General features: G+C 42.0%; 1 protein-coding gene across 1 annotated transcript; it reads left to right on the forward strand.

Moving 5' to 3' along the window:
• Window positions 1-46066: 46066 nt before the first annotated feature.
• On the forward strand, window positions 46067-103961 carry UBL3 (ubiquitin like 3). The gene is made up of 5 exons (XM_074859875.1): window positions 46067-47028; window positions 93374-93482; window positions 97126-97212; window positions 101710-101787; window positions 102192-103961. Exons 1-5 carry the CDS (start codon window positions 47002-47004, stop codon window positions 102242-102244), a joined length of 354 nt encoding a protein of 117 aa, XP_074715976.1. The 5' UTR covers window positions 46067-47001; the 3' UTR covers window positions 102245-103961.
• The last annotated feature ends 17935 nt before the right edge of the window (window positions 103962-121896 follow it).

The raw sequence follows: 121896 nt of genomic DNA on the forward strand, positions 1-121896 counted from the left end.
AAACAGGCTAACTCAGCCAGGGACCGCGCAGTGGAACAGAATCCAAAACTTAAAAGAAATAGAGGTAGCTATTGCCTGAAGCCTTAGCAGTGAATGAGTGATAGAGCAAAAACATCTGTCCCTTGGAAGAAGGTCAGAAAAGGCTGATAGTCCTCTTCCAAATGGAGAAAAACCTCTCCAGACCAGGAAATAAAACTGCTCCCATTGGACCTGTGCCGCCCAGCCCTCGACAAGCCAGCCAGTGTGGTGGCAGATGCTCCGTCTGCTGCTGTGGTTCAGGCATATGGCTGCGTGTGGGCTACAGTGGTCGGAGGTTAGCACGAAGCTGGGGGGATGCTGTGCTGCTGTGAGAGCGGCCAGACTGCCCCAGCCCAGCCCCAGCCCTTCTTGTGGTGTTACTGGTTTATTAAATCATCGACTGGGCTGACAGCTCCCCAGCTTCCTCGTGGTTTTGCCTGCAAAGTTGGCTTAATTCCTGGCCTTGAAAAAGGCTGGGAGCATGGCATGTGAAGATGTGCAGTTCTCAGCACATTTGTTGGGGAAAACCAGGCCTTTTCCATGAATGTTTGGGTGATCACACAGCCTCCCTCATTATATTATACCTGCACTAGGGATCATGCTCACCTGGGTTTTCTGATGTTGCATTGATACCAGCTTTTTGTGCAGCTTTCCCCAGTGCAATTTGTACAAACCTGGTTAGCTGGGTCACCTCGCTGCCACAGTGGGCTGAAATTGGTCAGTAAGGTCAAAAATTACTCCAGAGAGGAGCAGAGAGGCAGGAACAGATGCTCACGCATGTACACACCCACAGGAAAGCAGGCTGGAAGTGCAGAGTGCGGTGCCGGGGTGCTGGGGTGCATCTGCTGGTGCAGGGGGCACCAGGCCAGGGGCGTCCAGCAGCAGCAGCCACCAAGGTCATGGGCAGAGAGCTCATCCCACCTGGTTTTGCATCCAGGACTGTGCAGCTAAATCAGGTGGAAAAAATTGCCTCAGCAGGTGCATTTCACAGCAAAACCTGTTTTTTGGTTTTTTTTTATTCTGACAGGTTCCTCAGGCAAATCTGGAACAACACAGACAGTTTGAGCTGGATACAGTTTATGCTTAAAGTGGGCAGTCATCTCTCCAGTGATAGTGTCTCATATCTCTCTGTGAGCACAGCTGCCACGCAGAACAATAAATCTTTCAGATGGAAGTACTTGGGGTGGACCTAAATTTACCTTCCTTTCTTCAAGCCTCTCAGCTGCGCAGCAGCAACTCCTAACACTACTCCCAGCCCAGTTATCCGTGTGCAGAGCCTTTTCAGGATACTAAAACCAGGCTGCCTTGGGTCATATTTACTCCTGCTAGTTTGGGATGAGGCAGAGATAAAGCGACTCTCCCTGTGGGAGTCTTGCACATGTTTATTTATTAAAGGAGGCCATTCGGCATGCCACTGCAGCTGGGCCATGCTCGTCTCCAGGAGGGATTTGTAGCATGCGTTTGACCCACGGATGCACATGGAGCAACCCCAGCACAGCCCCGCTGCAGTGGAGGACTGAAGCCACCCCCAGAGCTGCTCCGGAAAGGATGTTGGAAAGAAATTCAGCGCTGGGAGCGGTGTGTGCATGTTTATTCCACAATAATCCACAGTGTGCTGGTTTTGGTGCTTTGGGCTCTTGGAGATGGGGTTTGCTCAGCAGCCTCTTCTGACCTCCGGGCTGCCAGGGTAACAGCTTCTCTCCTCTTATCTCAGCTGATGCTATCACTTGTTCCTCCCATGCCCGCAGACACATGTCATGTGGTAAAAACTCCCTCTGGGGGAAGCCGCCTTCTCAGCCCGGCATGATCCTTCACCTCGGAGCGGGAAGGGAAGGGGTCAGAAATAGATGCTTCTCTCCCTTTTAAAACATCTTTGACCCAAAAAAGCCTGCACGGTATCCTGCCCTTTGATCTGTATATGAGATCTGGCAAAGGAAGATTTCAGCTTAAACCCCTCTTAGCCCAAAGCACAGTGCTGGACTCTGTAAATCTGAACTGTCCTGCTGCTGGCTCCCTCTCACCCTGGCATCTCTTTGGCGTACAGGGACAAGGGCAGGTGTGGCCCTGCAAATAGGGGTTTGCCTTCTTCCCTTCTGCTGAGTGGGAGAGACTGATTCTGTGAAAACCGCATCCTCATGAAACTGGTCTTTGGACCAGAGCTGGATACCCAGGTCATTGCCTGTTTTGCCACAGAAAAAGTCCCTGATAGTTGTACACGTGTGCCTGCATGCACACAAACACACCCTCTCGTGTGCACTCTTTCTGCTGTGACACTTAGGATTTTTCCTTCCATGCTGGTATTTTGCTGAGCTCAAATGGCCCTGGCAGAGGGAGCCTTAGCAGCATCATGCCCGAAGGGACCCAGAGCTGGCAGCAGGAGCCGAGGAGGGAGGAACAGTGGAGGAGCTGCAGCACAGCTTTCTGCTGGCCGACAAGATGAGTCATTTGGGCTCTTCCATTCTCTTTACCTTTCAAAATAAGGTGGTGAGTAAGCCTTGTAATACTCAGCTTAAAAGACAACTCTGCAGTTAAAAAAAGTAGATGGCAGGTTTGCTATATATACTTCTTATTGCTGTTTTCCTGTGTGCCATAATTGCTTGGTGTATGTGTCCAAGACAAACAGCTAAGAAATGGAAATATTGGTTTCCTGAGCATATTGTGTGCAAGGCAGGCGTGGGGCGGGGCAGTCAGGGGGCAGGTGGGCAGATTCACTCCTCATTACCCACCTAGTGATCAATAAAGTCTCCTAAGATGCTGAGGCAATGTTCAAACATCCCAAGCAGATGGGCTGAGTGGCTTTTCTGTGCAACAGGATTTTGGAGAGCAGCCAACCATCTGGGCTCAATAGCCCTCCTGCAACACACAGGTGAGACTCAGGGCCAAGGGCTTGCTCTGGTCTCTTGATTATAAAGGATGCAGCATCCCAGAGGATTTGGGTGAAGGTCTGATGATGGCAGGACTGAGCCTGGAGTGAAGGTACATCCTGTGCTTTGTGAAATTAACTCTCAGGCTGCAGCTGGTGGGAGCAGGACCCAAGAGATGGTCACCTTGTCCGGGGTGCTGCCAGGTGTCTGTAGAGAAACCTCCCAGGGTTGCGTCTCTTTCTCTCTATGTATATCCCATGCAATGTGCGGATCCTTCTCGGGTTTCTCCTGGTGCATTACTTTGGAGAGATGTGGGTTTGTGTTCCCTTGGTCCTGGCTTTGTTCTCGATTTGGCAGGGGTAAAAATAGTAAAAGAGAGAAAGGGGGCTTGTGGGAATGGTCTCCTTTTCATGGTGCATCACTCAGCACAGAGGCTGGAGGCAAACCCCCACCAGTCCAAAGAGCCCAGGACCAAGTCACTTCTGAGGTGACCCCTTTGCAACAAAACACCTGCACGGAAGAGCTGCCAGGGCCTCGGAGCTGGAGGTGGCAGCACCCTGTGTGTCTCCTGCCTCCCATGCCCAGCCCCGGCTGTTGGGTGAGGAGTAGAAACCCTTTGCTCCCCGCCCCGCCATGACTCACGGGGTGCCCGCTCTGCTGCAACCATTTCAACATGCACTGTTGTCTGACCTGTTCTTTGGGCAGGTGTCCCCTCAGGAGGTCCCTGGTGCTCCAGCGTCACTTGCAGACCACCCTGCCTAGCACGGGACAGCGGCTCACAGACCACTGCAGTTCTCCTCCTAATGCCCTGTGCCAGACCTTGTCCCTGAGCTCCATGGGGACGCTCTGTGACCAGCTATGGTTGCTCTAGCACCCCCTGTACAACACAGAAACAGGGCACAAGTGTTGCAGAGATACGTCTTTAATTGCTCTGAAAACTACCCCTCCAAATTCATGATCATCCTCTGACCTGTCCGGACAATCATGATGCTATTTTTGCCGTATCTGGATCTGTGCTGCAGTACGTCATATGAATACGGCTTGTCACCGTGATAGCTCTCTTCCTTCCTAATCTCTCATCACTGTTGATGGTTGCACATAAAAGAGTGACTCCTTTCCTGTGACAGAGAAGTGCCATACCTAAAGAATTAGTTTCAGGCAATCCACGGGAGATTCTTCCTGGCAGCTGTGAGTTACCCCCTTTTACACTCCAGTCCTTAAGCCCACTGTTCTGGCTCTCTGGTGTCACACAGAGGAGACTTCCAGGCTCCCTTTTATCTTCCTCTGCTACCCTTCTGGAGGTTTGGTGCTCAGAATCACATGGGAGTTTGCAGGAGCTGAGCACTGCTTTGGAGAAGCAGGGGAAAGCTCCTGGCAGCAAAGACCAACCAAGGGGAACCACCACGAGAGCTCTTTGGGCTTTTGCAGGAGCTGTAGGAGCCAAGAGGAGTGTGTCTGAGTGTCCATGGTTTCAGCTGCTGCCTCAGGTGGTCGCTGGGCTGTCTGGCCATGATCACCATCCCAGAGGGTTTGTGTGAAGCACCCGTGGCATGGGGCAGCCATGCTCACCATGCCATATTGCCATCTGCAATATTTGTAGAGATCCATGTTGTGGGATCTGTTGGGAGGTGGTGCTGGGGTTCAATCACCCGAGACTCCTCACCACCTCAAACAGCTGTTTACTCCCAGGCCTGCCTCATTCACAAGGCAGTAAAGAGCTGCGGGCATTTGTGCCATGCCTATGCCTACATCTTCGGTGTGGCTGCCAGGACACTTGGTGTTCAGAGAATCACCAACTGGTGAGACACAAAGGACTCCCTGGGTTTGCGCTTGGCAGGAGGCTGAGTGGAGCTCCAGGACTTCTTCCAACACCTCAGAAATGCCATAGTCCCCCTGATACAAAAAGCTTATCTAGAATAAACATGTTCTGCTGGTGGGAACCTGTTTTTTGAAAGCTCGTGGGTTAACTCTGTGTCACATCAGGGGACATCTGTCCCTCTGTGGCTGGTGCAACCCTCTGCCACCTGCTTGTCTAGTTTGAAAGAAATGAACCCATATACGTGCCCATGTCTAACCTGGGTCAGATGTGCCCAAATAGGTGATTTTGCTGAATTTAATGATGACAGAGCTGCAGGCTGGGACTGCCCACCCTCGGGCAGAGCATCTTATCCCTGCGAGATGGCATGTGCTCTTTTCGAGAAACCCTTGGGTTTCCAAAGATATGAGAGCAGCCAGAAACACTACCCTCTAAAGAAATTATGGGGTCAATAACCTTTTGGAAGAGAGGGAGACTTGAATCTGAATCACATCCCTGAGAGGTTTCAAGAAAGAAAATGAGTATAAAGGCTGCTGTGAGTGGAGTTTCCACCCTGTGAAGGCAGCCTGAGGGCCTGGGGCACACAAAAGCACCAGGGGAGTTTGTAGCAAAGCAGTGGGAATAAAACAGCTTCCTTGCAGGGGGCAGCGCCCTTGGCTGGCTCAGTAAAAGGACCTCGTGGAGAGTGGGTGCCAGGCCTTTTATCTTCATGTATGTTTGTAGTGATAAGGCTCTGGTTCTTGAGAATATCCAAGATCAAGTGTGAAAATCAAAAGAAGGCTTTATTTCAGTTCCAGGGTAAAAGCAAATAAAATGGCCACCCTGCCATAATGAGTGAGCATTATCATCCTTAAACCAGGTAGCTCCAGCTCTTTGCTTTCACACAGCAAAGGAAAACCTATATTTGATATGTGGGTGGCTAGGGGGACAGAAGTGTCCTGTGAGAATTTGAAAACTCTTAAGGAAAAAAAAAAGGGGAAAGCTTGTGTTAGGTTTAGAATAAACAATGTTTAGCTATATTTTGCAGTTTGTGTTATTCTCAGGCACAATCAGCAGCAGACTCATCAGACTGAATCATTTCAGAGCTGTGCTCAAGACTGCTGCTTTACTTTTTATTGCCATCAGGATTTGAACAGAAAAACACATTTACTCTTCCTTTTACTTTATGTCCACATCTCTCTCATACTGGGGATCCCAAGAGTGCGCACAGCACCCCAGATACAGCCTCATGGATACCAAGCAGATGGGAATTATCATTTCCCTCAATGTGCTGGGTACACTGTTGCTGATGTGGCCCTGTGGCCAGACCTCACCCCCCACTTAGCAGACCTCTAAACAAGAAATAATGTGTTAATCACAGAATTTGGAGGGAAAATGCCATCACTCATAAGAGTTCCTTAAATATTTGACTTCTCAAGAAGCCTAAAATCTGTATTTGCTTAGAATAAGACCAAGAAGATGACTTGAGAAATGAGAAGGAAGGAAGGGGATATTCAGCCTCAGTGAAAGGTATGGACAAATATTCACTGGAGGTATTAAACAAGTATAGTTTCCATTCAGGTCAAGGACTGCCTAAGGCTTCAGTGGAAAAAAACTAGTCCAGTCATCAGGATGGGCAGTGTTAGACCTGTATGCTCTTGCCCCAAAGTCCAGGCTGCTGCCCCCCAGAGCACCAGAGGAGCCAGCCTGGGAAGTGGTGAAGCTCATGTGCCCTTCCCCTCCTGCCCCTTGAAGCATTACTAACCCACAGAAAGCAGAGTCAGCCTCCTTTTCTGCACAAACATCTCAGCACGTGCAGGAAACATCCACCTGAGCCCTGGGCTCTTGCATTCCCATCACTGCCTACTAGTGCTTGTGGCACAAAGTCTTGGGCTGCATCGGTCTTCCCAACAACTCCTCCTTGCAAAAACATCTCTCTTCCCTGTGCTGTCTCTTAGTTTTAATCTGTGCCCCAAACATATTTTACCAGCTAGGCTTTCAGCTCACATATGGCATGGTGGCCAGCTGGTGGTGGTAAGGTTGCCACATAGACAAGTTCATGGCATGTAGCAGAGTCTGTCCTGGGACCCCCAGCATCCTGAGGGGGGACAGTCGTGGGAGGAGATAGTGGACCCCCCCTGCCTAGAAAAACATGGTGCTGCCGGGAACAGTAGCCTTTTGGAGAGTTTCCCCCATGCTTAACCCATGCTAAAAGCCCCGTCATGCAGAGCACTTTTGAAGTGCTGCCTTGTCTTGTTTCAAACTACTCCATTGCCATCACCTTCACTGTTGTGTCACTGCTAGAAACCTGGCTGGGCTACAGTAGCCATGGATTGTGCTGGCTGGGGGTGCACAGCCTTTACAAGCAGATGGATATCCTGACCAGCCAGTTCACAAACACACACCCTTTTTCTCCTTTGCTCTTCATCAAGCTTCAACAAACCCATGCCCACTGACATGGCTTCTTGCTGATGGCTGATCTCCCATGCACCCTCCTCTCCCATCACAGCTTGGACAAAAATTGCAGAGAGGGAGGCAGGGAAGGTCAGGCACATTTTGTTACCTGCTTGGTTACATGAAAGCATGAGTACGGCAAAGTCTGCACCTCATATCACCACCTTCCCTTCCTCGCTGGATCCCTCACATCACCCTAAAGCTCCCCAGCACTGCTCGCTAAGTCACTTGAAAGCCTTCTCACAACTTGTACCCATTCAGCTAATGGGGGGATGTGGCTGCCTTGCTGTCATCATGTGCTGTGTGCTGCACATCGTGACTCATGTCTGACTGCCCTCTAGTAAAGGCATCAAAATGCTCCAGGCAGGTTCTGTGCTGACCCTCTAATTCCCATGCCTCACTCTTGGGGTGGCTGCAGTTTTCCAGTACTGTTTGCAGGCTGCTAGTTTGAGGTGGATGCTGTTAAGAGGGTGCCTGGATGTACAAGTGTCTTGCTGAACAGCTTACGGTTGCCATAGAAATCTAGGACACGTAAATCTGGCTGATAATCATCTCCTTCCCACCCTTTCATTCTTTTCTGCACTAAGTAAAGGAAACTGCACAGCTAGACCTGCTTTTCTGAGGGGCTAGACTGAAAAATCTTGGCTGTCAAGTGCTGATTTCAGATGTTGATGCTGCACGTAGCCATGTGTGTGCTGACAGACAAAGGTAACACTCAGGGAACAGACCTGCTCCAGAATGGGTGATGGACAAAAGCTGGAGAAGGCTTCTGCTCAGCTGGGACCTTATACTGCTGCAGGCAACACAAGGTGGAAGTGAGGTCAGACCCTGGTTTTACTATGCACCGTCTCTTCACCCCCAAAATACGTGAGCTTGTAACAGCAGAAATAGTCTTTCCTAATTAATGTTCCATCTTTGTGTCCACAAAGCTCTGCCAGATATTTCATGACAAATACTGTTTGCACTTTACAGCATGCTATGATATGATCTTTAAGTGTATAAATTTGATTTCCTCCCGTAGATCCTGGATAAGAGCAATATAAGGTCTCATTCACCTTCAGAAATGACAACTGCTTGACTCGTGGCACATGCCCCAGTGCTACTGATTTTTAAGCAGTCATGCTAGTATTACTCTTGCTGCAGTTGTGTTTATAACATGCCTGTTCCTTTTGCTTTGAAAGAGCAAGATCAGGGCACAAATAATTGCACAGCAAAGAAATAACTGTTCAAACATTTTACCAAAGATCATAACAGAAGTGTTTAAGAAAGTGTTGAAGTGTTAAGAGTTTAAAGAAATGGGGCTTCCTGCCACAGCCAGAATTATCTCCCCCTTTTTTGGTTGCATGATGTCCTCCCAAAATGGAGCCCCGACCAAACCTGGTGGTTGTTGCAATGTGAGCCGCAGCTGAAACATCCAAGAGGAGGAAGACCTTTGCCTTTCTGAAAACTTTGCTTTTTCTCACCCAAGCCCAGAAGCCACCCTCTGCTCACCTTAGTGAGTCTTCCCTCATGTGAGTGCTGCCATTAATGTCAGAGGAAATGAGTACATCCCCATCAGCGTGGGAAAGCCTTGCACAATTAGGCCTAAATATAAACCAGACATTAAAAATAAAGTCTCCAGTGAATATAATTGTGATAGCTCGGGGACACAGCCAGTTCATGTTAATGTCGGGGGGTATTGGTTCCCTGGCCATCTCCTGTCTTCCCCTCAAATCAAACAGCATCATCAAATTCAGCCCATGGCTGAAAACTAGGATTTTTCTGAATTAAATTGGTGTTTCAAAAGTGCTGTTGTTTAAGATGATGAGCAGCGTGGCTCCTCCCTGTGTAGGGGCAGTCAGCCTGATGTCTGGCAGCTGGTGGGATGCTCGTGGGCACCAGAGCTCATACCTGCACCACGTACACCCAGCGTGCTGGGCTCCATCAGAGGGCGGAAATTCAGGTAATTACCTCCCTGAGAGCAAGACTTCCAGAGCGTATAATTGAGCTCAAATTAAATTGCTCATCAACAGGTAATCAGCTGGTCCACTTGATCTGCTAATAGTCATAGCTGACGCTTTCCTGTGCCTGTGTTTTGTTCTTTGACACGTTCCAGAATTTAAAGTCAAGGTGGGGAGCAATGATCAGTCCATCCTGCATGCCAAAGCCTGGCTTCAAACTCCCGCCTTATAATATCTTTAAATGGCTTTGAGTTGGAGGGTTCAAGTACACACCATGGGTAAGATTGCTCTGGCCCATCCTTTTTCTGACACTCCTCCAGTAGGAGTCATTGCTTCCCAGACAGCTTTCTAGGTAACCCAGCTGCTGATCTGGCACAGTATGGTCATTTTTGCAATACACCAAAATGTCTGCAGTGATGATGCTTGAGCTTTCTTGTATAGCACTTGCAGGGTATAAACTGACAGCAGCAACACATGGATCTAATCCTGTGAGATGCTGTGGGCCTCTGAGGATGTGCTGATGCTCTCACCTGCTGCTGGTGACTTCAGGAGATGCTCCACACCTTATGAGACACAGGCAGCTGGCCAGGCTCTTAAAAAAACCCCTTCCAAACATTAAAACACTGCGTCGGTTTGTGGCCTGAGTTTCAGAGGGTTTATAGGCGTCAGTATTGGGACCAGTGTTGTTTAATATCTTTGTCAGCAACATGGACAGTGGGATTGAGCCCACCCTCAGCAAGTTTGCCGACGACACCAAGCTGTGTGATGTGGTCGACACACTGGAGGGAAGGGATGTGCCATCCAGAGGGACCTTGAGAGGCTTAAGAAGTGGGCCCATGTGAACCACATGAAGATCAACAAGGCCAAGTGCAAGGTCCTGCACATGGGTTGGGGCAATCCCAAGCACAAATACAGGCTGGGCAATGAGTGGATTGAGAGCAGCCCTGAGGGGAAGGACTTGGGGGTGTTGGTTGATGAGAAGCTCAACATGACCCGGCAATGTGCACCTGCAGCCCAGAAAGCCAACCATATCCTGGGATGCATCAAGAGAAGTGTGGCCAGCAGGTTGTGGGAGGTGATTCTCCCCCTCTACTCTGCGCTTGTGAGACTCCACCCGGAGTGCTGTGTCCAGCTCTGGGGCCCCCAGTGTAAGAAAGACATGAACCTGTTTGAGTGGGTCCAGAGGAGGCCATGAAGATGATCAGGGGGCTGGAGCACCTGCCCTATGAGGACAGGCTGAGAGAGTTGGGGTTGTTCAGCCTGGAGAAGAGAAGGTCCCAGGGAGACTTTGTAGTGGCCTTCCAGTACTTAAAGGGGGCTACAGGAAAGATGGGGAGGGACTCTTTATCAGGGAGTGTAGTGATAGGACAATGGATAATGGCTTTAAACTGAAAGGGGGTAGATTTAGATTAGATATAAGGAAGATGTTCTTCACTGTGAGGGTGGTGAGACACTGGAACAGGTTGCCCAGAGAAGCTGTGGCTGCCCCCTCCCTGGCAGTGTTCAAGGCCAGGTTGTACGGGGCTTTGAGCAACCTGGTCTAGTGGAAGGTGTCCCTGCCCATGGCAGGGGGGTTGGAACTAGATGATCTTGAAGGTCCCTTCCAGCCCAAACCATTCTATGATTCTGTAATTTTAATACCTTTCACACTGGTTTCAGTGAGAGAAATATCATCCCGCAGGGTGGTGGTTTGCAGGAAAATTGGTGTGGCTTGCCTGTGCATCCAGGCAGAGTTTCAAAGGCAATGGACATCAAAGGAAAAGGTTTCAGACAAAGCCACAGCACCAGGTTCTAGACACGTTAATAATTTAGAAACAGTCAAATGTAAGAATAGTCAAATGCAGGAACTGAAGGAGTCACAGGGCTTTGAAGGTGAGTACAGCCCAAGGCAGGAGGCAGGCACCAAGGCAGGGAGAAGGCTCTTGCTGCCTGGCTTTCCTTGGCTGCTTGCCAAGGGAGGCAATGGATGGTCCTCCCTTTCCAGAGGGCCTGGAAGCATAATGCATATGGGTGAGCACGTCTTTGGGAATAAAAATCTCTGATTTTTGCTGGGTGTGTATGCAGAGCCTTTGGAAAGTCATGAGTACATAGACTATGGCCCGCTGCCATTCATTTTGTGCATGTGTGTGACCTGAGCCTGAGTATGCTGAGCATGCCCAGCTGATAAAAGGCATTTTTCTGGGTGATGTTTAATGATTGTTAATAAATATTATTAGGGGGATGTAATGTTTCTTTGGAAATAAAGGATTTTTAATCAAGCTTTAATTACCGTGTGCCACAGATCTTCCGTTAACTGAAAATAATGAATTTCAGTGTGAATTGTATTCTTAGGTGACTAATGGGATATTGGAAAACTCACTTGGTGATTTTTAGGGATGAGTGAGAGAGGGTGTAAACAAAAGGCCTGTCAGAAAAGCACTTGTAATCATTCAGCACTGGCTGCATGAAGAGATGAAAATGGGAATCTGAAGTGGAGCTCCTTTATAAAGCTATCTCACAATATTAAGGTATAAATTTTAGAGGCAGCCCACGTAATGGCTTTAAGTTTCGAGTCACATGTATGATCCATTTTTAACGGCACTATTTTTGCTGTGGTGCTTCTGACAAATGGTCAGAGAAATGTCAGTCTTCACAGTCCATAAAATTAGCAAAATCCCCCTAATAAAGCTAAAAGCAAGAGACATTTTCTGAACCTGTAGGGGCCAGAGCAGTCCAGGGTGTGAGGCATGGCTCAGGCTCTCCAGCACTGTGGGGATGGCTCTCCGTGGCACAGGAGGACCTCTCCAGGTCCTTGTGCCACAGCACTTGCTCCTACTGGGTGTGCACATCCACAGCTTCTTTGGGTAACCTGTCCCAGCATCTCACCACCCTCATAGGAAGGAATTTCTTCTTTATATCCAATCTAAAACTACCCTCTTTCAGTTTAAAACCATAAAAAGTCTTTGTCTTTCTTATAATCCTCCTTTAAGTATTGAAAGGCCACAATAAGGTGTCCCCAGAGCCTTCTCTTCTTCAGGCTGAACAACCCCAACTCTCTCAGCCTGTCCTCATAGGGCAGGTGCTCCAGCCCCCTGATCATCTTCATGGCCTCCTCTGGACCCACTCAAACAGGTCCATGTCTTTCTTACACTGGGGGCCCCAGAGCTGGACACAGCACTCCGGGTGGAGTCTCACAAGCGCAGAGTAGAGGGGGAGAATCACCTCCCACAACCTGCTGGCCACACTTCTCTTGATGCATCCCAGGATATGGTTGGCTTTCTGGGCTGCAGGTGCACATTGCTGGGTCATGTTGAGCTTCTCATCAACCAACACCCCCAAGTCCTTCCCCTCAGGGCTGCTCTCAATCCACTCATTGCCCAGCCTGTATTTGTGCTTGGGATTGCCCCAACCCATGTGCAGGACCTTGCACTTGGCCTTGTTGATCTTCATGTGGTTCACATGGGCCCACTTCTTAAGCCTCTCAAGGTCCCTCTGGATGGCACATCCCTTCCCTCCAGTGTGTCAACCACATCACACAGCTTGGTGTCGTCGGCAAACTTGCCGAGGGTGCGCTCGATCCCACTGTCCATGTCATTGGTGAGGATATCAAATAGTATTTGTCCCAGTACGGACCCTTGAGGGACACCACTTGTTACTGATTTCCATTTGGACATTCAACCATTGACTATAACGTGTTGGACACAGCCATCCAGCCAATTCCTTATCCATCTAACAGTCCATCCATCAAACCCACATCTCTCCCATTAGGGGCAAGAATGTTGTGGGGGACAGTATCAAAGGCCTCACGGAAGTCCAGGTAGATGACATCTGTAGCTATTCCCTTGATGACTGATGCAGTCACTTCATCGTAGAAGGCCACTAGGTTAGTCAGGCATGATTCACCCTCGGTGAAACCACAGAAAGTGTCTGTGCCCATGGTATACAGATGGAGCTTTTGGGGTGAGGGTTTCCCTTAGAGTAGCTGCAGCAGGGCAGGATGCATGATGTCAGAGGGTGAGGTGTTGAAGAGTCCCAGAGCTGGTGGATCAGTGAGGCAGTGGATGTTGCAGCTTCCTGCTGCAACTGGCTGCTCCAGACCACACAGAGGTCCCTCGTGGCCTCCTTGGACTTGAGCTGAGACTCGCTTTGCCAATGCAGTCTTATAACATCGTAATTGCTGTCTTCTTCTTCAAGCACCAACAGAACACTAGTGTCTTTGAAACAACCCAGTAGAGACCCTGCCTTCACTGCAAGGCTTGCACAGTGCAAATGTGCCATCAGTCCTGGGCTGAGCCCGGGGTGCCAGCAGCCTGCACAAGGTGCTGTGCATTGCCATGCCAGGCACAGAGTAAGCCCCCAGGAAGGAAGGCCAGGCTGGGGGCAACAGAGGGAAATGTTTACTCAGCACGTAATCTAGAAGTTCCTTAAGGTATGGCCTACACACACACATACTTTTATATATACATACTTATACAGATCTCAAATCCAAAGTTGAAGTGCAAAAGCTCTTTAAATCTAAAGATTTAAAGACTCCTACTAGGAGCGATGTTGATGAGGGAGAAGAGATAAAATAAAAGTTTGCCTGGCTGGGGGAGAAAAAATGCAAAAGAGTCATCATGGGGAAGCCCTGTGTCAGCTGCTTCTCCTTTCCCAGACTTTTTGTCTACACATGAATAGCAGTCAGTGTCAGTGAAATGGGGCCACTCTGCCTCTTCACCACCATGGTCCCTAATGTCCTCTGCTCATGGACTGCCCCTTGATGCACAGCACAGCAGCAATCCTGCCACCTCACACTATTGCAATAAAGATAACATGAAATAACAGAAAATGAAGCTTGGGTCAATAACTACTGATCGGAAGTAAATGGAAGGGGAATTCGGAGAGGACTGCTGTCAGGTAATACAGCCAAGAGCTGATGCTTCAGGAAATATTCATCAGGGAATGTGGGTTTTTTCCTTCTCTTTTCTTTTTCTCTTCATCTTTTTTATTGATCTGCAAGGGGAGAGAGTTCTGTGGCTGTGATATCTGAGAGCTGGTGGTATTGCACACCTTTATCTGCAGCCCCCATCTCTGTAATTGTTTCTGGCTTCCTCTGTACTGCATCTTGGGCTTTCTCCGGGACACCTTCCAGCCATCTGAAATTAAAGCTGCTTCTTCATCAGCCCTTCACCTGAGCTCCTTGCTTCCACTACTAAACAGCACTTTTCTCAGCATCCTGAATTGATTCATCAGAGGTCAGGTGTTTCAGCTGGAAAAAGCCATTGGTGGCGAGGCTGTTCACCTGTTCACCTTCGGCCTCAGCCCTCCTCCTGTTTCTGTATCAGTATCTGTATGCTCAGAGCCAAAGGAGGGGAAAATGTTACCCTGCTCCTTGTGCCTTCTCCCGTCCTCTCTAACCCTCCATCCTCCATGTCTGGCTGGTGTGGGCCTGCAACAGATGGCTGCTCAGTTTGCATCAGCGTTCAAACCCAGGGACACCAGTATTTCCCAGGCAAAGTGGTAACCGGACGCAGAGATTAGCTCTGGCACATCTCCACGTTTAAATGAACTTCTCCTAATTAGGGAAATTGCCTGCAGTGACAATTCAGATAGATCCTCCCTGGAATTATATTCATAAACTTCTCATGCACTGCATTACAATTTGAGCCACAAGCTCAGCATGAGCTCCAAGCTCCTGCTCACTCCCACCTCTGCTGTGGTGGCCAAGTCAGTGCCCAGGATTTACGCCCTTTCACACCTTCTTTGCTCACTGGATGATGCTCACCTTTTTGGCTGGAGATGTTCAGGTTCCTCTTCCCCCACCTCTCAATGGTTATTCTAATGCCACCAAAACCATCACTCCACACCTAAACTTTTATTATCCACCACCCCCTGCTCAAATCCCACTGAAATCTCTACCAGGCCAACTCATGATGAAACTTTCCCTACCTCCTTTTACTAAATGTGCATGAGTTGTAGGAGACCTTATGGAAGAACAGCTTAAGGGGTCTGTGTGTTTACATATTGCCACATTTTTGCTCAAAACAGACTCTTTTGGGATATGGTGAAGACTGTGCTCTGAGACAAATTAAGTCTGGGAAAAAAGAAAGAAAACCAACCAAATTAAGCTTGCTGAATTTTACAGTAAACCACTGCAAGTCTGAGGCATGATGTAAAAGGTGGGGTTTTCAAAGGGCCCTGAGGGAAGCAGACCTGGGACTGACACTGAATTTAATTTGCTCTATGCTGAAGGAGGCCGCTTTGAAGAAATGCCCATATGCATACTGATCCCTCAAATAGATGTTTTACCAGGTTTAGCAAAAATCACATGCTCCAGAGCAACCAGGGATTCCTCATGCTGGATGGAGAGCAGCATCCAGTGAAGGGGTCACTCCACCCTGGTGCATGGTGGGGACTCCATAAGCACCATGGCTTATCTTTGAATAGAGATATTACTTCTTCTCAGGAGATATAAGGGGAATTTCTCAGTGTACACAGACAAGAGAAAACATTTTCAGAACAGAAAAAAAACACCCCAACCCTCAACAAATTGCAGATGAAATCTATGTAAGAACAGGAAATGAATTTTCTGTTAATAATCCTTAAGGTTAACAAACTCCTAAGAACCAGAGGGTGAGAACGTTGCCCGACTCTGACATCTGCCCTCCAAAGTGCTTTTTATTTTATGTCATTTTTTAGTTGAATGGATTTTTCTTTTTCTGTTCTTTGAATTGTGGGTGATGCTTTGGACAGCCTAAAGAGGCACTGAATTAAAACGAGCTGGAATTGGAAGAGAACTGAGGGAAAAGTGGAGCTTTCCTGGTTTGAGAATATTTCTTTTTAATGTGGGAAGAGACAAACCAAACAGGTGGAGTTCCCTGCAAAGGAAAAGACACCAAAACCTAATTCAAGTCCTGGCTTCAAAGCCTGGTTCCTTATCTAAGCAGCAGGATTTGTCATCACAAGTACGGTCACACAGAGAGCAATAGAATAATGAGTGAAAATGTATTTAGCGCTTTTAATACAGTGTTGTCAATCTGAATTACTGCATCTTGAATTCCAGTGTCTGGAGCTTTTGTTAAGGACCAAGACACTGCAGCTGTGCAGCTTTAGCAGCATTGCAGCTTCTCATTCCAGATTCTTCTTTCTCTCTTAGATGTGGGGAAAGAAAGCCTGAAACCCCAAGTCCTGAAGATCAGGCTCCAAAAAGCTTGTGAAAGTTGTCTGACTGCTGTGGATTTTGGGGGCAACCAGATGAGCGTCTGGGGCTGGCCAGCATGAGACATGAAGCAGCATCCAGGGAAGGTGAAGCATCTTCATCACCCCTTAGCACGGAGGAGGCGCCAAGTGGCCACGCAGCCATGCTGCAGGAGCTTGGACACCACAGTGCCATCCTCAGGGTGTGTGCTCTCCCTTACAGCCTTGCTGGCTCTGTCTGCAACTCCTGCCCATTTTTTCTGCCTTTGAGGAGCAAATCCACCACCCTCCCTTCTACAAGGACCTCACCCCAGGCTCCTGCCTGGGTGTTGAGGCAGTGTGGGGAGGGTTGCTGCAGAGGGCTGCAGGGCTGGTGAGGGCTCCCAGACCACCTGCATCTAAAGAAATTTGGAGTTTTGCACTGGCTTATTAGAAAAGCAGGTTGTCACAATGTGTTGGAGCTCAGAAGGTCCCTGTCACTCTCGATGAGTCTGGGCCTGCTCTGAGTTTCGCTGTGCCTCCACACAGATCCGTTGCCCAGAGTCTAGCCGAGCATCTCAGTTTCACTCCAACCTTTGGCTTCATGGTTTCAGGTAAAGAGTGAAATCATGCACTGTAACCAAAAAGCAAAATAAAGAGAGTGCCATGTACAGGATTTTTTTCAAATAGAAGGAATTTATATCAACTTCGTGATGGGAAGGAAATGGCCAGATATTGGTGGCTGGCAATCCTGCCTTTACCTACATTTGTCCGAAAAGCAGGATGACATGAATGTGTTGGAGGGGACTCTTAAGCCTGAGGATGAAGTTTTGCCTCCATGCAGGAAGGGAGGGAGTAGGGTGTCTGTCCTGCCTTAGGCAGACCTTTGCTTCTCCAGTGACATCCAGATGCTGTTTTGGGGGCTGTGTATCAATGACAGTGTCTCTCCCAGGTAACAATGTCTCTATGCAACCAGGCAGAGCTTGCGAGCTGTCATGCAAGGCCCTTGTCTCTCCCCCGAGTACTTTTGCCTGAGTTTGCTTTGTGATTGGATCCTTGTTTGGTGGCAGAATTTAATTTAATTTAATTCTAAATTTGCCTGGAAATTAATCCAGTTCCTCCAAGCACCAGCTATTTGCAAAGACATAATGGCGTCCTGGGTTAGAGTAACTCTGGGCCCCGTGATTATATCGCCAGTCCTCCCTCTTGCTTCACACGACACATGATGAACACGGCATTATAATGTCAATATACTCGGTACACTTTTCAAACCCACTGAGTAAACACTCGCTGAGAGTGCGCTCCAGATAGGCTTGCTTGCCAAGGGCTGTTGCCTCTTTCCTTAGCTGTGTTTAGTGAGTACATGGTTTTGTTTAAACAGGAAAACACATTAAGAGGCACTTCATCTTTGAGTGTTCCTGTCTATGTTGCCTGCATTCCTGGCTGGGGTGTTTAATATACATTAAGTGCAATGTGCTTGTGGGACCCTCTGACTAAAATGCCAGCAGGCCAACAACGCCACGCTGGAGTAATCGGGGTGACTACTTAACTAAGAAAAGGCCAGTTATGTTCAGTTTTTCACCACGTTTCTTTTTCCTTAGGTTTCATGTCCGTTGTCCGATAGTCCATATGCTTCCCATAGAGCCCCTGGTGGCCACAGGGTTGGCACCTGGGTTAAAATCCACAGTCACGATTTTCAAGCATCACTCCTGGGGTTGGGGTTGGGTTCCTTTAGCTTGCACCATGTGAAAGCTGACTTGCCTCAGACGATCATCTGGGTTTCTCATGCAGCCAGGACCAGTGCCTGGTCAATGAGCCAATGCTCTCCCCATGACCGTCTTTCTGTGCTGACCGTGGACAGGCACAGGATGGCTTATGGAGGAGGCAGGATTCTGGATGTGTGAATCCCAGCTAAGGTTGCTCTATATTCAGATGCTCAGGTTGAGAGGGGTCAAGGTGCCTGGCCTTTGCAGGTCTGCTCAGCACCAAATCTGGTGCCCTTACAGTGCGTTGAGTTGAGCAAAGACACTCATCATCAGGCCAGGCTCTCATCCTGATTAAATTTATAGTGGAAACCTAGTTTTATTCTCTTCTGCTCAATGGGTAATACAGATTTACAGCAGTTCAAGGCTTGCCCAAATGTGAAAATTTATAGATGCAGCTATTCCAGAAGAATTACGCCGAAACCAGTTCTTGACTATTACACCAAAACCACATTCCTCCATGATGTCCTGAAACAGATACTTTGGCTGTATGTAAGAAGCTGTCTCCTTACCTTACTGAATTTGAGTCCCCAAGCATCAGATCCACAGTCCCACAAACATCTCGGTCTGCAAAGAAGACAGCAGACCTGCTTTCTTTTGCCTGCCAAGCATGTCCTGGGAAGGATTTCTGTCTGCTCCACCTTCATCCCCAGAAGACCCCCTGCCCTGGCCCAGTGATTAGTGATGGTCCTGAACTCACTTGGCACTAAGTGAAACCCTTCCAAGAGCTCCCACTGTGAAAGGTATGGAGAGGGTCTCACACAATTTTCTCTGAGTTTAGCTACTGGGGATGAGACATAGGTTGTATCTGTAAAAAAAAAAAAAAATACAGAAAGAAGAAAAGAAAACACAGCCACTGACTCTTTCTAATGCCTTTCCTCTCTTCTCATGGGCCTGTTCTGGGATAATTATCTCAAACAGTCAGATTTTCTCATCTCCATCCAATGCTCTTCCATGCAGCCTGAGACACTTCTCACCTTCAATCATTTTTTTTCCCTAGTAATTAAAAAAGAATCCCTCAAGTACAAAAGGGAGATTATTTTGCTTCCTCATTAGATGAGGTTGTTGAAGTGGTTTTCCATTAGATGTGCCATACCCAGCACTAAAGTTAAGAACTGCTTTTTTTGGTTCCGTATCTTCTTCCCAGCATGTGTTGCAGGTGCCAGAGACCTCCTTCCTCAGTCCAAGGTTGATGTGTCCTTGTGGAACATCAGGGACACAGCGATTTAAAGGACTGTCCAGAAATCTAAGTTGTGCCTTAACACTTTCTCCAAGTGATTACAACATACAAGGCAGATTGAACTAAACTAGGGGGAGAAAAGGGCACCAGACCTGGAGATAAGCATACCCATATTTATATCAAAATAAATACTTGGAATAACTTAACAGAGCTTATCCTGGAGAAGATGTAGAACAATTTTCTGGATACATTTCCAGGAGGGAACAAATCAGGCCAACAAAATCCATTTACACATCTTTTTAGGACAGGTGTGGGGAAAGACTTTGGAAATGAGGAAGGATCTATTTGCTTGTCCTATAAAGATAAATATTTTAGGGTTAGGGGCTCTGATTGTCAGCACCTCAGCTGAAAGATTGCACAGGGGCCCATTTGCCAATAATGATGATCGAGTTACAGGATTACAAATCCCTGCCCATGAGAAAACCAAGCAAGGAAGGTGGTACTGTATGGCATCTCCCTGTGTGCCTGTGCAGATCCAGGCAGTGCTCTAGTACTGCGCAAACATTGTTGTTAGTTACAAAAGCAAAGTGCCCCACAAAGAACCAGTACTGGGTGAACCAGTTGACCAAGGAAATGGAGACTGTTGTAAGGAGAAACTTGAGGATTGTGGTGTACCCCAAGAAAGGCCAAGAGGAGCTGTCACTTCCCTCTGTAAATGCCTGAGAGAGGAGGAAAAGCTATTTAAGGTAAACACTGGCATCAGAAAATAAATTATAACCTGTCTCCACAACAACTCCAGCTGCAGAGGGATGATCACTCACCATCAGAGTGTGATGTCCTGTGAAGTCCCTGAGCTCCCCAGGGCAGTCGTGGAGGCTGGGAACCCTTTGGTGAGCTTCAGCCTGGAGCTGCTGGTACGTGGCGGTCACTGCTGGGCAGGGGCTGGCCCGTTACTGCAGTACTCCCTCCAATGAGGGAATTGTGGAGCAGAGTAACGTCTGCTTATGGCACTGAACAACCAGCCATTGTTCTGGGGTTTCCAGCCCGCAGGGATCCCTGAGATAAGCTGCTGGCCGAAACCAGATCCTGGACACTGATGATGCCTGCAACGTCCATCAGACAATAAAATCAATTGATCTCCTTATCATGGAGGCGAAAAAACCCAGAAGGATTAGTCCTGGGAATTGCGCCCCAGTCACATCTCTATTCCAAGACAGAAGTGAGTCTCATGTGTGAAAATAATGTAGCACAGCAAGGGATGGCCAGTTTGCAACATTGGAGCAAGTGGGGACAAAGCCCAGAAGAAGCAGTGACCGGAGACATTGCATCTGGCAAACCCCAGTGAGTCGTGCAGCCCCTGAAGGTGCCAAGGGAGTGGGTAGAGAAATGGCAGGAGGCGATGCAGCAAGGGTTACCCCCAGAGACCACCCTGTGCCCCAGGACAGCCTGCAGCCCTGGCTGGGGCTGGTGGCCACCTCCCGGCCAGCATCCCCCCGGGGGAGAGGAGCCTCCTGCCCACGCACAGGATCTTTCCTCTAACTTTCCTCAATTTAAATCTGGTTTTATACTGACAACTGGTCTAAACAGGTCTGATAGCCTGCAGTTAAATCCTGGCCCTAGGATTTCTGGTGGCCCAGATAGAGTTGTCGGAGGAGATTGCAGTGACCCCATTTATTCCCTGGTTAGCAGTAGCAAGAACGGTATGTCCATGTCAATTCAGCTATATCCATCTCTGCTGCTAAATTTTCTCTCTGGAGGAATCTAAATATTCATTTCCCCTTGCCACTCACAAGGGGTTGCTCAGAGCTGGGATAGCCTCACTGATGTCCATGGATTGCTGGGTTAGAAGGAAAATAGTCCCAGGAAGGTTGGCTGTGCCTGGGTTTTCCACATACTCCACCTGGTTTGCATGATGGGATTTGTGGTTTTTGTGAATGTATGGCAGTGCTGGGGTTTGCTCGGGCCTTCGAGGGCTGCTTTATCTCGCAGGGACCATAGCAGCACCTGCGGGGAGATTGGCAGGGCTCTGTCGGGAAGGAGCCCCCTGGAGCTACAGGAGATCATCTGCTGGAGCCCACTAGGCTCTGCCCAGTGGAAGGAGCCTCCAGGTCCCAGGACAGCCAGTGCCTCCTTCAAGCACAGTGCACTGTACACCAGGGCCTGGGTTAGGCTGGGTAACACCTTTTACAGGGCACCAGCAGAGATGCTTTGCCACTCCACAAAGTGTCCAAAGCTTTTTTTGTCCATGTATACTCACGTAAGTATCGTACAGCCCAAGAGTAAAGAAGGCAGGATCATTTCTTCAGTCACAGTCAGGGTCCTGAATGGGGATTGAACACATGTTTAAAAATGTGATGTAAAAGTCATTATTTGCATCCAGAGTGATTACATATAGTACCACTAGATATATTTATAAACTGAATAAAATACTGTGCTTTCATTTAAATTAACTCAGAATTGCTCAGAAAATGGGAGAGATGAGGGCAGTTAATAAGCAGAATGAACTAACATTAATGAAAAGGGAGTAAGAGTCCTTTCAGACATATATTTAGACAAACTAAGGGGAGGATGATGAAGGAGAAAATAACTGATAAAACACTAAGGAATTAAATTAGTGGGAACTAACTAATAACTGAGATCTGACTTTTTTCAACTTTCCTCTAGCAAAGAAACACGGCCTGGCCTCCAAGACACCATGAAGTAGGTCACCAAGATTTGAGGGATTGTGTTTCTGGAACTCCTAAATCCGGAGTCAGATTTTCCAGGTCTCTGATGCCGCAATCAGGAGTTACTTGACAGAAAGAGCTGTACAAAACAAAACATTTCAAGAAGAGTGAGGTTATAAGGGGCTTGCCTTGCTCAGTCGGAGCTGACAGACATTGCAAAAGACCTCGCCACCAGTTTATTATTAGTGGTACTGCAGCAGTCCCAGGACCATGTCAAATAAATAGGGAGAGCCTGGAGGTTTTGAACTCTGAGCAGACCAACACGGAGCACAGAGGTGAAGGGACTTGCCCAAGGTCAGAGTGCAGGTTAGAAGGGAACTTGGGCAAGGAGCTCAGATCCCCTCAGCACCGCATGTTCCTGTTGCGTGTACAGTTAGGCAGGGCTGCTTTTTTTTTTTTTTTTACATACTGTGTACCTTTTTGGCCTGGTTGCTGCAGACTTAAGCTTTGACTTCTTCTAGCAGCACCATGCTCCCCTCCAGTACCCAAGTGGGAGGTTCTTCCTTTCACTTCTTCTTTCCCCAGCTGCACACAGCCCTGGGGCAAACGGCCAAGAATGGTAAGTTCTTCTTTGCAGCTTCCTCAGCTGAGTTATGCAAGCAATTAAACGGGCTATGGCCCCCCTCCTGCCGCCATTTTCTATCTTGTGACTTTATGCAGGGTATCTTTCCATCAAAATTAACAGCCAGCTATATTGATAGTGTTCTCCAGAGCTGCTGACCTGCTGATCTAGCTCCAATGCTGCATATACTGCGCTGGGGCAGCCTGGCTGTCACGACCCTCTAGTCCTCAACGCAGCTCTTTGCAGAAGTCATAGACAAGATGCCAGTGTTTCACGGGAAGCTGAAGTGATTGCCTTCACTGAGTGCCCAGGCCATGGACCAGCTGTGTTGGAGGAACCTGTCTCCTCTGGACACGCTCCCTCTTGCTCTTTTGAGCAGCTATTCCAGCTGCCAGGCAGGAGCCTGTTGTCATTAATGAAAGCCATACCCATGAGAAAGGGCAGTAAGAAATTGTTTGAGGATATTTTAAACCAGAAACTATTTTTTATGCTTCCTCTTGAGATCAGCCAGTCTCTGCCCAGGCATGAAGCACCTTTTTCCTCTTCCCTTTCTCCTGTGCCACGCTGGTCCAGGAAGGTGCTGGTAAGGGCAGAGCCAGTCACTCAGCTCCTGGGGCTTGGGAAGCTCAGGATACTCAGCTCTCCCAACACCCTTGTAAAAAGTAGCAGGGTGGTGGGCGGAGGTGCCCACTACCCTGCTGTGAAGGTTCAGGCACCCAGCACAGCATGTGGGAGTCATTCAGTGGGTGCCTGCCCTCCGTCTCGTGCTGCAATCCCATGGTGGTGCCTCATGCTCCAGACCCCTGTCATTACATGCAGCTGATTTACAACCCAGTGGGAGAGCATGGTGACACTGCGGCCACCACCTGCACGGGGCTGTCTCCTCCCCTGGCTCTGCCGCCCCCCTTCTCTCCCTCCCTCTCATTCAGCTCAGTGGGGTCGATCCCAAAGCACTCCTTCAAGGTGAATATCACTTCCAAGAAGTCTGGAAGAATGACCCAGGATTTTTTCAGCATTCCACATAGATGGGTTTCCCTGTATAACCCTTTTGAGAGTTCCTAGTTGTGCTGGAGGGCTGGCAGCTTGGCTACAGGAGATTTTCTGTATGCACTTTACCATCTACTATTTCTTTCAGAACTGTTTGCTCTGAGTAAGAAGCTGCAACATCTTTATTGTGCCAGAGTGTGCCTCACCCACCAAATACAGATCACAATGCATGTCATAGTCTTTGGGCAGACTGTAGGTGCTACAGCACATTGCAAACTGTATAGGGTCAAACCTTCAGTAACTCTGGAATTACTGCATTTTCCTCTCCAAGCTCACCTCTTCCACCTCTCCCATTTTTAGCAACATAGTCTGACCAAAGCATTTGGGAGAGAGGTGCAAACAAGGCCTCTGAGGACAAGATGAGAGAATAGGCAGGAGCACATTCAATCCCAGCCCTGACCCTGACTCCATGTGTGGATTTGGGCAAGTCATGCACAGGTAGAGGCACATGAAGTCCTAGGCAGCACTGGCTGCCACTGGCCAAAATGATTTGGTGGCCAGAAGGTACATTGTGTGGTTCCTGTGGTCTTTGGGGGTCTGGAGGAGAAGGTGTGCCCATCACGCCCATGGGACAGGAGGGGCCCTGGCACAGACATGCTGCCCACCTTCCCTTCCCGGCATGGCTGGTGCAGCTGCGCAGGAATGAGAGGGTTTACAGCTCTTGGGAGAATCTCGGAGATGCTCATCATCTGCTTGGACATGACCTGTAAGGTATAAGTGAGCCTGGAAGGGACTGTGTGGCTGTTGAAATTGTTTCCCTCTGCCAAGACAGCCAGACACAGGAGGGAGGAGAAGAGGATCTTGACTATGCTGCTGAGCAGGCAGCAGACCTGGTAGGGCAGGAGAATCATCATTTCCTGTCCCTGCTTCTGGTCTTGTTTCTGAATTTCTCTTTGTACCATTCCTTATGAGCTTCTGCATTACCAAGGGGGACCTCAGCTGCTACCGATGTAAAGCCACGTGTTAGGGGCTCACAGAGGGCCCGTGACGGAGAAATTGGAGACAAGTCCCCATCGTGCCCATGGAGCTGTCTGAGCAGAGATCCTCCTCCTGCCCAGCATGCCCCCATTTCCACCCGAACTCAGCCACACAGTACACCCTCTCATGCCTTGTGACCGCACGGGTGCGGACCTCTGCTTCCCGGGGAGTTCGTCATTGCCATCGGGGTGACTCGTGACCCAGCCGGCTGCGCTGCGGCTCCCACCCGCACAGCCCGTTCGCTCCGCCCGGCACCGGGACACCCACCCGGTGCCACGTCTGCGCACCCCGGGGTTAAAAATCACAACAGTGGAACCAAAGGCTGCGCAGTACAAGGAGCGCGGGCGCGGAGGCTGATGCAGAGCCTGGCGCTGGGCGTGGGGGCGGGGAGGGGACCGGACTTTCTGTCGCCAGCAGGTGGCATCGCCACTCTCACCGGCCTGCCCAGGGAAAGCAAGCAAAACAACTTCATTTTATTTTTTTTTTTTTAATTTTTAAATTTTTTCTTTGTTTAAGTGCAGGTGAGCCCAGACCTGCAAGGGCTTGATGGGTAAATTTATAAAATAAATTTATAAAGTATGATTTTTTCTAAAAGGTCTGTTCATGCAAAACCTAATGAAGGAATGCTGCCCCGTTTATGCCTGGAAAATGAAGGGCTGGGTGTGCAATATGCCAAGCAGCCCTACATCCTCCCAACCTGAGGAGCTGAGGGTACTCCGCGCCCTGGGTCAGGCCCAAGAGGACCCAGCAACACATCTCTTGTGCAGCATCTCCGAGTGCCTGTGAGGTGACAGAGAACCGCGCTGGATGCTGACCACAGCCTGCTCGCCTGCCAGCTCCTACATTTCACCCTGCCTGAGCAAAGTGCTGCCCAGGGAAGACAGGCTGTGCCTCCAAAAGCAAAGTCAGTGAGTCAGCAAAATAAGGCTGACTAAGCACTTCCCCATTAGATGTTGGGCATCAAGAACAAAGCATCAATGACTTTGCATTTATTAGGGAGAAATACTGAAGTGGCTACAAGCTAGCAGCCTTAAAGTACCCAGTTACTCTTTTTCAAACGCAACATCCTTACAAAGCTCAGGTGATAAAGGTTTCAATTCCTTCCTTCCCACAGCAAGGCAGATTTGTCAGGCAGAAGCATAAGCCAATATATCCTGTCATCTCCACTTACATGCTTCTTCTACCACGTCAAAGGGTCAAGTATGTTATGTTTTGCACATACCATTAATGATTAACTGTTGTCTGTAGAGGAACTAGTTTTTCCCTTTTAAAAAAAGACCTTGACAGATGAAATGGAAAACCAGCCTTGGGTTGGCTCCAGTGGGTATTTATGACTATGGCAGTGATGGTACAGAAGATTAGAAGGCATTTGGAATCTCAGGCTTTTTTTTTTTTTTTTTTTTTTTTTTTTTGCTGATCTGTTCCTGGTAGGTTTGAAAATGGTTAGAAAAGCATGAGAGAAAAAAACAGGCTTGTGGTTGGGGCACATCATTTCCTGGTCTGGTTGCCAACTCTGTGTGACCTTGAACAGGTCACTTGGAGAGGAAAGTGAAAAAGGAGTATCCATCACCTCTGTTTTTAGGCTTTTACAAGTTCAAGTCCAACTCCTAGCAACAGCAAATCCGAGTGAGGTCATCCTCTGAGCTCTGGGGCCAGGCCCCACAAATACCACAGGCTTCCCTGAAGGTGGTTGTGTAGGTTCTCCTTACAGCTGATGAAGGGTGAGTCGTGCCACCTATTTTGGGATGGGATGAAGTGCTCTCTGGAAGAACCTACTAAAAAGAATATTTTAAAAGGGATGTTCTTGCCTTTGCTGAGCTGCCTAATTTTGAGATGGCTGAAGATGGCTAATGTGAGTCCTAGCCCCAACCTCCTCAGGACCTTGCCTTTGAATTGGGAATAACTATCCCTTCCACTGTCTTATCCCTTTGTATGTTAAGATATTCACAGAAAGGACCAAGTCCTACAGTACAGTATCAGGGGCCTTGTTCCCAGCTAGATGCCAGATCAGGGAGGGCCAGCCTGACCCAGGGGAGCTGGGGAAGCTCCTGACACCCGTGCTCAGGGATCCCCCAGCATGCTTGTGTGCCCACTCATGCACACCCATGCAGAGCTCTCCAGACACCTCTCGTGGCTCTTGGCTGCATGAAGCCTTTTGGTACGTACCTTGTGGGATCACAGAGGTTTGGCCAGCCCTGCTCTAGGCACTGCATGAATGTGGGAACAGGTAGCTATATCACTGGTAGGAGAGCAGCAACACTGGCTTATAGGCATGTAGCTCAGCTGGATGAGATCTGATAGCTTATCATTGACTTCCATCTCGGTGGCAAGGGTTGGGCAGCACGTGCACTGGCAGCCCATGAACTCACTGGGCTGGGGCTGAGGGTGACTGTGCAGGAAGCTGGCTGCTGTGTGCAGCTCTGCCATGGCCATGGAAACCCCCTCCCAGTGGACATCAAAAGGACCACAGAAATAACCTCCTCCCAGAGAAACATTGAATATTTTGGGTTGGAAGGGACCTTTAAAGGTCATCTACTCCAAACCCCTGCCATAAGCAGGGACATCTTCAACTAGATCAGGCTGCTCAGAGCCCCGTCCAACCTGACCTTGAATGTTTCCAGGGATGGGGCATCTACCACCTCTCTGGGCAAGAGGTCCCACCTCTCCACAGCTCAGCTTTCACACAATAAGTATCCCCTGATGATAAAGGAAAGTAAAACTGGTTACAACCAAATTATTCTTTCAAAGACACCCTCTGGACATTGGCGGAGAGACGGAAACACGAATAGAGTCACAGATCAGTTAGTTGCTGTGCACAGAGACTGTATTGATGGACACGTTAAAAATATCCAGATGGCTGTAAGCCAGAAACCATTTTGTGTCTAAAATGGGATTTCATTTCCTTTTCCTTTCTTTTGTTTCTGTTCCACTTTTTCTGAAGGACCCTTTCCATGATTCACTATGTCGGCACTTTACCCTTCAGTTGTGGGGAGTCAGGGAAGGGTTTTTATCTGCTAAGGTGCTTACAACCACATTTTTAATGGTATGATATGGACAGACTCACAGGTACGATTCTGGTTCGCTGCTGCAGAGAGTGCTGCACCAAGCAGCAGAAGACTGAGCACATCACCTCTCCCTCCAGCTCTGCAGGGAGCTGGTCTGTCCTGGGGAAAAACAAAGGGTTAAAAATCATATAATCCTAGAAAAGGTCAGGTTGGAGGGAATTCTGGAGATTATCTGGTGTGAATTTGGATTTTCTAATTTGCTAAGCACCGTGGTAGCCATCCACTGCACCATCTCCTATTTTCCAATATGTCTTTTGAACTGGGGGCACCAAAACAAAAATCAGGCCCATGAGCTGCGGAGAAGTGTGCAAGTATTCCATCACCTGCTCTGCCAGCTATGTCCTCACCAGTCCAGCCCAGGAGAGGGCTTGCTTTTACTGCTGCAGGGGCACGCTGCTGTCTCGAATTTGGGAGGCTGCATTTCTGCTGCTCAGAAGCAGTTTGGGAGCCTGATTTCAGGGATAGGTACATACTAATACATACGGATCTGTCTGGGAGCAAACACGTGCTGAATAATTGATATAGACTGGGTACAGCACTATAGTATAATCTATACTGGATGCAACAAGAGTGCTGCAAAAGAAGCAGGAGCTACAAGTATTTAAAATCATCATTCAATGAGTTAAACCTTTCCTTCAAAGCAGCCAATTGTATTTCAGCATATAAACACAGTGCATTCCTCAAAATGAATATAATAATCAGAAAGCTTTTACCAAAGGTTCCCAATTAGCTTTTGGATATAATTTCACACTGCAGAATTTCAAGACATTGTGTGCAGAGAGCAGGTAGATCTTCTCTGGCATAATGGTGGTCCTTTGTGAGACGTGACAGCTAACTCCCTAATTAATCTTTGAAATGTCAGAGCCTGCTGGAAGTAATTGGGCCTGACAGTTCAAGGGCTAATTAACTTCAAACCTTGAATTTTCACTTACTTCCTCCACAATTCTAGGTCACTTATTTACTTTCTTTTTACATGATTTTTAATGTTCTGGAATGTGTCTGTTCATATATGTTTTTCTGGACATGAAGGTCAAGACTGAAGGTATTGAGTTGGGTTTATTGCACTTTATGAATCCTCTTGGAGTATTTTGACTTCACAGGGGAAGAAAGTTGCCGTAAGCAGAAGACTGGTCCCTGGGGAGCAGCTCGCTGTGGGAGATGCTGGCTGCAGCCTCCTGGGGCCTCCAGTTTGCTGGGAGGTATCAGCAGTATCCAGGAGCAGGGAGCAGGCAGTGTTCCTGAGGCCAGGCATCCTGCAGAGTGGAGCCAGTGTTACTCATCATCATCGCCATCCCAGCAAGGCAGCAGGGAGCAGTTTTATGGGCCCCATAGCGCTGCAATTTCACTGCTCAGCTTTGTGAGCTGCATTAGGTGTACTACAACCTGCTGTCTCGGCAAGCCTCTGCTGGCCTTCTGCATCAGATCTCCTGGGGCTGGTGTCCCATTTGTCTTTCTCTCTCTGCAGTCTTGTTTGACCCTTGGCTGAAAAAGATGAAGGACTTTTGCAGCAGAGGCTCCAAATCTCATACCTTACTGTCCGTACCCATGTTGAATGACCTTGTGGCTATTACTAGAAATGCATGAAAAGCCTTTTCTCTGGTTGACAGACTCAGTCTCTGGTCATGCATGGATATAGAGCACATCTTTGTGAGAGCAGCATGTGTGTAGACTCCTGAGTTGATCCCTGCATCTCTTTGGTTTCCACATTGCCAATTTACAAGGACAAGTGAGGCAAAGAGCTATTTGGGAGGCATTCCCCATAGGCACATCTGTGCCAGGAGCTGCAGGGCTGCCTTCCGGGTGACTGGCAGCGGGAACCCAGCGGTTGGGAGCAGGGTCCTGTGCCAGCCCCTGACCTCTGCCAGCACTGAACGGGTCCCAGCCAGGGCATGAGAATAGGGCAGCAGCATCACTTCTCTACCTCCCACTGCTGGAGATGGAAGTTGCAAGTGCCAAATGATTTCAGTCTCTTTCTCTTATGTCTCTGGCATAGCTGTGCTGATTACATTTGCCCTCAGTGTAAGAGAATATGAAGAATGGGAAGGAAAACCTATTAAATTGCAAACTATTTGGGGAGAAAAGACAGTTTTCATCTGCCCAGGTCTGAGCACAACAAAGCTGCAATTTGTGTCTCTGGGTGACTGAAGTTAAATCACAGCAGCAGCCATCTCCTATTTAGCCATTAGCTTCAGACACACATGGCTCATACCTGAGCAGAAGGATCATCTGCTTTGGAGAACAGGGGCTGGAAAAGCTATATCTGATTTCCTTGCTCTTTTTTTAATCCTCATTTCCTCTCAGCTAGGGCTTCCTTACAGCTGCCGCGTAACCCTCTCCAGACAATATCTAATCTGTCTGTCACAGACTTATCAAGATGTCCCTTGAGTGTGGTACCTAGTGATGACTGACAAGTGTCATTAAGTGCTACTCCTCAAACGACAAGGCTCATTTTGTTAACAGGATTGCATAAATTCAGCCTGCAATCTCGGAAGGGAAAAAAAATGCCATATGTTCACACAGGACTTATATAATGTCTCCTTTTGCAATCCTGTCATTAAGCAGACCAACAAAATGAAAAATATATGATACTAACCATATATTTAATACATATTTTTAATGGTTTTCTTTTAAGTGTTCTGTCAGAGAAAACAATGTTTGATCTTATTCAGGCTGTTTTCTTTGACTAAATGTTATCTAAGTCACTGCAAGTTGTCTGAGCCAATGAAATAGAGGTGAAATGTCAATGGAGAAGAGGTTTCTGAAAAGTTACTATCTTATGGTAAAGGGGTGGTGGTGGTAGAAAGCAAATACAATGAACCAGAGAGCAAATGGCAGCATGAATCCTTTCCATACAAATATTGCAATATTTCCTCTTCACACTCTTCTAGTAAGGCCATATGAAAGCACTATTAATTTCAGGTTTTCCTAGTCACCTTCCTATCCTGTGCTGAATGATGCTGTGATGACAACACTTCAACACCACCAACCGAAATCAGCTCTGCTATGAATTAAACTACTTATGCAAGTTAGAGAAGTCAGGGCTTCATCAGACACAGGAATCCACTGTCAGAAGTAATAAGTCTTTTGTTCAGGCTAGAAAGGTTCCAGAAGTGTAAGGAAATCACCTCCACCAGCTTCCCTTCCCTAGGGTTGCAAACAAAGCACATGGAGACACAGCAGGAGCCAGGAATACTGAAGGAGGGGGAATGACTTTGAGCAAAGAGTCCAGAGTTTCTTGCCTCTGTTTGCATGGCTGAAGCTTACATTTGTCCTTGCTTCACTCTGAACACCCTCCACCCCCTTGCCTTGCCTACCCTGCCTGGCTCTGGCAGCCAGGACAGCCTGGAGCATCCTTTGTGTGGGTGATGGAGCAACCCCACACAGGGTGCTCTCATGCAGCACCTCAGTACGTTGACCTTCTGCTGCCTTGTGGCTGCATGCTTTGCTTCTGCACAAGCTGTACCACATGCAAAGATAAAAGTCAAGTGAGGACCGTTTCTCTGTGAAGATGTTGGTATTGGGCCAGGACTCTCCGGGGGTATTTTCCTTAGTGAGGACCAGCTCTGACAAAGGCAGGGAGTCACTCTAAAACACGTAGGTGCTTTCAGCAGCTGAGATTACTGTCCCAGGAATTTTGTAGGCCTCTAGGATCATTTTCTTCCTGACTCCATGTGAAATATTGCCCCCATTAAACCAGCATTCACCTTTGGGTTTAGCCCAATTCTTCTTCTGAAGATAGTTATTTCTCCCCTCTGTGTCACTGATGTATTGGGAGGAATTAGGGGAACGATGAGGGTATCTGGACTCCTGGCTGCAAGTATGAAGCCTGGCACACCAGTAAGCCCATTCAGATACAGACAACCATGCTTTGAACTGGCTGTCAACAAATCAAACAAAATGATGGTGTTTTCACGTGAAAGAACTTCACATGCTCTGGAAATAACCAGGGAGGAGAGCAGCAACTTGCAGTCACGTCTCTAGCAAGCATTGTGCCTGCAGGGATCTGTATCTGGGTACTGCTACTTTTTCTTTCTTCACTCTCCATCAAATTCATGATTTTTGTTGCTTCCGCAAGCAGAACCAGATTTTCATTGTGCTTTAAAAGCTGGAGCAAAACAGCAGCATGCGGCAGTGAGTGGGACTGGTAATATTTACTCTGACCAGTGCTGCCTTGCCTGTTTTATAGAGCTTCCCTGAAGGAGGATAGGAATGACAATGGACCTTCTGCTGCTGTCTCTAGTGAGAGGAATGGTTTTGCAGGCACTTACATTTTGTTAAATGGAAACCCCAGCATCACCTGTAGTGCTGTGCGCTCACTTTCTAATGAGGGGCTCAGGCACCTGGCTTTTTCCTGATGTCAGCACATATTTGTCCTTTTCCTCTCCTCCTGCGCTCCAAGGACAAGCGTGAAGGTAACCAGAGAAGGCTTTCTCTTCTCCAAGCTGGAAGGCAACTGGGGATAGTGCTGAGAGCCAAAGCCAGCATGTGGCTTTTCTGTGCATGAAATGTGAAGTTCAACATCAGGGAGAAAATCCTCATGGGTTCCTGTGCCTGGGTCTCATTACAAAATTAAGTGATTACATTTTCTGCTTTGTGTGTGTTTAGATTTTAAAAGGCATAAGCACTTTCTGGTTTCAATGTGAGAAGCAATAAATACACTGGTAGCAGAAGAGGTTTTTTGAGTGTTTCTTATGGTCTTTATTTTCAAGCAGAGTATTTTAGCTCCTGCATAAGGAGACACTGCCAGCTTTCGCTATACAGGATATGCAAGCTACCCGTGGCTCTGTGTTATTGCCCTTCCCCTGACTTCACTGTGTATAGATGAGACTATTATTTCCATAATATACAAGTAAAAGCACATTGGTAGCACAGGCATTTCCAGTGATTAATGCTGGAAAGGTTAGGTGTGGATCCCTTGTTGAGATACCTCTGTGCATTATCAAGGATTGCTTTGCTACTGTGTGCAAAGTGGCTTGCTGTTTTAAGAACAGCAAAGTGTTTTGTTGCTCCAGTATTAGGAAGGTTGTTTTATTTCAGTGTACTGGCCAAAATCACTTGAGCACTCCGTTGTTCTCATCCCGAGGCTCCTCACTGCTCAGTGTGCAGCTGGCGGGGGTATTTTTCTTTTTTTGCATATCAGCAGAGCACGACTGCTCTGGCAGCAGGAATACTACAGTACCACATCTCAGTTGAGAGGCAACAACTTTTTAAAATTGATCTGGCATGACATGAAGTGCTTTTTTTTTTTGGAAAAGGAACAATAGTCTCTGTTGAGGGACCCAGAGCGACTCAGTTTGTCTTAAGATTAAAAATGTAAGGTTGGGATTCCTATCACCTAAATTCAGCTTTTTGGGAATTGGGCATCTAATGTAAGCTAGCCATGTTGGCTGCCTGTCTGATCAGAGGAGAGATGGGTTGCCAAAATACGGTTCATCCCTCCAAAGATGGCTGCCAGCGTAGATGGGATGACTTGCCCTCTGTTCTTAACTTTCTTTATAGTTCATTTGAACCTTAAGGTAGACACCAACCTTTCAGATGGCCTTGAGGGGAATCCCCTTCTAAGTATTCGAAGCTACTGTAGAAGACCTCTCTGAATTGGGGAACTGATATTTTCTCCATGAGATTATATTGTTGAGGTGGGTTTTTTGACCAACATGCTTGCAACAAATGTGAAAACTGTTAAAAAATTAACTGATGGGCTTTTCTTCTGGCTTGGTTTGTTCTTTTCACATGTATGTCAGTATTTTCCAAGGGAGGTGTTTGATCTGAGACAGGCTCGTTATGTCAGAAAAGGTTTGTACTGACACCTCAGAAAACAGAATTCTGGTTCCCCCTTGGGTAAGAGAGGGTGGTCACAGAGCTGAGAGCAGGAAGGTAAAAGAATAGGGCTCTTGGCATCTCCTCTCCCATTTACTAACGAAACAAGCCTACCCAATACTTAATTTGGTAGATTAACAAAAGAAGCTATCCCTGCAGAGTTGGAAACAAGCTTCATTATGCCACGTCTTTAAAATTGCCAACAAGTCTCTACAGGACCTAATTTAACACATTCATTTGCTCACAAAAGTGCTTGAAGAACAACAAACCTGTCCTGTACAAGGACAAAGAAACTCTCTATTCCCATACTTTGTCAAGCTGAACCAATCATAAAAGTAACAGTATCCTTCTCTGTTTTATTTGCACATGTATAACTGATTCTGTATGAGTGAGAGTACCTATAAAACCTCTCTGGGGACCCAGAGTGCTTTGGACTTTTAACTAAAACACCCCAAATACCCTTCACTAGAAGACCCCAACAAACATACCAATTACTTCTAAAACCCAAAATGCCCAGAGGGCTGAGCACCAGGTAATAATACTCACAGGCAGGGGATTTGGGGAAAAAGAAACAATCAGCTTTACTCATATACATACACAGATATACTTTTATTTTTTTTTTTTTTTCTATGTTCACCTATCTGATCAGCACTTTTCTTTTGGCTTCTCCAAGAGCTGCTGTTCCCCAGCAGGAGGAAGTGGATGCCCAGACTCCCTCAGGAGGAATTATCTGATCAATACGTGACAAGAGCATCCATCACACATTGCTCCACTGTACACAAATTCCCTGACAGTGAGCCAAGGTCACAAGCAGGAAGAGACTGTCCCCATGGGACTTCTGACAGATCTGGTCACCTACTGTGTGAGAAAAGGGCAAGGAGTGAATCAGAGTCCCTGTTCTCCGCAGCTGCAAAGCCAGGACTTGGTCTGGAAATGAGAGAGTAAAAACAGGGCTGCCCCCAGACCTGCCACACTACAGACCTTACAAGCAGAAACCATGCTGAAACATCTAAGCCAACCACTTGAGTCTGACATTTAGACCAGACCACCTGAATAGCTCACTGATCTCCTGAATTGCCAGAGCAGGTGCTGAAGCCTGTTCTCCAACTTCACAGTATGCATGACCCAAGGGCTGCCTCATACCCACAGGGAGAGGATGTCTTCTCCCCACCCTTGGCCAGTGGAAGTCAGCCCCATGCAGAGTGCACATGGTATAGGCTTTCTCAGGAGATCCCCTCATAGTCTCAGCACAGGCCAACAAAATACTGCAGACTGTGCTTCATTTCCACACATAAACAGCCTGGGATTAGTGATGTTCTTGGTATTAATCATGTGCAAAAATACTTTTGCAGAAGAAGGAAAGAGAGAGTATGAGAATGGAGGCTGGTGATGAGGAGACAGATGCAGTCTCTGCTAGCTGCTTAATGCAGACAAAATATTCAGGACAAGATTAAACACATGCTGCCCAAACTATTCAGCTCCTTGGTCATCAACCTGTAAAACATCATGTCAAATCCTGTTAAACTAATTGGAAAATATTTTTGAAATGGGAAAACTGCTCTCACCTTTTCATTTTTTATAATAATTTGTGAGTCTATAGAGATCTTGTCTCTACCATCACTTTAAATGCTTGTTTATATTTGCTAGCATGTAAATGCACTTAAAGAAGTCACCTGTCTTTAGATTAGAGGGTTGAATGAAAGGCTTAAATGCTGAAGAAATCAGCACATTCATTTATTTGTCAACATTCTCCAATGCAGCGATCCTGTGATGCATCACTTGGATGCTCATTACCGAGAAGGAATGGCATTGCAGTCAGTGAAATGAAACTGAATCTAACAATGTATGCCAGCAGCAAAAAACACTTGGTTTGCAAAAGAATTTATAAGCAAATTGTTTAAGTTATTTGTTTCCTCAAACCAGTACAGTGTCCGGTGTCACCCACCTTTCCTCCCTGTTACTCTTGATACAAGTTGCTACAGGCTGTTGTTTATTTAAGGGTTCAACTGCTGAAAAGGAAAAACAAATGTGGAAAAGAAAAAAGCTTACCACTTTGCATATAAAAATTCAAATTCTACAAAATGTTACCAATGGCTTAGAAAATACAGAAAATGCAATGGTCACTCTCATGGGTTCTTGTGTAATTTCAGGAGGGCACACACTGCTGCCATGGCTCACCAGGCAGGGAAGTGATGATTCGGTGCTGGTGAGACTATGGCAAACTCATGATCCTCAACTCTACACTAATCTTTCAACTCTGTACCTGTATTAGTACCTGGGCAGTACATAAGGACTAAGTCAAAACCAGACGTAAGAATGGGCAAGGTGGTGTTGGTAAATGGCTGCGTTTTAACAAGAGTGTATTGCCTTAGTCCCTGAGTTTATGAACTGCTTAGCTACGTGTTCCTCTTTATTGCTCTTCTCCATCCTACAGGCTGTGAGCTACTCTAACTTAATACTCCTGCATTTCCATGCTCACACTGTTTTTCTCATGTCTTTTCTAACCTGACTCATATTTGCAACATTCTAGGCTCGGATGTGATTAAGAGTTGCCAGATGGTATTACTGGAGATGGTTTTGCTGATCTTATTTAAACTGACTTATTTAAGACCAGTTCCTTCCTGAAGAAATGTTTATGGCCAAGCATGATACACTGCCAGTCTCAATTCTGGAGAGGCTGATGAGTAAAATCTATTTTGTCTAAATGAGGGTTTTTTTCAAGACTAATGTGTGGATTCTGCCTGTTGGTTACATCTATGCAAGCAAGCAGCCAGGAGCCTTGTAAATCCAAAGTCAATCTATGGAGAAGTTTGCCTATATCATTAAATTTGCTGCAATCCTAGAAAGAATTGTAAAGGTCTGATACTCTTGGGAGCTGGAAAAGTCAAAGCAGTGTGAGATCTCTGCTGGATCACTGACAGCCTACAGAAATGTGCTGCTTTGAAAATCGGTTCTTTATCAAAAGGTTTGCGGGCATATATTGCCTGTGAAAGCTAAAATGGAAATGCATTTTTTGTTTCATCATGCTACACACAGTAATCAGGAATAGAACAATTCAGTCTGATGACAGTTTTCATTCCTTTTCTTTTAGGGGAAAAAAAAAATACTGAATGGCTTTTTGTTTTTCAGTACTTGCCTTGTTCCTCTACTCTAATGTACAGCTTTCACCCGCTTTTTCAACTGCCACTTATACACTTTCTAAAGCACAGGAAAATTAGTTTTTCATACAAAAGAGAAGAGGTGTTTCATAAATAAGGACAAGCGGGAGTTCACTTTTACTGCAGTCATTTGTCACAGAAAGGGCAGGGAAAGTGAACAAGATCTTTGTTTGGTGGCATTTCTAATACTCTTGAAAACACTCTGTAATATTCTGTGTAACCAGTCTCTGTTTAAGAACTACCTCTTGCTGCATCTACAAAGAAATCTGCAACGGTGAACTAGAAAGGATACACGTTACACGCCATATTAAAGCTATGAAGAAAAAGAGATCTAGACATGCTTCCTCCAAGCTTTCACATCCTCTTCATGTTCTCTTTCAACAAGCCTTTAATGATCACCTCTCTCACTGTGTCCTTGGTTTCCTATATAAGGAACCTTCTGGAAAAATTAAAGGTTTTCAGACCTGATGCAACTCTCACCTGGGTAGTGGGACTCTGCCCATATAGTTTATAGCAGCCAGGCTGCGCCCTGAGGACCTGACTTCACAGACTCCAGAGCACCTGCTGTGATCACTGAGTAGCCTCATTTAGCAGAACAGCCAGCCCATAACCTTCTCACCTTTCTCAGGAGAGCACTGAGGTGTTTCGAGTGATGCCACTATTGTAACACTTCCAAAGTTACTTCATCATTCATCAGTTTGAAAACCAAGTTAATTAAGTGACAATAGCAAGTTTTGTGCTGCAAAGGAAATAAAAGAAGAACATTTTCTTGCCTCGAGGTGATTATTATTAAAGCATTGGTCCTGCCAAAGTTTATGCTTAAGTATGTAACTAGTTCTGCTTGCTGCTAAGTAATTCATTCAGGCTGTGCCCACTGATTTCAGCCACTGGGGTGCCACTTTCACGCTGAAGGTCCTGCATAAATGTTTGCAGCATCCCTGGCATTGGATCTCAGCACTCCGGAGCATGAACAGTGCCAAGGTCTGGGTGAGTTGGTGCAGAACATCCCTGAGCAACAAATCATGGTTAACTTTCCAGCTAAGCAGTGTGTGGAGCTGAAAACACCGTGTTGGTGGGGAGAAGTGGAAGAGATTGGAGAGAGATTCACCATGGTTATCTTCAGCTGTATAACACTGAAGCATATAGTCTAAACTAATTCTGCAGGGTTTAATAGTCAGTAGAGTGAAGTTAAGCGTCTCATCTAAGAGGTGAAGGTGGTGGACGTACCTTGCTCCATCGATGACAGATGGAGGCTGGACAAGTAGCTTAGATAAGATATCCAGTATTTTTTAGAGGACTAAATTGATGTGAATTGAATCCCACCCTTAGTGTCTGATAAAGGGAATCTGAAAATGTGCCATAAGGTTTTGTACATGGACAAACATCGACTCTATTGCTTCTCATTCATTTGTTGTGCCCGCAGCTGGCACTCAAGACACCAGCCCATTGCCAATGACAGACTCAACATAAGTGAGTAGTGAGGCTGATGTCTGACAAATTCTCTTTTCATTTAACTTTTAACTAAAATTATTTTAATAAATTAATAAAACTAAAATTACAAAAACCTAATATAGATCTTTAACTGCAACTACACATACATAGAACAAACTCAAATGTGGTAAAACTGTCCACTCAGTCTTTCAGACTCTGTTGCTCTCTTGCTGACAGTAAACCAACTAGATGATTTTTAGTGCTGGCTATTTTGGGAGCAGTCGCCTATACTACACAAACACCTATTACTGTCTACATAGGCCTTGGGACTGGAATGAGAAAGGGGGGGCTAGAATTAAATCAGGCCCTCCTGGGTTTTATGGTCATGATGAGCGAAAGAGAAAACAGAGAAAAAAATTAATCCCAACACTGGCAGCATTCAGGACCCAGGTGAATGTGAGCTTGGAAGTGATATGGAATTCAGGTTCCTATTAATTCGCCCAGTCCTTCTCCCACCTTATTGTAAACCAGGAATCATTCAGATTACGTCAATGGAGTCAAACTCGTACAAAATTAATGTAAGATCTCAATGCAGCCCAATGTCTCTCTGTTAAAAAAACCCTCCTATATGCAAGACTTCATTCCCCAGAGCTATTTTTTCTGTATTTTCCCCTTTAAATCTGAAAGAAAGGCAACCATTCAGCAAAACAAAAAGCAGTTATTCAGTGTTTCATATACTGACAACATTCATCCTCAGGAAGTCTTTGTCGATTGTGCCTCGCATGTATAGTAATAAAGTAAAAGAAACACAAAACTGTGGTGTCTCCATATCCTATAGATGACATGAGCCTATTGTTCCGTTATGTTTAAACAATGCGCCACTGCTCGTGGAGAGTCTCCCCAACAACAGTAACCAGTTACCAGAGGTCAAGCAATCTCTTTAGCCAATTAAAAATGGCATTTCTAGACACTGCTTCATTCAAATATTGTTTCTGGTTTGGAGACTAATGAATGATAGAAAATAAGGTAAATTAAATGTTATATTACATTGACATAATGTATGTAAACAATAATTATCTCCTCAGTGCAAATTCTGAGATGGGTTTTTGTTTCAGTTCAAGTAGCATACAATCAGATTTGAGTGTATCTATCTGAGTGCTACAGATAATTTAAAAAATGTTCAGAGAATTAATACACATGTGTGCATATAGATTTAGAGCCTATATAAACATGTTTATATATATATGAATATATACATATATGAATATGTATATAAGCAACAGCCTTAAATTACAGACATATGAAGATCCTTAAATTAAAAAATCTGAAGAGTTCTAACGTAGTGTAGATAACAGACATGAAAATTGAACTAGCAAGAATGATCTCTTACTTCAATTTAGTATTTTTAGTACTAATTTTATAAATAGTAAATATGAGCTATAATGGGAGCTCACTAATGTTTAGCTGCCCACAGGAGACCCTTACAGTAAAAAAAAATATATATATAAATGAACCTAGCTGCCTGATAATGTAAAAAATAACCCGCTGTAGTCAGCAGGACTGAGGGATGATAAAACACAGTCAGTACTCCAGGGTCCCTGCTGAGTTTGGCTCTGTGAAGCTAATAGGCTACACTCAGCCTTGGGCTGCAGCGGCTCCTGTGAGGCATAAATGAAGGCTGGGATCCTGGTAGCACCAACAAGCAATTTGAGCTTTAGCTCTCGCATTTAGCAATTTTACAAAGTTTTTTTACATTTTCTTTCTACATCCTTGGTTGGACTGAGAGTGATTTCTGGTGCTCTTTTACTGTCCTCTCTTAAACATTTACTATGTGTTTTTATTTAATTATTTTCTAGACAATTTCTTTTGCAACGTCAAGTTTTGCAACAGCCATTCCTCAAAGTCACGGATTCCTGTTCCTTTTTCTGTAGAGCTGCCATTTAATTTGATACAGCGCTTCTGGGGCTCTTTGATCTCCCTCTTCTCTGGCAAATTTTAATAATTTTTGCCACCACAACACTTATGACCGGTTGTATAGGACTTCTTAATTTCCAGATATATGATTTCCTGATATTAAAAAGCATTCTACTGCTATGTTTTTTATATTCTTCACTAAATTCAAGTTTCAAGTTCAAAGCTTGAGCGTTATTTCAATGTTCCCCTTAGTTCCTCCTTGTTGTCAGGAAGCTGATCCAGGATGGATGCTTCTCTGCTAAAACTTCTTCCTGTTTCTTATCTGTTATAAAATAAGGAACTTCTTCCAATTGTTTTCAGGGTTATTTTTCTGTACAGACTGGACAGATATATCTGTTAATTCCTAGATGTATGGATCGTTAAACCACCTCAAGAACGCTGGTGATTTGGGCACTCTCTAAAACACGCCTGGGGACTTCTTGTTCTTATTTGTGTTGTTCTTTCCTTCTCCTTATTCCACCTTTGTACCCTCCTCTATCAATCTTCACACCTGCTCTTAGGAGTTTCCTGACATAATTTAAGACATCAGTAACTGTAACACCACTCTGTCGCATCTCTGCTACACCCACTAGATTGGCAGAGCACGGTTCCTGCCCGGCTCAGTTGCGTCAGGAAGGTCAGGCATAACCTCTGGCACTCAGTATCACTTGGTTGTTCCTGTCATCTTGTATTTGTACACAGGTACTGCAAATATGAGGGGGAAAAAAATAAATCCTTAAAGCATATTGGGGCATTCAGGGGCATGATGTGAGTTGTTTTAAATAGCTGTGCATTTTTATTTTCCAGCAAGATCAGTCTGACAAGTAACTTAAAAAGTAAATAAATAAACCATGATTCTGGCCAGCCGTGTGTATTATAAACTCTATAAAACCTCAGAGGTCCTTTTGCTGCCTTCCTGCTGGCTTTGAGGCAGGTGAGGATTGCTAAACGCTATTCCCAGAAGCCTGCTGGCATCGACAGAGAGGCTGTTAGGACCCACATGCTGGCTTGGCTTGACACAGAAGCAGCAAACAGGCAAAATTCAGTGTTCTTCCAAAGGGAAAGGAATCAGTTTAGTACAAAAAAATATCTGAAAACACAAAAGCTGAGGTTTTTCCAGAGGCCAGCATAAGAAACTGACAGTGCACAGGAGCAGACAGCGCTCAGCAAACACACTGCAGAATGTGGCCCTCATTTCCAGTGCAGCTTTCTGCCTGAATCCTCCCTTGTAAGGGGCCTGAATTCAACAGTACTGAACCACACTGAGTCAATGCAAACTTGGCTGTGTAAGAGTTAAAAAAAATTACGATGTGTTTCTACAAAGGTATTAAAAGTATCCTGTTGACTAAACCAGTGTGTTCCTTGCTGCCCTGGATATCTTGCCTCTGTGGCTGCCAGAGAGGGAAAGAATCCTGATCTGTCCCATGGCCAAACCCCAGAGAATTAAACCCTTTGTCTCAGGAGCCTTTCACCTTCTCAGGCTGCTCTGAAAATCCAGAGAGAAATCAGAAACGATGGATGTTCTTGCCTTAAAAGAAATTTCATGGTGGTGCGTTCCTTCTCCTGACGATGCTCATGTTCACAGCCTGCCTCAAAGGGAAAATGCTGGAGCAAATATAGAGCTGAAAGCTTTTAATGTGTAGGTTTGACGTGGTCTCCAACCCCAGCAATAGCAACCGTCAGGGGAAAGCGTCGCTCTTTTGAAAAATGTCAGTCGGTCTTACATGTTATTGATGGGTTATTCTGCCATTATGCCTATAAAGGACATGAAGTTTTGTGCTTCAGGGCATAAACCAGCCTCTCCAGCAGCTCTGGCAGCAGTGGAGACTTAGCAAATAAGAAGATTATAACGTGATTGTCCATTGTGGGGGTTTGTGTGTCTTTCTCTGAAGCATTTGATGCTGGCCACTGCTGGAGACAGGATATCACATTGGCTGGACTACTAATCTGATTTAGAATAACAGACCTTTTATTCCTATTAAGCACGTCTCAGTACAGAGTCAGGTTTCAACTAGTACTGATGGCCATGAAACACTAAAACCGCAGCCCAATCTACTTGTATATACCTGGCACAATTCTTCTCAAAGGGAATATAGCATGGCAAAATTCTACTTAACTACTCATGCTATGTCATATTTTTCAAATGAGGAGCAAAATATTGGATGTATACTTCATCATTTTCCCCCATAAATTGCCAAAGTAATGATGATGAATGATTTTGTACCTGGACAGCTAAATTCACATGACAGTTCTGCAAGGGACGTAGTGGAAATAAGATTTGTGCATCTGAGTACAGGATTAGGTCCCAAAAGCAGAATAGTCTTTTTAGCTCTCTGTGTTGCTAGCATTCCTCTCAAACAGCACTTCCCTTTTTGCTTGATCCTTGGATGTGGGAAAGATCTGTTTTCAGATGTGTATGCCTGTAGCACCTGCTTGGGGTTTATCTGCAAGCTGATCCCAGACTCAGACTGCAGTTATGCTTTTGCAAGGTCCCTTGTTCCAGCCGACTACTGCTGACCACAAGTCTCATTTCTTCTCTGCACAAATGTGAAATGAATACTGTCATAACAGCCTTTCTTAATACATGCCAAAGAGAAAAGATCTTTTTCTGGTTTATATTTGACCACATTGCATTTCAAATATATGACCTCACCTCTACAAAACCAGCGGGATTTACCCTATTGTCATACAGAGTACAACTTCTACCAGGATCACCATGCAGCAACTGTTTTTACTCATTTTCCCAGCAGACAATCTACCTAAAATGATCCCCAGCATGTACCAGCTCCACTGGATCCTCCATTCATTTGTGTTGGGTCATCATAGCTGAGAGCCAGGGGAAAAAAATCACTCAAATGTGATATAAATCTCAACTGTTGAGTAAACCCATCAATATGAACCTTTCAGGACAGAAACTGATGTGTGCTTGTACGGTGCTGTGCCTAATACAGTGGCATTCTGGCCTGCACTCGTAATTGTAGATTCAAGTATGTAGTAGTAGTAGTAATAACAGTAATAATAATCATAAAGATAATTCTTCATGACACCTCTTGGACAGCACAGTTGTGTGTCAAAGAGAGAAGCTGATCCTCATTTACACAACGCTCTTTAGAAAAGTTGACCAACTCAAGTGCGTACACAAGGTAGCAAGAACAGTCCCCTGACTCCTCCTGTACTCCACTGCTTCATCAACACGAAATGCACGGTCCTTCCTTTTAATGGACTGTTAAATTCGAGGCAAAAAAGCAAAGGCCATAGAATCATGCTGGTTTAGGTTCTATGTCTTCTGTATTGTTTCCTATGGTTATGTCCTATGGATGTGCTCATCTTTATATGCCACAGATGAGCTCATCCATATAAATAATTTAAAAGAGCCATCTCCAATGCAGTGGATGTGCCCTGCTGCTGCCTACTTGCCTTGATGACCCCTCATTCAGTTTGCCTGTGCTTGTTGGTGCCCTTACTTGCCTGACTTGCGTGGGCAAATGGACTTCTTGATGCTCAGTCAAAGGGTATTTCTATATAACCTCTGGCAACTCACTCTGCCAGCTGTAAACGATTACAAAGTCCCGCTGCCTGTTCTGCCTCCTTGTAGCAGAGGAGGTGGGAAGGGCCATGCACCTCAGCTGCCACAGTGCGGCCTAGGACATAATTTTGAGTTGCCACCGATTTCAGTTTACATGAGGAGACAGCTGTGAGCTGCAGTGCCTGAAAAGCAGCCATGGTGCCTATTCTCTCGCCTCTACTATGAGAGTGCAAGTGGGGAGGACATGGGCAAGGCACCTCCTAAATTACCCTGAGATCACCTCAAGGAACGGCTGTCTGCATGGAGTGAAGGGCTGGTCTGCAGGGTGGCCTTGGAGCAGGTCTCAAGAGCCTGTTTAAACTTAAACTGTTGTATGCAAGGGGTTTTTTTATTCTTTTCAGGGAAAAGACCACATTAATAATGTTCTAAGTATAAATTCTATTCAGCAAGGTCTATTTCTAATTCTTCAGTCTGTCACTGATTTAACCGGAAAGTCATATGTGTCCAGGAATGCGTATTATTTGGGATAGAGAGACATCCTTCAGCAATCAGCCCTTGGACCCTCATCTGTGAGTATTATTATTTGGATGATTTATGAAAGTATAAAACAAAAAAAGGAAAAAGCATGAGGAACCCTTGCACTTTCTTTGTCCCTCAAGGGTACTGATTGGAGAAAAAGTAAGCAATACTTCAACAATTTGCTATTACTCCCACAAAACCAAGCTTTTTTATCCCATTGGTGACTAGAAGACCTGACTGAGATTGGGGATGATGATGTAAGGTACCATAAAAACACTTATCAGGGGAGACTCACAGTCACAGCATCATTCGGGGTAGAAAGGACCTCTGGAGGTCATCTAGTCCAACCCCTTGCTCAAGCAGGGTCAGTCAGTGCAGGTTGTCCGTGACCATGTCCAGTTGGTTTTGAGTACCTCCACAGACAGAGGCTCCACAACCTCTCTGGGCAACCTGTGCCAGTGTTTGGTCACCCTTACAGTAAAAAAAGTCTTTTCTCATGTTCAAATTGAATTTACTGGTTTTTATCTTGTCCCCATTGCCTTGTCCTGTCAGTGGGCATGGCTCCCTCTTCATTCCCTCCCACCAGGCACTTGCACTGATGAGATCCATCCGAGACCTCTCTTCCCGGGGCCGAACAGTCCCAGCTCTCAGCCTCTTTTCCTGTGAGAGATGCCCCAGTCACTGCCTCCCAAAAATGCACCATCGAAGCAAACTAGGCTGACAAGGGAGGGAGTGACATGCCTAAAGTTGTACAACGTGTGACAGCACAGGATCCACACAGAGGCCACGTGTGTGGGGCCACTTCTGCTGGTCCCCCAACTCTTCTCCCAGGCATCAGATGGGGCTGCTTGCTGTCAAATCTGTCTTCTGAAATTGGTAGCTTTGTGCTATTTTGGAGTAGAGTATGAAGAAAGAATTATAACCTCTGCAAGGGACGGTGTCTTACCAGGGGTTGCCTTTGCCGCATGAAGTTCTGAAGAGGAAAGGCAGCCTCGAACTTTTAGTATTAAAGGGAACAACTCTGTCTTAATTTCCTGTGGTTTTACATGAGAGCTGTCCCCAAAGGAACCAGGCTGCATCTGTCACAAGCTCCATCTACTTGAATTTTTTTTTTTTCCTTGGACAGTTTTACAGTAGTGCCATATGAATGTGTCTTTCCACACCCCTCTCAAAAGGCCTACTCATTTCTTCAACAGATCTGCACCTTGTGTAGGTTTTTTTTGTGTCTTCGAGGTGGGATGCATTTTTCATCGGGGACAGCCTTTCTCTGTTGGATGCTGGTATCCAGGAGCAGCCTGGAATAAGGAATAAAACGCCCGTTACACGCACCATTTTGGATAACGTAGATCCATAAGGAATGTGAAGCTCTTTGGGGAGCAGGATAGCTTCCGAAGGGGGCATTTTACATGCTAAGGCCCTTTCTCCAGGTGCTTCCAAGTTGGAAGTCATAATTCTCACCATGAATCTTACAGGAGCTTTTTTCGTTAATAAAACTACATAGTTTGGGGAAAAAAAACAAACCAAAACAAACAGGAAGAACTTTGGTATTTCAAACTCTAAAAAATAATGTAGGAAATGAGAAACACAAAGAAATGATATACAGGCCCAAACTTGTGGATTTGGGGAGCAAAAAAACTCAACAGTATCACAAAATACATTTTTTGGAAGCCGTCTGAGGGTGCAGCACAGGCCCACACGCTGGGGACGGCATCCGTGGAGAAAGGGCGGTAAGGGGAGCCCTAAAGGCCCTGAGGAAGGTGCAGCCGCCCTTGTGAAAAGGACGGTTTATGTGGTATCTGCCCGGGTGGCAGGGCGGGGCGGGGGGGGGAGACGAGGGGCACCTCCGGCGGGCGGGGCGGGGCGGGGCGGGGCGAGTGGCCCCGGGGCCCGCGCGGAGGGAGGCCCCGCCCCGCCGCGGGCCGCTTTCCCGCCCTAGCAACGGTTGCTGAGGAGCGGGGGCGGGGCCGCTGCCCCCGGCAGCCTACAAGGCCCATAGTGCCGCGCGGCGGCGCGTGACGCAGCGGGAGCGGCGGGAGGAGGCGAGGGCGGGCGGGAAGGAGGAGGGGGGGGCGGGGGTCTGTCCGTCCGTCTCTCTCCTGCCGTGTCCCCTTCCTCGGCTCGGCAGACGCCATGTTGGTTTGAGCCGAAGATGACAGGGGGCGGCTGCGGGCGAGGATCGCGCTGAGGACCGGCACCTCCAGCTCGCAGCGGGGCGAGGCAGCGGGGGAGGGGGGGCGCCCGGAGCCGCCGGAGGACGAGGCGGGGGAGGGAGGGCGGGCTGAGGGAGGAGGAGGCGGCGGCGGCGGCGGCGATGCGAGCGGAGACCTGAGGCTGCGGGAGGCGGCCGCCGTTGAACGCCCCCCGGCCCCCGCCGAGTGCTGTCGCCGCCGGAACGCCGCGGGGGAGGGCTTTCCCCTCCGGCCGCCCCTCAGGCAGCCCTCCCCGGCCCGTCTCCCCGCCAGACCCTGTTGAATGTCGCACACCGCCTAAGGGGGGCCGAAGCCCGGCGTCCTCCCCAGCGGCTCCGGGCCCACCCCGGCCGCCCCGCCTCCCTGCCCCGTCGCCGAGGGCAGGAGCGAGGTCCTGCCTGCTGCCTGCCTGCTTGCTGCCTGCGCGCCCGGGTCGCCTGCGCTGACTGAGGAGGTGACTTGGACGCACCATTATCCCGTGAATCATCCCGTCGTCATTTGTCAAGGCTGGGAGAGAAGGAAGAGGGAGAGAGGGGGGGGAAAAAGCCCGCACGCAGCTCATGTGGCGGTGTAGTCCTGCCTGGTCTACCTGGCACCGCTGGTGCTGCTGCTGCCGCTGCTGCTGACAGGGATCTGCTGCCATCTCTGGTCTCCCGCTGGCTCCTCCGGTACAGCCCCGGCACTGCTCGCCCCTGGATATTTCTCCTCCTCAGCCGGCCGCCTTCCCGCTGCACATCGGGCACCTCTTTTTCGTGGGGGACGTGGAAGTTGCTGCCTCCGTCATTGACACCGGTTTTGCTTCTTGAAGATTGCCGTCGGGCAGTTCTTGGTGCTTTTTTTTTTTTTTTAAGTTGATTTTAAGCCATTTAGGGTAACATCAAGATGTCCAGCAGTGTTCCAGCTGATATGGTAAGTCTTATACTTCTTATTTAATAATATTATTATAGAATCACATTTATTTCCGCCTGTTTTGGCAGAGAAGATGGAAACAAGAGGGTCGTGGGAAGAAAAAAGTCTCGGTTACATATTTAAAGAACAAAAAGTTCCCAGTTAATACTCCCCCCCCCCCCCCCCCCCCGCCCCAGATGCTAGTTCTGCTTTGCTTTTTGGTAGCGAGTAGGAAATCTGCAGCGTCGCCTTCTGTGTAGCAAGGCAAGGGGAGATGTCAGCTTTCTGTTACCTATGGCAGTTACTATCTGACCGCTCTTGCTTATTTCGTGTAGCATTGCTGTTCAGCTCTGCCGAACGTTTTTTGGGGGAAGAGAAATGCGAAGTAGAACACTCAGAATGATTTAAACCAGCCGTTTTGTTTTTTTTTTCTTTCTTTCTAAACCAGCTGCAATTTAGTCTCAGCCTTCTTCCTTTTCTTCTCTGAAACTTCGCTTGTTTCTTACCGACGCTTTGTCTTCCGATGTTGATGGGAAGTTAATCTCTTCACTTGCTGCCGGGTCAAGAGCGAGAGAGAAATTCTTATGCATTTATTTACATAACGAGGTCCTTTGTGCACTAGCTGCAATCTGGACATTTTTCAAGGGCACTCCTAGTACTTCTTATGGCGGACTGTACTTCAGCCTGTATTGGATACTCGGCTTGGTACATTGGAAATAGGAAGGTATAGCAAGGCATGAGGGTCAATCAGGTCTGCTGGGTAATCTTTCTGTTCAGCGCGACTTTCGGCGTTTGTATATATTTCCATAAATCACTTAACTGGGGAAAAAAAAAAAGTTGTGGCTGCGGTTTGATACGTTAGTTCTTTATTCTCATGGCAAAATATTTTCATGTATCTCCCCACGATTCTTCACATTTAAAAGTACTTCTTTTCTAAAAGCAGGAGACTTGTCCGTGCTTTTATTTTCTTTCAGGATGAAGTTTTGAGAGTAAAACCTGTCCCTGTAGGGATAACAGTGAAATAGAGTAGCCCTTGCTTCAGCCATCGTTATACAATTAATGCTGCATATGTACAACAAATAGACCATTGAAATAATGGTATCTTTCAGTTGCTTACTTTCAGTGTTTCCTTCACAGCTTTTGTACTGCAGTCAAAATGAGTGAATTTGCCAAAAAAGCAGGAACATTAAGATTCAGAGGGTAATCAAACACGGTTTTAAGCTCACCTTTTTGTTTTCTTCCTCCCCCCCTCTGCCTTTCTAAAATACTATAAATAAATTTTGCCCCCCGGATGAAAAGGGGGATGCGGAGGCTATTGCCTCTGACTTTAAATCCTTTCAACTATGAGCTTTCATATATTTCCTTTTAGGGTCTCGCTGGCTGTTAGAGTACTCTGAACCCCCTTCTCACTTGCACGTGTCCGTCTAGCGTTATATCACAGAAATCCTCTCCTTAGCTGTTGAGGGTTAGATGCAAATCTTTCAGTGCTGCTTGTTAAATTGCCTGGAGGAGTCCCTTGACGGTGACATGAAGCACTCCTCTTCCCTCTCTGCCACCTCCACACTGCTTCTAGGTCTTGCCTGCCTGGCACTTGCGATGTTGCTGCTAGGCTTGTAATATTTGACATTTTATACAAAATATACAGATTTTAAGATAGGTAAAATACTATTTTGTTTCTATGAAAACTATTTCCTTCTGTTGTTATGATGTAATGAGAATACCACTGACAGAGATGGCTAGGCCTAGCGATGCTCTGTTTCTTCAAATCAGGAAGAAGCTTGTTATACATAGTGATGTTTAAATACTGAGTCATTACAAAAACATTTGAATGAAGAGGTTACAATGTCGGTAGAATATGTCTATTTATTCAGTTAAATTCTGGTCTGTGTTAGGATCGTTTAGTTGAGTTTCTGCATTATTGGCTGCAGTTTCTCTCTGAAAGTTTGAGGTGTGTTTTAGAAATTCAAGTTATTAAATACAGCTAATAAATATTACTTTGTGAAAAGAGCACTTGAAATCTTATTTTGGGTCTCCTTTTGTCACCCATCCTCCTTATTTTAAAGGAGCTTGTTCAGGAAAGAAAATGGGATTGTTATTTGATTGGTCTTTAAAGAGGAGCACTTACCAGGCTGTCACCTTGTTTATGTATGTTTTTATTTAGTGTAGGATTTTGCAGTTTGCATTTCTCTTATCCACCCACTGTGTAATTTGCATTTACAAAAAAAATGATTTGCCATTTCTGTAGGAGTTGGCATCAGTGTGATGGAGTGTCATGTTACGAAGACTCCATCACACTTAGTAAATCAGCTATGAATTACTTATGTATTATAATAATTATGTTTCAGACTGTCAGATTCATGAATTAACACTCTCATAATAATAATAATAATAATGATAATATAATTGCTGCTTCTTAAAAATGTGTTAATTTGTCTTCCTGGCCCACCTTTGAAAAGGATCTGCTATACATAAATTCATAGTAAATTATAAATCTTAAGTAAGCTTTGTGCTTGTGTATAGGTGTAATTTGATCCAGCCTCCTTTTCTCTGACGTTTAGTTGACTTTTTCAGAACTACCAGCTAACCATTTCAACATCACTTCTTAAGTAATTAACACAGTACTTTATCATTTGCATTCCACTAATAAATTGGATAGTGACACACCACATTCCAGTTACTGTATGTTTGTGGTGCATTATTCCTTAGCAATGTGTGCTACTTACAGGTTAAAACTCCACTCCTGGAATGAAACCTGCTAATATTGACCTCTCTACTTGAGTAGTTCCATTAACTTAATTAGGAGTAGACATGTATGGGGCAGTGCTTGAAAACTATACTGCGTATCCAGAGCCTAATTTTTCACATAAATACTGGTGATTGTAGTGCCAACAGGGCATCTCTGAATATGTTCAATAATTTCATCAGGTAATTTATCAGCTTTACCACTTGGTAGCCGTTAGAGTTTGACTGTGAATAGCAGCAGGGCTGTTTGCAAGTTTTATTTCTTTTGTAATGATAAAGAGACATGAGGTGGTTTATGGACTTGTGGAGTTAATCTCACCAGTTTTTTTGAGTGGACCAATGGAAATGGTTTGATACATCTTTAAACACTGTAGTTGACTATTTTAAAACAAGCTATGAAAACCTGTGCTCAGTCCAGAAGTTATTACTCAATTGAATAATCCCCTTTATTTCAGCAGAGTTATCACAAGAATCTGGGAAGCTGCATCTCTGTGTTCTACGTGCCTATGATACTTCTCCTTACAGATATAATTCTTCAGGGATCTTAGAAGTTCACAGTAAGGGGTCCAGTATGACTGAAAACTATTACGGTGGCTGCTGTTTCCTGTATTGGTGTGTTTTATGTACATATGAAAAGGCTCTGCCAGCACTTTCTTCCTGGGCAGTTATTTTCATGCCTTCTAGGATATCAAATTCTTTTTCTGTCTGAGTAGTGATTGAGAGTGATGCTTTTGGCCTATGGTGGGTTTTGTTTGTTTTGGTAAGGGTTTTTTTGGCATTGGATAAAAAGCAGAACACTGGAATCTATCAAACAGTTAAAGGTTTTCAATTTTATTATGTACCGCTCTTGAATACATATTCTATATTTAAGAGATGTAGACAGTATGAGAGAGATTATTTTTAATAAAACTGGATATCTGGTGCAAGGCATTTGCAGATGTCCAAGAGGATGGAGTCTATGGTCTACACTTGTACACATGGACAATGTTAGAAGGGGGCAATAGGTGGAAGAAGAGTAACAAATAGAAACCCTGCTCAGTTCATGCCTTGTTAGTGTCAGCATCTTTAGTGGAAATGTGTATGTGCATGTTTGGTTTTAGGAAATTTAGTATAGAATGGTGATGAATAGCTTAACATATATAAGGACTCCCTTTTTAATACATATTAATGGAGGCTAACAGGGGAAAAGATGGACGTGTAACTGATGCTACATCAGTAGGGGAATCTTGGCATCCAGGAATAAGAATTCAGACAGGAGGGACTCAAAGGAGTATCTGGTTGTACAGCAGTTGAGTGTTGTTGTCCATCATTGTTTAGACAATTCTTTCATTTAAGAATAATAAGTGCAGTATCATCATAATACGTTTGGAACCCAGAAAGAAAATAATCTGTTCACTCATAGCATTTTAATGTATTGGAACAAAATGTAAGAAGCTATGCATCTCTGTTCTTCGATTTTAACTGCTTTTCCTCTTGCCTTCAGTAGATCCTTCTTCCAGGTTTTGAAAATGATTGTATTCCTGGTAGCCTTTGTGCACATAGTCATAAGTTAGTCCCTTAAGGGTTTTTTTTATAATAAAGATCCAATTATTTCTCTGTATTTTTGTACCCCCCCATGTTGAAAGTTCTAATTCATTACATTCTAAGATAAAAATAGCTTATCTTTTTCTGTATGGATATTTTTTCCTTCCCTCTTCTGATTTCCCCCCCCCCCCCCCCCCCAGTTGCTTGCTGATTGTAACAGATAGGAGTACTCTATCCTTTGTCATTCTCAGTGTTTTGTTTTGGGTTTTTTGCCTCCTTTTGGAGAAGGAATTGGTGGGACCTGTGTTAGAAGATATTGAAGAAGCTCCTTCCTGACTCCTTATATATTGAGCCAGCCTTTGTAGCATATTGCAGTGTTTCTTGTAACAAGATGAAGAACCTCCTTCTCTGTTATCTGCAGCAGTGGTGAGGGATAACCTTGTCAGAGCTGATGTTGAATGTATATATTTCAGTATACTTTAAAATTATTTGTATTTACCATTGCTCCCACCCACCCACCTTTTCCACAGATTAAAAACCATCTTACCTATTTATCCAACAACTAAAATGAAATATCGTTATTATGACTGACATTTTTATGTATGACACTGTAGTAGAAATTCCACAGCATCTTAACACATTAAACGTACTGTGAAACAATGTTTACGTGTCCTTCATTTCATTTTCTTCAGGGATGAACAGCTGTAACCTGTGGATGGGATAATGATTGATATTTATTCTGAGCCTTGGTGCAGCACTGTACTTCAGATGGAAGTGCAGGCTGGCAGTGTAAACTCACTCTTCCTTCCTGCCACCCACTCTTGTTGTTGTTGTTACCTGAATTGGTTTCTCTCTACTTTTGTTGTCTAACTCCGTGAAATACTGGAGGAGATGTGTACTGGAGGACGTTTAACTCCTCCCTTGTTGGGAATGCTGGGAAGCCAGCAGTAGCTGCTGGCAGGTTTCAGCAGGGCTGAGGCAGAAGACAAATGCTGAGTACCTGAGTGTAGCAAAATGATCACCTGTACAGCAGGAACATTGATTTCTTCATGTTAAAAAATTGCCAGACGTCATCTGCGGGAACTGGACAGCTCAGTCAAGACCTGAATGGAGACAAGTTGCAGCTCTTGGTTGTGATTTAGGGACAACTTCAGGTACTGGTAATCTGTATTTCACCTTGGAGCTTGTGACTGCTGTTCGTGCATATCTGACTTAAATTTTAGATCATTCAAGGCCCATAGCTCTCTTCCTTGGCTTGGCTTGAGGCTGTAGAAGGAAATTAGCCTGTCTGAATGCGGTTTTTGCAGCAGACTTGGTAAGCAATACTTTTATAATACTGTAAACAAAATGACTAAGGACATGCTTTTCTGTTTTTAACTGAGAGTTCTTCCTAAGAATTCACTTCTGTGAATGTTGAAAGCCATGGTCATGGTATATACAGTAAGTGGGATTTACTTGTTTTATATTTCTGGTCAGTCAGCTTTGCTTCTCAGTAGGTCAGAATGTAAACTTTTGGTGATGTCCTTATATATGCTTATGCAATACTGAGCAGAATGGAGAGCTCAGTTCTGACTCAGCCTGTGAGTGCTACTCTAGCTTGCAAGAATCCAGAAATATCTGAAATGTGACTAATCATTCTTGTGGTTTTATGTAAAAGAGATAGTACAGTTTATTTTCAATCTTTTCTTTGTACGGTATTGCATCCACTAACTTGGTTATTTCTCGTTCTAGCTATGGTGAAAGGCGGAGCTGCTGATCAATACTCTTTTCCATATTAAGTCCGTTTTTGCAGCAATTAATTGAGCCTACTGAAGTAGCAAGCCTTCCCTGCCACAATTTTGCATGCATAAACTTTAGCTCACCATAATTATTTTTCATTTTAGAAGATACTGAAAATGAGCAGAATGTCAATGAGAAATTTTAATGTCCTTGTTCTCACATCAAATCTAAACTGAGACCCCAGCTTTTCATCAGTTTTAACATAATTTAGAGGTCTGTCTTTTGAAATTCAGTTATTGTTAAAAATTAACTTGTAAATTTTGCTAGAAGGACAGCCTTTAATTTTTGACAGCTTCTCTTAATACAGATGTTACAGGTGTTGTTCTCTTAATACAGATCTTAAAGCAATGACTGGAACATTTTTTGCTTGGTATACCTCCAGACAAGTTTAAATTCACAGATATACCACTAAGTGTTGCAAGCAATGATAGTAGAGAAATACTGAGGGAAGAAGAGAATAAAAAGTCACACCCTGCAAGAATTGTTTAAATAAAAAAAAAAAAAGTAGAAAAAGGTTGCAGAGACATGAATTAAGGTTCTGCAAATAGCATTATGCACTTCAGTACTATGGGGATTTTTTTGTATCTGAAAAGAAATTTGAGGGGGGAGAAAAGTTGCTAACAGGCTTCCTAAGAATGTAGAGAAAATTATTTAGGTCTGCTTATTTTTGAGAGTAACACTTAAAGAAAAAGTTAAGACCTTCTTACCTGTAGGTCTGCTGGGCCTCAAAAGTATAATTCTGCAGAAGTACTTAAATGCTGCAGCTGAGTAGTCTTATGTATTTGTGGAAATTTGGTGTATTTTGCGGTCACTGACTGGGATTGTGTTTAGCTGCTTGACAAAGGGTAAATTTGTTGCTGCCTGTAAACCACAGTGAAGGCAGTCTCTTCATTTGTATTAAGACTCTGCAAGTATGTTGAAATCAGATTTAAAAAAATGTAGCGTATGTTTTCCATAACTAAAAACTTTGTGTAAAATGAAGATTTGGTAGATTACACAATGGTGACACTGCCATCTGTGTCCTGTAGTGTTTTCTGCTTTCTGTAAAGGAATTTGAAAACAGCTTCCAAGTAACAGGATTACATTTGTGGGTTTGTTTTGGTTTGGTTTTTTACTTAAAAATTATTTGGGAGATTCAGTTTAGAGTTAAGTGGAAAGTTTGTGGCAAAGTTTAGTTGAGACTTTGTTCCATGATACTGTTGTTATGGAGACAGAAACAAGCAAGAAACTCCTTGAGTTTTATGTATCCCATGTAAATTAACCAAGTAAAACCAGAGATTCTGTCTAGGAGTTTCGTAGGTTTGTTCTACTACCAAAAAATGAATCTATGCCTTAGTGGGACTTAGGTACCAAAATGGTACTTCATGTTCAACAGCATGGGGATGCAATCTGGAAATGTTTGTCTTGGTGTCTATGTACTGTGACAGTTTCAGTTTCTTTTGAGAGCTGGCAGATATTACTGTTCAGGCTAATCTAATTTATGTCAATGGCTTGGACCACTGCAGAGGAACCAAGGTGGGCTTATCCTGGAGTGCTCTTTAGCTGCAGCTGAGGATTTGGATTTTAGTCTGTGAATCTGTTGACAGTTTGGATGGGAATAAAAGCTTAGCTTTTTTTTTTTTAAAAAAAAAAGGGTGGTCCTGGGTTCTTCTGGACACTTTTCTGTGATCTTCATTATGCACTATTCGCTGTTTCATGTTGCATAAGAAATTCTCTCAAGCACTTGATAAAAGTGTAGTACCAATTTCAAAATAAACACAAGGAAACTAAATATGTTTTTCTTTCAGAGGTTGAAAAGAACAGTGTGTCTCATCTAAAAAGGAATAATACTTCAAAGTTATATACTGCAGCATTGGTCGGTATCTCCTCAGTGGAGTTATGATATGGTAATGCTTTGTGGCCTGGCAGAGATCCACATCACTGTAATCTGTTTCTGATACTTAACATATATTCTGGATGGTACTACTTAATCTGTCTCTGGAATCTGACATGTTTTTAATACAGAGAAATAACGTAATAGTGGTAAAATAGTGAAATGCAGCGTTAGTCAAAAGTCTTTCGTAGCTGGGAGTGTAAATTTAGAATTCTCTTTGTAAATGTAGATTAATGCCAATCTACATGTGAATATATGTGGCATACACTAATAAGCCTCAGGAAAATAATTATAAATTATATTACTGTAAAATAATTCTTCTAAAATACTAGCCCTTTTCAATATTTCTTTTAAAATTAAATACTGTCCAACCCTTTTCAGACATGCTTATCTTTTATATACTATAAGGGACTGACTAGAAGCCTTTGTATACTTTAAAAACCTGAAATACCTAGTTGCAGTATTTTTTTTTTAATTATAGAATTCATATTTGTGTGGGCAGTAGCATGAACATCAGAACAAACTTAATTCTTGGGATAGTGTTCTGTGGTTGTATTTGACGCACAACACACTACTTAAGGCATATTAAATGTGAATATTTATGTCATTTTGCCTGTGAGTGAATATACTTTTAATGTGTGCAAATGAGTTACATATAACAGCTGTGGGGTATGATAGTGAAAGCTGAGCTCTCGCTTCTGAAGCTGGCTTATTGATCTGTGATGGAAACAAATTTTATTGGACTGCATGTTTTAGCAATTTATACTTTATATCCTTGTATAGCTATTTTTGGCCAATAAACCCCAAACTTTCAAAAAGCTTTATTAAAAGATTTTAAGTGAGGGGAATAAATCCCCATTTACCAACTCCATATGATTCAGTAATAATGAAATTAACATGAAATCACACACAAAATTAATAACTTCCAATACCCATATTACGGCACATAAGTGGTGATGAGTTACTGTATGTTTGAGAATAATTAAAAAGCTGCTCTCTCAATAGAGTTGTGTGCTCTCTTACGAGGATTTCGTAAGTTTTCACTTGCATTAATTTTCTGGATTTTAACTGTTGGACTGCAATGTCATATATTAAGCAGGACTCACTGTGCATGGCATCATGTGCACGCTGTAGCTGCCCCCTGATAGTTGCTCGGCATGGGTAGTGCTGCAGGTAAATCCCTGCTTGAGGTTGGCCTTGCACAGGTTGGTGTGGTTGGGACACTGGAACTGGTGGTTTAGCTGTTCTTGTGGACACCTAAGGAGATGCATTGCTTTCCCTGTTACACAAAGGTCATGGTAATATTTCTTGGAGTCTTTCTAGTTTGTATCTCTAATCAGGAACTCCATGTTTGTAAGGTGGGGTTTATCTGGCATGTTACCTTTGGCCATAAAAATATATAAGGATTGTTTGTCTTGGATATTCAAAAATGTACCAAAATATGCTGTAATGTGTATTTTTCATGCTATGGATTTCCAAGAAAAGCTATTTTAAAGACCACCTTTACAATTTAAAGATGTCATAAGTATTTTATGTGAGTGTCAGCTCTATGCTAGTTTACTTGAAGCTCAAGTACAAAGGAAGGGAAGCTTTTATCTCAAAAAAAAAAAAAAAAGTAAAAAGATGCTAGTAAGTATTTCTAGTTGTCTATACACAAGACCTGGAGTTTTAAGGTACAATATGTCAGATCTGGCACCAAGAGAACAGCTTGTTACTCAGAAATTTGACCGTCTTGGGGATCTCGTTTTTATAACTAATGGCAAGATGACTAGGAGCTCTTATTAAAGAGAAACTGCAACTGATTTCTGTCTGCTTATTGCCTCTGGCCAGTATAGTATACTAAAAATTAGTATTTCCTGTAAATCTGGAAATGGGTAACTTACTTTTTTTTTTTTCCAAATTACGTATGTTTAAAATTATTTGGAGGTTTAAAATATCCACTGTAGTGGGTGGAATGCTAGGTAAACTGTAAGTGGGGTTGTGATGAGGGCTCCAGTGAAGGTGTCAGTGGGTATTTGTAAAATTGTTTTAGCTTGGAGATGGCTGCCTTTGAATTGTTTCTTTTCACTAAGAAGGGAATACTGTAGAAGGTGGTTCAGGGGAAGAGTGTACCTGCTTGAAATAGGGTAGCAAAGGAGTCTGGTGATGGGCTCTAATGCTTCTTCACTAGCAAGGATCTCAAAAATTCTAATTTTTCAATTTCATTGTAAAAAGGAAGGTTGAAGCATGCAGTTTTGCAGTGAACTGTCATCACTCACATCAGCTGGAGTGATGGGACTCTAACTTTCTTCTACACGCCATTTTCATTCCCATAAGAAGTGAGGCCTGCGTGCCCATTTCTTCTGCTTTGGAAATAGCCAGGGAAAGGTGCAGAATAATTGTGTTGCAGCACTCTGATGCTGGCACTTGATGGTGCTAGCATATGTGCTCCTTGTGCTTACTGCAGTAGGTAAGTAGGGCTTGGAAAGATTTTAATGGGGAATCTATAAAGTTTTGGTGGGTGTAGACTTGAGAGCCGCAGCTCTATGTCTCCCTGAATTGACTATGAAGAGTGTATAGGCTCTATAAAGAGCCTGACACTTCTAAGCTGAGGTTGTCTTTTTCAATACAGATTTGTGGCTTTTAAGAAATACAGTTTATCTTTTTTATTCCCATGGTGAATATGGTGTATGTACCATAGCACGTCATACATGAAGAACTCAAACATTAAGAGGGAACGCTTTCACGTGTAAAATGATGTACAAAACCAGTCATAAATACCAGGATCAAGACTGTTCAACAGTATTTATCCATCCTGTGGTATAAATGCATAATTGTCTCTCCTTCCAGAACCATGTGCTTTTCTGCCTCACAGGATCCCCTCCTTATTCAGCACCTCCTCATTGTTCAGGGGCTGGATCGATGCCTTACCTGCCTGTAGTGCTCAAACTCTTCTTGGAGGATAAGTTTTAATTAAATCTTGAGACTTTCTGTGATACTAGTCTCCTTAACAAGCTCTTCATAAAAATCCATTCATTTTTGGAAAATCTGTGAGATAAGAGGGTATTTAACAAAAATTGTGGTATGTAATTTCACTTAAATATACTCTTTTACTAGATAGCTCTGCAGCAGAGTTGCAGGGAATGAAATCTTACAATTTGAACGGCAGAAACAAAATTCAAACAAGATCAGGAGATCAGGATTTTCTTGGGGTTTTTGTTTGTGAGTTTGTTTTCTTTTAATGACCTATATTTTAGTCAAATTTTGTTGAAATTTCTCTGGCCAGCTCTGCTCTGGTCCATCTTCAGTGGTTGTTCAGTTTTGGTTGTTCAGAGTAGTCGTATTGCCTGACTGTACCAACATTGAAGTTAAGCCAGTGTGCTCTTTGCTGATGTGAAGGTTTTATTCCAGAAGACTTGTTGTGCACAGTGAGTTAATTAAAATGATGCAAAAGTCAATAAAATATTTAGATATTGCTAGATGCTCCCAAGAACATTTGGAGAAAGGTTGTAACTATATTTGTTAACAAGTTGTAAAAAGCAAGTTTTGAGGTTAATCCTTTGGGGGAAGCTGGTTTTCATACTCACTTTGTTGTAGAGCTGTGTTAATATTTCTTTCAACTCTTATTATTGATTGAGAATCACATGATTTTGCTGAAGTGTTTTTGTTGATATTTCAAAGAAACTGAAATTCTGAGCACTTTATCAAATACTGCCTTAATATAGCTGTCAATTTTCATGTTTCTACTTTTCAAAGAGCATGCTCTCAGTTTAAATCTGAAGCAATCTCAAAAGACGAAAACAAATTCACAGCAGTTTCTGATGTTCAAGGACGTGGGGATTTAGTTTTATTAAATTGTCTCCCTCAAATTCTGAATTAATTTTTTTAGGAAATGTAGGAAAGACAGCTTGCTCTATCCATAGAGCACAGAATGATTATCAGTCAGTACCTTTATCTGCAAATGTGCTGCTTGGTAAATTTCAAACTCGGTTTAAAAAAAAAAAGGCAAGCAGAAAGTGAATAATTGAGTGCTGGCTAATGCCAGATAAGGCAGAGTGAAGGTAAATAGTTTCCTGCCTTTTATAGTTGATTCTGCTGCTGCATATCAGTCCTGACTTTGATGCTTAAATAAGTGTCCTAGGTTATGAATTTTATTTTTAATGAACGTGTGGTTAGGAGATGATTTTGTTCCCCTTTGTTGTTCTCTTTTGCAAAAAAAAAAAAAGTTTTATCTTGTAGTTCTTAGCATATAGGAATGAAGACTAGAGGGAAAGAAAATTGGTGTAGTTAGTGCCTCTATTAGTACAGTTTTGAAGTTTTTTTTCTTTTAATAGACTTTGTTTTGCAGGAGATGGAAGATAGAGAATTATACATGAATAAACATGGCATTTTCTGCAGTCTTTTGTATCACATAATAGTCTTTCTTGTAAAATCAGACTGCAACATGTTCCAAAAATAGGATACAGTTTTTAGGAAGAACCATAGCTCCTTCTTGTGGGATTTTGAAATTTCCTATACAAAAATCACTTATTCAGAATCTTAAGATATAGTAGTCCTGTATTTTTGTTCTGTTTAACTTCGTGGTAAAGCCAACAGTTATTTTGTCCTCTATTGGAAGCTGTACTGGCTAACCCTAGAGTGTCTGTGGAGCTGTTGGGATAGGAAGGAGAAATCTTTTGAATTGTTTCAAAATAGTTCTTGCTGGGTTGCTGGAAAAGATGGCATTTGCTTTCTGTTGTAGGCATTTTGGATGGCTGTAGCAGTTTGTAGGATGGGTGATGGTAGCAGCTGGAAGGAGTACCAGGAGAAGCCAAATCTTCATTACACAACCATCTAGTGACAAGGGTACATGCACTGAACGTAGCAGTGTGAAAGCCTTCAGGCTTATTTATGGACAATAATTTGCTGTACAGGCACGATGGGCAGCTAGAAATGGTCAAGGAGTCGTCATAATTTTCTCTTACAGTGCATAAGTTTTGTACTCTTACTTATTAAATTCCATTAATGAAATTTTTAATGTGTCAGATGATAACAGGTTTCTGATGAAGGACATCCTCGCCCTTCCTCTCCTTGCCAGACACAAACATATCCAAATCCATCCCTTAATATTTATATTTTTGGTACCAGCACTGAATGGAGATAGAAAAGCAGCATGTGTTACTTTGCTGGGTGGAAAAATTATTGAGATATGTCTGTATAAACATTGTTTAACCTTCTGACAAAAGTAAATCTTCCATTGCCAAATATAGGCTCTAAAGCAATGAGGCTTCAAAGACCTGATTCAGTTGCCTAAACATGGCGTTTAGTGCCCATTTGCACATGCCAGTGTGTCCAGGATGGCCAAAGAGAGCAGGCAGCAATGACAAGAGTTATGGCAGACCTGAGTCCTTCAGGAGGAGCAGCTGCACTCTATGGGGGGAGTACTTCACATGGCCTAAAAATAGGACTAGATGTATACGTTTACGTAATTCTTTTGAGCTGTTGGCACTTTGTAAAACCTCATTTGCAACACTTTCGTATTGGTAGGTTGTCTTCCTAGCTTAAATTCATTAAGTAGTGCTTCCAAATCATTAAATGTTTTAATTTACAGTAAATCACAGTTCTGTCAGCTTTGTTATTTCCAACAGAAAACTTTCACATCTATGGTTGTGAACACTGCACTAGAAAGAAAATTTTCCAGCATTCAAAATACATTTCTTTCCTTTTAGTGTAGCAGATACTCCCCTAATTACAACTACATGGGAATTTGAATAGTTGTAGGTGTACTACTGCTTGTTGTGGTAAAGTAGGTACAGTGTAATTGCAGACCTCTGCCAAGCATGATCCAGTCGAAGCTGTTGCACACAACCTGTTAAAAAGAAAATGAAAGTTTATACACGTTACCACAGTATATTTAAAAGCAATGCACGTTACCAAATAAGTGAAAATTTCTATGCAACTGGGTTAATTCTGAAAATTGTCTGAAGTCCTCAGAAGTGCATTATCCATCCTCTTTGTAATTTGTTATATAAAATTGGACTTGAATAGTCTATTCTAAACATCATAGCAGAAGTGCTGCGTGTTTTTGCCTAAATGTGTAATCACACTTGTGGAGCAGGAGAGAAAATACTCCCTATACAAATGCTATGTTGCTTTAATGGTACTGAATTTTTTTATAATGGAGTCTTGCAAAGAAAGTCAGATATGTGGGGGTTTTTTTATATTGGATTAAAAGAAGGCGGCTTATTACTTGAAGCTTGACAGGTCTCTCCTGACATTTGGCCTGAAACGTTTGCAAGATATTTCATATCCTCAGAGCAGAAATGAATATGAGTGGGTTGAAAATTTATGCTTACATAATTAAATAATGAAGATTCTTTGGCATTGTATAAGATATGAATGCAAGGAAGCTTGTTATCATTGCCGTAACAAGTTTCTATTGTATACTGGAGTAAATTTCATACCTGTAATTTGATAAATACATTTTAGATTTATATTTTGGAGGTCAGATTTTGATCCTTCTATATTGCTAAAGGTTGAGCTGTGGACTGAATTAAGCCATTATGCTGTGTTTCATATTAGCACTTTTTTTTTGGTCAATTTAAGTTTTGAAACATTAGTTTTGTGTATGTGGTAGGTTTTTTGTTTTGGTTTGTTTTTTTAAAGTTAAGGTAAAAATCTAATGATCATAAATGAAACCTTTACAGCATAAATTGTTGTAGTATTTGCGAAAGAGGAAACAGTATCCAAACTATTTCATTATTATCTTGAAACAAAACATATTTCATCTCTGCATACTTAAAGGCTACATCTTATTTTGCTTAAACACTTCATGTTTTGAGGAATTTCATGTAGAAGAATCTTTATATGGTAACTGTGTAAATAGATATATATCTAAATATAGTCTTCATTGCTTTGACAAGGCTAATCTTTGCATTTGTGCTTCTTTTGGATGGCTAGCTTCCATTACTGAGGAATCAATCAAACAATTACAAAGTAGAATTGATAAATCAGGAACCATGGAAATAACACTTGACCTGAAGTGTCAGATTTTTTTTTTAAATATAATTTTTAAGTATAAAGAAGCAAAGTAGCAGCAGCCCACACTTGTTCCACTCCATCCATTTTCTGCTGTGGATACATGGGGCTGTTACACTTTATAATGCAGCTTCTATTTGTGGATGAGTGTATCATGATTGTTGAATGCAGGCAGTTTATTCAAAAGACTTTTATTGTTCAAACTAAGCTGAAAATGATCTGCAGGATAAAGCTGTGACCTAGTTCTGGATTTCCATGCTCTGGAAAGCATCATATTGCCAAATCTGTGCACGTGTATGTCTGTTTAATTCTCTTTCCTTCTCTTTGAAGATCACTGATTAATAAATTATTTTTAGGTTAATAGTTACATATCTATGAATAGAATGTGCAAAATACTCTACTTAATGTTAAATTGTAGGGTTTAATTTTTGTTGGAAGATAATTTTTCACCCAATGTAATGTATTAGAGAGATGGTCAGCCTACCTAACTCCTGCTGGCTCTGAAGTATCATGAACATTTGTAGCATCAGCATGCTATATACATAGGGATAATTGCCTAATCTATAATGATAGGTATTTGAATTTTGTCAATTTAATAACATTCACATTTCTTTTTCAGGAATGGTCAAGTCTCTATAAATGAGCAAATTTATTATTAAACATGTACACATATTATAGGTTTTTAAAATTAGAATGAAGAATTGCAGTTAAGCAGTTATGTTCTGTGTTTTGCTTTGCTTTTGAATTGGTGAAATATAGGGCTGTGCTACTTTTAATAGTAGCTTGATCCCACGTTGAGCTTGACTTCTGTGCCATTGAACTTCCTGTTTGAGAGTTCACAGGACTGACAGACATTTATTTGTAAGTTTAAGAAAAATCCCTGATATAAAACAATGTTTTCTGAGAAGATACATTCACTTTTCCCTATACCATGTGAAAAGGTTAAGACTTTGACTTATGTAGTAACAGAAGGGAATTATTCTTGTTATTTAAAATAAATCTTCTTTCCCCCCCTAAACCCTGTGATGTAAAACAAAGATCATGGACTTACTCTTTTTCTCTGTGAAAATTGGGTGTGGTGGTATGGCATTGCATGCCAAAGGAGTACATATAGAAGGCAGCTTGGTGGATATATGAACAAGGGGAAATTTTTTATTGTGGGTTTTTTTTCCTAACAAGCTATATAATATTCAAGTGTGCCGCTAGCTTTTTTGCTTGGCATGCCTCTAACTTTTTTGCTTGAGGTACAAGAACATAACCCAAAAACTCATTTTTCTGAGCATGGAATTTTTTTTTCTCAGACAGCAGAAATGTGGAATATGATATAATCTATAGAAACATGGGTTTTGTTCTAAACATAAGTGTATGTACCACTTAGTTTTATTTCATTTGAGAAATATTCAAAGGCTGTTTAAGTACTGTATCTCCATTATGTTAAAAAGTTATATTCGGAGACTGAAGCAAAGACCAATTTCATAACCTGTGCCACCATCTGTTAAGTACACCAGAAGCTTATTTTTTTTTCTGGATGGGTTTAGCCAGCTGTCCATTTTGCACTGTTGCCTGGATGGAGGCGTGCATTTAAGAATAACACAGTAGGCTTTCTGTGAGTTGACAAAAATCTTTTTTATTTTGATCTGAGACTCCTTTAGCTTGTCTGACGCTTCCTTATATTTAGTCTCTGGCTGAGGAATATATTTGAAACCTTTCCCCTGTTGCACTCCTCTAGTCTGTGCTTTCATCTTCTCCCACTTCGGTCTGGAGTTGCTCCACAGGACAAGACATGTGCCTTCTCACCGAACCCTCTGCCAGGCATGTGGATGTATTTGCTAGCGGCAACCCAAAGTTCATTCTAATCCTATTGACATCTAACCCAAGTGGCATTTAGTTGATCTACCAGGCACTCTCTTTTCTTTATCTGACCCTGTGAATGTAGCTTCATTTTCTTTTAGATGAGTGGTTTGGGATGGTAATACATACCAGTAGAGTTTGCTGAAATAATTTTCCCTTTTTAAATGTTGTCTTCATGATAAATAAGACCTATTCAATAATGGCATCAGGGTGACCTGGCAGATTTTAGTGTTATGTTGTTGTTATGCTTAATTATAATTTATATAAGGGCTGATGAGACACAGAAAAAATTTGGTGTTTACAAAAGTCTGGAAAGAAAATTGTTGCAGGTCAGTTAATCATTCTAGTCTGCTGTTCAGTTTGCAGTAAAACAAGCTCTATTCAGGAAAAAAAATAATTCCAGAAAATGGTTTAGAATTAGAAACCAGCTCTTTGCTGACTGCATTGTAGAGCTGGCTTTAAAACGTAGTTTTTAGAAATTAATCTTCTGACTTCCTCAGGAATGTTGCTTTTTTAAAATTGTAAAATAATGCCCAAGGGAAGTTTAGCAGAAGTCACACTGCTTGAGGCAGTGCACTGTATTTTCTGATTTGGATTTCCATGAAATTGTGTGCTGTGTCTGATTGCTCACACTTAGAATGGCCAAGCTCCTCTTGTTGGCTCACTCCATTCCTTCAGGTTGAGACTGTTGAGTTGGAAAAGGATTTGGCTTCACTTCATGTGGAAATCCTTGTTTGTTTATTCATCATCACTGAGTTAGCTAGAGGTGTCTGCACCACTTAAAAGCATGAAACCTCTGAATTCAATGTTGTGTATGAATACCCCAGTATATTCTCACCCTGTCCAGCTTCGTTTTCTGATCTCAGAACAGCAGCACTCTGTTTTGGTGCTCGATGGAGTAGCATTTTGCTGTCTCTGGAGTGTAGATAAGCATATGAAAGGGGAACAAGAATTTGTCACTATTGTATGGAGAACATCTGTGCTACTAATCAAGCTGTGGTATCAAAATATTTGAAATGCTTGCTGTTCTTATATGCATGTGTCAGTTGGATAAACTGAACTTTAGAATTAATTGCATCTAGTCTCTGCTGTTTGTACATGGTTTGCTTTGGCTTAACTTTATTGGCCCAGCTCATCAGAGGCTTATTCTAGGAAGATCAAGGACCTTAAATCTATGCTTTTAAAACTTCCTTTGCCCTAGCTGTTGTCTCAAAAGTCTCACTGGAAGCTTTGTAGCTAAAATCAGGGTATATAAGGTGATTGCAAGACAGTCCGTTTCTCTGTGTTCCCAGCAAGTGGACAGCCAAACCAAGTGCTTAATGCCTTCATTCAAACTGAATTGAATTGCTGATGACACCAAGCTGTGTGGTGAGGTCAACGCACTGGAGGGAAGGGATGCCTTTCAGAGAACCATGACAGGCTTGAGAAGTGGGCCTGTGCAAACCTGATGAAGTTCAACAAGGCCAAGTGCAAAGTCCTGCAAAATAGCTCCAGGCAATCCCAAGCATAGATACAGGTGGGGCAGAGAATGGATTGAGAGCAGCCCTGCAGAGAAGGACTGGGGAGTAGTAGTGGATTGAAAACTGACTATGAACCAGCAATGTGCACTTACAGCCCAGAAAGCCAACTGTATCCTGGGCTGCATCGAGGTAGGTCCACCAGGGACCTATCTAGGTCAAGGTAGGTGATTCTCCTCCTCTACTCTTGGTCTCATGAGACCCCATCTGGAGTACTGACTGTATCCAGCTCTGGGGCCCTCAACTTAAAAAGGACATGGACCTGCTCAAATGGGTCCAGAGGAGGCCATGAAGATGATCGGGGGGCTCGAGCACCTCCCTTATGAGGACAGGCTGACAGATTTGGCGGTGTTCAACCTGGAGAAGAGAAGGCTCTGGGGAGACCTTATAGCAGCCTTCCAGTATTTAAAGGGGGCCTACAGGGAAGATGGGGAGGGACTCTTTATCAGGGAGTGTAGAGATAGGACAAGGGGTAATGGCTTTAAACTGGAAGATGGTAGATTTAGATTAGATATAAGGAGGAAATTCTTTCCTGTGAGGGTGGTGAGACACTGGAACAGGTTGCCCAGAGAAGCTGTGGCTGCCCCCTCCCTGGAAGTGTTCAAGGCCAGGTTGGATGGGGCTTTGAGCAACCTGGTCTAGTGGAAGGTGTCCCTGCCCATGGCAGGGGGGTTGGAACTAGATGATCTTGAAGGTCCCTTCCAACTGAAACCATTCTATGATTCCATGAAATGTTTTGATGAACCAGTGGTCAAAATTGTGCTATAAGCTCTGTTTTGGCAATTCAGTTTTTCTCTCTGCTTTCCCCATCTAGTTGTCATGTCTATACATGACTAGCCATGTAACACTTGCCCTCCACTGGCCATGTTTCCACCATGTCCTTACAGTACGATTTAGTTAGTGGTCATGCAGCCAAAAGAGGTAATCCAGCAGAAATTCCCCCAAAGCTTTTCCATATGTCCAGCTTAAAACCACTCATCTGATGATATTAGTTTCTCTAGATCTGAGCCCAGCAAAGGGGGGAAAGTGGGAGCATCTCTTTCATTGATTACCTGCATTCACACAAGTTCAGATGTAACAGAAAATGCACTCTTTATGAAAAGACAAGCTAGCTGAATGTTAGAGATCCAAGCGTGCTTACATTTATGTAAGCACCGATGCACTGAGACAATACCAATCTTCAAGTAGGATCGTAACAATGAACATAGCTTAAAGGATTAGTTGCTTGTCAGGCAAAACAGCAGCACTCCTTGAAATTTTTTTTTTGTGAATTGAATATTAATACTTGAAAGGCACATGAATACCTAAATAGTCTTCATTTTAAATAGTTATTGCTGTTGTAAACTTCAGATGGAATTGAATATCCAAGAAGAGAATTAAGGAAATAAATTTCTTTCATTTTAATACCTTTTTGATGCAATATTTACTCATTCCTTTTCTCACATTCCTGGTGCCATATTTATCAGACATTAATCTCCCTACTGGTGCTGCTTTCTGTGTGGAAATAAATCAGAGGAACAGTGAGAAATCTGTAGCAATAAAAATCCTTTGGCCTGACAGAGGACATGAGTTTTAATAAAGATACAATGTGCACATGTGTGGGAGGTGTTGGAGGTGTTCACATATTCCTGTAAATTCTTTCTTTTGTTTTGTTTAGCCCTTCAGCTATCAGTTGTAGTAATGAGATAATTGTTAAGGTAGAATAAAATATTTTTTTCCTTTTTAACTCTTGGAGTCTCACAGAAAATTTTTGAGTCAGAGGTTGTTATAGAGAGATATAGTTCTATACACATAATAAATTATTTTTCCAGAGTTTACTAGTTGGGCTTAAACCTGTTGGTGGGGCTGCCAAACATGGTCTTTGAAGCTCTACTCAGTTTAGCAGTGCCTTGATATAGGGAATGCGTTTAATTCAAATGATACTCAAAAGTAAGAAAATCCATATTTATAGAACATGCAGTCTTAAGGTTAGAAGAGACCTCTGAAGGTTGTGTATCCCAAAGCAGAGCTAGCTGTGATGGTGGTGCAAAGCAGGGATAGACTCAGACTTACATCACGTTGCTTAAGCCTTGTCCACTTGAGTTTTGACTGTGTCCAAAGATGCTAATTCTGCCACCTCTCAGGGCCAGAGCTTAAACAGAGCTCTCTGTGCCAGAGCTTAAACTACCTTCACTGAGAGGGTTTATCTGCATGTGCAGTGGGAATTTCCCTTGCTGCAGCTTGTGACCATCAAGATGGTACAAAATGCTGTTAGATGCCTTAGCTCTTTGAATAAGAACTTGTAACCACACTACATCAGAATTCCTTGTATTTTAAAGTCTGTGATTGATCTGAAATTTGTAGCAGATAGGGAGTTTTCCTGTGCATAGGAGTTTGAAGAGATACTTGTGAGGTTTTTTTCAAAATAACCTATCATTATGCATACCTGATTTCTCTTCATTAGGGTATTTACCCTCATCCATAGATGGAATGGTTGTGATTGTATAGATTTTTATTGAAAAACAGGCTTAGATGAAATACCAAAAACAATTGTCCATCTCAGTTATTCAGGTGAGAGTAGAAAAGAGAAAGTAAATTTTTTTGGGGGATTAAGAAGGACTTAAAAATAGCAAGACACTTCAATTAAAAATATATAGCTAAATAGGAACAAAGAAGAGAATTCTCCCCAAATGCAAACCAGGCTCTTGTATGTGTGAAGCTTTGGAGAGGAGCAATTGATGAGATTTTTGTAAGGCAAAAACAATAAACAAGGAAAAGTTTCTTTTCTCTTTGTTGTTGTTCCTAACAGGAAAAAGTATGTTAAAGATACATGCAAAGTGTTGTGTTCTCCCTTCCATCTTTTTGGGTCAGAAGGTAACTGTTTGTTCCTTGTATATATAGTATCCTGCATTTTGTTCACTCTTATACTGTTTAATGTATTGTGGTTGTTTTTTTTTTTTAATTTCATTTTAAGCATTCAGGCTACTGAAAGAAACAGAGAAGACACCATCAAAATGTCTTATTTAATCTGAATGGTGTCTGATACTAAAAGAGGGTGGGGAAAAAAAAGTGCAAATTGTGTTGTTCTCTGAAGTGCTACATTGCATGTGTTTCATAAATTTTTGAAAACGGATATTGCAAGAGAGGTTCTCATCTCTGAAATATGCATCCTGGTGGAATTTGGTACTAATTGCTGGGAAGAAGGAAGATCTTCTGGAAGCAAATATTGCCCTTAGTTTTTGTTGTGGAAGAGGAACAGGGCATCAGTGATCTCATTCCTGTCTGGGCAGACACTTGTGTGCTTCACTGTGGATGCTCCACTTGATGTCCACGCTGTCACTATACCTTGCTATTTGTACATAACAGAGACTCTTATTTGAATATCTGTTCCCCTGGCTTTATTTATGAAAAATGCTTCAGTTTTCTGAAGTGTGATAAAACACAACTAAGAGTTTAATCCTGCAAGGCCATTGGAATCTTTGGAATTGGAATATCCCATACGGATAATGTCATGTCAAATGTACAGTACATCCATCTGTATATTATCAAGCAGCGTCATACAGCAGGTTGTGAAATTGCCAGGTAGTATTTCAGATGATGTGACAGTATTTTAGATAACGTTCTTCACTTTATGACTACTTGTGTGTGTCCATCTTGTTATCTAATTCTAATACCAAGTGTAAACAGGCAATGAGTCAATGAAGAAAAGCATGTTTATAGTATTTGCATATCAAGAGAATGTGAATGACTGCTTATACCTGGCGACTTTTTTGATCCTTTCAGAGTTACAGGAAAAAAATATCCATGCCTGTCACTCAAAGAATTTCAATACTGGAAATAAAGTTATAAGAAAACACCCAAACCACGCAAAGCTTTGTAGACTCAGTAAAGGGTTTGGGTAATATTCTAGGGAAGTGAAGCTTCAGAAGATCTTAATTTTAATGAAAATGACAGTATGGTTTTTTTATTCTCCCTTCAGATAGAAGTCATGAAGAGTTCATGCTGCTTTAATGAAATATAAAAATGACCTTTTGGTAATCTTAGTAGTTACAGGAAGAAATAATTAAAAAGCACAAAATATACCTTCAAATCCCAAATGACTTTCTGAACAGATATTTATTCCCTGCAATATGTTTGTCTTTCTAAACAGATCCAAGGGTTGGTTTATTAAATTTACATTTAATTCCTGGTGCCAAGAGAGGATTATGAGTAAAATGAGAATAGTTTTTAAGTAGGTTTATATACCAACAGTTGAAAACATTCTGACAAGACGTACCTTTCTTCCCTGGACTTTTGCCTGCCCTAAAAGTCCTAAAATACCTGGTCTCGTTGTGCAAAAAGCTATGTTAATTCAAGTATTATGTAGACAGCCGTATGATAAGATAAGAAACAGGGGGATTTTTTTTTTAAATTAGATAATGGTGGAGATACCATAGACTGCAGCATCCTACAGTGCCAGCTGGAAACTGTGCTGTGCCCCTTGCCAAACTGCTGAAGCTTCCCTTTTCTGAGCTTTCTTCATCAGGGCCTTTCACAAGTTCCAGTTCCTCTAAACACAGGGATAGTCTATACCAATAATCGGGGAAAATGAGTAGTTGAGCCAGTAGATTGTGCTTAATGGTTGGTCTCCAACCTGCAGGTTGGTTACAAGCAGACCTGCAGGGGTCTGTTGTAGGACCTAGATTGTTTAATATCTTTTGTCAGTAACCTGGAAGAGGAGACAGACTCATTAAGCTTGTGAACAATACTGTAAGAATAACTCATGGCATTATGGTTTTTTGCTTTTGCATTCATCTATATGAAACTTTTTTGACCCATTCATAAACTTGCTGCACATCTTTAGTGTTCAGGTTTACTTTCCTCTGTCTTGTTGCTTGCTAGAGAAGTATTCTGGTCATAACAGTTAGTAAAAGAGCTTCCTTCTTTTCCTGATCCCTAGTGAACCAAACCACCCTGTGCAACTTCTGAGGGCAACTTCTTTATTGGATAGCCAGCAGAATATGCTGGGAAGTAAAGATGCTTCATAAATTGGCCAAATCCTTAGGCTGAATGACTGCTTTGTTGTTAATAAATTACCTTGAAATAATTTTTAATTAAATTTAAGCTAAGGTAAAATTCAAAGCCACACTCTATTTATAATATTTCAAGTACAAAACATAAATGATATAAAGAACACAAAGAAATGGAAGAGAGTGTTATTTGATTTACATTAAGATTGAATCTGGAAGACCTCCCTCTTCGGTCCAGATGGTTTACCACATTTTATTTCTGGAAACCCACCTTGACAGGGATGCTGTCTTTTTGTGTTGTGTCCCAGATGTAGTTGCTTCTCCTGGAACCTCTTTAATTCTTTTTAATTTTTTTTTAACTCCTGGCTTTGTAAAAATCCTGAAAGGCTGTGAACATATTTAATCTCTCCCTTGAAACATCTTTATACTTAAGAGAATGTCTTCTGCAGTGCTAATGCAAGTACTGTCTTGCTTTCCTGAAGATGGAATTGCAATTTTGTTTTATCCAGTGTCATTTTCAATTGACTTTGCCCTGCTAATAACAACTAAGGAAGACTTAAAACTCCTTGTTTTTCCTTCTGTGCCTGCTCTAATGCCTGTAAATCTTTGAGAGAAATGTCATCTTCAACTATACCATCTATCTGTGTCCAACATTCATTAAATAACACACTTGTTTCTAACATCTAAATGAGATAAATGTATATATCTCACTATTGGTTGTCGATTTGGGATAAGGCATGGCAATAAATTACATCTTTGGGGTGATAATGGATATGATATAGTCTCTCCTTCAGAGATGCTATAACATTATTTTCCCTTGTTTTTTTCTGCAGCGTCTTTATTGCATCCTCTTTAGATGACTCTTAAGTGTTTTACTCTAAGCTTTCTTGCAGAGGTTTCACAGCACTCAGTCCTTGGTACTTTGCTCAGTCACGTGTGTGCACCCATCTCTGCTCTGTCTCTCCCTGCTACAACTTTACCAAACACTTGTTGTTCACAGCCAGAACCACCTGTTGCAAGGTTTGTATGAAAACCTCTAGTCCAGGCTTGTCTCCTAGTCCAGCTAAAATCATCTGTCCCTCTGACATATCTTTGATTAGCTCAAGCAGGACTGGACCTAAAGCCATCCACTTCTGTTCTGGTTTTGTGGGCAGTATCAGCTTTCTGATCATCACTTGGACCTATAATCTGGGTGCTGTTCTTGAATGGGTGCCATTAAAAGGCCTTCAGTGAGATCTTTATCTATATATTTCAGATTCTTGTTTCATAGCAACTCTGAGTAACTTACGTTCTCTTTACTTGTCCCTACAGCTAGAAGCTTCCAGGTTCTCTTCATCTCGTCTCTTTTCAGTTACTGCAGCATTCTTTTCTCTGACCCCTCTTCTATGCTTCCAGAATAATCTGCAAAGATATAATGTTTGCATTCTTAATATACACATTCTCTATCTCTTTCTTGCCTAGTTCATGAAAAATAGATTGCTTATCTTTGTACCATACACTTCTGTTTTCTGCTGGGTTGTTTGGCTCTCAATGGCAACTGCTCCTGCACATGCACTTAATGGTCCAGTGAGTACATCTTGACCTTTATTGCATGCTGCCTATTCTGTTCAGAAAGAATATCGATACGTCTACTGCAAAATTTACTTTTCTCCATTTTTTTCCTCATGAATTTCTGAAAAAATTTTGACAATGCATAGATGATGTTCTAAGACCACTGACCCATAATAATAGTTATCAGTGCTGTCTTTGCAGTTTGTCTGTAGGATTTTTGTATTTCCTTGCCAACCTTGAGTTACAAGGGATAGTTTCTTTATTTTGGTCACAATTAAGCATGTTAGACTTTGGTTTCTAGGCAATATTGCGATATGTATAAGTAAGGAAAATGTGGACAGTGTCTGTCTGTGTTTATAAATACTGAATGTATTTATGTATGTCTATGTTTATAAATATGGAAGGCAATCTGAAAATTTTAAGGTGTGCCTGAATGATGAAAGTCCTGGTCAGCAGCTACTCTTAGCAGTCAGAAAAATGGGACAATAATAGTACGTACAAGTAGAACAAGAGTTTGACGTAAAATATAAGCATACTTTGGGTTGTGCTGAGACTGAGCTACCTGCAGATGAAATGAAGTGTCAGATACGTAGGAGACTAAATTGAGAGAAAGTCGTTCAATGTATAATGTCAGATAAATGTGTGAACACAAATGAGTCACCTTGGACTTGGGTGCTGGTAAGTAGAAAACACTGCTGAAAGGGGGAAAAGTTAAGAAAATAGATAAGAAGATTGATAGGAATCTGAAGTGTTTTAAGAGGTAGGGAGGGCAAAGAGCACATGGGATCACAGAATTTCAGAGGAGACGAGGAATTAAACAGAGTCATCAGAGTGTTTTATTGCAGTTCTTTTTCACTTTCTGGAAATAAATTGAGTTTTGGCTTCCTGACAAGTCACAGTCAAACAGGAAGGGTGATGTAATATGTGTTTTCTAGTGATTTGTGCTGGTTTTTTCCCTAAGGAGCAAGAACTTACCCACCTAGAAAAAGTAAAGTTAATGATATAGGATGATTCATAAGGAAAGCTGAATATGATACGTAATGCTCATATGAAGATTTCCTCAGCGTTGTATACTTACCTTTATTGCTCTGGATGGTTGGTTTCTTAAGTTGTATTTACTTTTTTATGTAGTTGCAGCTACTTCATTGTGAATTGAAGTAGGAAATAAACCTCATCTACATATAGTAAGGTTGGCCAACGAATTAATAACCAGAAAGCTATCAGCTAAAATGGCATCTGCAAAGGGTGACTTGTTGCGAAGCTTCCATTTAAGATGTAACTTTTTCAAAAGGAGTAAATGGTGTGTTCTGATATGGTTTCCAAGGAAACTGTAAATAGATGAATTTCCTTCTATTAAGATGGAAGGTAACTATGTGTTAGATCATCAGTTAATGTTGAACATATGGTACATCGCTCAAGCCTTTACCACTGGACCTTTAAATTTATTTCCATTTGTCTTGATACAATTGTTTCAAACTTTAATTAAAGTTTCTTTTTAAAAAATACATGGAAGTGCTGCTCATTTTTCCTCGTCCCTTTACTTCTTTCAGAAGTGGTCATTTCATCCTGGTCCTTGTGATCAGTGGTGGAAGGCTTCAACAGAAAACCTTGGTCAGTGTTAACTGTCTCTTTCCTTCTAACACTGTATGTATTACTAATGAAGTGCATGTGGGTCTGTCTCTAAAAATGTTTTTCTGGACAAGCTTGAGGTGGATGTACAACCTGCAGTTTTATATATCAAAAATGTAATCTTACTGTTTCAAGAGCAATTAAAATAATTGTGACTTTAAATACCAAAACAACTCCTCTAACCCTTTGTTGTACATAAAAAGATCTAATCTATAAAGATATTATTTATTTATAGTTCGTGAACACTTAATACTTGCTTTTATGGAAAGGGAAGCAATCAGTGTTAATTCAAGAAATTATTAAATTAAATATTTGTTTTGTTTTGTACTTTCACACCTGAGCATGTGTAAAGGGAAAAACATTTTGATTAGTAATACACTTTCTATGCTAAGCACATTTTAAGTGTTAAAAAAACAAAAGAAGTTAGTGTAAAAATATATTAAAACTCCTGAAGTACCGTTGGAATAACTGAACATAGTGTTTACCATGGTGCTGGTTTGATTAGGTTAACATATGTTGTAGGAAAATCTGTTAATTTTGGAAGCTGATGGTTCAGTAGTTTTATTCTCTGTGCAGTGAACCACTGGCTGTGGAAGACACTGGTGAAAACCGTTTGTTTTTTTTTTTCTTAAACTCAGACTAAGCATGTACTTAAAGTAGTACTTTTACACTCATTTCCAGGGATAATATGTCTAACTAAAACTATTCAAAGTGTGCACAGGTACAGCACAGCTTTCAAAAGGGAAGTGGAAGGCTTTCTTAGGTTGAGGCTTATGCCTTTGGCCTGTTGTCATGAATTTATGCTTTCAATTGTTAATTTTACTGCTTTGCTTATAGGATAGTTTTTTTCCCCCTGCATGTATTTCTTACTGTTTCTATCTGCAATGATTTTTGTGCAGGAGAAAAATCATATGACAGCATGTGTGTGTTTTTGGAGAGACAGAAGGGAGTGGAAGGGGGTCCATTTAGCTGTTTGTCGTTATTTCTCTTTGGTTTTCTTTGTAAAGCTTTTCTATGAAGCAGTAACAGCTCTTTTGAGAAAACTGTTTGGCTTCAGCCTGTTGTTATAAGGCAGCAGAAGCAGCAGCCCGGGGAGCTGCAAGTCAAACTTTCAGGTCATCGTCCGTCCCCTTCCCCCAAGCACAGAGAAAAATGATGCAGAGGCCTCTCTTGTAATCCCCTCCTATCAAATCAGTGTTAGTTGGACACTCAGCAATCCATTCAGAGGACAACTAGTGGATTGAGAGGTGTGTGGGGGATTAAGAATCACTATAACTTGTCTCCTGTGGTTTGCAATGTCAGTTACACTTCCTTCCTTGATGAAACAAACAGTATAATAAGAAGGGAGTATTAATTACCATTGTAGTTTCCTTTGGAAAGTTTGGAACTCTTTAACTGAGGAGTGTCTGTGAATGTACCTTCTGAAGCAGAGAAGTAGGGTGAAATACTCTTCTGATTTATGTCCCTCTACTCATTTAGCTTACCACAAGTACCGTCCCTCTGTGCAAGTGCTGTTACCAGACCACAAAAGAAATAATTAGTAGGCAAGAAACATTTGGGTTTGTGTTGCAATTTGCAGAGTTCTAAAGAAACGTGTTTTTTCTGTATGTGCATGTGTTTTGTGGTAATGATTATCAGTATTTAAAGAAAGATCAAAATTTTGTTCTGTAAAACCTACCTGTGCAGCTTAGACTTAATGCAGTTGTATTTGACTTCAACTTTATCTATACGTGGAAGTATCACATTGTAAATTATTTTTACTATTAAGCATTAACTTAGAAAATAATGTGTTCTGAGTAGTTACGAATTGTTATTAGCCCTTAAATTCAAGGAGACATGTGAAATTCAGGTATATGCCAAGGTAAAAATGCTGGTTTGGTGGTTAAAGGGCACTTTTTTTGATTAAATACAATCTTTCAAACCAGACCAAATTCGAGTGGGCCACATGCTGAATTACATCCTTTTTGGACATGAAAAATATGACTAGTCCTTTGTTTGAGGTAAGAAAAAGGATAGGAAAGTGCTGTAGGAGTTGATACCTTTATAAATTGTTTTCGGACAGTGAGACAGATGAATTGTAAGACTTAAAGAGCATAGAGGTTGTGTAAATGTTCAGTAGAATTTACTAGTTTGTTTTAATGAGGCAAAAGATGTAATTTAATAAGAATCATTGTGGAAATGATTGTCACGACATGTGAAACAGAGCTGTTAGTATTCAAGAGCCAAAAACAGTCACTGAAGGCAAGAAAACATCCTTCAGTTGTGGCACTGTGGAACTGAGACTCCCCATAAAGATTTTACCCCTTTCTCTGAGATACCCAGAATAGGATTGTGTCAAAATAGGACTTCAGCTATGTTAGATGCTTGGAGTGATTTTTGATGGTATTTTTTTATTCCTTTGCTTAAATCACAAGAGGCAAGAAAAGTTCTAAATGACTTTTTGTCTCCATCTCTCTCCCCCGCACCCTGTTTTGCTGCTTTATAACTTCACCCCCGTGTTGCAAAATGATAGAGTACTCTTTTTATATATCTTTTAATTTTAATTTTAAATTTTGCATTAAAAGTTATACATTGCAAAATTGAATATTTTGGAAACTTCTCAAATTGGGGTAGATTTAGTTGGGTTGACTTTGAGATTCTTATACTGTAATGTAATTGATTACATAGGGCAGCTGTGCTGTGCGTTGAAGTACACTGTGCAGAGATCTATCTGCAAGTTAGTATTCTTCATAAGTAGTTTTTATACTGAAAAGTAATACTGAATTTAATAATTATGGAAGTATTTGCTGCTATATGGACTTTGCTCTTTTGTTTGTTTAGCAGAGGCTTTATATGGGGAAAGGTGGAGGTGTCATTTGCAAAATGCCAGTAATATGTGAGTTGCAAAGGATGTACCTCAGAAGTTTGAGAAGTTTAAACTTGTGAGCTGACAAGCATTCTAGAATGTAAGATTGAAATACTGTCTTGGTTTTCTTTTTTCTTTGTGAAAGCGTGAGTTTTTAATACTGTCTGTAGACTTACACTATTACTATCTTGATTTTTTTTTTTTTTTACAGCAGCATTGAATGTGAGTTGTTTTCATTATACTGCAACCAGATTGACTCAATATACGTATTCCAGATAATACTTGAAACACCAGTGTTTTTAACACCACTAGTCACTTTTTCCTTATTTAATCTGTTTTCTTACATGGACTTGTATTTGATCTGTTTTGAAGTTTCAGATCATTTGCCCTTCTCTTACACTGATTTTTTTTTAGAAAATATCTTTATGGAGGCTTATTGTTTTGATATTTTGTGTATTGAAGATTGTTCTTTTATGTTAATCTGTTATATATGCCAATATAGTTTATATAAGTGTTCATAATGATAGTATTAGTACATTTCTTAATGTAGGGATTTTAGTTTATTATGGATGGAAGTCCATTCTCTTCACATTCAAAGGGAGGAAAACGGATTGTGGAGAACGGATGTGTTCTCTGTTCCAGAGTTTGGACGCATGCAAGACTAAGGTCTATGCTGCTTAACATATGAGCATGCATGCGAACTTTCCTACATTTTTTTAAGGACATGATGCTGAGGCTTTTGAGATTTGACTCTTCGCAGGTAATCACTATAATGGTCTCTTCTTCAGAGAGCAAATAGTACCCTGATGATTTTACTGATGCACATGGGGAGGAAGGTAGATATGATCAGCTGGTTCAGTACTTGCATGAAAAGCTAATTAAACTTTTTAATCCTACCTTTGAGGCATGTATTGGAAAAGTCCGAAATGGGTTTTCAAGAGAACTTTTGCTTACTGTCTGTTACAGTTCTCTGTGCTGCAGTTTTTAAAATATTAAGCTAGGTTTTGGCAGGATAGAGTATAATTTTTTTCATATTTGATTAAAAGTTGGCTCAGAGGTACTTTGGGCAAGCTTTTATTTGGGGCATAGCATGTTAGGTATATTTAAGTGGTATTTCTGTGAAAAGTTTACAACTTGAGAGGTTCAGATGATTAGTACCTTGTTTTTACTTATTTTTAACTGTTTGGCTGTTAATATTTGTGGCCAGTTACTTTTTGTGACTTAGAGCCTTATAGGCTTCATGTAGCTTTATAAAGACTGTAGCTGACGGCTATCAGTCTCATTCCATGCCAAGTTCATCACCACTGTACTTGATTTCCTTCCTTTTGCTGCTGTTCTGTTCCCCTTCATGATGTTATTCCTGTGTTCTTTGCAGCCTGGAACTGGGTTGGGTTTGGTTTGTTTTTTTTTATTTGGTTTGTTGTTTGTTTGTTTTTTCCAGGGAGACAGATTCCAGGTTTTACAAGTTTTTGTAGCCTGTCATCTTGTTCCACTTCTATGAGTTTCCTTTGTCGTTCTTCTCTGGGCTGACTTGTTTAGTTGCTTTGTAGTGGTTTCAAACTTTTTAATAAAGTCTTAAATTAAAAATTAAAATTTTTGAGCATCACTTACACTTATTTAGACTAAATTAGAACTGAACTGTCCCAGGTGGTATTCTCCTGTCAGTTAGCTGACACACTAACAGATGTATTTCCAAGATGATAAGATTGAACTTTCCTGTAATGTGGTGATGTTTAGATCCTAGGCAGTATCTGGCACAGTGTACACTTACCCAGCTACTCAGATCCTTGATTTGTAGTGTAAACATGACACAGTGTTCATGCAACACTTATTTTGTATAATTTGATGGGCTGTTTATTATAAGTAAACAGTCTTGCCTGTTGAAGTAATCAATGAAATAGTTATATGCATATGAGAATTCATTATGTTCTTTGAAAACTAATTTCTGAATGAGGATGTTAATATGAAAAGCAGATGATGCAATAGTTGTGTCTGGCACCACTAAGTGACAGTATCACTAGTAGCAGGTTGATGCTGATTGACTCTCAGCTGAATAGTTGCCCAAGCCACGGGTAGCTTAAGACAATAGTTTTCTTGATAGCTGTTTTGTATGACAAATGCACTTTTCTTTCTAAATGCCAGATCTTCCTTTCAGCTTTGTATAATGATTTGTCTCCCACACTATTGGGAAGAATGAAATATTTCTGACTATGTGGACTTTCATTCTCTTCCTATAGAGCAGCTGTATTTTCTATACTGTCTTGTGAGTAGATGCTAGACCCTTTGTAAGAAATAGTTATATCTACAATTCTGTTACTGTGCTGTGACTTAGTAATTAGCTAGAAAATCAGTTGGTTGATAATTGGAAACTTTGGAACTATATCACTGTTAACATCAATTTGTATGCACTGAATTGTCATTCAGTTGATACATACATACATATTTCCCCCAAGAAGATTCATACTATAACAGATGTTGTGTCTTCTGACAGAGAGCTTTCTAAATTCTATTCTTATACTCTTCAAAGATATGGCATCTTTCTTTCCTGTAATGAAAAGATGTTTTCATTTCTTTTTTTTTTTTTAAATAATTATTTTTGTTAAAGGTTGGTCATCATAGCTGACATGGATATCTATCTACAACTGAGTTGAACGTGTTGAGTCCCAGTAAGAAAGGAGACCTTCTGGCTTGTTTGTTTTTGGGAGAGAGTGTTTGCTGTTTCTTGTAACACCAAAGTAATGCTTCAGTTGAGATAATTACAAAAGTTTAGCAATTGTCTGGGAAATAATTCTCCATTATCTACAGTTAGTCAGAACCAGTGGTACCAGTGAGATTTTTCATCACATGGTCAGTCATTGATCCTATCTCTATACTGTCATGCCTTTTGCCTTAATGAAAGGAGGGGGTGAGAGGATCTTTAAAATCCATTATAGAATTTGTGGAACTATTATAAAGCACTCTTAGTTTTAAAACATCTGTTCTTTAAATGAGCTGTAGCTTGGAAGTATTATATATAAAGCAAAACAAGCAGATATCCTAAAAAGCTAACAATCTGAGTACATGAGAAATAAAAGGGGAAGGGAGAGACAGGTCATCTCCATGTCTCAGAGAACTTGGACGCATGGAAATGATGAGTAGATTGTGCTAGATGTATTGACCATGTGTGCTAAAAACATGAGGACAGGCGAGTTCAGGATTTGGAATATGACTTAAGTTTAAAATTATTTTATTCTAGCAAAAGTCACAATGTATGAGGAGAAGAGCCTGTTAAATAGTTTATTCTCCCATTGCCTATGTATATAGATTGAACCACATTAGTTCAGGGAAGTAATACTAATTCTTTTTTGTTTTAAAGGTAAGAATCATAGATACTTTGGGGAGCTTTCAATAACATACTTCTGTAGTTGTCCATACATAGTGTTTTGTAAACCATAATTAAGATGCAAGCTAGAACACATGTTGCCCCAGATTCACAGAAGCCAACCTTACTCACTACTTTGACACACAGCAGATGGCTTGTTATAATGTAGTTGTTGATGCAGTAAGAACTGAGAGCCATGACTGGTGTTGCTTATAATTGCTACCGATTAAAAGACTGTAATGCCTTCAAGAAGGCATCACTGTTCTCCCTTCCTACTAAGGGTTTAGTGAGATCCTAGACCAAGATGGTATTTATGCCTAGAAGATGCCTGAATATCAATTGGATCTTAAATTTGTGCTTTTTATATTTGTATGTAGATACATTTTTCTGGAGGGCTGAAATGAAGCATTTTTATGTAATTTGATGCTATTTGTGCAGACTCTGGGCATACAAGACAAATGAAGGAAGAAAAAAGATACTAAATGTGTGCTAAAAAGCTTTTCTTATTAATTTGGCATTTTTCTTCTCACTAAAATCTAATTTTCTTTGAGGAAAGCTCTTTTCGTGGGTGACAAAGGTTAAGGTACCTTGTCAGGCAGATGCAGTCCGCATTGGAAGCGCTTGGCTACTGTGATGGCAAGTACTTCAGAAACTGTGTGGTAGGCATACAGGGATACTGCATCAGGAACTAGATCATCCAAGGAAGTTGAGCAGTAAGCTAACAACTGGTAAACAGTATGTTTCCGACGCTGTAAAATGCTTGGCAATACCAGAGAAGGAGGAGGCCAAAATGAAAGGGCAGCTTTAACAGTTTTAGTCATTAGTAGACAGTCTGGACACGCTAGTGCTCTTCATGATGGAAAAAGGATAAGAATTACTCTTAGACTGCCTGCTGGCTGGGAGAACACGTACACTTGACTAGCATGCAGTAACATACAGGTGGATAAGCTGTGCCTTTTAGTATTCAACAGCAAATGCAGAGCACAATAAGTAACTGGATCAGACCTTGTTTGTGATATCACTCCATTAATTTCAGTCAGTTGACTTCAGCAGGTTTAGCTTGGAGATGAATTAGTGCCATGTTTGAATAGAACAAAAACATGTAAGCTTTCTGTAAACACATCTTACATTTTTGTTGAACACTAAAGGTAACTCATTGAGGAAGGAAAAAATGGAAGGTAAAGACTGTTCATTATTCTGTTCTGAGAAGAACAGGCATAGGTCAAGGTCAAGCTGTTTGCTCTTGGAGAACTGTATTCTGAATAAACTGGCATCAGCATTACAGTCCTTGATCTCTTCTCACATAATTCAGTGTTTTCTCTGAGCTATTTTAGGAGGAAAACAATTAGAAAAGGTTGTGTTCTCATTCATACTGAAGTTGCTTGCTTTCGCTAGAGTAAACGTGATCTGTGGTCATTGAAACATCCATTTCGATTAAAATCTGAACTATCTTTTACATCAGAGACAAAAATATATAATGCCCTGTCTCTTGCCTTTAATTGTCACAGCTCAGTGATTTAGATAGTACTTTGGAATGGCAAAACTTTGGCTGACTGCCATGATACACAGTAAGCCTAGAGAACCTAGGAATCAGTAGCTAATAATAATTTAATTTTATGGTATTTCCACCCAAGTGAACTGAAATACAACTCTAAGTCAAGGTACAACTCTCTGCCTCTTCAATGTTTTAAAAGATGTTTAAGAGTTTTTCCATTTTATTATTGACACTCTCTCTCAATGCTTGAAAAATTTAATACTTTAATGCTGACCAAGATACAGAATCATACAAGGTGAAGGACCTGTCAGCGGAGTCCCAGAATGACTCTAGAGTCAGAAACTCCAAACTTACCTCCTATTGCTGGCATTTCCGTTGGGATGTAGGTCCTGAAAAATCTTAGGGAAGTTTTTTTTTTAATTTGTACAATGTTCTTATTAATAGCTTAGAGCTGATATAAGGGGACTTCCAGGGGACCATGTCACTCTATTTGTCTTTAGGGTATGACTTCTTTTTTCCTAGAATTTTTCAAGCTGTGTCTAGTTTAAATGGCAAATAATATTTATATTAGCTATAATCCTCTACTTAGTTGCAGTGTGTTTTTTGTATTGAACAGTAAACTGCATTAAAACCGTATAATACAACAGTTAACTGCAACAGAAAATAGATTGGAAGACAAAATTGTATTGAGAAGGTTGTTTCCTTGCTCTTCCATTATTTCTCTTCTGCTCCAAATCAGGCTATTTTTGTACTTGGTTGTCACTGTCCCTTTTTTGGGACCTGAGGAGTAGCACATTTTAAAAATAGACTTTGCGTTGGAGATGAATTTGTTTCTGAGGAAAAGTATCATCTTGTGAATCTTTATGCTTTCATAAGGAACTAAGGGTTGGACCTTTCATTTCCAAGAAAGTGAGGTGTTTGGTGATTGGTTTTTTTTCCCTTTTAAAGTAAATGCATTTTTTTCCTTATTTAAAGATTTTCCAAGGACTGTTCTAAATTGGCTGGTTACTTGTGTCATTTTGAGAACTGAAAAATGAGTGTATATGCTAACTTTGAAGTGATCCTTAATTGCTGTTCTTGTCTTGCATGGTAGAAGGAGGAAGGAGGGGAAAGAGCAATTTGACTTCTGCAATAAAGATTAACCCAGGAATGCAGAGAGCCCAATATATGTTTATTTTCTTTGAATAAGATAAGAAATCACTTTTTAAAACGTCATTTAAAAAAAAAATCAAAACTCAAAGCAAAAAAAAACCCCACTTGTCTCTCCTGAAAATCAGCATGTGGAACAAGATGATATCCATGACAATGAACTGCTTGCAATTGTCATTGTTTTGATTGCCTCCGGTTAATAGTAGCTCCCTTGAAATGTCTATTTTTCCCTTTATTTTTAATGTTTTCTTTGTGTTCACAGTGGTTTTTTTTCTTGCTGAACTTCATTTCTGGTCATGTTGAAGCTGATGTTTGTTTTTATCCAGGGTATAACTGAAAGATTACTTTCAGCTTTGTCTGTGGTCTCACTGACCTGTTCTGGTTATAAAATTGTAATACCTCCCAATCTAGGTGTATTGTACACAGTTTTTGAAATTTCCATTATGCAGCAGGAAACTCAGTTTTCAGCCTCTGTTTTCTATAGTGCACAGTTTTCAACATACTCTTCCCTACCCATCATTAGTTTTTCTTTATTCTTTGTAACCGTGGAAGAGCTGCATCTGAAACTTCTAGGAATGTGGGTTAAATCAAATTGAGACTCACAAAATTGGTTAAAGATAGAAAAAAATGATTGGGGATTAAGAAGGGGTGGAGGGTATTTGTCTGCCCCTTGAACTTGGAAAAAGCAGCTATGTATGGAACTAGTTCCTTGGAACTGTATTTTTCTCCCTTGTTAGCAGCAGCAGTAGTATTCATTTTCAAATCTGAGATGTTAGGCATTTCACAAGATAAGTATTCACAAACTTGATGGTCTTGCATCCTCTCTCTTTAAATATGATGTTGAAGTGTTGTCCTAAATAATATTTTAAAATATTATGTAATACGCTCTCTAAAGAATATATTAGAACAAATGTTGAGTTATATCAGAATTGAATTCAAACTTAAGTGCCTAGCATTATTACTGTTCATATTTGTGTAGTGAGCTTCTAATCTTCAAATACCAACTGATATGAGAGGGCAAAAACAAGGTGATGGGCTTATCTAGGGGCAGGTCTTGAGAAGAGATGGCAGGATGGTAACACAGATGGTACATGCTGATTTCACTTTTAAATTCTGGAGTCAAATGTTGGGATCCGTGTCATTAGAAGGTATTTTTAGGGAGATAGGGATTGAAAATATAGAAACAAACACCACCTTCTCTCCTACTCACACTCTTTCCCACTTCAAAAGGAAAAGCTGGAATGCTCTTCCCTGCTATTATTGTATGTATGTTCTGAAGAAGTCACACAAAAGCCTGTTTCTTGCTGCTTCACCACTAACTCCATGTGATACAGGTTGGGGACCCCAAGGATCTGTTGCTCCAGGATGGGCCAGTTTCACCAGGAGTCTCTCCTGAGAGCAGAAGCTCTAAAACACTGGAGTTACCAAACCACCTCACTGTGCCCATGCTCACCAGAGCTAACTGGTTCAGTCCGCAAGCACAAGCTTCTCGTGTGCATTGACATTTGTTGTGATTTTGTTATTATTTCCACTCCTGTGTTTTAAAATGACTGGTTCAGCGGAGTATACTGATTGCTAAAATGATCTCTACCAAAATTTCATGTTCATTTGAGTATATCGGTTTCTCAGGTTTGTGGTTTAGTCACTTTATTTCAAAGTGAAAATACACTTACTCCAACACTGGATTGAAAGGCTGAACTTTGCAAATAGCAAGCTTGAATGCCACGTGGTTAACTCTGTTTTTGCTACCTATTTGTATTAAAGCTCAATTCCAAAACACGGTCTTCTGTATGTTGTAATTTACACATTACAATTATGATGGACTTAGATGTTTTTATCATAACAGGAGAGAAATTGATTTTGCATGTGCAGGGTGAAACTGCCCTGTCTCTGGCTAATGGATTTGCTTGGGGGCCAGCAGAGGACAGTTTAATTCTGTACCCTATGATTAAACATGCACCTGGGATGCAGTAGACAAAATGCCACTTGAGCTGAGAAGACCACATACTTGAGTACTTGCATTATTTCAGGTAATGGAGTGCCTCTGTTATCTTGTACTGCTGGGAGAGAAATTATTCCTGGGTGGGCATTTGTGACTCTTAGTTTGTCAAATCATTGAAACATCTTTTACTGATAGAATCAGTATGTTTCAAGAAAAGGTTATTCTTCAGGTTTTACTTTCTTATTAAAACTGATTTTCCGTGAAAATTCTTAACTAGCTCCAGCTCATGCTTTGGTGTGTTGTTTACCTTGCCCCTCTACAAAAAAACCAACCAACTCAAAAAAAACAAAACCGAAAAAACCCAGCCTTGTCCCAGGAATGTTAATAGTCGGGATAGTAAAGGAAACAATATTTAAACTCCACTGAAATCCATTGTATTCTACTGGTTATTTATGATAGTATCTGTATTAATTTATTTTGAAGAACAATGTTTCCTAGATATTTCTTCTTAAATGGTAAGTCTGGAACTCATAGGAGGATACTGAAGAATACATTGCCACTGTTCCTGTGTTACTTGAACTGTAGTGAGGGAATAGATGAAGTGTGACCAAGCACTATGATTTTAAGTTCAAGAGTGTCGTGGTTTCCACAGAAACAGCTATCTCTATCGTAGCTACCGAGTTAGTGCTTATAGGATTTTGCTTTTTCCTCCTCTAAATAAAATTTGATTATGCTTCATTTTGTTTTTCTCTTTCCCTTCACTTCAAATTTCTCTGAAATTTGCTAGCTTTAGTTTTTTTCAGTGCAAATTTACTTTAGCCATTCCTTGTTTGAGAAAAGAGTTGCATGTAAAAACATACTTGTTTCTCTTTTGTAGTAATCTAAAGATGAGTATGTCATTGGAACTGGTTATGAAGTTCGCTGTAGTCTTGAATAGTGATCTGGGGTGCTGTCACACTTCTATGGTGTCATGTTAGGATCGCCCCACTTCCACAAGTGGTGTGGCTTTGAATGAGTGACATGGGTCTGTCACCTGGCTGGCAATGAAACTTCAGAGCTTTGTTCAGTCACATTGACAATTTATGTTATTTCTCATGTTCCATGTCCTTTTTTTTCCTGCTATGAAGTATATTTATTATAGGTGCAAGGTATTGTAAGGGTAGAGCAGAGCCCTTTTGTGCATCTAAAGCTAAATGCAGGGATTCTGAGTGTTGCCAAATGTAAATTTTAGCTGTTCAGTTGAGGAAGTGCAGTTAAGTTACCTGTATTCTCTGTAAAGTATCTGGTGAAAATAGGTGTGTAGAAATGTGATTCATAAGAACTATAGTTTTATTTATTTTACCAAGTGACTCTTGAACAAAAGTCCAGAATCAAGGATCTCTTTTCTCTCATGAGAATGTTTGCAACGTTAGCCTCCAAATTAATACTTCTTGCTTACTTGCTTTCTTACCTTACACACCTGCATCGCTAGTTTGAAACTACCAAGAAACTACCAGCTAGTTTCTTGGCCAAGAAGGAGCTAATATTCTTCTTCTGGATGTGTCTCTTAAATTCCCAGAAAGCTCTTGAAATCTTCAGAAGACTGCTTGGGAAAATGACATTGGATCCAATGACCACGAGCTGATACAGTTAAAATCAAATAGAAGAATAAACAAAGTAGGAGTGTACATAAAGGCTTTGGATTTCAAGGGGGCAGATGCTGATTAAATTAAGTGTACTGGCATATAAGGAGTATATCTGGAGAGTTTGCATGCTTGGTGTTTCTTCAGGTCAAAGACATTAAAGGTATAAATTATCTGCATGCTAGATGAGTGAAAGGATGTAGAGAGAGATTTTGAATTTGACAGATTAATAACCACCTCAAGAAGGATATTGAGAAGGAGCAGATAAGTAATGGAATAAAATTCACAATATATATTTACCCAAGTTAGGTTATGATGGGTTCATTAGTCAATTTTCTTGGAAGGAGAGTGTTTTTCAGATGAGGGAAGTGCAGAAGAGGTGTAATCTGTCTGGACTTCAGTGAGTAGTTGATGTGTTGGTTTGGGAAGGCAGGGTTTGGTAGGGTGTGACTTGCGTGGAGAAGATGGTAAGATACAGTGTTCAGTATGGAAGTGTCAGACTGACAGTTATGCTTAGTGGACTTTAAAGATGAATTTTGGAACCAATTATCTTTCTGATGTTTTCATTTATGCCACTGACACAAGGAAAATCAGTATGCTGATGGAATTAGTTGATGATGAAAATTTAGAGGCACCAATAGTACAGAAGACAATCATGGTGGTGTATGGAAAAGATTGGATTATCTCAAAGATTGTATTAATAGGAAAATAATAGCATTAATATAAAAATATCCTGTACATCATGGGTGGTTGAAATCAATACTTTGTAATGCAAGCTTGAAGTCTTGTGTCATGGAAATGACTGGACTAGAGCATTGCAAGATTACTGCATTGCAAATGTGAGACAGTTGTGATGTCTGTATGGAAAATGGAGAGGCATTTGTGGACGATTTAAGGAGATTCTAGTATAATTTTATAAATTCCTGAAATATTATGTGTAATTCTAATGATGCATACTTAAAAATGAATCAGAGCTAAAGCAGATGCAGATTAAAATGAATTGTAGAATCACTCACATTGGAAAGGACCTTGAGAAGTTTTCTAGCCCAACTTCCTACTGGAAGTAGGGTCACTGCTGAATTCAGTAAGGTTGCTTGGGGCTTTGTCAGTTGGGTCCTGAAAACCCCCAAGGACAGAGCTTCCCAAAGCATCTCTGGGTGACCTCTTCCACTGCTTTGATGTCCTCAGGGCAAAAACTTTTTCCTTATCACAGTTCAAACCCACTTGTTTCTATTTATGACTGTTGTCTCTTGTTCTTCTGTCTTGGACCTCAGTAAAGAGGTCATGGTCTTGCTAATTTAAGCATAGGAAGGCTGCTAATAGGTGCCCACCAGGCCTTCAGGCTAACCAAGCCCAGTTTCTTTAATCTCAGTTGATGTGCTTCAGAGCTTTGAAGACAGCGATCACACCAAGGGCCAGCCTATTAATGAGGAAAACCTTTGCTTGTTTATTTTAACAAAGTGTGTCCTTGTCTGTTGATGTAGAAGAAATCCATCAAAACCCCAAGGGAGGAAAAAGCCTGTTATAACTAAAGCACAAAGTAGATCTGGCATCAGTGAATGTAACCTGTCCAAGAATAAACTTATGTTGGGAATTAGGAGAAAGCTCCACTCAATGGAACAGGCAAGTTCTAGAGCAGCCTTCCAGGGAGTATAAAAACTGAAGTTCTTCAGGTGGATCTATTTCCAGAAGGGATTACATGAGATGATACATCTAATTTAGGAGTGAACTGGAGTCTAGAATCTGCAGGTCCCTGACGACTTGGCCTGTGTAATGCTGCTGTTTCACTTGGACTGTTACTCAGGCTTGGTTCAATCTCTTACATGAATCTGGTGGAATTCAGTCGGTAAAGTGTCCTGCATGGTGCTGTGAGGTTTCTTTGGCCTAGAGTCATTAGGAAACTTTGATGCATCTTTGGAGAAAATTATTTCTTACGATTATGAACTTGAATTTGGAAGTAAATGTATTGGATTTTGAGAAGTGAAACTTCAGTCTGTATTTCTGAATGATTTTATCTCATCATTTTCCCTTGTGGTCCATCATTAGTTTTTAATTCAATTTCACATCTATAAAGAAAAGGAAAAAAATTGTCTTGTGTATGTATTTCAATCTTAAACAGCTGAAGAAAAGCAGTTAGTTTAAACTTGGGGTTTTATAGCATGTGGCGATATGACACTTTTCCTCCTCTTCGTTTTAATTATAAGGTGGAGGAATCTTAAGCTGCTACTGGAGCATAAAATTAATAACAAAATAACTTGTTTAATTGAATAAATGGGAAGTCACTTAAACATCAAGAAACATCCTGTAGGTTGTAAATATCTCATTGTTTGATGTTTAAGTGGCTTCCCATATTTAACTGTAGCTGTGAAATTAGAAACACTGGTGGCACTAAGACATTTTGTAGTTACACCTTGAGGAATGAACAAATTCTGCAGATGCCTATAACAAACAAAACACAACTTATTCTACATGTGCATATATGTGACCCAAATTTCTGTTCCAAAAGTTGTGGTCATAGTTGTTACTACAATCTTTACATATATATATTTTATTCTTTTTTTAAATTTATGGTGGGGTTGTTTTTTTGGTTTAAAGTATATAATCTACACTGAAATTATTGTGTATGCGATGCAACTGATGGGGTAGTTACTGGAGCTGTAATTATGAGATTGGTGTTGTCTGTGGTGTGAGGGGGAGAGAGGGTAAGGTTTGCATGCTTGAGATAACAAACAGAATGTGCTGTTACATCACTGCTGAGGGGATGTGGTCCACAAACTGTATTTAATCTGACTTCTGATACTGTCGCTCTTCTTAACTGCTTTCATCAGTAACATTGCAGATGGTGCTATAATGCAGAAGTGTGAGAATGTGATCCTTACCAGTTTATTGTAGCAAAAACCTGGAATTCCCTTTGGTAGCCTGAAAAAAAAAAAATATCAGGATGGTCATTGTTATGTCCCCTGTGGAAAAACAAATTTGCCAGGGCCACAAGAATTGCAGAAGTGTCTCGGGACCAAGACTCTTGGCAAGAATAGGTGGAGGGGCTTTAAACATACAAGAGATACAGATCCAACTTCCTTGCTAACTTTTAATATAGGAAATAGGATACAGGGTAGCTAAGACCAATAAGAATCCTTTCATAATTTGAAAAATTAAAATTTGCTGCTTTTGTGTCAAAACTTCTCTACCTAACCAAGATATTTTTTTTCCTGCACTTTCCTTTGAGTAATTCTGTATACACATATGCTTTTTTTTAGATATAAACTTTCATTAGTGGCATTTTGCCAAAAAAGTTTGTTTCAGATACCCTATAGTTTGTTTGAAGTGGCATTCTCAGGCTTGCAGAATTAGTACAGCAGTTGCAAGCCATTAAATTTCCCAGTGCTCTTGAGGGGAATGAGATTAGAGTCTAAATTTAAAGGCAAGTTTTGGGATTCTTTACTTCAGATCCTTTGAGGTACTGTGGTGTGCAACTCAAGACTAAGATTCCTTCAAGATTAAGAAATATAAAGATATATATATCTTATATATATAGGCAAACATGCAAACTAAATGTGTCAGTGGCATGCTGTACTATAAATAAGAAAATACTTTAACCTTTTATTAGAGCAGCTGTTTCCTTGCATTTGATGCAACATCTGCTTGACTTGATTTAAGGATTTATTTCAGGCTTCTGATATTTGATGATATTCTTTTTTTTGTTAATGAAGATACTCCTTCTGCATTTTATGCATACTTTATAGTACATCCTGTAAAATTATTAGTTTATCTTGATATGCCTTTTATATTTCATAGTAAGACTGTAGGAAATACTCTTCAGCAACAAAAAAACTTAAGCACTCTTAAGTTACCCATCTTGGAGAGGTGTGTGGGGGGAAAGGAACTAACATTTTTCACTTTTTTCCCTGTTGCTTATATTGACTTTACATTGTATATTAACTGTAGAAGTGTGACTTAATCAAATTTTCTAGGAAGCCGAGTTAGTTTTGGTCATTTCTTTGTGATATCCATCTCCTTTCTGTATTCACTTTAGCGTGCCTGGTAATCTCAAAACTCAGTAGTGAGAATACAAAGAAATGTGTTTCCTTAAATGTTATGCTAGCTGAAGAATAACTTTAGTTCTATATTAATGCTGTGCCCTAATCATATTTTAAGTGCTAAGCAGGGACTAATCTTCTGGGGTTTTTTTAGTCATCTCCTTGTAGGATCCAAATCAGACAGTTGTAGGGAGCTGATGGTTTGGTGTTATGTTTACTGCTTAGGAAAGTGTTATGACCTTCAAAATAGGTAATCCCCACCACAAATAAACTACACACAGATGAAGGAGAAGAAATCTTTAGATAACCTGCATAGAATCAGAGTTGGGAGGCTGCTTGGCCAGAGGGAGCAAACTAAGGGGAGGTGTCAGGGGCCAGTTAGAGTAGAGGAGATGGATGTAGGGAGATGCAAGTGACAGGCAGGAGGGCTGCTGGTGAAGAAGCTCCTCACCACTAGTGCCTACAGCAGGCACTGCTACCAAATATTTGGCGTTGGCTGGTTTGTTTGTTTTCTAAACAGGCAGCCCATTCCCAAGTACAATAACAGTTTGTGACGCAGTCTAAACCTCCTAAATTTTTGGCAGTATGTTGGTGTTGTAATGAGATGCATTAATGCTTAAAGGATAATTAAAGATAATGAGGTATAGAGAAAGTGGAATGGAGCACAATACACTATGCCTCTGAAAGCTGGAGCATGACTTCTGATGAAAAGAACTTATTCTCTACACAGATATTTTTATGGTTTCATCTGAATATGTACATAGTAACTGATGTGGTGCCGTATTGCAAACTGTTGGTTAAACAGGAGAAATTAGGATTTAATAGAAAAGTTGTGAATGTGCATAAGGGCCTAACATAAAGGACCTAGCTGAGAGGAGCAGGAAAGCAGCTCAGAGAGAGCTCATTATTGGAATAGTTACCGATCAATTGTCAGATCAGTCTTACGCTTCCTGATTCATTTAATGACAAAGGTACATGTAAAGAGATCTTGCAGCTAAAGTTTATTGATACAGGAAGTTAGAAAAATGCTCTTAACAGAGAAAGAAAGAAGTGTTACATAAAATTTTGGGGGTATTCCATAGGTCATGGTCCCAGACACGGGGGAGATCTGAAACATCTTTGTGGTGCAGAATACTTCTTTCCACCTAGCCTCCTTTCCCTGGGAGGGATGGAGTGATGGGTGTGGGATGAAATTTGGAGTCTTGTGCTTTAGTGCGTTATGGCCAGAATGTCAGTTACAAGCTTGGAGGCTGAATAATTAAAAGGATGAAAGTAGAGAACAGTACAAAGTAACTGAGCAAACAGCGTGGTGCAGTTATGAAGGTGTATGTACTCTTAAAATACAATCACAGTAGATGTTTCCAGTAGACAGAGGAAATTACTGGTGGTGGTGTACAAGAATTTGGTGAGACATCATTTAGTATGCTTCAGAAATAGTCATCTGTTTTGAGGAGAAAAGAGAAGAAATTGAAATGTGCAGAGGCAGGGTCCTAGGATGAATGGGGATATCTCACTAGGGAGAGCTTGAAGAGCTTGTCTTGGGTAGTCCAGCTAAAGAAACCATATATGTAAGTATTGTTTATACATACACAGGTGGAGACAGCTAAGAGTGGGGAAACTTCTTCAGCTGAAAGACAATATAAGCAAAACAACAAGTGGACATAGGCTGACCATTGCTAAATTTAGGCATAATGTAGTCAGGTTTTTGGAGTAAACAGGAATAGTGGCACTTGGTCTGCTTCTTCTGCTAAATCTTGGTGAGATTTGAAAATAATTCCTTAATCATTCTGGAAATATCAAAGAAAATAGAACTTTAATGTTTATAGCCAGATGTGTTCTGAATTTTATGAATAATTGTATTTGACTAAACAGCATTCCTGCAGCTTCTCCCCTTTAGTTTTTTTTGTGATTTCCTGATACGCAGCGATACTCTTACAGTGGCTGTGGCGCTTTCTCAGAGACTGCTACCACTTGGCTTCTTTCCTGGGCTAATGGCAGAACTCGTATTTTCTGAAGGGTGTTAGCAGGGGAACAGGGAGGGAAGCCTAGCCCTTTTATGCTAACTCTTTTTATCCTTGCTACACTTTGAAATAGACTGAATTGCTTTTTGGAGGGGTCATTTTCTTCACTGACCTTGAAGTGTGCAGGATGATAGAGATTGTAATTTAGATACCTCCATTAGGTGCTTAAAGATAGGTGGGATGAATCCAAGCCAAAACATTCAAGAAAGAGTAGACAATCTGTCTGGAGAGCTACTGAAATGAGTGGTCAGTAGTAGGTAACTGAGTCAGGACTGTCATGTTCAGTGGATATGATGTGCTAAGATTTTTGACCCTGAAGAAGTCTTGAAAATTTGGACATCTCTCTAAACTTTTCCTACTGTATTTGATCTCGAAGACAGTTTACTGAATTCCGACAAGGAAAGCTTTGTTGCAACTTAACTTAAATGAGAGCCACTGTTTGAGAGTGATTTGGAAAAAAAGTATCCAAGCAGTTAGTATGCTAACTCTTTTTAAAAGTTGGTGCAATTTAGGCTTGTAGGCCAAAACACAAAAGCAGCTAGACTGTTGCTTGCCATGGGCGTTGGTAAGTGCTAGCTACCCAAACATATTTTGTGACCTTGCTAGCAGTTGCTTGAGGAGCCAAAATTTAATCTCTTTTGCATTGTAAATAGTGTCATAGTGAGCTCTTTATACAAGTTATTTTAATGCTATATGGAAAAGGAATTATATTCAGTGACTTGCAAATAGAGAAGAGAGGAAGATTATAGCTGAAGATGCTGATGGTTAGATAAAGGAAGTTGATTATAGAAAAACTATGATGTGGTGTTATTATGATATTACATGTGGATCTCGACCACCTTGCTTATAGTGAAAGACAGTGATGGAACAGAGTTTTGGGTTCAGAAGACTGGCAGAGGGATTTGAGTTTTGTGGCAGCTGGGACCAAGGAAGGGTGCTGGCTGACTCCCTGGTGTTTTGTAGGAGATGCGGTGGGTGAGATCAGGGCTGACAAATACTATGCTTTTATTGAGACTCACAGGCTGTTCAGGTGCAGATTTTGATATTTTTAGTGCTCTCTGTTGAGGTTAATTTTTCAGGTTTATGTTTTTCCTCTTCATTCAAGAAGATACACTGCCAGTGTGTTTTGACTGGAATTTTTTTATACTCTGCTGAAAGCTTTTTTTTAATGGCACAGTTGATTGAGTCACTACCTATTGGAATCTTCTGGTATTTATCATAAGAAATGCCAGCTGTAGGAATTTAATCTTCCCAGATTATATGTAAACAGACAAAGTTTTATTGACTACTTTGACTCTATTTTAACACCATCTTAAACTGTTTTCTCAATTCACTTTGGATCAATCTTCTTCTAAAACCAATGGCAACTTTTTAGTAATTTAAAAAAAAAAAAAATGTAAGTCTTCTCTGGATACTTTCCTAATACTGCATTTTTTTTTTACAGATAAATTTGCGCCTCATCTTGGTAAGTGGGAAAACGAAAGAGTTCCTATTTTCACCAAATGACTCTGCTGCAGATATTGCAAAACATGTGTATGACAACTGGCCAATGGGTGAGTAGCTATGTGGCTTTGGCTTTTTAACTGGCAAGCTAGAAGCTTCCCTGTATTTTCAGACTAAAGTGTCAACAATCTCTGATCTCACTGTTCAAATTAAGTATATTTATTGTGTATCTGGGCATAGATTTATATAGAAATATGATTGTCATCTTGATTTCTTTTTCCATGTTTCTTCAGTTGGGCAGATTTTTGGATGTCTGGACTATTTCCCACTTTATTTCTAAAATTTCCTTCACCAAAGTGGAGTACTACTTTCCCCCTATCTTTAGATACTTTTCTTGATCAATTTTGTTAGAGGATCTCGTAAGTGTGAGGACATGTTGGAGATACAAAACCTTTTATGTGAGGACAGATAATGTAAAACATGGCATGTCACAGGAACGCATTAGTGAAATTGAGTCTGAAGTACTTCTGCCTTACTGCCTTATCTTGGAAAGGATCTGTAATAATGATATTTTTCCAGGAAAAAATCAAATATGAAAGAACATTTTAAGAGACATTAAAAAACTGAGGTTGTATGAATGTATTTGGTGTTATGCAGGACTACTAGCTTCAGAAAATGGAATTGAAAATGTAAGATCTGTATTCACATATGTGAGTCGTTCCACAAAAACAAAGTGCTTCTGTTCTCCCTGACTATGATTTCATGGGACAATAGCCAAAACATAGACATAGCATTACATACAATGAAAGAAAATGCTTCTTTTGGTACAGGACTTCATCTGGGTTACTGTTTTGATGTTAAAAAAAGGCTACTATTTATACAACCTACAACATTGCAGTAGCTGTTTCTATGGTGTCTTTGTCAAAGAGGTATGGTAGATAATAATTTGTGCCAAAAAGTGTTGATAATCCGTATTTTAGGCCTTAAACTAGTGTCAGGAAGAACAGGGCTACAGGGGACTTGTTTGCTGTTTGTTTTGCTGGGATGCAGCATTATATGTTAGTAAAATAAGTAATGAAGGAGAAGGCTTTTAGTCCTCTGAAGTACTAGATAAAGATGTAAAACACACTAAGAAATCTGGTTGATACAGCATCTGTGTAGCTACTGTATATATTCTAATGTGTGCCTGCAACATAGTTGTCATGAACAAATGTTCTTTGTGTACCTTTATCTGAATTAGTAAAGGCAGAACTGTGGTTTTTCTACTCAAGTTTATTCCTGAACATGTGGTCTCATGTTCCCAGTCTTGTAAAGAGCTTGAAGGCTGCAGATTCTGAGCTGAGAGTTGGGAAGAAACCCAGACTTTAAAGTCTCTCTTTTAAAGAGAGGGAAAAAAAAAAATAGAACCGGACATGGAAGCCTCAGTTCAAATACCTGCTGTCCTGAGGGAGTGAGCTAAATCTTGATGAATATTTGATTGCCTGTGCAAAGAAGAATAGTGTCAATTTAAAAGACTGAGGAAAAAATCTACTTCATAATAGTGTATAGGTTTTCACAAACATTAGCCCGCTAGCTGTTTTCAGATTGAGAGTGCTGCTCTTTGCCACAGGGCTGAGAAATCTTGATGAGGACTACAGTTTCCTTGAAATAGAGCATTTTTACCACCATTTTGACTTGTCATGATCTTGTGAGGAAAAAAGTAATGAAATATCCTCAGTCACATGCTGTCAGGATTAAGGCAAACCTCTCCTCCCCTCTTTTGGCAATATGGTTGTTAATTAAGGATCTCTTGACTTGTAGTGGAAAATGCCAAATTTATATTAATGTTTATCATCTAGGTAGGTTATCTGTTCTCTCCCCTCCTCATCCACCATTTTCTTCTAAATAATATTAACTCTTTTCTTGTACAGCAATTTATCTGCTGAACTTTAAAAAACAAAAAAGTAATAGGTAAATACTTCCTCTTTGACTCATTTAGTCATCAGTGGAAATTAAAATTTGAAATCATGTCAGAAAGAAATGTTTCAGACTGCCAGCCAAGAAGCAAAAATTAAAAGGATGGGTAGATTGGCAGCTTAACAATGAGCATATACCTGTGCCAAAACGCAGTCTGTCTTCTTTTGATTGCTGTTTTACGTCATTATGGCAGCGTAAACTGGCTGAACTTCTCCTCTTCACAGCCATAGTATAGTGGAGTTCAGACTGTATGGAGTAAAAAAAAAAATTTGAAAAATTTGGTATCTTCCAAAAAATCATTTACCCTACTGGCAGTGTGATAATTTAGATCCTTAATGTAGCCCACTTCACAGCATAGCAAAAAGGGCATGTTCTTGAATTGCAAGACAATTGAATCAGACCCAGAGTGTAAATACTTGAAATTCAAATAGCTTTGGTTGCCTAATTTGATCTAATCTTATAAACTAGGCAAATGGCAGCTACCCGGGGATATTGCAGCCTGTGCTGTCGATCCCAGCCCTGCCTCCACTGTGTTCTGGGGCTGCGATGGCTCCTTCTGCCTGCGTCTCTGCCTGCCTGCTTGCTTTTTTGCACCAGATGCCTCTTCGTAAACTCTCCACAGCCCTCCACAGCCATGTGGCTTTTGTTTTAAATGCTTCCCCTTCTCCTCTTTTCAGTTCTTCTTTTGCAGTGCCAGTTGCTATTGACTGTATGTTAATTGTACGTTCCCAGTGAACAGGTTGGTTTCTGTCGCTTGTTGTGATCCCTTGCTGAATATTCATTTTGGTATATAAACACTACAAAAACCGAAAGGGAAAACATTTGTGAACAGCTGGTGCCAGATACCTGGTCAGCTAAGAAACAGTAGACACTGTATTCCCAGAGAGCCCATTTAAATTCAACATTACAAGGTTTTATGATATTTGTTCTGAAAGCAAAGTGCATATTTATTTGTTGTTCACATTGTGACAGCAACAGTAAAAGAGTAGGAAAAGATCATTTAAGCTTATAAATTATTTATGACAGCTTAAGCATTATAGGAAATGCATTATAGGAAAATGCATGCTTGCTTTTCCCGAATCACTGTTTGCCACATAAAAACATCCACAGATTGCCCTTTGAGAAGTTCCCTAAAATGTATCCGTCGGCGTCTGCTCCGTGTGAGCCCTCTGTTCCAGCTCTCCGCGGTGATGGTGCGGGGCTGCTCAGGTCACTGACCCCTCTGGATGCTGAACTGGTTGGATCTGGCCATCGTTGAACACCGCTGAGCAGCCTGCAGAGCGTTTGTAGTGCTCTGCTCTGAGAATCCTATTTCAAATGACCCATCACGTGCGCTTTCGCTCTGCGTGTGGCTGCTTCCCATTGCTGGAGAATGGCTCCAGTTAGACAGTTAGCTGGTGAGGAGGAGTACGGCTTGAGAATCTTCTGAATGGGAAGAAAGTAAGGCAGTTTTAACCAAATGGATATTAAACCTCAGGAAGCAACTTGCATTTATGAAATATTTTGTGTAGGACTTGTATATGTGCTAAATACCTGAAAAAATCTGTGAAATAATTTAGTAGTATTTACACTTGCAGGCATAAAATTACGTGTTTCAATGCCCGATTTCAAATCCTAAATTTAAGAATAGATTTTAGGAGTGCTAGTCTTGAATTATCTTTCTGTATCTTTAGTCTGTCTCTTTAGTGTTTCAGGCAAGAGGGTCCTGTTCTTGGTTTTCTTCCTGGGTAAAGGTGAGAGAAATAACAAAAGATGCTTTTATTACAATATAACTGAAAATTTTCTCACTTTTTTCAGATTGGGAAGAAGAACAAGTCAGCAGTCCAAATATCTTGCGGCTTATTTATCAAGGGAGGTTTCTTCATGGCAATGTGACACTAGGAGGTATGAAAATAATTTTCAACCATGTTACAGCCAGGCAAAGGGCATATTTATTTACAGTGCAGTAAATACTACTTTACTGTTCAAGATCACAGTAGGGCTTGCTATATATTTTTCCTCTGCATAGAGTGACATTGTATCTTATTGTGTATTTTTCCATCTTGTTACCACTGGTTGTTAAACTTTGGGAGGTATCACCTGGTAAGCCAAGCCTCCTCTTGCAAAAAGAAACAGTAATGCTGCTTTTGTTTGTGGTCTTTCTAAATAGAATACTTTGTTCCACCTGTCTTACACTGCACTTGCAGGGTAAGCTTCTTCAGAAATGTCTTAAGTATTTTTAAAAATTTGATAAAGATTATGATAATTATTTAAACAATAGTTTATATCTTAGTGGAATGAAGGAAGACACCCTATGAATGAGAATGAGGGGAAGCATTCTTGCTGTCCAGTGCTCTCCCAGGGATACAATTGCATAGTTATGCGAAAACAAAAGTAAATGGCTTCACTTCATATGCTAAGGAAATGCAATTCAACTATGCCCCCTTGTGGCAACTTTTTTCCCACAATTAGATATTTTGATGGGTCTCTGATAGAGATATGACACAAATTTGTAACAACAATCTTTGCTTTTGTAGATGAAAATTGCCAGTGTGAATACCAACTATATCAATGACTAAACAAAATTATACTCTCTCCTCTGTGCCAGTTTAAAAATAAATTAATACTCCTACTTTCTCTGTATGTTCAGATTGTTCACGCATTTGGTACTTGAGTGCAATACAGAGAGGAGAATACAATACAAAATCACTAATGAAATGTTTTTGAAATTAAGATGAACCTGAGAAGACTATTTCTGGACTGCTTATGGTGGTCTTCCCGTGAAGAAGTGACTGGGATGATAGAGCCATTGATTTGCTTTCTACCATTACTGATGTTGGCTAGTGATGTACTTTTAGAATAGATTTACTCTCCATATAAATCAATTTTTAATGCTGCTATATATACCAACAAGATCACTGTCAGTTCAGCTGGGAGAACTCTGAAATTTTTATTCACTCTTTAATTTGTATGTTTATCAGGTGCCAATGGGTGCAGCTAGTAGCAGTTGGAGTAGCATTGAAAGACGAATGTTAAGTCTTGGATTATCTCTGCAATTGTAGAGATGCTAGTCTAACCCTACACGTTCTAGGCAAGGATAGCTAAATGGGATTTTCTTTGCCATTCATCTCTAGGTGTTTCTCTTGACCACCAGTGCTTGTTCCCTTTAGTGACATTTGTCTAAATCTGAAACAACTTTGAATATTTGTTTAATGTATTTAACATATTGTTTAACGAGTTAAGCTGAAAAATAATAGCTGCATGCTGTTGACTCTTGCATTAACTCAGGTCTATGGATTTTGAATACTTCCTTGGATTCAGGGCATTTCAGTACATTCTTAATCATTCATGCATTGCAGTTTAATCATCATGATTTTACCCTAAGGATTTTACATGTATATTAGTGTTTCTCAAATATCTTTTTGGTTTTGTATTGTTTTAAGAAAAAAAAAGCCTAAAAAAACACTGGCTTACTTCAGTACTAATGAAGTTATCTGGAGCAAGATTATACAGCTGAAAGGGGAACAACAATTCATGAAGTAGCCTGAAAAGACTGTTGCTTCAGTTTATGGTGTTCATTAGATGTAACCCTAAGTGAACTAGTTATCTTTATAAGGGGGGAGGGGAGGAACTTCTTGATAAATACAATAGTTTCTTATGCTGTTATAATACAGTTCCATTAAGCATTTCTATCTGCCACTCTCTATAACTGAGTTAGAGCACTTAGTGTTTTATTTGCTTTAGGTAATTAGGAAATATTGACTGGAATTTGGACCTACTGTGTACTGAAAGTCACTTTATCAACTAGTGAAACAAAAGTTTCCAAGGAAACAGCTTGGTGTTTTCTTTTTTAAGAGGAGTCCCGTTTTTGTCCCCATTTAAAAACGATATTGTAATGTTCTTGTTGTAACCTCACATGTATACATAGTGCCTTAGGAATTTGAGACTCCTATAAACTAAGCCTTAAAAAAGACAAATTGATAGGGAAAACTGACTCTTGAGGGGAAAAATTTTATTTTAAAGGAGCTGTCTTTCTTGCCAGCTTCTCTGAATGGACTGTCACTACAAAAACAGTAGAGCTAATAGCATTGGAAGTGGCAAAGACAAACAGACCCCTCTGTAAAGCTTGTGGTGCCACTCTTGCCTGTAGTGCTTGAGCCAACACTGTTTTGTTGTGTCCTGCCTGTGTGAAGGGTTGGGGTAAGGCAGAGTTGTTCAGCTTCCAACAGGAATTTCATCCTTTAGCTAAATACTTGGTCTGCAGTTTGCATTTGAGATAATATTAATTAGGAAGATGATACATAATTGACAGTTCTCTGTTTATTGTTACATAATGGTAATCAGCAACGTTTTACTTCCTTATTTATTGGGGAGTGGGAAAGGGAAGGCAACCCACCCTGTGCCATACACATACCAAAAGAGGGGGTGAAAAGTAAATTCTGACAATAGAAAATCTGAAATAAAAGTGGAATTAAACAGATAGGAAAGAAATTAAGTAAAAGTTTAGTTTAATTGAGAGAAAGGGGTGAGAGAATGAAGACAAGAGCAAGGGATTACTGAGCATAGGTTAAGGTGCTCAGATTCTGTCACAGTGCTCCAAGCAAGAAGCTGGAAATTGCTAGTAAGAACTTGTGTGAACTATGCAAACTACTAGCTGAAATTAGTTAGTTGAAATATTAGCATACTTTTACTTGATTACTGTAAATAATTAATCTCCACAGATCACTAATCAAGTCTACTCAAGTGTCTTGATATTACGAAAGATGTCCCTAACATGATTAGTTTGTAGTATTTTGCTCTTTCTGTAATGGCTTCTTAAGGGTTTGTCATGAAGACAATCCTTTTCCATTCAGTTAAGAGATTGTTAATATGCTCTAAGCAGAGTTTTCAGTTGTATCACAGAATCAAGTACCCAAAATACTTCATCATTGTCAGAGTTTAAGCTGTCAATAGCTTTTAGTTGCAGGCACAGGCAATGCTTCAAGTAAACTAATCAACTTTAAGACCTGACTTTCTACAGAGATGGCTTTTCCCAAAGTACAGCTACTTCAGAGAAGTGTGTGGCGCTGGGTATCCCTGTGTATGCTTCCACCTGTGTTTTAATCATAACTTGTATTTTTTCAAACAAATATGTAGTCAATGAACATGATTTAATAGCAATGTTGTAGCTAGGCTTGTATTCAATACATGTAGTAGCCAAATACTAGGTTTATTTTTTTCTTACTGAATTTTGAATTTGTAGTGATTAAAATGCTGTAGTGATTAAAATAGGGAGACATTTTTCTCTTCAGTTACCTCCAGGTTTATTGGACATTCACTATTCATTTATTCACTTAAAATGCCTTAGTGCACTGTATGTGAAAATAGATGATGTAAATTGAATTTGAGAGGACAAATTCTACTCAAGTCAGAATGATTTGTGTATTTAGGGTTCAATTTTTGTTACATTTATCACTAATTTTTTTTTCTTTATAAGGAGGGGAGGACAAAACTTAGGCGAAGCGTCTTTACCTTACATTTCTCAGAAAAATAATAAAGAAAAAATCTTAGGAGTTGGAGAGAGGAAACAAAACTGAAGTTACATAAAGAACTTACAAAAATAACTTCCCCACACCAAATAATTGGAAGAAGTCGAAGTTCAGAATATTGAATCTGGCAATGAGAATCTGCTAAATATAATGAGCAACAGAGAATCCTTTCACTTCAAGGAGAATAGAAGTTTTGATAAATATACTACAGTGCTAAAACCATAAATACATTATCGTGATGGTATACTTAAATCAGAATGTGAAAATGATCATTATAGTTTCAGAAACAAGCAGAATAAATTGTGGAAAGCTCCAATTTTGTTGTTTTGTGTTACTAAAGCTCACTAAGGCAATATTAAGAGTTAAAATGTTCTTAATTTTATATTTTTCATATGCAGCTGATGTTACAGATTAATATTAAAAGGCATGATGCAGACATTTTGTATTTGGGAAAATCTGTTATGGATCAAAGTATGTTTTAGGAAAATCTGTTTTGCAGCAGTGGCTCAGTGTTTTGATGTCTTATGTAGTGGCTGAAGTAGCCACGTTTTTGCATCCTTATCAATAAAGCCTGAGTCTTTGCATGAATGTGTACTTCTACTTTTACTCAAAAGAGGAAGGCTAAGTTTCCTAACAGGAAAATCATGTCTCTTAAGAACACAATGTTTTAAGTGATTATTATCAGGTCCCAAGACCCTGATCTACAAAACTTTAGCCAGAAATGCTTTTATAAATCTATTTAGTAAGCAGTTCAAACCTAACAGTATGAACTTTTGAACAGATGCTAATCCAATTATAGTTAGTTTCAGCTGGGTGTTTTAAAGAAAGAAAATAGTTGTAACATATTAATAAATCTCCCTTTCTCCTTTTGCAGCATTAAAACTTCCTTTTGGTAAAACAACAGTGATGCATTTGGTGGCTAGAGAGACATTGCCAGAGCCAAACTCTCAAGGTACGCTGTGCACTGGAGGTATTTCTTAGTCAAGTATATGGCAAAGCGGTCAGATCTCTTACAGGCTTTTTCAGTATTTTGTAGTAGAGAAAAGACAAGTCCTTGTGGTCTTTTGTGAAGCAAGTGATGGAATGCTTTTGTACATGTTGTTTATAGAAAACTAAGAAATTAACTCTGGTTTAGCATTTTTGTAGAATGCAGACATTTACTCAAAACTTAAACTTCTGTTTTTATTGTTAAAAACAACTCCTGATTTATTTTTCAGTTATGTATGCATGTATATAAATGATTTTTTTTTTACTAAAAATAATAAAAAATATACTTGTATCATGCATACTCACACACAAAACAATCTAATTGCTTTAGAAATGGCATGTAAGCAAAACTTTCTTCTTGCTCCACAGGTCAAAGAAACCGTGAAAAAACTGGAGAAAGCAACTGTTGTGTAATCCTGTAAACCCTGTTAGCTTTACCTGCTAAGTGTGATGTAATATAGTCTTTGTCTTTCATGCTGCTGGAATAGAAGAGGCCCTACCTTGCTTCAAACACCTGTAGGAAGAGCCTATCTGTAAATCCATGGAACTGAAATATTACACGAACACTGTCTCATTAGTCTTTTTTTTTTCTTTTAAAGAGAAAGATCTATGAACACTCATTTTTGTTTTGTTGTTTTTTTTAAAATTCCTGCTTTTTGTTTGTTGAATAATCTTACAGTACATCAGTTCTTGAAAGAAGTCAATCTCCAGAAAAGTTAATGTGTTCTTTTCCATAGCAGGAATCATTTTGCTACCACAAAAATCTCCATTAACCGGATCTAACCAGTCAAGCTTTCTAGATGCAATTTGCACTAAATATGGTTGACAGTATATTTCTCATCAACAATCTCTAACAATATTTGAGACGCCTAGTAATAACCTACAATGTATAATGCAACACTGGAAAATAGTATATCTATAATTAAATCTCACTTATGGCCAAATCAAAGGAAAAACCGTTAAGTCAATTCTACCTAAGTCAACCTTGGTGGCCGAACTGGCACAGAATACTAACTAAACCAAGTCTAACTATATATATTTTCACTGCAACAAACAAACAAACAAAAAAACTATGTGCCTGTAATTTAAAAGCACTCTGTAGAGGGCTGATGAAACTGATTTTTTTCGTTACTGCGTGCACTCTGATCTCGTACGTTAGTTGAGTGCTTATTCAGACAGCACAAACAAGTGCAGAGAGTGCATTTCCTAGCCTTAATATGGGAGGGGTAATTTCCTGTAGTTCATAGGCTTTTATTATTGTGCATAAATGTTAGAAAACATCATTTACTAATCAATTTTATGTATTTGAATATTGGCAATTGGTGTTTTTCAGTCATTTTCTCATCTGTACCTTAGTGTCCAGTGTCATGCTTACTCATTAGAGACTTCAAAAGAATTATTAAAGTTTAAAAGCAAAAAGAAAAACCTCTGCCATAGTACTAGTTTTGTTTCTTTACGTAATCTGCATTTGGTATTAGTGCTTGCAATTGTATTAAAATCAGAAGCTGATTTTTGAAGGCATACATAACTAAAAAGGATGCCATTCTTTTATTTCATATCAATAATTTAAACGTTGATATGCTAAAGAAATTTGCACAGCACTAAAGCATGAGCTAGTTTCATCTAAACCTGTAAAAAATAAAAATTAAAAAAAATATAAAAGATTTTATATTTTTTCACTGGGGAGGAATTCTTCCTGGCTGAAATTACAAATATGTGTAGAATATATTTAATAAAAATCTTATAAAATACATAACTATAGAAGTTAAATATAGATTGGCGTGTAGTATAATAGAACAATATTCCATATAAATAGCTTTAGCCTTTAAAAAAATGAGTCACAGGTTGACATTGTGTTCTGTACTTAAGTGTCCACAACTCTTACAGATGTTCTGTGTAATCGTTTTTTCGAATGATTGGCATCATTCAAATATAATCAGGTTATTTTATTCATTGTTACTGCTTTGATGAAATGCTTTATATGCAGTAGATTTACAAAAATATTGTTCATACTGATCAGAATTAAATTTGTATAGAGCAGAGTTTTAAAACAAATTGTAAATAGCACTAAACATTTTCTTTCTGCAACCTGTACTGATAGACTCTTCTGTAAACTAAATAAAAGAATATTGTAGTGCATTTCAGTGGTGTTTAAGAGTTCTAATTGGGCCTGTAACTACTTCTAATAATACTTCTTAATCTGGAAACTAAGTAAGGACTCACATTTTATTTATTTAAAAAAAGGGGGGAAGGGGGAGTAAAACCTGCTGAAAATTGCTAATGGGATTTATCGCTTCAGTTTTGTTTTCCATTCACATCAAAAGAAGTGGCCTAGAGGGGTTTTTTTCTGTCAGAGAAGAATCCAAGCATGGACAGTTGGAAATGTATAGCAGTGTCACACCCTGGTTACCTCACAGAAGTTATGTGCTCAGACTGTAAGTGTCTGTATTCTTCACTTACTTGTAGCAAAGAGTATACACATGCCTCTTAGGGTGCTGGGAACTCAGATGACAGCATTATTATGTACTCATTGCCTAAATGAATCTTGAGGGGGGATTTCCTTTTACACTGCAGTGTAGTTGCTAAATAAGTAACTATAGGACACAAACCTCATTTAAAAAAAAAAAAAAAAAAAGCTTGTTAAACATCAAAAAGGTATTAGGACCATGTTATCATCTTTAGCCAGAAAATGAAACTTCCCTTTTCCAAAATGCTGACCACCTTAGTAACACAGGCTCAGATGGGAAATGGCTCTGACGATACAAGGAAAAGAAATGGATTGAGGCAGGACACGTTTTGTTAGTTAAACAAGTCTTTCAGATGCATTGATTTTGAAAAATGAATGTTTGAACGTAATCTTGGTTTGAAAAAGTAGCTAGGTACTTAATACAGTATAAATACATGAAAATCCAGTAACTTCTAGTTAAAATATTTGGCGAGATTGAATAGCAAAGTATGTGGAGTTCCCTTTTGTTGAGATGAATTAAGATGCATATATGCGCATGTCCAAGCAAATCCTTAAATGCTGCTTGGCATTTAAAGCACGAGCTTGCCAAAATAGCTCCTGCAGAAAGTGGGTAGCACCGTTGCCTTAATTTTCCTGCAAATTGTCAGAGTTCTGCCCATTGCAGAGCATTTCTGTTGTGGTGTGAGGTGGGTGGAAAGCTGTGGGGGAGAATTGCTAGAAGATTTGTGCTTTTTTTTCCTTTGATGCTTTATAATGTGGATTGTATATTTGCCAAAACGAAAGGAGTCGCTCTTAATCCCAGATTCCTTAGCCTTGCTAAAGTTCACACATATGCTTCTCTTCTACACTGATTGGAGTCAGGAGAATACTTGCAGCCCGTAAAGATTAAAGCTAAATCTTTGTAGGGTCAGGCTGTTGGATGGTCCGATAATATGTTGAAGAGTTTGGCATTTGATTTGCACTGTTAAATAGAAATTATATTTTCCCTGTGGATGAGTGGGTAGATGTCACGAGGGAAGGAGAGGATGAATTAGAGCCCTTCATATTCTGAAATATCATGAAGGGACCACGTCTGTCTCCCATACCATTGCGTTATCAGTCATAAATTAATATTCGCACATGTGAGGAATGATATCTGGTAGAAGTGAAAGTACTCTGTAGCTTCTATTTTCTTAAATGATAGCAAAAAATATGACTTGAAACAGTGTTAGGGATTAGCTCAGCTGCTGGAGAAAGTATGCCCGCTGTAACGTTAAAGGCTTGGCTAAAGTGCTGCATCAGTATCAATCCAGTGGTGATCTCTGCAGTCTCTGAATACCTTTCCTTAGTACGCTGCATTTACAACAGGAGGAGCAGTGATTTAATCTAGAAGAAAAATATATGGTGCTCTGAAAAAGCTTCTTTCCTCTTATAGGTAAGAAGGCAGGCAGACATTTCTGAGCTGGCCAAAAGTCAGTTTCTGCTGCTGCTCTCTGGGGAAGTAAAGCTTGTGTATTTTGTGGTTTTGTGTGTGCTCTGGTAAGATTCATTACAAAAAAAAATCTTACTTCAAGAAGCAAGTAGGAATATGGATATAATTCTTAATTTAAAACTCTCTCACTAACTTTATGATAATTAAATGGCTAAGCTTAAGCAGATTTGGGGTTATACGTCCTGTGTAACTTGGTGTTTAGACCATTAATAGCAGTTGCACCATTGAAATCAATAGGACTTCTGTGCTTGAATCAGAAGAAATGCTAAGATCTGTTAAGATTGTTAAGGGAGAGTTTCTACCCCCTTTAATTCTTCTGAAGTACTTAGATTCTTCCTAGATACTCTATCTTGGCTGTAACTTGTCAGTATAGAGCTTATTTTCAGAGCACAATAAAAGGCCTTTGTTATTTGAAAGGCTGACACTAATACATGGTTCATGATAGTTATTAAAAATTCGCATAAGGTAGTAACATACTTGTCCTTCTGTGCCATGTGTACATACCTGTGGAGAGGTTTGCAATGGTAATTTGCTTACTAATTTATTATACTAGACTGTAAAATTACAAAACCCTCTTTATGCTCTGGGGTTTTCCAATAGTTATGATTGACTTCCACTTCTTTTTTAAATTGATAAGGTTTTTTTATTAATCTGGAAAAGGAATGACCAATGAAAAATAGAAAATGTTAAAGGTTATTGCAGCCAAGCTCACAAAAAATTTTGTGGTACCTTATCAGGCTGGTGGAATTAATTGATCACAGTGATAAATAGAGTTCAGTTTTGAATGCAGAGGACGGCATAGTTAGAGAAAGCAAAGTACTCGCACAACTCTTGAGTTTTAAGATTACCTGGATCAGTCCAGAACTTGAGTTCTGGGCATCATGGGCCAACACGTTGTACTGCAAGTTCCTTAAGGTTTGGAAAATGACAACAAAAATAATGAGACAGCAGAAATATTATAGAGAGATTGAAAGTAATGAGTGGTTAAAATAGCTACAGTTATGACTAACACAGAGAAAATGGATGGAGAACTTTTTTTTTTCTTGTAACTTTGTTGGCCCATTTTTATATTTGTCTTTAAAGCAGAGATGATAAATTCAAGTCCAATAGAAACATTTTTCATTAAATCAATGGCAATCAGTTCCACCAGAAGTAACTTGAGGAGAAAAACTGAGCAAGATTTAAAAGGGAAATGGATCACTGTAGTGATGAAAATTGATAGAATCTTCAGAATTATCATAATGAATGATAACAAATTTTTTCTCAAGAAGGTAGTAATTTTTATCCTTCAGATATTACACTAACTTTCAATGAAGAGCCCAACTCTTAGGGGAAAAGTAGTTCTGGCACATTACCACCTCCGTTACGTACAAGGCACTGCATAACGTGAGCCCCAGCCTGCGCAGGGTAAGAGTTTTATCTCTCCAGATCTGCTGCTTGGTGAGCAGAACTTTTGGTCAGAGTCAAGGTGATGTTTGTGCTTTCTGGGAGCAGGCTTGAGGGAATAAGTTACTGTTCAGCTGGTGGAGAATGTGAACTGCATCCAGTTCCTTAGGGCAGAAGTTAATGCCTTTTGAGCAGTGCAAGATGAAAGCACCCTGCTTTTATCAATTCAGAGAATGCTGAATTTATAGGTAGTAAATGTTTTGACTTTTCTACCAGAAAATACTCTTCAGCTACTACTTTTTTTTTTTTTTTTATAGAGGCAGGTAGTGGGATGAAATGGAGAATAATTTTCTTTTTGTGCTGTCTTTTATCTATTCTTTGAACTAAAGATGAGGAAGAAATAATGGGAGAAGTTTGAGATGCCTACTATAGGATCAACCATTAAATGGCTGATCAAAATTCACCTACCAGCAGCTATCCATGCCACAAAGAGCAGCTGTGGGAAAGAGGTGACCACTGCCCACAGTGTGGCAGCCCTAATTGCCAGGGTGATGTGGCTCAGGTTGTGAATGAGGGACAGAAGGGGGTGATACTTGGTCGCTTCATGAAGGTTTTCAGTTGTTGCCTGGCAAAAAACGGGATTGGGATCTTGCACTAGTCATTGTGGGGAAGAATAGCAGAGTGAAACTGCCTGTAGAGGTTAGATTTAAAAAAAAAAAAAAAAAAAAATCCATGATACTGGAAGTCTGTTGTGCCGGATGGATGATCCTACAATTCCAGACCAAGGCAGGGAAATATGTATTGGTGTCTGTGTTACCTGCATCTGTCTGTTACCCGTGTTGGCTAAGTTAAAGAAAGATTGAGTTTTGGTTCTTTAATTTCTGCAACTCACACATGTCCCTAAATAAGGATCATTAATCCCTGGTGCTGCCAAGGTTACGGCTCTGCCGTGGCAAGCAGCTTTAATTTAGCTGGCAGGGAGCTCACACCCCGCAGCCTCACCCAGTGAAAAGTCAGCGCCACAACTGCGCAGACGGTGCAAGATGAAAAGCGCGTGGGGCTTAAGTGGGAGGAAATGTCAGTGTGGCAAGTCAGCGAGTGCCCAGGCAAGGGAACTCTACTAAATCCGTGCGACTGTACCAGCAGCTGAGTTTTGTGTCAGTGAAGTAAATTCAGTGGGTATTCTTCTGGAAAGCAAATAAGCAAGAATCTTCTCTTGCACTCTTGTGTTAACTAAGCGATGTCAGCCAAATTGTTTGGTTCCTGATCACCCTGAGTGCCAGCATTCCAGGGAAAAGTCTTCTCTCAATAAACGGGTATGAAGGCAGCCTCAGACTCTATTTTTCTTTTCCTCTGAGCAATGACCATCTCTGTCTTCATGCCCAAAGTCTTCAAGCATCCCATTGTTCTGATTTTCTCCCAGCCTGGTGCTTCTGGCTGCAGACAGCAGTGATTGCCACCGGACACACCTGCTCTACTGAGCTGGGTCCAGGGCAAGGACTGGAAAAAGACATCGCTGATGTGGATGCAGTGTGCCTCTGCAGCTGTCTTTGCTGAGCTGCAGAGAGGACTTCTCTGTGGCTCCAGTCGTTGATGGGTAGTCTGAACTGCCTAGAGGAGAGGAACGTGCTTTGAGTTTCCAAGCCAAGGGTAGACCCACCATTCATGACACTGTGGCCAGGCCCCAGTTGCAGCTGCGTCTACTTCTTTCAGGGTGGGCATGACTGAGTGTTGCAGCAAAGAACCTCACTGGTGATCAAACTGGTAGGAGCTGCTGCCCCTCCTGCAATGGGGAGGCTGTAATCTCTGGGGTGCTCTTCCAGGTCTAATTGTAAGAGCAGACGGGGAGTCAGGAGTATCCTTAGTTCTGCCCCCACTGCAGAAGCGAGCACCATGCTGGCACAGGGCTGCCCCTGAGAGCATGGGAAACAGCCAGAGGAAGAGAGCATGGGGAGGTGGTTTGGGACCTGGCCTTGCTCCTCGTCTCCGCTGCTGGAGCTCCTTGTCACAGCAAGCCAGGGCTGGGACCACTGGGCCCAGCTCCAGCACCCCAAGCTGCCCTGGGAGGGACTTACCTGGGGGCTGCTCAGCTGCCAATGCAATTTTACCATCTCAAGGATTGTGATGATGAGAATAATCTTCAGCTCGCTGCTGGGAGGCCAGGATGTCACTGCGGGGCTGGGATGCCCTGAGCCAGCCCTGTCCTTGGAGAGCCGCTGGGGAAGTGCAGTCAGTGCAGATCACTTCTGCCAGCTTCCCGGGCCTGCACAACTGCTCGTCTCTGCTTCCAGCCTATTTCAGAAGCTGACCTAGATTACTGCAATGCTACATGGCTCAGCCTGACTACCAAGGAGCAGCCTCGATGCCCCCCCCTTTTCCCCAAGAGGTACTGCCACCAGCAGGATGGGGGCACTTGGGCTTCCAGAAGGTCTTGCGGGGGACCAGGTCTGAGCCCATGGCTTTCGTTTGCCTTGTTGGCCCGGCAGTTGCTGCCAGCCAATGAAGGCACCAGCCTCCCCACAGGCTTCCTCCGGGCAGGGAGTGGAGGGGTGGTGGTGGGAGTGACAGGGGTTGTTTTACTTTTCAAAGATGTAGTTTCTTGTGTCTGGTGGTTAAAAGCTATGAGGAGGCTTTTGTTTGTGTTAAATATTGTATGTGTACTTCTGTGCCTGGCTGGTTTGATCAACTGAAAATTAATGGTTAAGCCCCAGAGACTGCAGCCAGACATTGAGAAGCCTCTTGTTACCTCTGGAAATTCAGGCAGCTGGAAGGTGTGGTGACTTGCCGCCTGTGTATGTGCCAAACTCCCACCCTGCCTTTGAGGAGGTCTGTCTTGTCAGTGATGTATGGTTGTGCTCCCTGCACACATGGAATGATCCGGCTGCGGCAAGGCCTGCATGCACAAGTTCATGGTCCCCCTAAGGAAACATGGTCTTAAAGATGTTGGGTTGGTGTAGTGGTATCTTAAATCTTTAACTCCCCTTTGATTTAGCAAAGAACTTTCCTCCCGTTTCCTGGAAAGGGGAACCAGTGTACAGAAGTTATTCAACTCCATTTTTTTTCAGGTAGTAGTTCTGCTGGAAATAGTTGCCTGGAGGGCAGATGTAAGTATTCCCCTGTGCTCCAAGAGGGAAGAGTTGGCCAACAGATAGCCAGTGTGGAGCTTCCTCACATCCTCCTTAAGGTGAAACATAGCTGCTTCCAGGGAAAACCTGAAGGGTTCCTCTGATCTCTGCAGACTGATTCCAAAACCTGCAGAGATACCTCTCCTTTCTCAGGTAGAAAAATGAAAACTGAAATTATTTTCATGTTGGTGGGTCAGAGCAAACACAAGAGCCTGGAGATAATAAAGCTTCTGAGAGCACAACATTATTGGCATTTAATGCACAACTCACCTTTTCAGCTGCTGAGCGGTATTTAAATGTGAGTGGTTCAGTTCCTGCACCTCTGGGACTTTGCAGTCATTAATGCCTGGGACATGTGTGAGAGGGGGAAGAGAGAAGGTGACCTTCTGTATAAAATGCTGAGGGCACACAAATGTAGTGGACTCTGGTAGCTATGAACACTCTCCAACTCGACAGAGCTTTCCTTGAAGAAAGCTAGTGGGATTTGCAAAATGACGGACTGAAGCTTATTATCTGCTGAGTGAGAAGACGATGAGATTTGATAGCCCTCAGGTGCCCCCGGCCTTGCGTCGTGGGCAGCAAGCCTCGGGCAGCCCCAGCCATGCCGGCACCAGCGTGGGCAGGAGGGAGCGGGGCGCTCAGCAGCTGCGTGGTGGAGCGCTCTGCGGCCGCGCTCGCCTGCGTAAGGAGGTTTAAATTAGAGGTGTATGAATCCCTAATTGCATGGTTTGGCCAAATATGTCAACAGGGTTTTCAGCCAAAACTGAAACGTAGTATTCGTGGAACAGAAAAAAGATCATATATTCAGCTCCCCTGAAGCAGAATTGCAGTCAGAGATGCTGGTTTCCAAGGTGAAAGGTAGCATGGTTAATGGAGGAGGAGGCAAAAAGGCTGAGTGCAGTTCGGCTGGGGAAGAAAGCAAGGTACCGCAGTGTCTGGGCATCAGCAATGAAAGGCTAGTTGTAAATAACGCTGGTCCCGGCACTTTGGGATTTTGCAGACTGTCATATTGAGGCTGTATTGATTCCTAGATACAGGTGCTGAGTTTCGACATCTGATAGTCCTTTACAACTGCAGTTCTTGTGCTTTTTTCTTTATAGAAGTACAATTTCTATTGGTGAAAAGAGCTTTGGGTTAAGAAATGCTCCAAGGGAGAAAAGCTGGTTTTATTAAGAAATGGAGAAGTGACTGGTGTGGGGAACAGAGGCCGTGGCTTTTCATCTAACGTTCTTGCCAGCTCCTGACAAGGTGCTAACAGCACCTGCAGATCAGGACTCTCCCTGCTGTACCTGCTGCCATTCCTGCGTTGGGATATTTGTGCTTACTGTCATTTTCTTAAATGTGAAAATAAGGTCTCACCAAATGATAAATACCAAAGCAGGCACTTCTAGTCAGCTTTACAGTACTGTACAAGTAGCTTGACTTTTTATCCTAGTTTTGGCATGAAAAAAGTATTTTTCTACTGAAAACCAGAAAAAAATAATTCTGTATGATACACTAAAGATGCAGAAGCTTGTAATAGATGCTTCTAGATGGAATAGATTCATTTCTAGACTGAAAATCCAGCCACAATGTTTGAACCTGATTCAACAAAAATTTACTTTTTCCCATGTGATGTCCTTCCTTTAAACGTCTTTTAAGTACTGATTTCACTTCAACATAAAAAATCGCCTTTCTGTGTAGCATAAACTCTTGGCAACGTTGCACCATCAATCCTGCCATGCCTGTAAGAGGAGCTGTATCTCCTTCTCTATGGCTACTCCACCACTGCTCCCTTTTGGGACTGCCAGCCCAAGCATGGACAGAGGCGCAGGGGTGGTGACCCCTGCCTACTCCTTGGGGTCTGGATCTGTACTAGTGGTCTATGCATTTATATATTCTTTTTTTACGTAGGAAATACTGAATTTGGTTAGCCAGGCTGCAGCAGCAGGAATCGATCTCCTCTCCTCATATGAGGTATGCATCTTTTAGGATGCAGTTGTGTGCAGAGTAATAGCTGCTAGCTGTAATGCAGCCATTACTAAGCAATCATAGGAAATGTTCGGAGAAAATAGCTAAGAACCTCATCCCACAAGTCATGCGGGGAAGGAAGAAATGAGACTGCTGTACTCCAAGACAATATATAAAATACTTTACATTATAGATGGAAAGGTGGGCTGATGTGCAGGTACATTGCATGATGACTGAGTGTGGGCTGGTATAAATTAACGTCTTGGAACCCAGGGACCAAACTGGAGGGTTGCTGTCTGCTGTCACTAGCAGCCATCTCACAGTCTTGCTCATGGTTTCCTCTTCCAGTCCATCGTCTCTTTTGGGCCTTTTGCATTTGGGTTATGCCAAACTGCAAGACAACATTCACATGTGATAAGAAGCAGGGAAGAGAGATTTTCCTACCAGCACGTGTGTACAAGTCTAAGCTCATATAATATCCCTGTTAGGAAAAGGGGAGATAGGAAAGGAGGTTGCACTGATTTTGCCCTATTTAGTTTCACTACTGTGTTGGTCCCTCAGTGCTTTTTTTGCATCTGTCTTAAAAGGTGAGGAACGCCTTCTATAAACACATGAAGTTCACGTGTTACATGATGCTGTTGTGCAAACTGATCTGTTAAATTTGTCATATCTACCTGGTCTGATGAACTGTTTGAGACCTATGGCTGCCTCATAGATTTTGCTCAGCCCTCCTCAGCCCAGGCTACCCTGGGATTTATCAGCAAATTGGAAACTGCTGTACAATTTCCTCTCTTTCCTTTCAAAGGCTACAAGTTGTGGCTGGGCTGCCTTAGTCAACCATTGGGAGCCATTTGGCAACTGCATGTTGTCTCTGATGAGGCATGTGCTCTGCTGCAAATATTTTGGAAATCAGAAAGACTGATTCTCCTTTATGTGAAGGACCACATGTGCCGTGAGGGAGATTTCAGCATTAGCAAATGTGAAATTTGGATGTGGATGGAGCCTTCCAGCGCCTTTGTGTTGAACAACGATGCAAAGGACTCCCAGCCCATTGAATCTAGATGACACTCATGCCATTCAAATTGAAGTGATTCCTATTAATGGATGGGGGATAGAGCATCCTGACTGAGCACCACACAAGGGTAGCAACTGCAAAAGGACGGATCAAGGACCCAAGTACCTTTTGGAGTCTCTTCCAGAATTAATTGTATGAAATGGCCTACAGAGTGCTGGAGACCCAGTGTCAATGCAACTGTTTTACAAACTTTAATTAGCTGAAACTTCATTTTGTCAAGCTATCCTTGTTGCAGGAAATGATAAGTGCTAACAGAAGTGGTCGGCACAAGGCTATTGATTTTTAGGTGTATGCTGATAAATGAGGAGAATGGGAAGCAAGACTTGACTGGTCTCCAAGGATTGCCAATAGGTAGGAGTAGCAAAAAGAAAAAGGTACTGAGAAATGTGGCCCCGTCTGATTCCCACAGAGCTCATGGAAACTTTTCTGTCGACTTCAGTCTTTTTTTTTTTTTTTGCATTTGGCCCATACCAAATATGGTGAAAGCTGTGATGGAAGTTTCTCACTGAAAGACTTTGTCCCTCTTCTGAATTCAGGAGATCTCAGTCCTTTCTGAGACTAGAGACAAGTCCCTCTGGGATAAGGATCCCTTGGATGTCTGAGTGAGTCAACATCCAGGCTGGGTCAGTCTTCCCTCCCATAGTTTTCCTTTGAGGACCTCCTGCAAGGCACTAGAAGGGGAGAGTGGTCTTTCCCTTGTTGGCTTGTTCTTTCGTTCTGCTCATGATGCAAATGCAGCCACGGAGGGATCTCAGGACACGTTTATCTTTCTAGGTGGTGATGGTACCACTTCACCAGTGGTGCTGTTGTGTTTTATTCCTCCTAAAACTTTGTCATGTCTACTGCCTTTGAAAGTAAGCTACTGATCTCAGGAAGACTGTTAACACACTTTAAATAATTACTGAAGAGAAAACAAAATATGTGGAGAGGAGGAGTTAGTAGTGCTAGCCATTTGAATCTACACCCTGATTTCTTTCATCAGATGCAAAGTCATGCACATCCTTCTTGCAAAGTTCATGAATATTTGCTTTGAAACATATTCCCTTTAGCAGAGATCGGCTTTGCAAATATATCATCATCTTCTTAATCTCTGTTGTTGTTAGGACTGAAGAGCACAAGGTAAGGGGTTTGGAAGATTTGCCACCATGCTCACCTGAGTGTAACATCATGAGTCTGTAAGTACAGTTTGGAGATGACAGCTGTGCTGATCTTTGAAAGGTCATGGAGACTGTGTAAGTTTCCTAACATTGGGAGAAAAGCAAGTGTTGAACTCATCTTGGTGGAAAAAAATCCCAAACAGCCAAAAGTATGATCTGGAAACTATGGGCTGGTCGCCCCTTTTTTTGGTCCCTGGGAAAATCATGGAGTGACCTCTCCTACATATTCTTGTATATGTTAGGATGTTATGGTCTGGATAGGTGGGCAACCAGACGGGTAAAAGTAAAAACCTGGTTGGATGATCAGGCTCACAGAGTAGTGGTTGATGGGTTGTGCTCTAGCCAGAGCCCAGTAACAAGTGGGGTACCACGGGTCTATCATGGGACCTGTCCTGTTCCATATCTTTGTCACTTGACCTAGAGGAGGCAACAGAGTGCACTTGTCCAAGTCTGCAGGTGACACCGAACTGAGATGACTGGTCAATATGCTGCCATTCAGAAAGACCTAGGCAGCCTGGAGGAACAGGTCAGCAGGAACCTCATGAAATTAAATAGGGACAAAGGCAAAGCCCTCTTCCTCTGCAACGATGCAAATCAGAGGACTGCCTGGCTGGGGACAGCCAGGCTGAAAATGCCCCTTCACGACGTAACCAAATGTCCCTTGTGAGGGTGGCCAGGCCTCAGAGTGGGTTGTCCAGGGAGGGTGTCCTGTTTCTTTGTTCTCAGAGGTTTTCAAGTCTCATCTGGACCCTGAGCAACCTGTCTAGATGTCACAACTGACCTTACTCTGAGCAGCTGGTTGGACTAGAGACCTCCTGAGGTCCCTTCCAGTCTGAAGTATCCTATGGTCCTAGGATCAATGAAATGCTGAAACATTGTCAGAGCTACAAGGTATAGCGTGGTGCATTACCCTCTCACACATGCAGCAGTCCCAGCCTCACTTGGTACGTATCTATTTCCAAGTGGTTTCCTGACAGTGGCAAAAACATCAGAGATATTTCCATTAAAAATTGCCCCACTGTGAACAGTAATATCAAATGATGATGCTGATTTCTAGGTCCAAAGCTATTCATTTCTAATTCTGCCAGAAACCTTCTTACTTAAAACCAGGGAGACTATAAAAACTAGATGGCACAGTGCTAGGAAAAAAGCCAGTCCCACTCTGAAGTGGCCCTGGGGAGGATGGGAGGATCAGGAGTGACTGAGCATCCTGCAATGGGGCTCTGCTGGGACAGAGGAGGAAAACTGTGACATGTATGCACTGAGGAAGAGGAGGAGGAAGGCCCTCTCCAGCCCTGCCTTGAGTGATGGTGGCTTTGCTGTAAGGACCCCTGAATACTTAAAAGCTTTTGCCTTCTACTTTGGACTGAGGCAGGGAATCCATATTAAGATAAATGTAAGAAAGGCCAGTCTGAAAAGGATAATTTATTTTCTCTGTTGTGCATAGCAATGTCTCCATTGCAGATGATACTGCCAAAAAAATACACAGGTAATGAGACAAGTATATGAGGTGGTTTGTTTCCTATCCAGGCCATCTTTTTCCTCTGGCAGGTATCTCACAGCTTTAAAAAAATTGTACAGCTTCAGCTAAACCGCCCTGGCTTTCCTGTGCATCCTCTGCCTGAAAGTGGTCTCCGAGCCCCTAAATCAATATATTCCTTCCTGTCCCTCTGAGATCATTTATCTGCAGTTACTTTGCCTCTCTTCCTGCAGACTGCTGAGCTCATTGGTTTGCCTACTGAGCTGGGCCCATTGAAAGAAAGTGTCACATTCCTGTGCCCCAGCTCAGTTTGCCAGTTTGAAGGCTCTCCTGTCACAGGAAAGCCCCGTCCCTGGAATCTGCAATTCATTCTGCTGCTCCATCCCCTGGGAGGCCTTTTGCCATCAGTGACATAGCAAGAAGGCAATTCCTGATGAATAAATGAGACCTTCTTTATGAATGACCCAAAGTCCTGTTAGGCTTCACTACAGACCTATGCAGTGGAAAGCCAGTGCTTATTTTGGAGGGTTCAAGCAGGGACAGTGCTGGATCCCCCTCCTGCCCCTTGCTCTGGGGCCTGGATTGCTCATGGGCACGTGGCACACACCACTGCTTTCACAGGGTTGAATGGTTCACTTGCCTGCTTGTAAGGAGAGGGAGAAAAACAAATGCATCGGTTTTTCAGTTTATGCAGCAGAGCCAGACATCATGGTGCTTCAGGGACAGGGACAGCCTGAGCATCAGTGAGTGCAGACAGACTCAGGGGCACCTCCACCTCGGGGAGCAGGGGCTGAGTGTGCGACTGCACAGCCATAGCTCAGCCCTGGCCTTTCCCCAACCGTGGACAGGTTTGTCCTGACACTTCTCACCTAGGGGTGAATTTCATCCTCAACACAGAAGGCTTCCCAAGCCAGAGGCATCGGCTGTGTGGTGAAAGGTTGGCTCCAGGAGGCCGTGTTGGCACCTGCAAGCTTGAAAATTTTCCCTCGCCCTCATAATTGACATAATTACCCAATTACAGGAGTGAGATGTCAACTGAGATTCATGTCAAAGGGGGAGCCAGGAGGATGGCTGCAGCCAGGTGAAATTATGGCTGAAAAGCAAAATCCCTCAGCTGTGGCTTCTGCTTGAACACCAGAAAATTTCCCCTTGTCCCTGCCATTTGTCTGAGCCACTTCTATTTTCTGGTGTCCCTGGTTTTCACCAGGAACTGACTGGGGGGCCTGGCAAAGGCCATGCATTATTTTGGGATTTCATGACCACAGAAAGCCCGTTAACATGCCCTTGTCTGGCCCTGGAAGCTGGGCATGTTGCTGCCATGGAGAGCATCCCGAAGATGGCATGTGGGTGTTGGGGTGCAGCATATGCTTCATCTCCTATACACCATGAAAAAGAGTGAGAAGATGGGGAGGAAATCCATCTCAGCGGTGTGTCTTACTCATATGAAAAATTTTCTTTTATTAGCTATTTAATGCTGGCAGGGATGGCTCCAAATCAGAGGGCATCTTAGATGCTCACCCTCTGCCTACAGAGGCTGGCACAGCTGGATGTGATGACTGCAGGTAATCGTTCCCTGCTTCTCTGAGCAAAGCGTTGACGTCTCCTTGGTGCCAGCAAACTGCAATGAGAAACAAAAATGGGTGGTTGTAAACACCACTGGCAGCACTGAGTGTGTCAGTCACAGTAAAGTGGGGGAGTGCTGAACAGTGGCCACTTCCATGCCTGAGGAGAGGCCCCTGGGTTTTGCTCATCTATTTTTAAAGTACATTTTATTGAGACTTATGTGAGTGCAGTGACGCGGAGCCACAGCTGAGCTCTGAAGAAAAGAAAGCGTTTGGGCTCCTGGACAAGCTTTGCCAAAGATGAGTTGCCCAAAGTGAGGTTCAGAGGGGCTTCTGGCCCCTTCCCTGCCTGCTGCTGCCAGCACAGTCCCCAGCATCCCTCTGCCCGTGCTGGCCTACTGACCTGGTGGCTGGACACAGGAGATGCTGGTCTCAGCTCATGTATTGATATTTTTTAATTTGCTTTTCGAACTCTTTTAGTGCCATAGATCTAAAAGGTTGTAATCACCTGGCCAAAGCCTCCTGTGCTTCCTCCAAGGAGAACTGGGAGGATCGGGTTGGGATGAGCTGTCTTTGGGGTAGAGGGGGTGGGCTGGTCTGCCTGGACCCCCGCTCACGATCACTGCACGGCATTGCAGGCGTGCTGTCTGGGAAGCACCCTTGGGTGTCCCCCTCTGGTCTGGCAAGTGGGGTGGGAAGGATGAAAGCAGAAAGCTGCACCTGCATGGACAGCTCAGGGGGCCTCTGGGCTAGGGACCACCTGCACGTTCTTAGTGTCATTTTGCTGTGACCACTGCCAGATGGAGCAGAAATGAACAGAGCAAGAGAACGATTGCTCTGCTCTTCCCCTGAAGTCGGAAACATCCCACAGATACGCTGTGGGCCGGCACAAGCCTGGCAGGCAGCAGTGCCGTGCCTTTGAGTTGGGCAGTGGGGGCAAATCCTGCACCCCAGCCTTACTGCTTCAGGCCACTTGCATCCTCCCCTCCACAGTAACATGGATAAAAAGGACAGAACAGGCTTTGTCCTGGGCCTAAGTGGTGCGCAGCTTTTTCTGCAAGGGGGGATGAACTAAATAAGGCTTAACTGACTGTTTTTTTAAGGAAGCTGAGCAAGGGTGGGCAGTAGGTTGGCTGGGACCCAGCACTGCATGAGTGAAGGTCCTGCTGGCCATGAAGACATCTCTGTGGGGCTCCCCAAAACACCAGAGGTGTGGAGGGTGGGTGGATGCATAGCTAATGGGTGGTAGACAGACCCCCCACCCACCCTGGGGCTGGGCAGGGGCATGGGGCAGGGGGTGCCAGCTCAGGAGCATAAGTCTGAATTCATATTTAAAGGCTTTCCAGCCTTATTTTCTGTGACTCTGCTTCCGTGCTCAGGAATGGATTTCTTTGTCAGCCATAGAAATAAGGAAGTCTGTGTTATTAGGAGATTTTTATTGCCAGATATATGTATCATTTGACCTTTTGCTCTCAGTTGTCCAAGACATGTAGCGAGCCCAAAGCAACCTTTTCATATCATCATAGAAACTGCTGCTGTCATAGCATGGAAACTTAATTTTAGCTTAGATTCCTGAGGAAGCAGACTGCACATACTCACGTTAGCTATCTGTCCATCTGACTCTCCAGCCAGGCAGCCAGCTGGGTCTTCCTGCTCTCAACAGCTTCTGATGCTGTTGATCAACTCTCTCTCAATCTGACAGGCAGGTGATGGTCCCAGTGGTGAGAAGCTCCCACAGGTGATGTGAGGAGTAATGGCTGGGTGGGTCAGAGGGATGGAGACCCAAAGTGGGAAGGCAGGAGTGTGGGCTGGGTTATTCGTTGCTGGTTTGATCCACCAGTGGCCAACACAGGGAGCTGGAGGGCATGACACCAGCCTGTGGAGATGGCCCATCTCCCAGTGGAGTTACTGAGTAGATGATGCCAGCTGGGGATGGGGGTGGGGGAAGTAGGACATGAGTTATGTGATAATGAGATGAGCAACTGAAAGGTGAAGACCCAGCTGGGTAGGAAATCGAACTTTGCTCCTTCTGCTATCCCCAGGAAAATGGGCTACTGCAAAGCAGAGCTCAGGCTGGGCAGCCAGAAAAGGCAGAGGTGGGGGAGAACCTGCCCAGGGCTGCCCCTGAGGGCATAGTTATTTCCCCATTATTTCATGTTATTTCCCCATGGTCAAATCAGGGCAATACATTTGCATTTTGTGTGAGGTCCAGGAACCAGGCGCTTCACCTCCCTCCCTGCCTGCCCCTGCCTCCCAGATCTGCCTGCCTTTAGGAGGCCACATGCTCATTAATTTAACTATTGTGCAGGCTACAGCTGCAGCTTGGGAAACCCTGATTTATATTACCATTGAGTACCAATCACAGCAGATAGAGACCAGGGCACCATCTGGCACAGAAGAGGGAGGCAAATGGTCCTTTTTGCCCCCGTGGATGTGCTCCCTGGACTCAGGGCACCCTCGGGTTCATGGGCTCCATGTGGCAGGAGGATGGTGAAGTGCAGTATATATTGAAGAGATATATATGTAGTACATATATTCGGTATATATTGTATAACTAATAGTAACTCCTGCCTTATTTACCCTCCTTCCTGTCTTTCTGGCCCTTTAAACATGTAGGCTTGTTTTAAAAAAAAAAAAAATCTTTGTGAGATTTTACCCTGAAATAATTCCAAATGTCATAAATTCAAACACACTAAGTATTCTGTTTCCAAGCATCATAAGCCCCACTGTGAGGCTGCAGGGGGAAGCACATCTAGATATTACCAGGGCTTGCTTTGTCACATCACAGGTTTTATGGGGATAAAACTGTGCTGCAGACTGGGCTCCAAGAGCCCATGGCAAAATACCTCTAACTTTCTCTAAACTGTAATAATAAACATTTTTAACAGATCCCAGGTGAAAAGTAACCTTCTCTGACTTACAGATGCCATTTTGCTTTGTCCAAACATCTAGTCAATATTTAGAGATTTTTTTCATCTGGAGAGAAAACAGAGCTGGGATGGTATTCAGTGTATTTCAAGGGTTTCTTCTGCTGTTGCTTAGCGTTTGTGTCTGTTGCCCATTGGTCTTTTTACCTCCATCTTTAGAGTCATGCCTGTTCCCACTTATGAATAACCAGGCAAACCCACTCCTACAGTTTGTTGTCTTCCTGGGCCTTGCAATGATATTGCAAGAAAGGAGCTGTGTACTTCTTATATTTGTCTGGAGTGGTGGCTTTCATTCCAGCTGACACCAATAGGACCTCCAGGCTCCAATGTGACAATATAAAGGGGAAACTTTTCAAGGGCAAAAAGATGACCAGGTTGTAGGTTGGTCACTTCCTGTGAACCAGATAAGGGTATGCCAAAAAACACAGGTTTGCAACCCTGAAAGACCTTTCAACTCTGACAGACAAGGCCAGCTCTATATGCATCTGGTTGCATGATGTGACTGGGCATCAGAGCCCCTCAGAGGAGCAGCCTTCCTTTGCTAGGACTTGCTCTTTCAGGAGTCTTTTTTCCTTCCTGAGCCTTTCAGAGTCAATGAGCTGTGAAGCAGACCCCCCTACCACATCCAGGGAGTTTATGACCCAGCTGCACACACCTCCCAGGGCTTGCATGGCCTCTTACACCGGTGTTCACCACTATAATGATTTTTGAAAGTAATTTGGGGCAACTATACGTACCCTTAGTTTCATAGGAAGCAATGTCATGATATGTTGGAGCCAAAGCCTGTCGCACAAGGACTGGTGTTGGTGGAGATGGGGACACACAGGTGGGTTGATCTGAGCTTGCCATGGTCTCGCAGCAGGGGTCTCCCAGAGACACCCTCCTCTTCCCACCTTCCCAACCCAAGTAGTTTCCAAGCAGCAGCAGCACTGCAGACCAGCCGTAGGGACGTCGGCTCTCACCAGGCTGTGAGAGGAAGGACACAGCAAAATCAATGGGCAGTGTCCATTTACTGTAATGGGCTTTAGTTTGGGTCAATGGGTTTCTTCCTCCTATTAATCATCATTGCAGTCCACCGTGCAAAGGCAGTGCTGGGAGCTAAAAGGGCAATAATCCTGTCCCTGCAGAGAATGAAGACAACCCAACAGCAATGCACACGATGGTCTCTCGCTTGCATTTGCTCTGTCGGTCTTTTAATTGTGACCGGGGTTACAAGTGGCGGAAGGGCTGGGCTCAGTTTATATATCCATTTTTCATTAAAAGGATTACTTGGAAAGAGGTGTCCTGTGTACAGGTTTCCGTGATTAATCCCTGACATTTCTGAGAGTCAGAGGTCTCCCTATGCTATTGAGCTTCCTGACAACCTTTTCTTCTGGCTTAACTGGTGCTGAAATTAGATTTTAAAATTACCTGGTAATCCATGTGACTCCTTATGGAGAAGTCTATACCAGGAGTTTGCACGGTGATGGGAGCT

The sequence above is a fragment of the Strix uralensis genome, chromosome 2 (assembly GCF_047716275.1).
Source record: "Strix uralensis isolate ZFMK-TIS-50842 chromosome 2, bStrUra1, whole genome shotgun sequence".
Classification (NCBI taxonomy): domain Eukaryota; kingdom Metazoa; phylum Chordata; class Aves; order Strigiformes; family Strigidae; genus Strix; species Strix uralensis.

What these genes read in the sequence shown, in the direction of transcription:
- UBL3 (XM_074859875.1), top strand. Translation starts at nt 47,002, where the DNA reads ATGTCCAGCAGTGTTCCAGCTGATATG. An exon ending in TGGCAATGTGACACTAGGAG is followed by an intron (nt 97,213 to 101,709) that starts GTATGAAAATAA and finishes CTCCTTTTGCAG; the next exon opens with CATTAAAACTTCCTTTTGGT. An exon ending in GCCAGAGCCAAACTCTCAAG is followed by an intron (nt 101,788 to 102,191) that starts GTACGCTGTGCA and finishes CTTGCTCCACAG; the next exon opens with GTCAAAGAAACCGTGAAAAA.